At 43.4% G+C, this 144179-nt stretch overlaps 2 protein-coding genes across 6 annotated transcripts; both read left to right on the top strand.

The window, feature by feature from the left end:
* The first annotated feature begins 15228 nt into the window (after positions 1-15228).
* On the top strand, positions 15229-46805 carry CASP6 (caspase 6). Of its 4 annotated transcripts, none has more exons than XM_073640706.1 (9): positions 15229-15392; positions 21848-22006; positions 29895-29936; positions 34598-34661; positions 37188-37337; positions 40880-40956; positions 43599-43774; positions 45215-45374; positions 46244-46805. In XM_073640706.1, exons 1-9 carry the CDS (start codon positions 15374-15376, stop codon positions 46474-46476), a joined length of 1080 nt encoding a protein of 359 aa, XP_073496807.1. In that variant the 5' UTR covers positions 15229-15373; the 3' UTR covers positions 46477-46805. The 4 variants fall into 4 exon arrangements, with proteins under 4 accessions (XP_073496807.1, XP_073496816.1, XP_073496826.1 ...); XM_073640715.1 differs by having other exon boundaries at positions 15230-15392; positions 34619-34661; XM_073640725.1 differs by lacking the exon at positions 21848-22006 and having other exon boundaries at positions 15230-15392.
* A 13160-nt stretch (positions 46806-59965) lies between these two features.
* On the top strand, positions 59966-143828 carry AP1AR (adaptor related protein complex 1 associated regulatory protein). 2 transcript variants are annotated; one of them, XM_073640682.1, is made up of 10 exons: positions 59967-60247; positions 77786-77834; positions 81846-81872; positions 83359-83384; positions 94976-95072; positions 117370-117468; positions 119465-119520; positions 122000-122070; positions 141260-141388; positions 143457-143828. In XM_073640682.1, exons 1-10 carry the CDS (start codon positions 60174-60176, stop codon positions 143696-143698), a joined length of 870 nt encoding a protein of 289 aa, XP_073496783.1. In that variant the 5' UTR covers positions 59967-60173; the 3' UTR covers positions 143699-143828. The 2 variants fall into 2 exon arrangements, with proteins under 2 accessions (XP_073496793.1, XP_073496783.1); XM_073640692.1 differs by lacking the exon at positions 117370-117468 and having other exon boundaries at positions 59966-60247.
* Positions 143829-144179: the final 351 nt, after the last annotated feature.

The following is a 144179-nucleotide window of genomic DNA, read 5'->3' as shown; positions in this document are numbered from 1 at the left end:
AGAGCCTATTCCGCTGTAGTGTGTGCATGCCAAACCCCTGTACATGGTACATGTGAAGATGCCTCCCACCTTGCACCTGTCGTTGCAGACTTGCAACTATCCCCATTCAATTCCTTGTCCCAGGGCAGTGTTCAATTGTACCTCTCCCATTCCTTGCAATGCAAGCGCAAGTATGCAGCCTGCCACCCACCCACCCCCAGGCTGCAATACCATACTGCTAGCTTGCACTTTAAATGGGGCCTTTTAGGCATGTGGAGGCGGAATCTGGCCACCACGCCATGGCTGTGTCGGCGGCCTGGTATCCCTACTCAGTCCCCAGCCGCCTGGTGGCCGGGTGTCCCCGCTTGCTCCCTAGCCTCCAGGGGGTGGCCGGGTGTCCATACTCAGTCCCCAGCCACCCCTATTTGTCCCGGTAACCTTTCCCACACTTTTCTTAGTCTGGCCTGCTTTAGGGCAGCATTGGCCGAGCCCACCGGACTATCAGACTCCTCCGGTGGGCCCTGGCTTCTCCATCAGGGGAGATGAGAGTGCCAAGGTGAGGAGCATGATGAAGATGATAGAAGTTAGCATCTGCTTTGTTTTGTTGTAATGCAAGCGCATGTATGTAGTAGCGGCTAGGCCTGAGGTGGTCAGCGTTTTGGCGCATATCCTACCTCCTCCGAGGATTGCTGGATGTTTTCCTGCTACTATCCAAGTTCTATGACTCCCTTTAAAACAAAGCTTCAGGTGATAAATGATGGATGAGGTAGTGGCAAAGGAGAAAGAGCAGGAGGAACAGGGACCATTCACATCAATATCAGGCCAGTCAACCAGATATGTCTTGTAGGATATGTTTCTGTAACAAAAGGAGCGGTTCGGCTACACAGTTATAGGGCATACAGTGAGTGCAATGCCTACCAAAAATTTCGAGGCACTCCAATGCCCCTTGGAAATGACATGGAGGTCAGAGGGCGTTAACTAAACCTTTTTTTCCATTTATAGCAACTGGGTCTCCTGTGCACTGTTGGCCTAAGCAGTGAATGGAAGGCTTTCCAAAAATTATGAGGAACTGCAATGCCCCTTACAAGAGCCATGTGTGGCACCCCAGGGGTCTGGTCACCACAGTAATAGAGATATTACGTCGGAGAGCAAGTGGGAGGTTTCCTGGTCAGGATCCCTTAAACATGCAACATCCTCCTGCCCCAGTCCTGGGAGGGGAGAATTCTGCCCTTATAAACTGGATCTGGGGCGGGGTTGAGTGAGTCAGAGAACAGAAAACAGTCAGAGTCAGAGTGAGAGCAAGGGAAAGTAACAGCAAGGAGCTCTGTAGGAGCTAGGAGCTAAAGACCAGGGGCTGGAAGCTGAGCAGAGCTCGCCCTGGCAGAAGACAAAAGGAACCGGACACAGGAGTCCGAGGCTGTGAGGACTTATATATCCAGCAGCAGAAACCAGCCGGCAGGGGATTTCAGGTCCTCTGGCCATAAAAGCCCGGAGGCTCAGTCACAAGCAAGGGACCAGCACCGCCGTCATGGAGCAGAGGCTAACAGAAGGCCCCAAGTCACCAGCCATACGGATGAGCACTACACGGTACACTCAGGGACGTGGGCTACTTCTATCCGCTTACAGCAAGGTAGCCAGGAAGAGTGCAGACAGACGGGAAGGCCTACAACTCCACCTGGCCAGGGGAACTCCTGCTTGCTCACAGACTGACCAGGCCTCTTATGCTAGCCAGTACTCCCGGGAGGGTCTACCTTATAATCATCAGTAAAGACCCTGAACTGCACTGCAAAGACTCTGAGTCGTTCCTGCTGCGCTCGTGCACCATCACCCCCATCATCCACACTCACTGCCCTGAGGCTATACTCCTCCCGTGGGGAGTTATCCCATTCTCTGCTGCGCACACAACACCAGCCTCAGCGGTCTGCCTCGCAGCGGTGGTACTCCCTGACCGCAATCCACGGGTGGCGCAGTCGGACAATTAACCTCAAAACCTAAGAAAGACTGCCACTGGTTTGACCATCCTGAGCCACGAGACCGGGTCACCGCCACGGAGACTACAGACCCCAGAGACCCGGCACCGGGTATCCCACACACGTGTACACACGGCCCAGGGGGCGCGTCACATGCAGTACAGCATATTACAAACATAAGTCCCATTATTGGGGAGTGGGTCTCCCATAGTATTTGCTTATGCCTTGCAAGCAAAAGCTGCCAAAAATTAGGACAGAGCAACTTGCAATGCCCCTTACAAGAGCCATGCAGTACAGCATATTACAAACATAAGTCCCATTATTGGGGAGTGGGTCTCCCATAGTATTTGCTTATGCTTTCCAAGCAAAAGCTGCCAAAAATTAGGACGGAGCAACTTGCAATGCCCCTTACATGAGCCATGCAGTACAGCATATTACAAACATAAGTCCCATTATTGGGGAGTGGGTGCCCCATAGTATTTGCTTATGCCTTGCAAGCAAAAGCTGCCAAAAATTAGGACGGAGCAACTTGCAATGCCCCTTACAAGAGCCATGCAATACAGCATATTACAAACATAAGTCCCATTATTGGGGAGTGGGTCTCCCATAGTATTTGCTTATGCTTTCCAAGCAAAAGCTGCCAAAAATTAGGACGGAGCAACTTGCAATGCCCCTTACAAGAGCCATGCAGTACAGCATATTACAAACATAAGTCCCATTATTGGGGAGTGGGTGTCCCATAGTATTTGCTTATGCCTTGCAAGCAAAAGCTGCCAAAAATAAGGACGGAGGAACTTGCAATGCTGGCACCCTGGTGGTATAGTGGTGGTGGAGGCTGAGGATAAGGAGAAGAAGATAAAACAGCCGAAACGTAGAAGCGTATACCCATGTGTGGGTGTGAAGCGGTGCATGTGAATACACCTCCCGAAATAACACAGTGGATTTGACTTTATGTTACTCTGCTGTCATTTGGTGGTGATGAGAAGTCTGGCCCAATCCAGCCCTTGTTCATTTTGATAAGGGTCAGCTTGTCAGCATTGTCAGTTGACAGGCGAGTGCGCTTATCAGTTATAATTCCCCCAGCGGCACTAAAAACACGCTCCGATAACACGCTAGCGGCAGGGCAGGCCAGGACCTCCAAGGCATACAGAGCGAGTTCATTCCAAGTGTCCAGCTTGGATACCCAATAATTAAAAGGCACAGAGGAATCACGGAGGACACTGGTACGGTCGGCAAGGTACTCCCTCACCATCTTTTGAAACTATCCACTCCTTGTGAGAGTACCCCGCGCCTCAGGGCCTGTATGCTGGGCGGGTGTCAGAAAACTGTCCCAGAACGTTGACAGTGTTCCCCTGCCTCTGCTGGATTGGAGTTGCATCTCTCTCGCCTGTACGCCTTGGTTGGGCAACGAACTGTGACCTCTGCCGCTAGCGTGTTCAGATGGGAATTTTTTTTAAGAGTTCTGCAGCAAGGGCCTTCTGGTACTGCCCCATTTTTGTAGACCTCTCCACCTCAGGAATAAGAGAGTGAAAGTTCTCCTTGTAGCGGGGGTCTACAAGTGTCACCAACCAGTAATGACTGTCACCCAACATTTTGACAACGCGAGGGTCACGGTTAAGGCAGCGTAACATAAAGTCAGCCATGCGTGCCAGACTGGTAATGGGCAAGATTTCCGTGTCCTCACCAAGATGACGACTGACCATGCTCTCCTCCTCCTCCTCCTCCTCTTCCTCCTCCCCCCTGTCCTCAGGCCACCCACGCTGAACCGACGGTATGACACTTGTACAGGTACTACCGTCTACAACGCATGATAGCAGCTCCTGTTCTTCCTCCTCCTCCTCCTCTCCCTCATTGTCCCCCAATGCACGTTGGGATGAGATGAGGCTGGGCTGTGTGTAATCGCCCGCTACGGCTTCTTGATCCATCTCATCATACTCTGGCTGCAATGCCTCCTCTTTAATTCTCTGCAGAGAGCGTTGCTAAAGACAGACAAGTGGGATGCTGACACTTATGATGGCGTCATCGCCACTCCCCATCTTGGTGGCCTCCTCAAAGTTTGTCAGGATGGTATATATGTCAGACATCCAGGTCCACTCCTGAGGTCTTATGTGTGGAGTCTGACCTGAATATCGACGGCCTTGTTGTAGCTGGTACTCCACTACTGCTCTCTTCTGCTCACAAATGCTTTGCAACAAGTGGAGGGTAGAGTTCCAACGTGTGGGGACATCACACACCAGTCGGTGTGCCGGAAGCTGCAAACGCTGCTGCAACACAGCAAGGGCGGCGGAAGCTGTAGCCGACTTGCGAAAATGAGCTGACAGGCGGCGTACTTTCACGAGCAGATCTGGCAACTCGGGGTACGATTTAAGAAACCGCTGAACCACGAGGTTAAGCACATGAGCCAGGCATGGTACGTGTGTGATCTCACCTCGCCTCAGAGCCGCCACCAGGTTACGGCCATTGTCACACACGACCATGCCGGGATGTAGGTTCAGCGGTCTCAGCCACAGATCTGCCTGCTCTTTCACAGCTGTCCACAACTCACAAGCAGTGTGAGGTTTATCACCTAAGCTTATGAGTTTCAGCACAGCCTGTTGCCGCTTGGCGGAGGCAGTACTGCAATGCTTCCAGCTTGTAACTGATGTGGTGATATCTGAGATGGAGGCTGAACATGAGGAGGAGGAGGAGGATGTGCAGGAGCTGTACACTGTGGGGGCAACTCTGACTGACATAGGGCCCGCAATCCTCGGTGTGGGGAGGATGTGTTCCGTCCCAAGGTCCGACTGGGTCCCGGCTTCCACTATGTTTACCCAGTGTGCCGTCAGAGAGATGTACCGTCCCTGGCCACAAGCACTTGTCCACGTGTCCGTTGTCAGGTGGACTCTCCCAGTAACTGCGTTGTTGAGGGCACGGCAGATGCTTTGGGACACGTGCTTGTGTAGTGCGGGGATGGCACACCGGGCAAAATAGTGTCGGCTGGGGACCGAGTACCGAGGGACGGCCACCGCCATAAGATTGCAGAAGGATTCCGTCTCCACCAGCCTAAAAGGCAGCATTTCCAATGCAAGCAGTCGTGAAATGTGTGAATTTAGGACTGTGGCCTGTGGGGCGTTAGCTGCGAATTTCCGCTTTCGTTCAAAGGTCTGGGATATGGACAATTGAACGCTGCGGTGGGACGTGGACGTGGACGTTGATGCTGTTTCTTGAGAAACTGCCATAACAAGTGAAGACTGAGAGAAGGGGGCATCTTTACATGCAGTATGGACAGGGGATTGCCTTGCACACACAACAGGGGGTTCTATTGCACGCACAACAGTGGAAGAAGCAGTGGTGACACCCGCTGACACTGGTCGTGGACCCTGGGTTTCGCCCCACAAAGTCGAGTGCTTTGCTGCCATGTGCCTGATCATGCTGGTGGTGGTCAGGCTGGTAGTTTTGTCACCCCTGCTGATGCTGGCATGGCAGGTGGAACATATGGCCTGTTTGGGGTTATCAGCAGAGTCTTTAAAAAAATTCCAGACTCTGGAAGACCTACCGCTTGTACTGGCAACGTCCCTCGTGTTGGTGTTACGGGGAACGGTTGCCTGCCTTCTCTCTGCGGCCACCACACTGCTTCTTCCTGCCTGTTGGGGTACTCTGCCTCCCTCCCCCTGTGTGCTGCTGGCCTCACTCTGCAAGTCCTCCTTCCACATTGGGTCAGTTACTAGATCATCCACCACCTCCCCCTCTTCCACTTGTGCACCACGATCCTCCTCCTCACTTCCTGGCAATTGTGTCTCGTCATCGTCCACCTCTTGTGACAGATTGCCAACGTCGACTTCCTGTGGCCGTGGCTGTTCAAATATTTGGGCATTGCAACATGGGATCACCTCTTCCACCACTTCAAGCGTATCAGGCGAGGGGCCCAAATATGGAAATGGACCAGTGAACAGCTCTTCAGAGTGTCCAAGTGTGGGATCACTTACTGTCTGACGACACTCGGCATGGTGGGAGGAAGGAGCATCAGGGTGAGGAGGAGTATGCGGTCGAGACTCACGGCTACTAAGAGTTGACCGTGTGGAAGACAGACCGGAGGTGGTGGTGCCCAGGTAACTGGAAGTATTATCTGCTATCCAATTAATAACCTGTTCACACTGATCAGTTCTCAATACTGGTGTTGTTCTGTGCTTCCCTAGTAATTCGGTCAAGAAGTGGGAGCGAGAAGATATGGCTGTTGGTTGTGGCACATTTTCACCTTGGCCACGGCCCCGTTCTCTGCACGAACCATCACCAGAACGTCCACTTCCACTTCCCTTGCCACGCGCCTTGCCCATTGTTAATGAAGTAAAATAGCTTACACTTGCACTATCAATGGAAAAAGGGTAATAAAGAGTAGATTAGAACCGTGGAAGAGGAAAACCACAGTTATTGTTTACTGGGGTATACCACACTTTTTTAAATAGAGATATTTGCTGCTGAACAGTGAGCGACAAACTCAAACTGCTTTTTTTTTTAGATACCAAAGGCCCAAAACTGGATAGTACAGCGATTTGACCCGTGGAACTGCGAAACCACACTGGGATGTCGGGCCTACACAAGACTATTTTCAACAGATATATTTTTGTGTCGCAACAGTCAGGAGACACTACTGTTTTTCTTTGCGGAAAATATACCAAAACCTGAATAATAGAGATTTTTTACCATGGGATGGCAAAACCACAGTTATTGTTTACTGGGGTATACCACACTTTTTTAAATAGAGATATTTGCGGCTGAACAGTGAGCGACACACTCAAACTGCTTTTGTTTTAGATACCAAAGGCCCAAAACTGGATAGTACAGCGATTTGACCCATGGAACTGCGAAACCACACTGGGATGTCGGGCCTACACAAGACTATTTTCAACAGATATATTTTTGTGTCACAACAGTCAGGAGACACTACTGTTTTTCTTTACGGAGAATATACCAAAACCTGAATAGTAGAGATTTTTTACCGTGGGATGGCAAAACCACAGTTATTGTTTACTGGGGTATACCAGACTTTTTTAAATATATAGATTTGCGGCTGAACAGTGAGCGACACACTCAAACTGTTTTTTTTTTAGATACAAATGGCCCAAAATGGATAATACAGAGGTTTGAACCGTGGAAGTGCAAAACAACACTTCTGTTTCTCTAGCCTACACCAGACTATTTTCAACAGTTATATTTGTGTCTGAAAAATCAGAGACACGCTTTTTTTTGGGGGGGGGGGGGACACACCAAAAGGTTAATAAGACGGGTATTTGTACAGTGTGAAGGAGGAAAAAAAAAGGAGGATTTAGATGAAAAAAAAAGGATTTTTCCTGGCCCCCGACACCTGGTGCTAAGTCCAGCAATTTCAGCAACAGGAGCACACAGGACTGTAATGCAGCGTTTGCTGGTATAACCACTGTGTCTCCTATACAGCCTGCCTGCCTGGTATCTGGGATGGATATTAGTCCTGAAAAGGACTGTTTGTTTGCTCTGGCAGCCTTTACAGACCCTACACTAACTATTTCGCAGTTTATATTTCTCCCTAATTCAGCAGCGCTGTCCCTACACTGTCTAATCCGGAGCGACTGTGTCCAAGATGGCGGCACCCGGTTTTAAATACTCGAGGTGACGCTGTGCGGCTAGCCAATCACTGTAATGCCCACAACCAACATGGCTGCAGCATTACAGTGACTGGCTGGCAATCCCTGCATGTTCATTGGCTCTGTAAAGAGCGCCAAACATGCAGGGCGGAGACCCGAGCTCCCGCCCGAGTAACCCGGAAATGCTCGGTGCTCGCCGAACATCCCGAGTAGCGTGATGCTCGGGCGAGTACCGAGCAGTGTCGAGCATGGTCGCTCAACACTAATGTTTATCAATTACACAAGTCACATGTGTAAGGTGCTCCAGCGAGGTAGTCGTGGGCGAGCAGTAGTCCATGCTTGCTTTGGCACCCTACAGACAAAGTGTGTCCTCGCTCTGGTGTGCTGTGGTGTATGTGATGTTTTCCACTTATTTCTGACCAGCCAGTCTCTTCTGACTCCAGGAATTCCTCTTATGGAACCAGGGCAGCAATGAATTCAGAGGACACAAAGTCCATAACAACTGGAACGTATTTACAGTACTGGCAGTATTTACAGGCAGGTATAAAGGAGGAGGCCCAACAGGTTCTCATCTTTCCCACAGGTACTTGATACAACTTCAGCCCTGGTTCCCAATTTAGGTGAAGCATCTCTGTTGCTTTCTTCTCTAGCCCTAGAGAATCTTCCTCACCAAAGACAGTATATCCGGTTCCTAGTTCTCTCCACGTCCTATACTTGACTTCTAACTTCTTCTGCTGCCTGCTGACAGAATGCGCCCCTAGGTCCCCGAAGACTCTCTCGAGGTTCCCAGGTTGGCTAAGGGGACACTTGTGGAGGGATTCTTTGGTGATCCACTGTGCAGGATACTAGGCCCACGTCTACCCTTGCAGCCAAAATAGAGCCCGTCAGCTCTTCTGCAGTACTGCACACAACTCCCTGTGCTCACTTCCTGCACTAGATACTAGCACTGAGTTCCCCTTCCCTCTACTGGGCCAGCTGCCACAGTTAACCCCACCTGGACCAAACTGCAGCCCCTGAGGGTTCTAACTTTGGGTACATGCTTTTAACCCTTTTTAGTGCCCAGGGGGGAACTATCTCCTTCACGACTGGTACACATGCACACAACCTACCCATATGTTTTTTTTCTATAAATTCAACTGAAGCCACTAGCTTTCAGCCTTAGGCCACATTCACACGTTCAGTATTTCATCAGTATCTGTAAGTCTAAACCAGAAGTGGGTGAAAAATACAGAAGTCGTGACGTTTTTCTATTATACTTTTCCTCTGATTGTTCCACTCTTGATTTTGGCTTACAAATACTGATGCAAAATACTGACCAAATACTGAACATGTGAACGTGGCTTATACTGTGCATTCGATACAACCAGTGGCGTACCGCCAATGGTGGCAGGCCACGCGACTGCTATGGGGCCCATGAGCCGGGGGGGGCTGCTTGACTGCCGCTGCCGCCCACCGGCACTGTCTTCAGGCACGGTCGCACGCAGTGCGCTGTGCGGCTGTGTCTTGTAGTAATGACACGGCAGGGGCAACACTGCACCTTTAATTGTGCTTGTGTCGCCCCTGCCGTCATTACTAGCAGACACAGTCGCACAGCGAACTGCGTGCGGCCATGCCTGAAGACAGTGCCGGTGAGCGGCGGGTATCAAGCAGCAGAGCGGGGGTGCAAAAGGGGGGCCCCAATGAAGGAAGGCCCCAATGTAGGGAGGCCCCAAGGGGGGCCCTGATGTATGGAGGCCCCGATGAAGCGTCGGCGACAATTAAGAAGCGTCGGCGGAGCGGAGGGTGCAAGAGGGGGGCCCTGATGAAGTGCCGGCAATCAAACACCATTGGAGGTCCTCCCTGCGGAGATGCTGGGGGAGCAGTCTGGGCCCCTGCACATCTGGACCGGACACAGGACAAGGGACAGGTAAGCGAGGCTTGTCGCCAGATTCCCCAATCCCCATATTAAATATATTTCTAATCTGTCTTGTGTGTATGACTGTGTATATATATATATATTTGTCTGTTTTATGTGTTCTTAAGAATGTGTTCAAATATGTACATATGTCTGTATGTGTATGTATCTGTGTATCTGTTTGTGTATGTGTGTGATCGCATGTCTGCGTACTGTGTGTGATCGCATGTTTGCGTACTGTGTGTGATCGCATGTCTGCATACTGTGTGCATGCATTTCTGCATACTGTATGTGCGTGCACATCTGCATACTGTGTGTGCATGTCTGCATACTGTGTATGGGTGCGCGCATGTCTGCGTACTGTGTGTGTGTGTGCGCGCATGTCTGCGTACTGTGTGTGTGTGTGCGTGCATATGTTTGCATATGTGAAGGATGAGGGGGCAGGCTGGGTCCTGTGTTGTAAAGCTATATTTCTTTGCCGCATCTGTGCATCATGAATCGTGGTATGTGTTAAAGGGGCCTCTGAGACTCTTTCGCCCGGTGCCCATGAAAACCTGGAGCCGTCCCTGGTTGAAAGCAATGATGGAGTGTCATGTGACACTCCCTCTCCCATCATTCCTCCTCTGCGTCTGACGCAGCGGCATGATGACGCTCCTTGCTGTGTCAGACAGTGGAGCTGTCAGCTGCTGAGGTGATGAGAGAGATGCGCTGCAGAGACTGAAGCAGTGGGGAACGAGGAGCGGTGTGTATTTATTAATTTATTTTTAAATCAGTGTGTACTGATAATACTGGAGGACTGGGGCTGCATTTTACCCTATGGTGGGGGGGAGCTGCATTTTACCCTATGGGGGGCTGCATTATACTGCTTACAGGACCATGGGGAGTGCATTATACTGCGTACAGGACCATGGGGTGCATTATACTGTGTTGAGGACCATGGGGAGTGCATTACACTGTGTGGAGGACCATGGCGAGTGTCTTATACTGTGTGGAGGACCATGGCGAGCTTCTTATACTGTGTGGAGGACCATGGCGAGCATCTTATACTGTGTGGAGGACCATGGCGAGCGTCTTATATTGTGTGGAGGACCATGGCGAGCGTCTTATACTGTGTGGAGGACCATGGCGAGCGTCTTATACTGTGTGGAGGACCATGGCGAGAGTCTTATACTGTGTGGAGGACCATGGCGAGCGTCTTATACTGTGTGGAGGACCATGGCGAGTGCATATAACTGTGTGGAGGACCATGGCGAGTGCATTATACTGTATGGAGGATCATGGCGAGTGCATTATACTGTATGGAGGATCATGGCGAGTGCATTATACTGTATGGAGAATCATGGGAGTGTACTATACTGTGTGGAGGACCATGGCGAATGCATTATACTGTGTGGATGACCATAGGGAGTGCATTATACTCTGGAGTGTGAAGAGGTGTGGGGCCATTATACTGTATGTAGGCCCACTATACTGCATGGAGGGCTGGTGGGGATCACAGTTGGGGGATCATACTGTGTTGGGGTAACCATACATTGCCTTTGGAGTTGAGGTGGGTTACAGTAGGGTCATCATACTGCGCATGTGGAGGAATTCACCATGGGGGAATCATACTGTGTCTGGGGGGACACTTTTGTTCGCATCATGCTGTTACTCGCACGCCGCTAGGTTGAAATAGGGCGAGAGGGGTTTCATAAATTCGTTGGAATCCTGGGGGAACCGTCACTCAGGGCAACCATAGGCTGCAGCTTCTCTCAGGCACACAATAGATTCAATTGCTGACCAGACACATCTGACAAGAGTCTTTTTCAACAGTTTAACAGTGGAATTTAATCTGAAGCACGGCCAATGCAATTCATGGATATTACAGAAACAATCTTAATTACAGTACAGTCTCATAAAGCAGGTACAGTAACGTCAGTCTCTTCAGTAGCATAATTCAGCACAGATTAGATCTCTTGGCAGCACACTTCTATGCATAAACAGCTGGCTTTTCCTTCACAAGGACTCACTAGTACACAGCATTCTTTATCCTGCATGGAGATGGAGGGGGGGGGGATTTGATGAGAGAGATGATCCTTGTGACACAATCCCTTCCAGTCCTTATCTTTCTGCCCAATAATACTCCACAATGTTAGCTCAGGGAGTCTATCTGACCTGTGTCTAGTTTCCCTCCTGACCTGAATTCTGTTCCCTTGTCTTCTGTGAGATACAGATAACACAACACCTTTCTCTATGGCTCCAGCCAGAACACAATAACAAGTTCCCCACAATCCCCCTGGGGCCCTGCTAAACACTCCCTGTCTCCTGTGACTGTTAACCCATCTAGTTGCTGGATGCTTCCGAAGCACAACACTTCCTGTCTCTTGTGACTGTGTTAACTCTTATAGTTGCTGGATGCTTTTGAAGCAACAGCACTACTTCTAATTGTCACAATACTTTATGGGGCAATGATAAAAGAATCTAGGACTTCAGCAGGAGGAAAATTACTATGTAAAGGCTGTAAGGTTGTGAGATCTGCTCTTCTGTGAAACCGACAATTATTTACATTTTTTTTTGGGGGGGGGCAATTAGAACTTTTTAGAACTTTTGCTATGGGACCCCATGATTCCTATGTACGCCCCTGTATACAAGTACTACTAACAGGATTTAATAATATTAAATTTATCATGTGAAGGTTGGAAGCTCACAAGCAGGTTTTGATGGTTTGTTTTTTTTTACGTTAAAGCTGGAAGTAGATGCAGCAGTAAGAAGTATAATTCCTTCCTTTTTTTTTTTTACATTTCTGATGAATTTCAGTCCTGGGTTTGGCTAAAAACAAACCGCAAACTGCAGGACAATGCTGAAGTTGGTTTCTTATTCAGAAATTTTTTTTTCCTGTTTTTTACAGGTTTAATAACAAAAATTAAAAATCACAATGCAATGCAGCGAGGTGCGCTGATGTGAATACACTTAAAAGCAGCTACAAAAATTATAAAACTGGCACAAAAATTGGCATCAAAGGGCGTTATTGAAAGGATTAAATTACTTTGGGCCACTGATCTCACAATGTAGACACACAGATGGCATCTAAATGGGTTCTGGGCATCAGAACTGGCATCAAAGTGGGTGAATAGCCAATTGTCCCAGATTTGAATAAGTAACTGGTGTTTAAGGGGTTAAATGACTTTGGGCTACTGATCTCACACCACCATTACATAGATACTGATGCCCTGCATCAAATTCCAGTCACTCCAGCCTGGCACAAATGGGTTATGGGCATCAGAAATGGCAAAGCAAAGAGTCCATCAAGAGTGATGGCTACGTAAATCTTCAGAAAATTATCACTGTATAAGCAGGAAAGTATTAATATATGGTCGCATCAATTAAACCTAACTTTTAATGGTTAAGGATAAAAAAGCAACCATTCAGGTGACCTTCAATTATTATACAAACAAGTTGATCAACAGCCGATAAAAACCGTAATTGCACAGCAAAAAAGTGCTCAGTGCCAGAAATAAAAACAAGTTTGGTCTCACCCAATTCTTGTAGCGAAGCCAAATCACAGGCAAAAACGTGCTGTCGTGCCCTGCATGCTTCCTGCCCCAATAAGGGCAGTACCCAAGCGTGTCATCTAAAGTTGGGTAAAAAGTACCCCCAGAAAAGGCCCTCCTGACGCGTTTCGGCCTCAATAGAGAGCCACAAATTGTGCATTTTCACAAGAGTAACAGGAGAAAATGGACAGTGTAATTTGTCAAGCTATTTTTCCTGAGTATACCAATATGCCATATATGGTGGAAAATTACTGTTTGGGCACACGACAGGGCTCAGAAGGGAAGGTGGGGCAATTAACTTTTGGTGCGAAAAGTGGCTGGAATAGATAGGGGACGCCATGTCTCATTTGGAGAGCCCCTGATGTATCTAAACAGTAGAAACCCCCCACAAGTGACCCCATTTAGGAAACTACACCCCTCAAGGAACTTATCTAGAGGTATGGTGAGTACCTTTATCCCTCAGGTGCTTCACAGAATTTTATAACGTTGAGCTGTGAAAATTCAAAAATAATTTTTTCCCAGAAAAATGTTGGTTTTGTCTCAAATTTTTCATTTTCACAAGGGTAACAGGAGAAAATAAACTGTGCAATTTGTTGTGCAATTTCTCCTGAATACTCTGATACCCCATATGTGACGGAAAACTACTGTTTGGGCAAACGGCAAGGCTTGGAAGGGAAAGTGTGCCATTTGACTTTTGGAGCGCAAAATTGTCTGGAACAGATAGCGGACACCATGTTACATTTGCAGAGCCCCCAATGTACCTAAACATTAGAAGCCCCCTCAAGTGTCCCCATTTTGCTAACTACTCAAACTACTCCTCTTGAGTAATTCTTTTAGGGGTGTAGTGAGCATTTTTAAACCTCAGGCGATTCACAGAATTGTATAACATTGGGCTGAGTCAATTTAAAAGTTTAATTTTTTTCCACTAAATTGTTGCTTTAGCAGCAAGTTTTTAATTTTCAAAAGAGGTAATTGGAGAAAATGAACCATACAATTTGTTACGCAATTTCTCCTCAGTACGCCAATACCCCATATGTGGTCAAAAACTACTTTTGTAAGGAAAGAAAAAGGGAGGAAAAGCGCAATGAGAGATACCCGGTGGTCTAAGAAAATGGCAGGAGTATGTGGGATAAGTGGCCTCTCACCTCCTCGGGTCACCCCTGCACAACCCCAGTTGATCGCTCATCCGTGGAGGCCCAGCGTTGCTGCTGCCGTATGAGATCTTCCCAGGATCCGGTCACGTGATCCACGGTCCGGTCATGTGATTGGGCGGCCAGGAAGTGCGTCACCGCAGGTCCTTGAGGTTGGATTGTAGGTGGAAATGGCCCGGAGCAGCTCCTGCCGCTTACCCTCGTGACAGGAACGTAGTAATTGGAGATAAATAAAGCGGTATAGTGTGAGCGCTAGGGCACAGAATCCACAGGGACAATGACAATAAAATGACAGACCTTTGATTTCACCAGGTCTGTCATTTTATTGTCATTGTCCCTGTGGATTCTGTGCCCTATCGCTCACACTAGACCGCTTTATTTATCTCCAAAAACTACTATTGTGGCACAGTGGAAAGCTCAGAAGTGAAGGAGCGCCAAATTGGAGTTTAGATTTTACTCGAATGGTTCGAGGGTGCCATGTCACATTGGCAGAGACCCTGAGGTGCCAGAACAGCAGAACTGTCCAAAAGTTACCCCATTTTACAACCTACACCTCTCAATTAATTGATGATGATGAAAAATAATAGTTTTTTTGCCACGTTTTTTATTACATTTTTTTACGATGTTCACTGAAGGGGCTAACTAGTCTGGCAGTTTTATAGGTCAGGTCGTTCTGGATGTGGTGATACAAAATATGTGTACTTTTTTTACATAAGTATGTGTATTTATTGGTATATTTTTTTCTTTTTTCTTTTGTTCTTTTTTTTATTTTTTGTGTTTTTACATTTTTTTTTTTACTTTGTCTCTCTTTGGGACTTTAACTTTTTTTAGTCTGATTGCTGGTATAATGCATTGCAATGCATTATAACTGTCAGTGCTGCACTCATAGAAGACTCTTAGACCATGCTCTGAGTTTGGAAAAAAAAATTGCCAAATAAGAAACTGCTGAATAAGAAACCACCTTCAGTCCCGAATAAGAAACCAACTTCAGCATCGTAACTGCAGGTGCAATTCCAGTAATTGCAAATTACTTCAGGAGAATGAATAAGACTGTGGGCAGGAAGAGGGAAGGAGTAAGAGAATGCCAAACTTCTTGTGGGAGGAGGCTGAGTGTTGCCTATGGGTGGAGATTGCTGACTATGAGGAAGTTTACCTTCAAGGAAGGGATGAGTGTGCAGATAATAACTAGTACATGTAAGCACCAGGAGCAGGCACTGAGATCCATCTGCAGAGGACACAATCACAAATCAGCATGTCTCTAGAATCCACAGGTCAGTGGGATGGTCAGTGTACTGCTTTACTGAACACTATAGTCAACAGATATTCTCTCTCCATTATACTTTGTATAGTATGTGCTAATTCACCTTGTAGTGCACACAAACAATGAAACGTATCAATTCTGATGCTTGTAAGGACCTGAGCATTGGGTATAACTGACACATACAGTTGCCATTTTAGTTACCGCTCATTTTTTTTGCCACTTTGCCCGGTGTGGTCACTGCTTTTGTGTAGTCATTGTCACTTTTAAGAAATCTGGCATAATAACAGAAGAGTTCCAATGTGCACGTGCCACTATTGTTGCTAGATCCTCAATATTTACTTGTTCTGTATATTAACAGAGCTATGTAGAGATCTATCAGTACCACATTAAATGGCATTGTCGTCCAAAATAAGAAGGATCCAGACTGACTATGCATAAGTTGTCATTCATCGCTCTGTGCCAAAATCACTAATCTGAGCTTCTATTTTTAGTGAATCAAAGGAAATATCAAAACAGATTTATAACCTGATGAGAGAAATAACAAAAATGCTTTTATTCGCAATTAGAACCCCAGTCGGGCTGGGATTATGCCCCTACTACACACGCTAGAAAACGCACCAAATAATATGGTGTAGTGATGAGCCCAAGTGCTCGTTACTAGAGTTTGCCGATGGCGTTCGAGTGACATGTTCGAGTCACCACGGCTGCATTTTAGGCAGCCACAAAACATGCGGCAATTGCCTGACAAACACGGGCAATCCCCGCATGTTTTGTTGTTGTCTAACAGCCGGGAAACATGGGGACATGAGCATGTCACTCGCGCAAACTCGAGTAGCGAGCCCTTGTGCTCATCACTAATGTGGTGTTTTGCTGAATCAATGGTATTGTTGTTGGAGAACCAATAATTTTTGACGAATGAACATAGACCAATCTAAATCCAGTTTTTAGATATATGGATTTGATTTGCTGATGGTTCGGGCTCGTTCAGATTTAGCAAATCAGACTGACGTGTTCTGTTCATATTGAAATAAGATGGCACACTGACCAATGTTATTAAACAGGGTCGGCCAGATTGCTGTATGGGACCAAGTGAATTTTTATCAGAAATTGCTATGCTTTTGTGATGCAGGTATTAGCTGCGTGTTTTCCACAAGTGAAGGATGGGGGTGGGGGGGAGACATATTGGAAAAGCGAAAACCTTTCAACAAAAACTGCATTGCAAAATAGTGGTAAATTGTTTTAACACGTGGATTTGCAACTCGCTGGTACGTTGTCGAAGGGATGTTTAGTGGGTCAAAAGCTGCCCTTTCCTAGACAGTTTTAATACATGGGACGCAGACCCGAGACATTACGACAATTGTCCTGTGTAAGCCGCCAGATTGTCAGTGCGTATCCTATATTACTATTCGGAAGGTTGAGAAACAGGAATGGGAAGGTGAGTTACTCTGCAGCGCGGCTTTTGTGTGTCTTTTTATGTAGTTTACTAAACAGAATTTCTGGTTTGTCTTCATTTGTAGCCTCTGGGCCTCCATTATATTTCTACATGTGAGACATGCCTTTTCTGGCATGGTTCTTGCATTTGGTATTACTTTACTGGAAATCTGGCTGACTTTCTAGAAGAAAGTAATTTCCCAATTTGCATATGATACTTTGTTACACCATGTCTGATGGAGCGACCTAAGTAGTCTGGAAGACTTGCTTTGTAACATCACTTATTTTATTAGCCATTAAAAGGTATCATAACTGCAAAATGATTATTTTGTTTCTCCCACTGAAAACAATAAAAAAAAATTTTTTAAATTGGCTAACACGGTACCAAAACCTTTTTCCTTAACCATTGCATGGTTCCTCTTCTAACTAGCAGGGACTATGTCAGGCACTGCGTGGGTGTCGTATGGTTGCACTTAAATCTATTAATGAATCTTTGGTAAAAGATCATAATTGGATCTACTCTATAAAAAGGGCGCTGTGGCAGTGAACCTAGATCATATTAAATAGCACATGGTAATGTAATTCACACTGAAGTTTTGTCTTTGTATACAGTATGTCTTATTTATTTTTTTTACCTCCTATGACGGCACATTCCACCGGAAATTTAGACCTAAAGCCTATAGGGGCAGTTGCTGTAACAAATATTATATCCAACTACGCCATTGCTCTGCATGTAGGTATAAAGGGTTTGTGCAGGATTATAAAAGCATGGCTGCCTTCTCCCAGAAGCAGAGCCAAAGCCTGTCCTGCAATAACACTCACAACCCATATAGATGAGTGGACGTCTATTTCTGTTTTTCTAGTCCTGTACAAATCGTTTAATGAGTGTGACAGTGCGGCCACATTCAAGTGCTTTTTTTTTTTTCCTCTCTGTTTTGTGATCTGGCAAATACTTGTGTAATTAACATAACCTTCTGGTTCTTTAATATCTCAAGTTACATGGAAGTAAAGAAAACCCAAACACCAGTGTGAATAAGCCCTTATGACAACATTCCACTTTTCTTCTTACAATTGTTACTATCCCTATTGTTCATATGTCAGTCCCATGAGGCTGTGAATGTGAGCGCTGCTGGTAAATAATAAGTGACAGGTGCATCTCCTAATGGAACAGGTTAATGAATCTCGAGACACCACTACGACATTTGTTTTGATCATACAGAATCCGTATCTGCCGCTTCTATTAGAGGGAACATTAGCAATACTAGCCTTGTTCGGACACCTCTTTTTGTCCTGGAAAATATCTCATTTTTGTTGGTTGTGCTACAATTTGACAGCAGAAATAATCACATCAACATCCATAAAATAGCGTGAGAAAAGCGTATTCTAACATAGACAATTATGACAGGTTTAATGGGGCTGTCCATAATTGTCTTAAAAAAACGATTTGATACTGTCTTTGCTTATTTTCTTGGCGAGATGACAAACAAACAGTATTTCCACAACGCTGCTACAGCCTGTCACTGGCCTCAGATGCTTTGTGACATCGCTGATGAGGCCAGTGATTGGCTGCAGCAGTCACATAGATGGATGGCGTGCCATCGAAGCAGAAAATAAACAAAGCCAGCAGACTGAAGAATGGCATTTGTACTATACTATGAAATACTAATCATGGAAATTGTCTGTCAATGCCTTACTTTCTAAGTTAGAATGTACTATTCTGCCTGACAAAAGAACGTTACTGAAGCAACTGATAACACAACAATTCGATTGACATCAAGGGAATGCAAATATTGAGAACCTGAACTATTGTTTGTCTGACGGATGAATAATTCAAGTCTAACGCCACGGCCCCACTATCGGTATTTGGTCAGTATTCGGTCAGTATTTTTTCTCAGACGTGGGAGCCAAAACCAGGTGAGGAACAAAAAGTGAAAAGGTACAGTACATTTCCGGTGACTACCTCTTGAAGCTCATCAAGAGAATGCCAAGAGTGTGCAAAGCAGTCATCAAAGCAAAAGGTGGCTACTTTGAAGAACCTAGAATATAAGACATATTTTCAGTTGTTTCACACTTTTTTGTTAAGTATATAATTCCACATGTGTTAATTCATAGTTTTGATGCCTTCAGTGTGAATGTACAATTTTCATAGTCATGAAAATACAGAAAAATCTTTAAATGAGAAGGTGTGTCCAAACTTTTGGTCTGTACTGTATAATAGAAACAAGTCACCAATTCTGCATTTATCACCCACTCCTGGTTTTGGCTCCCACTCCTGAGAAAAAATACTGACCGAATACTGATAGTGAGGCCATGGCCTTACTGTTTGGCTTCCAATACATGGGGACTTTGCATTTGCGTCTATAAAAGCTCCGCATCTGGTCCCATGCAGTGCTATAGCAAGGCTTCAAGCAAGCAGAGTATCAGTGTAAACCAAACCTAATGGCTCATGCACATGGCTGTACTATGGCTCTGTTATTCATGGAGACTTAATAGGGCTCCCATAGACGTGTATGAGGCCTCAGCTGTACCTTTTTATAAACCTCATATTTCATATAAAGGCATAAAGATGTTTTTTTTTTCATGAAGAGTCCAACAGAAAAAGACTCCTGACTTGCTCCTTTGGGCTGCAGCTGTATCCCCTGGACATAATATACACTGCTCAAAAATATAAAGGGAACACTCAAATAACACATCCTAGATCTGAATGAAATATTGTCATTGAATACTTTGTTCTCTACAAAGTTGAATGTGCCGACAACAAAATCACACAAAAATCATCAATGGAAATCAAATTTATTAACCAATGGAGGCCTGGATTTGGAGTCACCCCCAAAATTAAAGTGGAAAAACACACTACAGGCTGATCCAACTTTGATGTAATGTCCTTAAAATAAGTCAAAATGAGGCTCAGTACTGTGTGTGGCCTCCACGTGCCTGTATGACCTCCCTACAATGCAATGTCTGGGCATGCTCCTGATGAGGTTGCGAATGGTCTCCTGTGGGATCTCCTCCCAGACCTGGACTAAAGCATCCGCCAACTCCTGGACAGTCTGTGGTGCAACGTGACGTTGGTGGATGGAGCGAGACATGATGTCCCAGATATGCTCAATAGGATTCAGGTCTGGGGAACGGACGGGCCAGTCCATAGTTTCAATGCCTTCATCTTGCAGGAACTGCTGACACACTCCAGCCACATGAGGTCTGGCATTGTCTTGCATTAGGAGGAACCCAGGGCCAACCCCACCAGCATATGGTCTCACAAGGGGTCTGAGGATCTCATCTCGGTACCTAATGGCAGTCAGGCTACCTCTGGCGAGCACATGGAGGGCTGTGCGGCCCTCCAAAGAAATGCTACCTCACACCATTACTGACCCACTGCCAAACCGGTCATGCTGAAGGATGTTGCAGGCAGTAGATCACGCTCCACGGCGTCTCCAGACTCTGTCATGTCTGTCACATGTGCTCAGTGTGAACCTACTTTCATCTGTGAAGAGCACATGGTGCCAGTGGCGACTTTGCCAATCCTGGTGTTCTGTGGCAAATGCCAAGCGTCCTGCACGGTGTTGGGCTGTGAGCACAACCCCCATCTGTGGATGTCAGGCCCTCATACCACACTCCATGAAGTCGGTTTCTATTCATTTGTGCAGACACATGCACATTTGTGGCCTGCTGGAGGTCATTTTGCAGGGCTCTGGCAGTGCTCCTCCTGTTCCTCCTTGCACAAAGGCGGAGGTAGCGGTCCTGCTGCTGGGTTGTTGCCCTCCTACGGCCTCCTCCACGTCTCCTGGTGTACTGGCCTGTCTCCTGGTAGCGCCTCAAGCCTCTGGACACTATGCTGACAGACACAGCAAACCTTCTTGCCACAGCTCGCACTGATGTGCCATCCTGGATGAGCTGCACTACCTGAGCAACTTCTGTGGGTTGTAGAGTCCGTCTCATGCTACCACGAGTGTGAAAGCACAACCAACATTCAAAAGTGACCAAAACCTCAACCAGAAAGCATTGGTACTGAGATGTGGTCTGTGGTCCCCACCTGCAGAACCACTCCTTTATTGAGGGTGTCTTGATAATTGCCAATAATTTCCATCTATTGTCTATTCCATTTGCACAACAGCATGTGAAATTGATTGTCAATCAGTGTTGCTTCCTAAGTGGACAGTTTGATTTCACAGAAGTTTGATTTACTTGGAGTTGTATTCTGTTGTTTAAGTGTTCCCTTTATTTTTTTGAGCAGTGTATTTGTAGTATGACAGAGCCGCAATGCCAGTGCATGGAGGCTGCATAGGTCTGTACTAGAGGAGTCCTATAGTCTGCGTGCACTCCTGTAAGGCTCTGTGCCTTGTTCATAAACCGGGATATGTCATTGTACACATGTTGCAGAATTTCTGGACAATTTCTACATGTAAGTAAATTAGGTTACTTGCATTTTTTTCATTGCGTTTTTATCTTGTTTTTGACGCTGCTGTTTTTTGTCTCTTGTTGGTATGTCATGTTTTAAATAAAGCTGCTTTGTTTTTGATACTTGCTGTTTTTTGTCTATTCAAAACTTAATTTGTGTATTATTTTTAGTGCGTTTCCGCTGTGCACCGCAGATTGGTTCACGATAAGTTAAATAGAAGCACAGCGGGCATGAGATCTCTACAAATCCCATCCACTTTGCTGGAACTGTAAGATGCTGCGTTTTTGACATGGCCAAAATATGTAGCGTCAAAAAACGCACCAAAAACTGGTTGTGGGCACACAGCCTAAGGGATCAGGAGGGAAAGATGAGTCATTATTTGGCGGGCCGGATCATGTGTTGGGGTTGTACATGTAACCCTTTCTTTTATCCTTTCCCATTCCTCAGTCGAACTTGATTGACATCTGTCTATTTTTTCAACCTTATAAACCATGTAACTATTTATTGTGATATTACTTATAAATATTTTAAAGGTTAGCTATGTAAACCTAGCTCAGAAAGGTTTCTGCCAGGACACACCACACACATGTATTGGCAATCTTAGCTATATGTTCCTGTCTTGTTTCCATCTTTAGAAGTGACAAAACCATCTGCAGAGCAGCAGACTGTGCTGGACTCACAGCGCAAAAGACCAATGCCAATGGTGCACGCTGTCAAGGCGAGTCGTCCCAGGGTGCCTGACACTGCACCCACAGATGTCAGCTATGAAAGGGTGTTGCCTGGAGCGGTACCAGGTGAGGTGGACAATACACTCCAACAATTGCTCTGTGCTTTATTGTTCCTTTTATAATTTCTTCCTAATTTGCAGTGTACAATAATTGTAGGCCCATATGACTAGCATCCACTGAAAGGAACCCTGTCACCATGAAAATGCACTTGAATCTGCAGACACTCACTTAGGCCACGTTCACATATTCAGTATTTGGTCAGTATTTTACATCAGTATTTGTAAGCCAAAACCAGGAGTGGGTGATAAATACAGAAGTGGTGACGTGTTTCTATTATACTTTTCCTCTGATTGTTCCACTCCTGGTTTTGGCTTATCAATACTGATGTAAAATACTCACCAAATATTTAACACGGGCACGTGGCCTTAGGCCTCCTTCACACATCTGTGTTTCCAGTACGTCTGAGATCCCTTTTTTTCCTGGATACCACATGTACCCATTATAACCTATGCTGCTATGCACATGTCTGTGTTTGTACACGGACCGCATGTCCTTGCAAAACACATGGAGATATAGCCTTTTTTTTTTTTTTTCTGATGACAAGGGCCAATACAAATCTATGGGTCCGTGTGTAGTGTACGTGTTTAACATTGTAAAGTATAGGAGAAGTTTTGTCATTTATTTCTTTATCCACACCATAAAAACACTGATGGTAAAAATGGACACACGGATGACACACTGATCCAAAACACTGAGGACACCGGTACAAGTTTAAACACGGACGTGTGAAGGAGGTCTTAAAGAGCAGGAGGAGCTGAGAAGATGGATATATAGTTCTGTGATAAAAGATTCAGTATAATCTGTGATTTATCAGTGACTGACAGCCTTCTTTGTATAAGTGCGCATACAGAGATAGCTGTCAGTCACTGATAGGACCACTCACTGGACCAAAAATCCCAGAAAGAACAAAGGTTTAAATGATGAAACACAGGTTATACTGAATCTTTCCTCACAGAACTACAGTGGTGGCCAAAAGTATTGGCACCCCTGCAATTCTGTCAGATATTACTCAGTTTCTTCCTGAAAATGATTGCAATCACAAATTCTTTGGTATTATCATCATTTAATTTGTCTTCAATGTAAAAACACAAAAGAGAATGAAGCAAAAATCAAATCATTGATCATTTCACACAAAACTCCAAAAATGGGCCATACAAAAGTATTGGCACCCTCAGCCTAATACTTGGTTGCACAACCTTTAGCCAAAATAACTGCGAACAACCGCTTCCGGTAACCATCAATGAGTTTCTTACAATGCTCTGCTGGAATTGTAGACCATTCTTCTTTGGCAAACTGCTCCAGGTCCCTGATATTTGAAGGGTGCCTTCTCCAAACTGCCATTTTGAGATCTCTCCACAGGTGTTCTATGGGATTCAGGTCTGGACTCATTGCTGGCCACCTTAGAAGTCTCCAGTGCTTTCTCTCAAACCATTTTATAGTGCTTTTGGAAGTGTGTTTTGGGTCATTGTCTTGCTGGAAGACCCATGACCTCTGAGGGAGACCCAGCTTTCTCACACTGGGCCCTACATTATGCTGCAAAATTTGTTGGTAGTCTTCAGACTTCATAATGCCATGCACACGGTCAAGCAGTCCAGTGCCAGAGGCAGCAAAGCAACCCCAAAACATCAGGGAACCTCCGCCATGTTTGACTGTAGAGACCGTGTTCTTTTCTTTGAATGCCTCTTTTTTTTTTCCTGTACACTCTATGTTGATGCTTTTTGCCAAAAAGCTCTACTTTTGTCTCATCTGACCAGAGAACATTCTTCCAAAACGTTTTAGGCATTCTCAGGTAAGTTTTGGCAAACTCCAGCCTGGCTTTTTTATGTCTCGGGGTAAGAAGTGGGGTCTTCCTGGGTATCCTACCATACAGTCCCTTTTCATTCAGACGCCGACAGATAGTACGGGTTGACACTGTTGTACCCTCGGACTGCAGGGCAGCTTGAACTTGTTTGGATGTTAGTCGAGGTTCTTTATCCACCATCCGTTGAAATCTCTCGTCAATTTTTCTTTTCCGTCCACATCTAGGGAGGTTAGCCACAGTGCCATGGGCTTTAAACTTCTTGATGACACTGCGCATGGAAGACACAGGAATATTCAGGTCTTTGGAGATGGACTTGTAGCCTTGAGATTGCTCATGCTTCCTCACAATTTGGTTTCTCAAGTCCTCAGACAGTTCTTTGGTCTTCTTTCTTTTCTCCATGCTCAATGTGGTACACACAAGGACACAGGACAGAGGTTGAGTCAACTTTAATCCATGTTAACTGGCTGCAAGTGTGATTTAGTTATTGCCAACACCTGTTAGGTGCCACAGGTAAGTTACAGGTGCTGTTAATTACACGAATTAGAGAAGCATCAGATGATTTTTCAAACAGTGCCAATACTTTTGTCCACCCCCTTTTTTAGGTTTGATGTGGAATTATATCCAATTTGGCTTTAGGACAATTCTCTTTGTGTTTTTACATTGAAGACAAATTAAATGAGATAATAATACCAAAGAATTTGTGATTGCAATCATTTTCAGGAAGAAACGGAGTATGATCTGACAGAATTGCAGGGGTGCCAATACTTTTGGCCACCACTGTATAAAGCCATCTCCTCAGCTCTATAACATGACGCCTGCAGATTGGACAGCATTTTCATGGTGACAGGTTTCCTTTATTAAAGGACTACACTCAATTCTTTATGATAGACCATGCAGTAATACTGGATGAAGAACCAGTCCGTTCTGTCAGGCAGTTGGGTAATCCTAGAAATTGGCTCTACATGTATAAGCTAATCTACACAATCTACAGATTCACAAGATAAGCTACCTAAGGATAATGTGTTCTCTTCTCTAGATATATTGCATATTAGAAAGAAAGGGTAACAGTCACCTGAATAATCAAACAGCTTGTTGCATGGTGCAATGTAGTGAACTAAATGTAGGAAAATCTGGAAAAATTGTGTAATGCACAAGACATGACAGGTCTGTTATTACCAGAGAAGAGAACTTGATTTTTATAACATGGACATGTTTAACCAGTTCAACAAAGACCATTTACCCCGTTCTTGATTAGGTACATTCAGTATTGGACTGGGGTGCCAAGGGCCCACCAGTAACCAACTCCAGGGCCCCACTTTTCAACTACATGCAAATGTGACATTATCAATCACAGATTTATATAACAATGAACTGGGTAGATTGTTAAATTAATAAGATGCTGTCTCTGCGTGTTCATAGTGAATCAAGTATATTGTGCCAAGTTCTGTTCATATAAGAGGGTGGTGGCTCAGTCTTGCACAGGGGCCCACCAAATGATTCTCCTGCTATCCTGTGGGCCAGTCCAAGCCTGGGTACATTTTAGTTTTTTTTTGTACATACAGTTTAATGAGCTATAAAAATGTTTCTTGTGTGGATATTCAAAAAATTTTTTGGTATTTTTTTCATGATACATGGGGCTTCATTTTTAAGTCACTGTCTTATTCTCTTTTTTTTTTTTTTTTTTTTTTTTTGCTGATATCGTGCGTTATCAGTGGAAAAGTAGAGCACTTAAGTGTCTGTTTTTCCCATTTATGTCAGTACTAAAATGCATTCAAAAATTAGTTTCCAGTTCTGTAACAAATATTTTTAGATATCGGACACTTTTTTTTTATGGGGCCAGCGCTAATAACAGCAATCTGAATTGACAGTGGCATTTTTATTTATTTTTAATTTATTTTACACATTGCGCCCCCCCCCCTCCATAAGGTAATAAAAGACCTTGGGGGGGGGGGTATTAAAATAAAGTAATTTTTTTTATCAACATCTTACTTTTCTTGTAACTTGGGTTCATACATTAGCCCTAGTTACAGGGGAAATGCAGCTTCATGGCTGCATAGCAGAGCTGTCGGGGTCTCCTGTGATGTGGGTCTCCTATGACCCAACAGCTCCTGCTCCCTCCCTATACACAGCTGTCACATGACTGCTGAGTATGGAGGAGGAAGCGCCATTAGCGCTTCCTATTAATGACTACACAACCCTTTTTTAGCACTGTGTATACAGCGATGGAGAAGACATAGACGGTAATAAACCATCTCTGCCTTCTCTATGGGGACTTTAGCTCCTGCAGCTACATGATTGGGTTCACAAAGATTTTTTTTAAATAAAACATATAGTTATTCAATATAAAGGTAATGTTCCTGTAAAAAAAACAGCCCAAACAGTATTATGAATGGCACATAGGTGGTGGGGGAAATACTTTGCATTGGGGCCTATTTTCTTTCTTACTTTATAATTAAGTTCTTTTCAATAAACCAGTGGTAGAAGGCATCTTGGTTTCTTGGTTGAGGGAATTTTTTTTATTAAGAATAGTTTTTTTTAATAATATAATGAATTGTTCTATTTTTTTTTGTGGGTAAATACTTTATTGTACTATGAGAATTACATTTGTCATCTCTGTTGTTTAAGTCTGTTTTCCAGAATCATTGGTTTTGATTACTCAAGACAATAAGGCTATGTGCACACAGAATTTTTTGAGCATTTGAAAGCAACGATTTTTCCAGTGAAAACCACTTCAGGAAACACTCCTTTTTTGGTGGCGTTTTTCATTTCCTGGCTATGTGCTCCTGGAGGTTCTGAGCAGAAACTGAGAGGAAATTCTTCAAATCCTGCTCAAAAACCTCAGAAACTGAGGTTTTGTTCAGTGTCCTCAAAAAAAAAAATTAGCAAAAAAGCTGTGTACTTACAGCCCTTAAAACAGTTTTTTAAAGAGTTTTTGAAGTGTTCTGGAAGATTTTTTTTTTCATGACTCTTTTATTGGACAGTGGGAAAAAATGCTCAAAAGACTGATTATTTCAAAAGTGCTTTTACAATATTTTTTTTCATACCCTTTTTGAAGCTGACCCACTCAAAAAAAAAAAAAAACAAAACCAAAAAAAACTGTGTGCACATACCCGTAGACTACTTTCTCATGATGAGTATATGAGTTTGTGACGTTGCAGATTTTCTGCACCTATTAGGTTACTTGCGTTTTTTTCATTTCATTTTTGATGCTGTGGTTTGTGTCTTTTTGGTATGTCATACTTTAAATAAAGATGCTTGTTTTATATATTTCCTGGTATTTGGCTTTGAGAAAACTATTGATAGTCATATGTGGATCACATGCGTATTTTAAAAATGCATATGCATTTTTTACCTGCAGATTTTTCGCATCTGAGATAATTCTATGGGGAAAATCTGCACATAAAATTCGGTGTACTTGCAAGAGAAATTTACATGTTATGGATGTGAAACACGCACCGCAGGTTTGTTTACGCTGAGTAAAAAAGAAGCGCAGAGGGCAGGAGATTTCTATAAATCCCATTGACTTTCCTGGAACTGTAAGACGCTGCGTTTTTGACGCAGCAAAAATACACAGGATCAAAAACTCATCGTGGGCACACAGCCTTGAGGATCAAGCAATCTTTCACCTTGGAAATTGCTCTGCAGAAAATGCTGTTTTCCATTAAATGGACATGTTGAAGGGGTTGTCTCACAATTATAGCTTATTACCTGTCGACTGTAACGTTGATAAGTGTTACTGGGGCCACCTATCGTGAGAACAGAAATCCTGTGTCCCCCGTTCAAATGGAAATGGAACGTCCTACCCACTGCTGCGATATTTATTGTCTAGGATTGCCGAAGATAGACGAGTGTGATACTTGGCTTTTGCTCTCAGCCCATGGACAATGAACGGAGTAGCAGCACAAATGTGTATGATCACTTCTCCATCTGAGGATGTTCTTGTGAACCGTTGGAGTCCTATCGGTGGGACGCCCAGTGATGATCACCTACCCCCCAGGATGAGGGATATATGACGGACAACACCTTTTAAGTTTATTGTAATTCTCAATATTGTTTCTAAGCTAGATCTATAATAATCATAATTTTTATTTATAGAGAGCCAACATAATCCATAGTGCTTTACAATTCAGATGCGACAAATGTATTTGATATATATCTGACACTGTCCAAATGTACAGCTAACCATATTCCCTTTTAGTGTGCTACAAAGTAGTTGTAGAATCCAGAAACTTTGGCCTAGTACTACGCCCATTTTCACTTTCTTCTCTACTGTGCTTCAGTATAAAATGAATATTTGTCCTTCCTTTCTTATCCCATAAAGTAATCCATTGAAGGTAGAAAGTCTATCTTTACTGAGCTGGAAACATCATGACATTGGAATGACTCATGATTATATAAATAATCAATTCTTGCACAACATGCTGAGAGCACTCTCCACTATATTCTGGCTAAAACCTGGATCACATCTAGAAATTGAAAGTACATACTATGTGAGATATGATTTAACGGAAGGCTCTAAGGTCATGAGATAATATGCATTGTGGCGCTGTGCATGATCACCATTTTTTTTATCCTTTTTACAGTGTAATCAGAACATAAGATGTGTAACTACTTTATAATGCCCCTGTCCCAAGTTCTGTATGTCTTGCTTCATGGTTATCAATATGTGTTGCTACATTTGATTCTTATGATATTGCTTACACCTGATCAGCCCGGTATAATAATGCCATGTTTGCTGACTGGGATCCTCAATCATGGTACTGTGCAGACTGTTGTAAATTAAACCTTTCCTTGTGTATTTGAGATTAATTCACTATAATTAAAATTATCCAATAAATCTTCAATCAAGCTTGGCTAAATCTGTCATGTTATGATTTGTCAATTTTTCCATAAATTGTAATGATCATGTAATGTTGTGCAATCAGAATCGGTATTGTCAGCTAAATAAAAATTCACTGATCAGACCTGGGGATGCCGCTTTGACACACACCACTTACCTAATCATTGTTTCATGACAGAATGGTAATTCCTAATGGAAGTCACCTCCTTCAACAGGATAATACCCTTGTCACACTGCAAAAAATTGTTCAGGAATATGTCAAGGAGGCCAAGATATTAGTTTAGTCAAAAAATTCCCATGATCTCCATCAAATTGAGCTTTTGTGGGATATGTTGGGAAAATAAGTCCACACCTCACAACTTGCTGCTAATGTCACAGTATCAGATCCCACAGGACACCATTAGAAGTCTTATGGAGCCTTAAAGGGGTTGTCCAGGCTTTTCACGAATGTCTGCAGTCACTCTGTGACTGCAGACTTGTCAGTCCTCAGTGAGTGCCGTGAGGGTATTCCGGTGCCAGCAGCGAGACTGAGAGGTCATGTGACCAGAAGTATGCGATATGCATACTACCGGCCATATTCAGACTAGAAGTGCAACACCTCGCTCAATTCACTTGTACTCAGTGAGGCCGTGCACTTCTAGTCGGAATCTGGCCGGGAATATGCATTTTGCATGCTTGTGGTCACATGACCGCTCAGTCTCACTGCCGCCATCGGAAAATACTCATGGTGCGTGCTCCGAGGATTAACAAGTCTGCAGTCACATAGAGTGACTGCAGACTTTCGTAAAAAGCCTGGACAACCCCTTTAAGTCTCCTAAACACATTAGACTAATGTTGGCGATCCAGATATTATCGATGGGTTCAGCCTCTAATCTAATGTGTATGGGGGGGCACAAGCCAACTAATGGTCAGGAAAGATGTTGATCAGACATATCTGATTTCGGACAGCCGAACGCATTGTTTTTCCAGATAAGCCACCGAGATAAGCCGCCGGCTAATATGTCACCTGGAGGCTTTCTCATAGACAACATACGTGAACCGGGACGAACGAGCGCTCCTGTGTATGGAAGTGGGGGCTGAGATGGCTGCCAGCCAATGTATTGTTCAGCCAACAGCCATGTAATGTGTATGGGGGCTTATGGCTCAATTGCACTAGAAAATGTATCTGTATTACTAATGATACAGTGAAAAATTCTGATGCCTTACGTATATTTTGTGTCCTAAAAATATGACCATTTTATTGTTTTTAACAGGTCAGGAGGAGATTGACAGCAGAAAAATACCGGAGAATAAAGGTAGTGATTTTATACATCCTTTCAGGTCTATGGCAATTATATACCTGCAGGCTTTTATAGTTTTAGCAACATGCTGGTTTGTAGTTTTGCAACAGTGTGTGAACCACAGATTATAAACCAATACTATGAGTGTAACCATAAATTGTTTTAAATGTTAAGTTTAATTTATAGCATTATTAATTGAATTGCTAAAGGGGATGTGTCATTAAAAATACCTATTATAGTCTTTTTGTAAAAATAAAATACTGTTTCATTTTCCATGTCACCATTTTAATAAAAAATAGTATTTCTGATATCTTGTGGTTTTCCACTTTGGCCATTGGGCCTTACAATAAGCTAAAATGTCCTGTTCTGTATAAATAACTTTTCCGCTTTCATCTTATTATCACAGACCGGATTACAATAAAAGATAAAGCTTCTATATAAATAACCCAGGATCCACTATTCACAATGATGATTGCAGCTCACCTGCTCTCCCTCCCTGCACAATGACCTCTGCACAGAACACAGAGCTTGCCTAGAACACTCTCCCATAGAAGTCAGTGAACTTCTCCAGTTTATTTCATATGGTCCATGAGGCTGGTGTAAATTTCTCATAGCTCTTAGCAGTGTCTTAGACGAGATAACCACCCTCAAAATCGTGTTCAGAAAAATGTAAAAACATATTAGAAAAAAATAACCTCTTACTGTTTTCTGGGTTTATGTAGTTTAGACATATAACCCTTTCAAGACAATGTGCAGAGCACACCCAAGTTGCAAAGGTTTTAAAACCTTTATACAAGTGTTGTAACTAGCAGGAGGGCATATAGAGAGCTAAAATCATGTAATTCATGTATAAAATTATATGCATGGAGTCAAATTTAGGCTATACTACAGATTTTACTAATATCGGGGGCAACATGTTTTTATATTATATACCCCAGTAATGCAGGATTGAAGGCCACTCGGCTGAGGGCATTGCCTACACATTTTATAATTTGATATTCTCCATGAATTTTGGACCTTATCACCAATGGTCTCAGTGAAATCTCCTTTTTTTTCCAAAGTAAGCAAGTATGAGAAGCTAAATACATAGACTGCATCTGATTTATCGACTGTCTAGCAGAAAAACTGGTTTAGTTTCCCATAGTCTCTAATAAGAGCTCAGTTCAATACATTTATCTCATCCAGGGAGCTCGTTGCCCAGACAAGCAGCTCTGACTATGAATAAACAAGCCGAGATTATAATTAATTCAGATCACACAATTACTGCTGTGTGCTGAAATCTCCGAGGGCTAAGTCACATAGGACATTAATACTTCTTCTCCAAAGCTTGTTTATTATATAATCAGATGGCAATCTGATCCTGTAGATGAATTAGGGTTTCTGAAAACTGGTTTACATGCAAAGCAACATTTTTTGCAAGCTACTTATTTTGGGTGGATTTTTTTTTTTTATGGAAAACTTGGGATAAAACCCAATGAATGGCAATTGGGGTAATCCTTGCATCTTAAACCAAAAATATGAGGCAGAAATTGGATCAACATCAGATTTCTGCTGTTTAAATACAACCCCAATAACAAAAAGTTAGGACGTTGTGTCAAATGTAAAAGAAAATAAGAATGCAGTGATTTGGAAATCTTAGGCTATGTGCCCACGATGCAGAAATGAAGCAGAAATTTAATGAGCATTTCTGCATCTCCTTGGCAGAAAAAACGCATGCAGATTTTACATGTGTTTTTTTTTCTGCCAGGGATAAGCGTTTTTCAAGATTTTTTGCATGCGTTTTTTCAAGCGCTTTTCCAAGCGATTTTGAGCATCACTTGGAAAAGTGCTTGACAAGTTGGTCACACAATATAAATCCATGCAACTGGCATGGATTTAGGCTGTGTGCCCACGATGCGGATTTAATGCGTTTCCGTGGCACCATTTCCGTCGCGAAAAAACACATTAAAAACGCATGTTAAGTTGTCTGCCATGTTTCCCAATGATAATCCGCATGTGCTGTGCACATGCTGCGGAAATTTCCACTGCGGATTATCATTGCGGAAAAAAAAAAAAAATAAAATAAAATGTAAAAAAAAAACATTATACTTAACTCTCCGGTGGCTTCTTCTGTCATCGGCGTCCTGCAGTGTTCTGAAAGGACCTGCGGTGACATCATTTAGTCATGTGATGGTCACACGATCGCTGACGTAGGCGGTCGCGTGCCCTGTCAGCTGACTAAATGATGTCAGTGCAGGTCCTTTCTCAACACCGCGGGACGCAGAGAACAGAGCACGCCACCGGAGAAGGAGACAGGGGACCGCCGGAAAGATAAGTGTAATGCTTTTTTTATTTTTTATGTTTTAATAATTTTTTTTTTTTTTACAATTGATGCTGCATTTAAAGCAGCATAAGTTGGTATGCATGCGGATGTTATGTGGTTAAATGCAAGTCAATGACAGCGATTCCGCCGCGATTACGCACAAGAAATGGTTGTGCTGTGGATTTTTCCGCAATGATAATCCGCAGCGGAAATTTCTGCAGCATGTGCACAGCACATGCGGATTATCAGTGGGAAACATGGCAGACAACTTAGCATAGAACACAGACCAGAAGGGGAAAGTTGGACATTTTTCAATTTAATTTGAAAAAAAAAAAATTTACTTATTTAGAAATTGACAGCAACATGTCAGAAAAGTAGGAAAAAAAATTCTTTCAGTTTCTGATCTGTGTTCCAACTTTTTTGGAATTGGGTTTGTACATGCCACTTTTTTTTCCCAATATGTGGACATACTACAAATATATCTATATATATATATATATATATATACAGTGGTGTGAAAAAGTGTTTGCCCCATCCTGATTTCTTATTCTTTTGCATGTTTGTCACACGTAAATGTTTCAGATCACAAAACAAATTTAAACATTAGACAAAGGTAACACAAGTAATCACAAAATGCAGTTTTTAAATGAAGGTCTTTATTATTAAGGCAAAAATAAATCCAAACCTACAGGGCCCTGTATGAAAAGGTGAATGCCCCCTTAAACCTGATATCTGGTTGGGCCACCCTTAGTAGCAACAACTGCAATCAAGCGTTTGCGATGACTGGCAATGAGTCTTTTACAACGCTCTGGAGGAATTTTGGCCCACTCATCTTTGCAAAATTGTTGTAATTCAGCCACATTGGAGGGTTTCCGAGCATGAACCGCCTTTTTAAGGTCATGCCATAGCATCTCAATTGGATTAAGGTCAGGACTTTGACTAGGCCACTTCAAAGTCTTAATTTTGTTTTTCTTAAGCCATTCAGAGGTGGACTTGCTGGTGTGTTTTGGATCATTGCTCTGCTGCATAACCCAAGTGCACTTCAGCTTGAGGTCACGAACAGATAGCTGGACATTCTCCTTTAGGATTTTTTGGTAGACAGCAGAATTCATGGTTCCATTTACCACAGCAAGTCTTCCACGTCCTAAAGCAGAAGCAGCAATTCAGCCCCAGACCATATCACTACCACCACCATATTTTACTGTTGGTATGATGTTTCTTTTCTGAAATGCTTTGTTACTTCCACGCCAGATGTAATGGGCCATACACCTTCCAAAAAGTTCAACGTTTGTCTCATCAGTCCACAGAGTATTCTCCCCAAAGTCTTGGCAATAATCAAGGTGTTTTCTGGCCCACTGAGACGAGCCTTTATGTTGTTTTTACTCAGTGGTTTTCATCTTGGAACTGTGCCATGCATGCCATTTTTGACCAGTCTCTTTCTTATGGTGGAGTCATGAACACTGACCTTAACTGAGGCAAGTGAGGACTGCAGTTCTTTGGATGTTGCTGTGGGGTCTTTTGTGACCTCTGGGATTAGTCTTCGCTGCGCTCTTGGGGTAATTTTGGTCAGCCGGCCACTCCTAGGAAGGTTCACCACTGTTCCATGTTTTCGCCATTTGTGGATAATGTCTCTTAGTGCAGAGACACACTGCCATATTTCTCTTGTGAGGATTGCATCATAAACCACGTACTGGCAGGCACCTCTCCTGACCTGAGCTTAACAGCTGTCATGCTCAGGTCAGGAGAGGTGTTGGGCCAGTCCATTCAGTGCGATGCGATCATCGCACAAGTCACACGGCAGTGTGTCCCTGCCCTTACTGTAGTTCGCTGGAATCCCAAAGCTTTAGAAATGGCTTTATAAGCTTTTCCAGACTGATAGATTGCAATTACTTTCTTTCTCATTTGTTCCTGATTTTTTTTGGATCTCAGCATGATGTCTATTTTTGAGGATCTTTTGGTCTACTTCAGTTTGTCAGGCAGGTCCTATTTAACTGATTTCTTGATTGAGAACAAGTGTGGCAGTAACCAGGCCTGTGTGGCTAGGGAAATTGAACTCAGCTTCCCAAAGATGTGATAAACCACAGTTAATTTATGTTTTAAGAGGGGGATCACTTTTTCACACAAGGCCCTGTTGGATTTCTTTTTTCCTTAATAATGAAAACCTTCATTTAAAAACTGCATTTTTTGGTTACTTGTGTTATCTTTGTCTAATATTTAAATTTGTTTTGTGATCTGAAACATTTAAGTGTGACAAACATGCAAACGAATAAGAAATCAGGAAGGGGGCAAACACTTTTTCACACCACTGTATATTCGTTCATGGAAAATGTTTTTAAAAATGGAACTGTTTTTTTTTTTTTTTTTTTTTTTTAAGATTCGTATTTATCTTTTCTAGATGGGGATTCAAGCATCACGGAGACTGACGGTTGGTTTGCTAAGTGAGTGGACAATTCTACTGTGCATATTTTTTATTGAGATATTTATAAGAAATGGATTTGTATCATTTATATTTGGAAGCTTGAAGTATGAGCATGAGGTCTTATTCACGCACCAGTGTTTGTATGCCAAAGCTAGGAATGGAACTTAAAGAGAAAAACTATAATTGAAAGACTGACACCTGTTCTGTGTTTTGGAGACATTCATGGTTTTGGCATACAAATACTTATGAAATACTGATCAAAAATACTGACGTGTGAATGAGGCCTAAGGCTAAGTTCACACAAACGTATAAAAAAATTGTCATATTCCGAAAAAAAAGACAATTTTTCATCTGTATTGTCAACCTTATGCTGGGTTTTTTCAGTCAGTTGACCAAAGATCATGAGTTTTCAGTTTTTAGGCTGGACTTTCGAATTGTGACTTTTCTGAGTTGAAACTACAGTATTGTACAATGTATGTAAATGGGACTTTATAGAATCCAGTTTGCAAGTTGTGGAAAAAATCTAGATGGATTTCTGTGTGAATTTTTTTTCAGACTAGTGTTAGGTTGTTGGAACTATCTATATTGCATGTGCCTCATTGCTCATTTTGAGCAAAGTGCAGAATTCAAGCAATTCCTAGAAGTTATTCCATTGTTCCAGGCACTTTTTGTTCATAGCAGTTAACCTGTTTGCTTTCTTAGGAGAGGCCATTCTTAAAAATAGTAATCTTGTCCACTAATCTGATAGATCATAAATATCTGTAGGTTATTGATATCAAATTAGGGTCAGTCACCATCATCCCCACTGATCAGCTGTTATCAGCTTTAGTGGTGGCTGGATGTAAACAGTGTATGGCGCAGAACAGCGCAGCTTGATGCACCGCTTAGTGGCTGTTCCCAAGAACTGCAGCTCAGGTCCTTTTCAACTAAATGGTGTACAGAGCCGTGCGGTTTCTTTGGCTGTGTGCCCACGATGCGGATTTAATGCGTCTCTGTGCAGATCTCTTGGTAAGAGGTCTGGGATGTATCCCAATGATAATCCACATGTGCTGTGCACATGCTGCTGAAATTTCCGCTCCGGATTATCATTGCGGAAAAATCCGCAGCACAACCAGTTTGGACGCGATTTCGCGCCTATTGACTTGCATTGAACCACATAATAGCCGCATGTATACATGCAGATGATATGCGGTTCAATGTGCGGATGGTACCCGGGTCTGGAGACTCTCCTCCAACCCGGGTACCATGGTACCTGCAAGTAAAAAGAATTATAAAGTAAAAAATTTAAAAAAATATTCATAATCACCTCTCCGGCTGCCCCCGGTCTCCTCCCGGCCGCGTCCTCTCTCCTCGGCCCGCGGTGCACTGGATTGACCTGCGGTGATGTCATTTAGTCAGCTGATGGTCACGCAACCGCGGACCTCAGCGGTCAGGTGATGGTCGCATGACCATCAGCTGACTAAATGACGTCACCGCAGGTCAATCCAGTGCACCGCGGGCCGAGGAGAGAGGACGCTGCCGGGAGGAGACCGGGGGCTGCCGGAGAGGTGAATATATTTTTTTAGTACTTTTTACTTTTAGATGCAGCATTTGAAGTAGAAATTTCCTCTAAGTTGGTTACACAATATAAATCCATGCCTGTTGCATGGATTTATATTGTGTGACCAACTTGTCAAGCCCTTTTCCAAGTGATGCTCAAAATCGCTTGGAAAAACGCATGCATAAACACATGTAGAAAACGCTGAAAAAAAAACTCATGTAAAATCCGCATGCGTTTTTTTCTGCCAAGGAGATGCAGAAATGCTCAGGAAATTTCTGCTTCAAATCTTCTTCGTGGGCACATAGCCTTTCTGTAAATTACCGCCAGACCTGATCTGTGTGGGTGCCGGGTGTCAGACTAACACCAATCTTATATTAATGACCTAACCTAAAACTAGTTTATCAACATAAAAGTAGTGGACAAAATAGTTCAGGAGAATCTGTCAGCAGAGTGTTGCTATATAATCTGACAGCAGCATGAGGTAATAACAGAGATTCTGATTCCAGTGATGCATCACTTAGTTTACTAGGTGCAGCAGTTATGATAGTCATAGTTTTCTCTGCTACAGATTTAGCAGAGCTCAGATATTGAGCTTTGTATAACCTCGCCCACAACATAGCTTTATGTGTACATTGTATAGTGACAAAAAGTTGCTAATCAATTCATATGTATGTGTTTAGACTAGGAGGCATGAGGCCAGGTGTCTTGTAATGATCTCCTGCTGATAAAACACTGATTGTATTGAAACAGAAAAAAAACAACCTAGTGATACATCACTGGAATCAGGGTCTTTGCTTATACTTTATGGTGCTTTCAATGGCAGAGCAAAAACTTGGTGACGTATTAGCTTTACTTTTTAAAGGTATCTGTGTGTGTTCCTTTTAATGTTCTGTAAACCACAATGTATCTATAAAAATGGCTATGATGTATCACAGTAGGGAATAAATGTCTTCATAATGTACAACACAAGTGATCTAATGTATTGCAATCTGTTTAAATTTCAAGGTCTCAATCACTGGACCCGGCTGCAGAGTATAATATGAAGAACAGACGACGAGGCTTGGCGCTGATCTTTAACCATGACTGGTTCTTTTGGCAGCTCACACTGCCAGAAAGACGGGGCACTAATGCTGACAGAGATAATCTTTACAGAAGGTATATTCAAATTAAAATGTATAGGTTTTTTTTTTACCCTTCAGCTAACTAGGGTTTCTCGACACCTTGCACCTCTGGTGACCAGGACAATGTTTGCTCTTTTGACATGTTCAAATAAATCTAAATTACTAAATAATTAATTTATATTAACTAAGTACCTATTTATTTTCTGAAAGTAGACACGTGGCACATTATCAAAATACAATTTTGTGTCAAAGTCTTGAGTGGTATGAAGGTACCTGTGTGTATAAAATGATTTTTTTTTTGTAAAAGAAAATGTATAAAATTGATATTGGTAACTAAAGGTGTGATCCAAACAGAAAAAAAAATGAATGTTATGTGCACAATCCATACATACCACTTAGACCTATATCTACATTTTATATGTCTTTTATAAAATCATCAGAACTGGAGAAAGAAAAATCTGGTTTTACACTGAAAAATAAAATTTTTGCATGTGTACTATGCGCAACAAAAACTTAACGTTAATCGAAATTTAGCCAAAACTTAACACTTTCTATTTTTTTTTATTCAGCATTCCCCAGGAGAGCTAGTTGTCCAAACTCCCCCTCCCCACAAAAAAAATAATACAGGAGTTAAAGAGGTATTCCCATCTCCAAGATCATACAGTTATATGAAAAAGTTTGGGCACCCCTATTAATCTTAATCTTAATGTTTTCTTAAAATTGGTGTTTTTGCAACAGCTATTTCAGTTTGATATATGTAATAACTGTTGGACACAGTAATGTTTCTGCCTTGAAATGAGGTTTGTGCAATCTGCATTCAAACAAAATTTGACAGGTGCATAAGTATGGGCACCCTTATTATTTTCTTGTTTTAAATACTCCTACCTACTTTTTACTGACTTACTAAAGCACTTTTTTGGGTTTTCTAACCTCATTGAGCTTTGAACTTCATAGCCAGGTGTATGCAATCATGAGAAAAGCTACTTAAAGTGGCTACTTGCAAGTTGTTCTTGTTTGAATCTCCTCTGAAGAGTGGCATCATGGGCTCCTCAAAACAACTGTCAAATGATCTGAAAACAAATTCAACATAGTTGTTCAGGGGAAGGATACAAAACGCTGTCTCAGAGATTTAACCTGTCAGTTTCCACTGTGAGGAACATAGTAAGGAAATGGAAGAACACAGGGACAGTTCTTGTTAAGGCCAGAAGTGGCAGGCCAAGAAAAACATCAGAAAGGCAGAGAAGAAGAATGGTGAGATCAGTCAAGGACAATCCTCAGACCACCTCCAGAGAGCTGCAGCATCAACTTGCTGCAGATGGTGTCATTGTGCATCGGTCAACTATACAACGCACTTTGCACAAGGAGAAGCTGTATGGGAGAGTGATGCGAAAGAAGCCGTTTCTGCAAGCACGCCACAAACAGAGTCGGCTGAGGTATGCAAAAGCACATTTGGAGAAGCCAATTTCTTTTTGGAAGAAGGTCCTGTGGACTGATGAAACCAAGATTGAGTTGTTTGGTCATACAAAAAGGCGTTATGCATGGCGGCAAAAAACACAGCATCCCAAGAAAAACACTTGCTACCCACAGTAAAATTTGGTGGAGGTTCCATCATGCTTTGGGGCTGTGTGGCCAATGCCGGCACCGGGAATCTTGTTAAAGTTGAGGGACGCATGGATTCCACTCAGAATCAGCAGATTCTTGACAATAATGTTCAAGAATCAGTGATAAAATTGAAGTTACGCAGGGGATGGATCTTTCAGCAAGACAATGATCCAAAACACCGCTCCAAATCTACTCAGGCATTCATGCAGAGGAACAGTTACAATGTTCTGGAATGGCCATCCCAGTCCCCAGACCTGAATATCATTGAACATCTGTGGGATCATTTGAAGAGGGCTGTCCATGCTCGGCGACCATCAAACTTAACTGAACTGGAATTGTTTTGTAAAGAGGAATGGTCAAAAATACCTTCATCCAGGATCCAGGAAATCATTAAAAGCTACAGGAAGCGACTAGAGACTGTTATTTTTGCAAAAGGAGGATCTACTAAATATTAATGTCACTTTTCTGGTGAGGTGCCCATACTTATGCACCTGTCAAATTTTGTTTGAATGCAGATTGCACATTTTCTGTTAGTACAATAAACCTCATTTCAAGGCAGAAACATTACTGTGTCCAACAGTTATTACATATATCAGACTGAAATAGCTGTTGCAAAAACACCAATTTTTATAAAACATTAAGCTTAAGATTAATAGGGGTGCCCAAACTTTTTCATATAACTGTATCTCAATATGTAGTAGCTGTAATAATAGTAAGATTAGCAAATATCTCCAATTAGAAATGTAGTATAGTTTTTCTGATTCGCTATGGCTCTTTCCTCATGTGCAGGGCATTGCAGGTCCTTAAGTATCCATGGTTACGTTCACTGATAGTGACAGCTAGTTTCCAGTGGTCATAACCATGGATACCTAAGATCCTGCAATGCCTGCACATGAGGAAAGAGACATAGCGAATCAGAATAACTATACTACATTTCTAATTGGAGGCTTTTGCTAATATTATTATACCTATTGCATGCTGGGATATGCTCTTCGAGATGGGAATACCCCTTTAAAAGAACAAGAGGAGATCTTACATCATCTCTCTTCTCTCATCATCTCACGGCCGAGTGCTATCGATGTTTTATCAGATACCACTCGGCCCAATGTTAAAGTATGGGGCAGTGCAGATCTGCTTTTTTTTCTCATGCCGATTTGGGTGGCTCTACAAATGTGATCACGCGCACCCATACAAGTCTATGGGTGCATATAAAACATTGGACTGCAGTAGGATGTCATCCGAGTGCAGTTCGACATCCACAGACTCAGACAATGGAGAAGATGGAGAAATTAAGTTCTCCGTCTTCTCCACACCTGTGCTGCTCGCAGGAGAGAATCGGATCACACTAAGGTAACACTTGGCTCAAACTGACAAAGTTTGATCTGAGTGACATTAGTATTATCGGCCCGATTCTCTCGCATGAGAGATTCAACGGCTGTGCTACCCCGGCCTTATCCCAAATAAGAAGAGGTGTCCAGGATGTCGACAGGTAATAAGAATTCAAAGTGCTCTGGTTTGGCTGCCACAGCATAACAAAGTGACCGACCACTGGACCAGGGTACTGTGAATCGTTTTGCTCAACTCTAGTTGTCATTCTTTTCAGTGGCTCTCACTTATAGAGGAGCTAATAAGTCATATTATGGAGAACCTTGAGTGATGACTGAGGGAGACTACTACCTCTGTCTCACAGTCTAGATTCTACAGCGTATAAGCGATTCAAATGACCAAGATGTCAGTTCTATATGACCCTGGCTGCTGCAGTAGGAGCCTGGCTGTACATTTCCACTGCTTATTCAGCAAGATCAGTTACTGAGCCTAGTCTTATACAACTCCTTTGGATTCCTGTGAAGAGGTAATAATCTTGATATTTTGACCTTCTGTTAAGTTCAGAAACATATCAATTGTATAAAATTTAGTAATTTTTCAATTTGAATACACATAGATATACATAAGTATTGTTTGTGTTTTTTTCAGGCTATCTGACCTCGGGTTTGATGTGAAGAGCTATGATAACCTCAAAGCTGTGGAAATTCTAGAGAAAATCCATGATGGTAAATTCTACATTTGAAAAACAAAAGCTCAAGTAGTAAAAAAAAAAATATATATATATATATATATATATATATATATATATATATATATATATATATATATATATATATATATATATATATATATATATATATATACAGTACAGACCACAAGTTTGGACACACCTTCTCATTTAAAGATTTTTCTGTATTTTCATGACTTTGAAAATTGTACATTCACACTGAAGGCATCAAAACTATGAATTAACACATGTGGAATTATATACTTAACAAAAAAGTGTGAAACAACTGAAAATATGTCTTATATTCTAGGTTCTTCAAAGTAGCCACCTTTTGCTTTGATGACTGCTTTGCACACTCTTAGCATTCTCTTGATGAGCTTCAAGAGGTAGTCACCAGAAATGGTTTTCACTTCACAGGTGTGCCCTGTCAGGTTTAATAAGTGGGATTTCTTGCCTTATAAATGGGGTTGGGACCATCAGTTGTGTTGTGCATAAGTCAGGTGGATACACAGCTGACAGTCCTACTGAATAGACTGTTAGAATTTGTATTATGGCAAGAAAAAAGCAGCCAAGTAAAGAAAAATGAGTGGCCATCATTACTTTAAGAAATGAAGGTCAGTCAGTCCGAAAAATTGGGCAAACTTTGAAAGTGTCCCCAAGTGCAGTTGCAAAAACCATCAAGCGCTACAAAGAAACTGGCTCACATGAGGACCGCCCCAGGAAAGGAAGACCAAGAGTCACCTCTGCTTCTGAGGATAAGTTTATCCGAGTCACCAGCCTCAGAAATCGCAGGTTAACAGCAGCTCAGATTAGAGACCAGGTCAATGCCACACAGAGTTCTAGCAGCAGACACATCTCTACAACAACTGTTAAGAGGAGACTTTGTGCAGCAGGCCTTCATGGTAAAATAGCTGCTAGGAAACCACTGCTAAGGACAGGCAACAAGCAGAAGAGACTTGTTTGGGCTAAAGAACACAAGGAATGGACATTAGACCAGTGGAAATCTGTGCTTTGGTCTGATGAGTCCAAATTTGAGATCTTTGGTTACAACCACCGTGTCTTTGTGCAACGCAGAAAAGGTGAACGGATGGACTCTACATGCCTGGTTCCCACCGTGAAGCATGGAGGAAGAGGTGTGATGGAGTGGTGGTACTTTGCTGGTGACACTGTTGGGGATTTATTCAAAATTGAAGGCATACTGAACCGGCATGGCTACCACAGCATCTTGCAGCGGCATGCTATTCCATCCGGTTTGCGTTTAGTCGGACCATCATTTATTTTTCAACAGGACAATGACTCCAAACACACCTCCAGGCTGTGTAAGGGCTATTTGACCAAGAAGGAGAGTGATGGGGTGCTACGCCAGATGACCTGGCCTCCACAGTCACCAGACCTGAACCCAATCGAGATGGTTTGGGGTGAGCTGGACCGCAGAGTGAAGGCAAAAGGGCCAACAAGTGCTAAGCATCTCTGGTAACTCCTTCAAGATTGTTGGAAGACCATTTCTGGTGACTACCTCTTGAAGCTCATCAAGAGAATGCCAAGAGTGTGCAAAGCAGTCATCAAAGAAAAAGGTGGCTACTTTGAAGAACCTAGAATATAAGACATATTTTCAGTTGTATATATATATATATATAGAATTTTTTTTTGTTTGTTTTTATAGGGAGGTATCCAATATCTCATGTATGTTTTAATTTTTCATTGCAACATTAAACCCCCCAATACTATGCACCAGGCCCCAGACCTACAAAAGCTGTGACTGTGTGGTGATGTGTTGGAGCTAGTGACTAAAGGTCTGGGTAGTGCCTAAAACTCTGGTGGGTTTCACCATTAATCTACAAATTGTCTCTTCAGAGAGGAAGAGGACTAGAACTTTAGTGCCACTAAAGAGTCAATATTGACTTTCAGGATTGCTACTTCCTATAGGTGGTGCTAGAGTTCTAGTCCTCTTCCACTCTGAAGAGACAATTTGCATATTTCCCAGAGGAGCATTGCAGAATTTAACTGATCACTCATTTTATGTACATGTTTCACATAATAGCTGCTAGGAAAGAAGAACGGCACTCCTAAGATCTTCCAGTGCACGGATAGGGTCCCAACCTGTTACATATAAAAAGTCCAAAAATCCGGCACTCAGTCTGGTGAATTTATTTACAATTTAAGGCAAAATGTGTAGACGAAGACGTTTCGGTCATTAGACCTTCATCAGTAATACACTAAATGGGTTCAAACAAATTCAGAACGGTCCAAACATATAACATGTATCCAGCATTTTGATTCAAGCATAAGCTTGTGTCTCAGGAAGAGATGATCCTATTGCAGCCCGCAGGGAGGTGACTGTCACTGTGATGACCAGACCGAAACGTCTTTTTCTATGCACTTTGCCTTAAATTGTAAATAAATTGACCAGACTGAGTGCCGAATTTTTGGACTTTTTACAAGTTTCACATAAGGCACTGGAGGCAGCATCTTGTGGTAACAGGCAGTTCTGCCACTTGCTGATACAGCCCACTTCACAATGCAGGTATAGTTGTAGTTTACCTTTTTCATGTTTATACCATCACCGAAACATACGTTCTGTTTAGTTTTTGTCTGATTCTGCTAGTCTCTTATGCTCTTGTTTTTCATATGACCTTTCAGTTGCAATGAGTGATCACAGTGATGCTGACTGCTTCCTCTGCGTGTTTCTGAGCCATGGTGAAGATAATCACGTTTATGCTTTTGATGCTAAAATTGAAATTCAAAGGCTGACTTCTTTATTCAAAGGAGACAAATGCCAGAGCTTAGTGGGCAAGCCTAAGATTTTCATAATCCAGGTAAACATTTTAATGGTTAATGTGTGTATTATTTTCTCTTTGATTTATATAGACAAGGATTAACATTACTATACATAGGTTAATGGACCCTTTATTGAAAATTTGTAAGAATTTAAGAAGTCACCAATGACCTAAATTTATATAGGTTATGAAATTCTGTGTCAATTACTATTATGATGAAATTTCAGTAAAGACATTGTACAAAAAAGGTGACAATGTTAGTAAATAGAAGCTGGCTACCCAAGAAAGAGAGAAAAATTAAATGGTATATTCACATTTAGGATACATGTGTACTTTCCATCTGGATTTGTTGCACAGTAGCAGTCACCCCAGGCAGTGTTTTGTGGCTCACTTACCTAGTCCCATCACTTTCTGTATAATTTAGTCTCCTGTATTGATGTCTCTTCCCATGTGACTGCTGCCAATGACGGGGCACCAATAATAGTGCTAGAATTTACAGTAAAGGAATATTCATGTCCACCAATGATTGAGTGAAATGAAAATCTCTCATCCTATTCAGAAAGGTCAGCAGCATCTAAAATGTGTACATTGACACTTTATATCACACACTACAGATGATTAAATGGAGCCTGTCTGACGTTTCCCAACTGTCTGGCTGCATGATTTCAGCCACGTTTATTTTTCTCTGAAATTTTCCGGCTTTGAAGATATGGTTGGGGACCATAGCCAGAGACCAGACTAGCCTGGATCTTCTCTCAGTTGTCTCTTCCCAGTGCCACTGTAGGTGATTGACAGGTCTCTCCTCATGCTCACAAGGAAGAGACCTGTAAATCACATGCACCAGCACTGGGAAGAGTGGGCCAGGGGCAGAGCTGGACTAGTCTGGTCTTCAGCTATAGTCCCCAGCTGGATCTTCAAAGTGAGAGCATTTCAGAAAATAAAAAACCTGGCTGAAATTGTGCAGCCAGGCTGAGATTCATGCTGCCAGTAGTTTGAGCCGCATGGATCGCCTGAGAACTTCCCTTTGAAAACCTGTAGTGTCTGTGTCTCACCAGTTGTTCTCCAGTGGTTGCAACAGGTGGGTAGGATCTGTGTGGAGTAACATCAGAGCAATGTTTTTACTAAACAAATAGGACATCTCAGTCATTCTAGTATTTTAGGAAATGATTAATTCTGCTGCCTTAAATACTGTTCTGATAAAAGTACGTGATGGCATAACCTGGTGATATGCCATCACTCATTGATCAATAGGGGTCAGGCTAACTGAACCAGCTATGATCATTAAAATTACTGGGCTGCAGGACTGGTTACCTGTATTGCTCCTTCACTTTTCCACCCCCAACAGGTCAGGCATTAAGACTTAATATGAAAAAAATTCTAGTTTTGTTTTTTCTCCTTATTATCTATCACATGTACTGCGCAATATAAAAAAAGAAAATGAAAATGTCACTTATTGTTTCTTCTCTCCTCTTACGACAGGCTTGCCGAGGAGCTACACATGATGAGCCAGTCGTAGCCACTGACTATACTGACAGCAGCGTGGCTGTCCCTGAGACAAATACCACTGAAGTCGATGCAGCCTCTGTGTATACTCTGCCTGCGGGGGCTGATTTCATCATGTGCTATTCTGTTGCAGAAGGTATCAGATGCTATATTACATTTAAAGAACATTTGGGAGCATTAGAAAGATCTGCATTTCTTAGGCTAGTCTTAGTATATGGTAAGCTGGAGTAAAATGTGCATATGTCTCGTAATAAATTTGTCACGTCTTTTTCCCCATTGGTGCCGGAGATGGGAATACCTTTTTAACCCCTTCATGACATATGATGTATATTTACATCTTATGTCGTGTTCCTGATTCAACACCGGAGCCCGCATCTTTCCCCACACATGACGGCGGATTTAATCAACTGTCACATGCCTTTAACAGCCGCGGATGGATCAGAGCTCCACCCACAGCTGTTAATGTTAACTAGTTAAAGCCAGCTGTTAATCTCTGACACCAGGACTTAACATGTGCCAGCCAGAACCACGTCACAAATCCCATCCATCGGTGCCCCTGTCACGTGATTGGGGGGCGCCGATGGGTTGTCATGACAGCCAGGGGTCTGCAGAAGACACGTCATGAATCTCCTGTGAACACCAACTCGTGGCCGGCGTCCATAGGAGATCGTGATTTCTGCTATACCTAGCAGTGCTGAAGCCCTGCACAAGCGATCACACGATCACAGCTTCAAGTCTCCTAAGGGGACTATTGAAAACAGTAAAAAGTGGGAAAAAAGGTCATAAAAATATGAAAAAAAAAAAACAAAACATGGCCATGACGTGAAGGGGTTAAAAACTGTGGTTTATAGCACATTTAGTTTTTTTAAATCAGATCATTTTTACTGAAAAAAACACTGCATCACATTTTCTAGCAGATTAGTTTTTAGTATACTTTATCATGTTTATATTTGAAATGGGCTTTAATTTACTGTATTTCACTTGTATTATTTTTTCCCCCTAAAGGCTACTATTCTCATCGGGAAACTCTACACGGGTCCTGGTATATCCAGGATCTGTGTGAGGCACTTAATAAGTATGGAAAAGAGCTGGAGTATACAGAACTGCTGACGCTGGTGAACAGGAAAGTGTCTCTACGCTCTGTTGAGAATTGTCTCGATAGGAATGCGATTGGGAAAAAACAAGTCCCCTGTTTTGCATCCATGCTGACCAAGAAGCTCTACTTAAGGCCAAAGTAAAGAGTGTGAACATTTTTCTTCATACAGAGCTAGAATATAGTCATTCATTAACTCAGTTCAGATTAAAATCCTTTAGAGAGACCAGCAAACATTTCACTTAAGAGGTTTCCATGTTTTCCAGTTATGCTGCAATCTATGGTATTGTAGGCGATGGATAAGGGAATTTTTTATATTTTTTTATTACAAATTCTCAGGAAAAATTAGGGAACCATCAGGTCATTAGATTTAGATTCAGATGCATGTTTTTATAAAATATAATACTTTGTTAATGCATTTTTATATCGCAACATTTGTGAATCTATAGAAATAAAATGAAAATTTTCACAATATATGTCTGTTTTGTATAAATATATATATATATTGAAACCTGTCATTACTAATGACACTGTGGGAGTGATTCATCAAGTTGAAGGTCAGATTCACAACCCTTCCTTGCTACACATCACATTAAGGCCATGTTCACATGTTCAGTATTTGTTCAATATTTTACATCAGTATTTGTAAGGCAAAACCAGGAGTGGAACAATCCAAGGAAAAGTATAATAGAAACACGTCACCAATTCTGCATTTTTCTGCCACTTTTGGTTTTGGCTTACAAATACTAATGTAAAATACTGACCATGTGAATGTGGCCTAAGAAGAACTTCTCTAAGACGTCAGTGATTTTTCTTGAACCCCAAAAATTGGTCTGATTTTTATACGTTTTTTTGGATCCAATTTTTTACCAATGTTTCAGTCTTTACCCTCAGTCTTTCAACAAACATTTTTCTCGTCTGGAAAAAAATTGCACATACGTGTCTCCATGAATTTCTAAGCACAAAAACACGGACAAGTGAACGGCTCCATAGATTATAATGGCTAGGTGAAAAACACAGATACGTATGTATGGACTAGCCATCTGGTAATTCTGAAATGCCAGAAGGGCCTGTCTGGTCATGGGTCTCCTTGTCTGCTACATTGTTATCAGAATCTGCATCCTGAAGAAGCCCATACTGTTAACAGTTATGATGGAGCACAAAGTCGCTGGCTTCATCACTTACCCCAGCAGGCCGCGGGTGTCCCTTCTGTCTGTGACCTGTTGGAGGTCAGCACCAAGCAGGGAATGTCGGCGGTGCAATGATGCCACTGCATCGCGCCGCCAGCATCCATGGCGAGAATGGATAGAAGAGGAGACGGAGGATGTGGTGTCTGGATTAGGTGAGTATAGGGATTTTTTAATTTTTGGGGTGAGGGGGACCATCACACTATATAGGGCGCTGTTAGTTGGACCATCATATTATTATTATTATTATTTATTTCATGGCACATTACATGTGAAAAGGGGTATACATAATACAAAACGGTACAATAATCTTAAAAAATACTTGTCACCGACTTGAGCAGGAGGAGAGAGGACACTGCCCGTGAGGGCTCACAGTGTACAAGGGATGGTTGAGGATACAGTAGGTGGGGGTAGAGCTGGTCATGCAGCGTATAGTGAAGCGATGGTTACTGCAGGTTGCAGGCTTGTCGGAAGAGGAAGGTCTTCAGTTTCCTTTTGAAGGTTTCCACGGTTGGCGAGAGTCTGATATGTTAGCGTAGAGAGTTCCAGAGTAGGGGGATGCATAGGAGAAATCCTATATGCAATTGTGGGGAGTAGAGAAGGAGATCTTGTGAGGATTGGAGGTTATGTGCAGGTAGTAGCGGGAGTAGTTGTGATGGACATCATACTGTGTGGGGTGGCTCTGGTGGACATCATACTGTGTGGGTGTTTGTGGTGCCTCTCATACTATATATTCGGGGCTGTGGTGGATATCACAACCAAAGAGGAAAAAAGGATGGAAGCCTTGGAGGAATGTATGTACAAATAATGAACCAAATGGGAAAACCCATATAATTATCCCTTTCTAAACAGGCTATAACATTTTTTTAATCTTTATATTAAAATGTGAATGTAGACAGTATTAAAATATTAGTCATGTCAGTGTCCCATCCCCTGATGACGCCGCTTGTGCTGTGAAACATGTTGGGGGGACCTGTGCTGACATTTATTTATCTCATTCAGCTCTAGTGATTACACCCCACGGTACCATCAGAACGTCATAGGCTGTGGTGGATACAAAACATTATGGGAGGTTGTGGTGACAATTGTACTGTGTGGAGTGCTGTGGGACATCATACTTTCTGTAAGGTTTTTGGGGCAATCATACTGTGTGGGGTCATCATACTTTGTGGGGGCATAATACTCCACAGGGGTCATGAAAGGAGTATCATAGTGAATGAGACCACTTAGGGGCTTCAGTGGGGGCAAAATAACTGTCTAAGTACTGCAATACATTTCCATCTCCATTTCTTAAAATGTTGGGAGCTATCCCCTTCTTTGACTGTGACGTAATAGGATTTTTTCTATGGTGCGTCTGTTAATTCTATGTACGCCCCTGCTCAGGAACATTATTTCAATGAAGAGGCACTGAGGGTCATTATTATAAGGAGGAACAATAGGAGGGATTGTTATCATTGTAGGGGAAGCAATGAATCATTATCTATAATATAACGGTAGCTGTGTTCATCTGTCCGAAGCCTCTCTAGACTGCACAGGCGCGATGAGCCCCTGTTCGGGCCGGGGGAGTAGCGCGGCGTCGGAATCAGCGCTTGCGCATTGCACGCTATCCGGTGCCATTTTAGTGAAGACACATTTGCAGTGTCTTCAATAAAATGGCGCCGGACAGCGCGGTATGGGCACGCTCCTCCCCCGGCCTCTGGATGGGGCAGCACAAAAGAGGATTGGGGAGCATGATGGGGGCAGCACAAAACAGAATGGGGGCGCCGGATGGGGGGCAGCACATGGCAGGATGGGGGGCAGCACATGACAGGATGGGGGAGAAATATGGGGGCTGCACATGACAGGATGGGGGAGCAATATGGGGGCAGCACATGACAGGATGGGGGAGCAACATGCGGGCAGCACATGACAGGATGGGGGAGCAATATGGGGGCAGCACATGACAGGATGGGGGAGCAATATGGGGGCAGCACATGACAGGATGGGGGAGCAACATGCGGGCAGCACATGACAGGATGGGGGAGCAATATGGGGGCAGCACAGGACAGGATGGGGGAGCAATATGGGGGCAGCACAGGACAGGATGGGGGAGCAATATGGGGGCAGCACAGGACAGGATGGGGGAGCAATATGGGGGCAGCACATGAAAGGATGGGGGAGCAATATGGGGGCAGCACAGGACAGGATGGGGGAGCAATATGGGGGCAGCACAGGACAGGATGGGGGAGCAATATGGGGGCAGCACAGGACAGGATGGGGGAGCAATATGGGGGCAGCACATGACAGGATGGGGGAGCAATATGGGGGCAGCACATGACAGGATGGGGGAGCAATATGGGGGCAGCACATGACAGGATGGGGGAGCAATATGGGGGCAGCACATGACAGGATGGGGGAGCAATATGGGGGCAGCACATGACAGGATGGGGGAGCAATATGGGGGCAGCACATGACAGGATGGTGGAGCAATATGGGGGCAGCACATGACAGGATGGTAGAGCAATATGGGGGCTGCACATGACAGGATGGGGGAGCAACATGGGGGCAGCACATGACAGGATGGTAGAGCAATATGGGGGCTGCACATGATAGGATGGGGGAGCAACATGGGGGCAGCACATGACAGGATGGTAGAGCAATATGGGGGCTGCACATGACAGGATGGGGGAGCAACATGGGGGCAGCACATGACAGGATCGGGGAGCAACATGGGGGCAGCACATGACAGGATGGGGGAGCACATGACAGGATGGGGGAGCAACATGGGGGCAGCACATGACAGGATGGGGGAGCAACATGGGGGCAGCACATGACAGGATGGGGGAGCAACATGGGGGCAGCACATGACAGGATGAGGGAGCAACATGGGGGCAGCACATGACAGGATGAGGGAGCAACATGGGGGCAGCACATGACAGGATGGGGGAGCGATATGGGGGGAGCACATGACAGGATGGGGGAGCAATATGGGGGCAGCACATGGCAGGATGGGGGGCAGCACATGACAGGATGGGGGAGCAATATGGGGGCTGCACATGACAGGATGGGGGAGCAATATGGGGGCAGCACATGACAGGATGGGGGAGCAATATGGGGGCAGCACATGACAGGATGGGGGAGCAACATGGGGGCAGCACATGACAGGATGAGGGAGCAACATGGGGGCAGCACATGACAGGATGAGGGAGCAACATGGGGGCAACACATGACAGGATGAGGGAGCAACATGGGGGCAACACATGACAGGATGAGGGAGCAACATGGGGGCAACACATGACAGGATGAGGGAGCAACATGGGGGCAGCACATGACAGGATGGGAGAGCAATATAGGGGCAGCACATGACAGGATGGGGGAGCAACATGGGGGACAGCCCATGACAGGATGGGGGAGCAACATGGAGGCAGCCCATGACAGGATGGGGGAGCAACATGGGGGACAGCCCATGACAGGATGGGGGAGCAACATGGAGGCAGCCCATGACAGGATGGGGGCGCCTGATGGGGGCAGCCCAAGACAGGATGGGGAAGCAATTTGGGGGGCAGCACATGACTGGATGGGGGAGCAATATGGGGGGCAGCACATGACAGGATGGGGGCGCCTGATGGGGGCAGCCCAAGACAGGATGGGGGCGCTTGATGGGGGCAGCCCAAGACAGGATGGGGGCGCCTGATGGGGGCAGCCCAAGACAGGATGGGGGCGCCTGATGGGGGCAGCCCAAGACAGGATGGGGGCGCCTGATGGGGCAGCCCAAGACAGGATGGGGGCAGCCCAAGACAGGATGGGGGCGCCTGATGGGGGCAGCCCAAGACAGGATGGGGCAGCACATACCAGGATGGGGGAGCAATATGGGGGCAGCACAAAACAGGATGAGGGCGCAGGATGGGGGGCAGCACAAAACAGGATGGGGGCAGCACATGGCAGGATGGGGGCAGCACATACCAGGATGGGGGCGCAGTACATGACAGGATGGGGGCAGCACATACCAGGATGGGGGCGCAGTACATGACAGGATGGGGGAGCAACATGGGGGCACAGGATGGGGGCAGCACAAAACAGGATGGGGGCAGCACATACCAGAATGGGGGCGCAGGATGGGGGCAGCACATACCAGGATGGGGGAGCAGTACATGACAGGATGGGTGAGCAGCACATGGCAGGATGGGGGCGCAGTACATGACAGGATGGGGGAGCAACATGGGGGCACAGGAAGGGGGCAGCACATACCAGGATGGGGGCGCAGGATGGGGGAGCAGTACATGACAGGATGGGGGAGCAGTACATACCAGGATGGGGGAGCAGGATGGGGGCAGCACAAAACAGGATGGGGGCGCAGGATGGGGGTAGCACAAAACAGGATGAGGGCGCAGGATGGGGTCAGCACATACCAGGATGGTGGGGGCAGGGTGAAGGCAGCACATACCAAGATGGGGGGCAGCACATGACAGGATTGGGGGGCAGCACTTACCAGGATGGGGGAGCAACATGGGGGCAGCCCATGACAGGATGGCGGGCAGCACATGACAGGGATGTGGGAGCAGTATGGGGGCAGCACATGACTTGATGGGGGCGCAGGATGGTGGCAGCACATGACAGGATGGGGGCGCAAGACATGACAACCAGAGGGGTCTGCTGCAGACCCAGGGTTGTCATGCCCACCCATCGGTGACCCGCGATCACGTTGATGGGGTCACTGATGGGCGGGGCTAATGCCGCTGTCAGAGATTGACAGCGGCATTTAACTGGTTAACAGCTGCGGGTGGATCGCAATTCCACCCACGGCTGTTGCAGGCACATGTCAGCTGTAAGAATTAGCTGACATGTGCCCGGTTCAGTGCGGGCCCAGCGCCGAAGCCTGTGCTGAACCGGGGGTGATGGCCTAGGGCGTACTAATACGCCCCAGGCCAGTAAGGGGTTAACGATCAGTATGATGGTATTATCAATATTGTATATGCTAGTAATATTTGGCTATGGTTTGTTTGGTATTTGTTTGTAATATTGCAATATCATTATTTTGATATTATAATTAGTTAATCTTGTATAGCAATATTATTGGTAATATTAGTAATTTATCTCCATCTGGTTCTCAGATGCCAGGGCTGAATTTCAGTCCCAGTCCGTCCCTGCATACATATGTGACGCCCCTGAGGGTTCGGTCGCCACAGAGGTACTGCATCTCACCCAGAGGTGTGGTATCTCACCCTCAGGTAAGGAAGGAGTACAGCTCGGGACCCTAACATCTGCATTCACTACACCACATCTCAGAGGGCAGGGCGAGATTGCTCCTACGGGAGAGCACAGTCCCTGATCCCTGGCTGGAGTAGGGGGAACCACAGTAAGGGGGAACCATGTAGTGGGTGTAGGTGTAGGATGTAGATCAGGGGAGCACTTGAAAGGGAGCTGTATAAAAGAGGGAACCATCTTAGATCAGTGTTCAGCCAGTCAGAGGAGGAGAAGTGACAGGAGCAGAGGCTCTGCATGAGCTCTGCTCCAGAGGCGGGCCTAGCCAGTGAGGCCCAAGTCTGGGAGAAGAGAGGAGAGGGAGCAGGAAGGCTCCAGGAATAGAAGGGATCCTAGGGGTACGGGCAGTGCTGGAGGCCACCCGTACGCCCGAATCTACCGGTAAGTGGAGGGGTCAGGCCAAAGAAAGGGAACCGGATCCCTCAACTAGTAGAAGATTGCAAGTCTCAGCTAGAAACCGGAGGCTGCAGAACTTTATGTCCTGTAGCCACAAGTCCACGCCAGTCTCACCGAGAAGGTAGCCATAGAGGACCCAGGGGACGGAACATACGTCGCCCGCCAAGGCCCGCGGGTACCGGATTGGAGTCACTAGGTGTGAGGTGCAGGAAAAAGGCCAGAGAAAGGACACAGAAGGGGGTCCTGCTAAGTACTCCGGAGCTATCTGGGGGTGGACTGAACCCCTCACTGAATGAACGCAGCACGACATGGGCAGTTACATGGATCCCTGTAATCTGGACTGCAACAACTGTGAGTAAAGACCCTGGGACTGCACTATCTTGTCTCTGCACCAACATCCACGCACACTGCCCTGAAGCTAACTCTTCCTGTGGGGAGTAATAATACCCTTGCTGCAATACCACCAGCTTCAGAGGACTGTTGTGCAGCGGCGGCCCCTTTAGCCACATTCCACAGGTGGCGTAGTCGGACTCTTTAATAAAACCCATACACATAAACACCCCTTGGATTGACCGCCCTGGGTCACGGACCGGGTCACCGCCACTGTGACTACAACCCCCAGCATCTACCGGCCCTGCACCGGGTACCCCATGGCCCAGGGGCCGCGTCACATACATGAAACATGGATGTCTGAATGAGGCCTAACCCTAAGTGGCCAGACGTTATCCCTTTGCTTGGGAAATGTAGTATTTTATACAAGCCATCTACAGTATATAAGTGGTGCAAGGTTGGACTGGGTCTTACAGAGTGGTGGCTGCACCATACAAATTTCAGAATAGGAAATGCTCTGACCATTGGTCCATTCTGTATGCATTTTTCTAAATATACAGTACAGACCAAAAGTTTGGACACACCTCATTTAAAGATTTTTCTGTATTTTCATGACTATGAAAATTGTACATTCACACTGAAGGTATCAAAACTATGAATTAACACATGTGGAATTATATAGTTAACAAAAAAAGTGTGAAACAACTGAAAAATATGTCTTATATTCTAGGTTCTTCAAAGTAGCCACCTTTTGTTTTGATGACTGCTTTGCACACTCTTGGCATTCTCTTGATGAGCTTCAAGAGGTAGTCACCGGAAATGGTTTTCACTTCACAGGTGTGCCCTGTCAGGTTTAATAAGTGGGATTTCTTGCCTTATAAATGGGGTTGGGACCATCAGTTGTGTTGTGCAGAAGTTTGGTGGATACACAGCTGATAGTCCTACTGAATAGACTGTTATAATTTGTATTATGGCAAGAAAAAAGCAACTAAGTAAAGAAAAACGAGTGGCCATCATTACTTTAAGAGATGAAGGTCAGTCAGTCCGAAAAATTGGGAAAACTTTGAAAGTGTCCCCAAGTGCACTTGCAAAAACCATCAAGCGCTACAAAGAAACTGTCTCACATGAGGACCGCCCCAGGAAATGAAGACCAAGAGTCACCTCTGCTTCTGAGGATAAGTTTATCCGAGTCACCAGCCTCAGAAATCGCAGGTTAACAGCAGCTCAGATTAGAGACCAGGTCAATGCCACACAGAGTTCTAGCAGCAGACACATCTCTACAACTGTTAGGAGGAGACTTTGTGCAGCAGGCCTTCATGGTAAAATAGCTGCTAGGAAACCACTGCTAAGGACAGGCAACAAGCAGAAGACACGTGTTTGGGCTAAAGAACACAAGGAATGGACATTAGACCAGTGGAAATCTGTGCTTTGGTCTGATGAGTCCAAATTTGAGATCTTTGGTTCCAACCACTGTGTCTTTGTGCGATGCAGAAAAGGTGAACGGATGGACTCTACATGCCTGGTTCCCGCCGTGAAGCATGGAGGAGGAGGTGTGATGGTGTGGGGGTGCTTTGCTGGTGACACTGTTGGGGATTTATTCAAAATTGAAGGCATACTGAACCAGCATGGCTGCCACAGCATTTTGCAGCGGCATGCTATTCCATCCGGTTTGCGTTTAGTTGGACCATCATTTATTTTTCAACAGGACAATGACCCTAAACACACCTCCAGGCTGTGTAAGGGCTATGTGACCAAGAAGGAGAGTGATGGGGTGCTACACCAGATGACCTGGCCTCCACAGTCACCAGACCTGAACCCAATCGAGATGGTTTGGGGTGAGCTGGACCGCAGAGTGAAGGCAAAAGGGCCAACAAGTGCTAAGCATCTCTGGCAACTCCTTCAAGATTGTTGGAAGACCATTTCCGGTGACTACCTCTTGAAGCTCATCAAGAGAATGCCAAGAGTGTGCAAAGCAGTCATCAAAGCAAAAGGTGGCTATTTTGAAGAACCTAGAATATAAGACATATTTTCAGTTGTTTCACACTTTTTTTGTTAATTATATAATTCCACATGTGTTAATTCATAGTTTTGATACCTTCAGTGTGAATGTACAATTTTCATAGTCATTAAAATACAGAAAAATCTTTAAATGAGAAGGTGTGTCCAAACTTTTGGTCTGTACTGTACATCCTTTGCCTCTTGTTCTGGTGGTCACCAGAACATCACAAAACCATAGCTAGAGAGAAGCTGTATCTCAGAATTAATATTTTGCAGCCTGTTACAGCCGAACCCAAAATTATAAGCTCTCAGTTGACTGTAGTCATTCAACCCTTGAAAACAATGCTAAAATTGCTACATGTAGAGTATAATGTTTTTCCAGATCAAGTAGAGAAAAAATATAAAATCTCTGCATGTGTCACGGCTGTCTAACAGCCGTGACACTTGCAGGCACGGTGACAGTGAATGAAACGCCGAGCACCCGAGCATGCTCGCCGAAAGAGTTAATGAGACATACTCGCTCAACACTAATTGAAATCCCTGGTGTTTATATACATGGGAGTCAAGTGGGCGGTCCTACTCAGTGATTGACAGTCATCCCTGTATGACTGCTCTTGCTGAGGTGGCTGTCAATCACTGAGTAGGACCGCCCACTGCACTCATAAACACAAGCATCAGGGATTTCAATGGATTAAATAAAGTTATACTGAATCTTTTCCCACAAACCTACATATCATTGTGCTCCGCTTCTCCTCTATACTGCGCTGTCCACAGATCAGATTGCAAGCACATGACAGGTTCCCTTTTAAAGCGTCAGGATGAAAAAAACATACATTGAACAAAAAAGGTTTGGGAAAAAAACTGTAAGAAATAAACATAAGCGGTCATGGATTGTATATGGAGGTCATAGGGACCGTAAATATGGCCATGAGAGTCCTTATACTTCACTCATGAGCTAACATGATAAGTTTAGGTCATCGCTGTTGATGGCAGCTTTTTGTCTGACATTCATACTTTAAGGCCGGCTTAAGATAAGTATACTACGGCTGTATGTCTAGGGATCTATGATGTGGTCAGCTCAGTTCCATAGACCTGCAGTCGGGCTTGGACTCTCATCCTCAATAGAGGAGCACAAGTGCACCTGTAGTGCGCTCATCTGAAACAGACAACCCCCTGGAAACCTATCCAGATTAGTCTCTTTGCTTACCATATGGGTTAAATATTTTTATATTTTGAAAGACTGGACTTTTCCTGAACTGGTGATACCAATATGTTTATTTTATTTTTTTATTCTTTTTCAGCATTTGGATTGTAATAAAAGCTTTTTTTTAGTTTTTTTAGGCTTCCTAGGGGACTTGAATCTATCTTTAATCGCCTGCACAGTATACTGCGTCACTTTAGTATTGTAGTAAATTGTGAAATTAATGATCTGCTATCATACAGGCCAATTTTCATAGGAGTTCCAAAATGTTGGTGACAGGCAACCATAAACATGTAGCAGACATCCTCCATACTAGTACTACAGATGTTGGTAAAGGGTTAAAGCGAAGCTGTCACCTCTCCAAAATGATCTGTTTTAGTAAATACTTGTATTCTTCATGAAATAACAATTTTGTTGCATATTTTTTCAAACTCTGGGGAAGTTTATGAAGACTTTTCCAGTAGTTTTCTATTGTCAAAATGTCATAAATTTTGTTACACATTGTTTTTGAAAAAAAATTGCAACTTTTTGCCCTTATAATGCAGCAATAGTGTATGGCAAACTAGCTAGGCAAATAGTTTTAAAGAGGACCTTTTACTGGATTTTTTTATTATTTAAAGTGAATCTGTTACCAGATTTATGCTATGTAATCTGCAAGCAGCATGATGTAGGTGCAGAGAACCTGATTCCAGTGATGTATCACTTACTGTACTCCTTGCTGCAGTTTTTTCTGCTGCAGATCTAGCAGTTCTCTCAATGCTGTGATCTGTATAACCTTACCCACACCACTCATTGACAGCTTTTTGTATACACTGTAATTGGCAGAAAGCTGCTAATCATTGTTGGGGCAGGTTATACAGAGGACTAATTGTCTCATGACTACATGACATGAGACAAGTAGTCCTTTAGTTGATAATCTCTTGCTGATAAAACACTGATGTTATTGAAATAACAACAAACATCATTGGAATCCAGGTCTCTGCCCCTAGATAATGCCATGCTGCTCTCAGATAACATAGCAGAAACCTGCTGAAAGACTCCTTTTAGGGCAGGGTCACACGACCGTAGAGAATTGGGTCAATTAATGATTAAACTCTGAGCCGAGTTTGATCAGAGTGTGAGCATGGAGGATACTGTGGATGACGTCAGATGCGTCATCCACATGAAGCAGGGAAGGACAACGGCGATTGTAAGAGAGGAGGCACCGGATCATGACCAAAGACCCTCATTACACCGGACCACCCCGCCTGTAAGATTAAGAAAAGGTGTTTTTTGTGCCTTGCAGAGCCAATTGGGGACTTATATAAAGCATACTAGTATACTGTAACAGAGGGTTTCCTTTAAAGTGGTTGTCCCGGCATGGGATAAAAGGCTGCAGTCACTTTTCATGAATGCAGACTGCCAAATCATGACAGGGTGCGGTGTGCCTGCTGTAATGAATCCCCAAAATCACTGATGCGATTAGGTGGTCATGTGACTGCATGTTTGCTATTTGCATGTGTCGACTAGATAAGTTTGGCTTTTCACAACACAAGAGAATGTGAGAGAATCTAGTTGACACATGACCACAAGTTGCAGACCCGCTTACATGTCCGCCTGTTCACATCAGCGATGCTGGGGACATGAGCCATTATTACTGTACATGTGGGGACTCGGAGGACATTATTAAATGTTAAAGCGCACCTGTCAGCAGAATTGTGCTCAGCAAACTACATACACTGTCAGGTGGGAGACATTACACTGAGTAAAATGATACATTTGATGATGAAATCTGTCCAGTGGTTCTTCTGTAATCTTTATTTTCAGTTCTGCCATAATGATATGCATGTACTCTGGTGCTCTCATTATGTATTCATGTATTCCTATCTGTGTCTTGTCAGGTCACTGTGCTTGCCTGCAGCAATATGGCCCCCGCCACCCGCGCTTGCGCAGTAGCATTTCTCAATCGCCAAGAGATGTTACTGCGCATGCGCGGCACCATATTGCTGCACCCAAATTCTTTTTCCTGAAACAAAATGGCGCATGCGCAGTAGCATCTCTCGGCAACCAAAAAATGCTACTGTGCATGCGCGGGCCGCGGAGGCCATAGTGTGGGATGTAAATTTTCAGTTTTGAACAGATTTGGACAGTTTTGAACAGAAATTACACAGGCAATATTTAAAACAGTAGGCAGGTCACTGAAAGCACAGTGACCTGTCATAAGGCACAGATAGGGATACATGAATACATAATGAGAGCACCAGAGCACATGCATCTCATTATGGCAGAACTGAAAATAAAGATTACAGAAGAACCACTGGATGGATTTCATCATCAAAGGTATCATTTTACTCAGTGTAATATCTCCCACCTGACAGTGTATGTAGTTTACTAAGCACAATCCTGCTGACAGGTGCACTTTAAGTGGGCAGTAAGAAGCATTATTGGGGTACTCAGAGTAGTGTGACCCTCAAAGGTGCGCAGGGGGCATTATCACTTTGTGGACACTGTATTCTAGGGCACTTGCCCAGAGGGCACAAAGGAGGCATTATTACTATGTAAGGGGCATAGTAGTGGGCATGAATATGTGGGGCAGTAAGAGGAGCCGTTATTGTACCAAACAGCAGGTGCAGTTATAGGGACACGGCAGCAGTGGTTCAGTATTGGGGTGACAGCAAGATGAGGAGGTTGTGCAGGTTGGGAATAGGTGGGGACGGAGCTGGAAATGTGAGAAGTCAAATGTGTCTTTGTTGTAATCTCTGCAGATGAGTCGTGGCTGGAGAAGTTGTCATATCGGTCTGGGCAAGATGGAAAAGACGGGAAAAGTGAACGACTCCATAAGAAAGAACGTCAGCTGTAAGTCACTATCTATAACTGTACAGTATTCTCCCTTATGATCTGCAGGACTGATATCTACTACTATATGGTCACCACATGGCGGTAATATCAGTGTTGGTCTGTGAGTGAGATTCGCTTTTAGTAACTGAGTGCTCATCGGCTGAGGTTCCCTGTGCCTATTATTAAGGTCTGCAACCATAGTTGTAATCAGGGTTATCGGTTAGGGGCCCACTCAGATGTTTCGCCCCTCCCAGCTGAACCCCCTATCTATGCCTCTGTGTACTGTGTAGCCTAGCAGCGCATGGTACCACCAGTGTTGTGTAGATAGTGTATGGGCCTTTCCTGAGCGTTGATATTTTACTTTTCACTACTGCACTACGGCCGGAAATACAATATGAGCAGTTGTCCCTCCTGTCACCTCATTGGTGAGCTGCACTATACGGTGACGCGCACTAGCTGATGTGACCGCTTCTGTGAGTAATTACGGTAACTGCACGCTCCAACGGCGGCCATGTTGTTCTAGACCATCATTCCCTACTCTGGCTCCGGAGTTTCTCACCAGCATTGTGGCCTCTAGGAGAAGAGGCGTGTGTCACGTGACGGAGAGCGAGCTCAGCATGCCGGTTGGCTGAGGCGGGCACACAGCTGTGTACGCGCCCGGCTCAGTATGACATGGGGATCTGCTGGACCCGGTGCTGGAGTCTCTGCAGGAGGGAGAACAATCGCATCCAGAGATCGGGAGGAGGGTGAGTGGACGGGGGGTGTGCTTGGTAGGTGAGAGTGGGCGGATAAGTCCAGGGGTGCCGTGACATGGCACTGCTATGGTTAACCAGGGCTCGTGCAGCATCGGCTTCCAAACACTTCGATGTGGCCGGCACACAGCTGGAGCGGACAGCACCCACGTGACCTGGTGCCCCCGGCAGCAGTGATAATGGGGCATCACGTAGGTCTTATGGTTGTCAGAAGTCATGTGATGTCACCATGTCAGAGTATGCTCACCTGATAAAGGGGCAGTCTTACCAGAGGGGAGTGTGACATTACCTGGAGGGGGAGCGGCGGCCATACTGTACCAGGAAGTGCAGGGGTGTTACAGTGTGTGTCGGCTTCTGTGGCTACTACTGTAGTCTTCACCCACATCTTACTTGTGCCTGGGTCACAGGAGAGATTATCACCAGTTATCGTGTATGTGACGTGACATACATCTATTACCCCATTGTGGCTGTGGTTACAGCACTGCGGACACAAAAGGGGGCGCCTGCGCAAGAAAACTAGGTAGGCAGTCCAATAGCCCATCATAATGCACAAGTCCACCGCCTTACCTCCTGGGCCCCTTACCACATCGCTCCAATGGTATGTCTACCCCTGGGTTACAGGGTCACTAGTAAGGTGGAACTGTCTGGAGGCTCTGAGAGCATCAGCTGACTGATGGGCCTCTATGGAGCGAATAATGGCTGATAACAGAGAAGAAGAGGTGATGTTTGCTTGTTGCCACCCATAGTGGGAGCCCACTGACAAATAATAGGGTCACGCTGGACTCCATGGTAGTTAATCTAGACACATGCTGCCCTCACTCGGGTTCTGCTTGTTTTTAGCACAGCCTCATGTGGGGAGAACTGCGGCCCTCTGATTCTTTGTATAACTGAAGACAGGACTGGATCAGTCACCAAAGAGCCCGGCACGACCTGGGTACTGACGGTGGAACGTGTCCAGAGCCCGGCACGACCTGGGTACTGACGGTGGAACGTGTCCAGAGCCCGGCACGACCTGGGTACTGACGGTGGAACGTGTCCAGAGCCCGGCACGACCTGGGTACTGACGGTGGAACGTGTCCAGAGCCCGGCACGACCTGTGTCCTCCCTCACACACATGCTTCAGTCAGACCTCCGTTTTTATGTAGACAAGAAAAAAATAGTCGGTTTTTCAGCAGTGTGCAGGATACAAGTCTCATCCGCGTTTGAGCCATGTGGCTGTTTTTACAATCGGTGTGACATCTGTGTTTCTTCTATGCAAAAGAAAACTAAAAAAACAAACCCCAGCTTCTGCTAACCATTAGCCAGTAATAAATGGACAGTGTCTGATGATACACAGTGTAGACCTTGTGAACGTGCCCAAAGACTAATGGGTCCATTTTACATGTCCAGTCTCTGAAAATACCAGATAAAAAAACGTGCGTGAAAAATGGACATTTGAATGAGGCCAATAGTAGGCAGTGAAGAAGCTGCTCACCTAAAGGCACTCCAGATGCTTGATAGAATTTCTTGCAGTATTTCATATCCACTGGTTACACAGCGGTGAGTACAGTATCGTATAACGCTGCGTGTAAAGACCCTTCATCAGGCGTATAGGCTATGTTTGCTTGCATGTAGGCCAAGAGGATCCAGGGTGCAGGGTGGGATTCCCCTAAACAGGGACAATCAGGTCCAGCTGTATCTGCAGTGTGTGAATGAGGCCAAAGACTAATATAGGAACCATTTCACAGACTTGTCACCCATAGGCTATAATGGCATACATTTAAAGGGAATCTGTCTCCCGATTCATGCTGTCCAAACCGCGGGCAGCATGAATCAGAAACTGGCTGCACAATTGCAATTAGGAATATTTTTCTATGAAATGTTCCAGCATTTCAGCCAAAATATACTTTAAAGATATGACCAGGGACCATAGCCAGAAACGAGACTAGGCCGTCTTTTCTGAGCGCCGCTGCAGGTGACTGACTACTCTCTCCTTATTTACACACATAGGAGAGACCTGTAAGCCATCTCTAGGAGGAACCGGCCAGAGGCTGCACCAGTCTAATCTTGCTATGGTTCCTGGCTGTCACCTCTCCACCAGGACCTGCTCTTGCGACGTCTGCTTCTGTCACCACATGCCACTGTATTCAGTCTATGGGCGGCGCTGGTGGTGGAGCAGACGTCAAAACTAGAAGTTCTAAGCGACACAGTCTCTGTACAGCCACTAAGATTAAAGTGGCTGGGATCTGCCTGACAATTTTGTACCTTCTCAGCCCTCTTGGTTTTGACCCTGCTACCAGACCATTCTCTTGCCCTAGTTTGCTCCTCTGGACAGCAGCCCTTCTGTGGAAGCAATCCCAGTGGACCCTGTTATAAGACCAGATTCCTGTACAGGTGTTAAAGGGTGAAGGCCGGGGCTCCTCTGGTATCTGCCAGACGGAGTGGCTTGCATCAACTCTGTCCAAGGTGGCCTTTTTTGGGCCTGTGGCCTCTGACAGATGCTATACCAGCTGGATCTGTAAAGTATATTTTCTCTGAAATGCTGGAGCATTTTAAGAGAGAAATATACCAGGCTGCAATTCATATTGTCCACCATTTGGGCAGCATGAATCAGGTGACAGGTTTACTCTAATATATATGTAATGGAAAATTATTGAAAAATCTTACAACTGTCCATAAAATGGATTCTTGTGATAGGTGCTATACAGTGGCATCTGCCACCCAAGGATGTCAATGTTTTTTGGGCATCATGGTATGGAATAGTATAGTCTACAACACTTTACATACCTTTTTTTTATTTTTTTTGCAGTATACTGATTCCAGCTGGTCAAAGACCAAAAGGACACCTTTTCTTTCTTAAGCTTTATGTACACTTTTTTAGTTCGTACATTGGTTGCTTTCCTAACATTGTACGGCAAGAATTAGAGTTGGTGGGAATCAATTTGTAGGACCTTGTTCAGCGGCCATGTCAGAGATCTTAAGCTGCTGGAAAGGAGTCCAGAGAACGGCCACCTACCTCCCGGCATCCGCAGCTCTTCTTTTGATTTGCCAGCCTGTCGTGACACCTTTACTGCATGATACAAGTGATATCATGCCAGGCCTGCTAATCAAAACATGAGACACCAATGCCGGGAGATAGGAGGTGGTTCTCGGGGCTCCTGTCCAGTGGCCAAAGATCACTGACATGTCCAATAGACCATTTCCTGTGAATCGATTGATACCAACTCTATCAAGAACCCATTGTGATCTGGACCTTATTTATTCTTTTTCCATGAAAATGTAGTAGAATTCCACCTTCACTTCCCCCCCTTATTTTTAGGGCAATTCCATTATTATAATAGGGAAGTACTGCATTGGCAATTCCCTACTATCAGTAATGTACTTCACTTGTATCCTGGTAATTGAAGCTGCAGTTTGGAGCCAGTTTGATTATTCTAGAAACACTTTTACCCCTGAAGTAGATGGAAACTCTCTTCCCATAGCTGAACAGAAGCCAAGGACGATTACGGGAATAATGTGGTCAGAGAGGACATTAATTGTACTATTATAATATTGAACTGGAGAGAACAGCTGTTTTCTTGAATATATCATCAATTTGTTTTCTTCTTGCAATATTTTCTTCAATCATTTAAGTGGTATCTAGCGGGGCGGTCCAAGTTCTAATGGCGTCAAAGGAATAAAAGCCAATAATCCAATACATTATGTACATGATGTGAGGAGTTCAGGGACATCGGTGCTACTAAATCACTCACTATATTGTAGTTTTACGTCGACCTCAACCAGTCATTAGAACTATTTGCTTTTCTGCTCATAGTTATTTCTCTATTTCATGTTTAGTTTTTCTCTTTTAGTTCTTCCATTTGAAGTGTATTGAGATGTAGGAGTAGGTCTCCTTGAATCAGTACTGTTCTCATTGTTGGAGCTCTTTCATTTTCACAAGACATCCTAATTCAGCAGCTCACCAGTTCTTTAGGACATTTAATAGCTTCCTAAAAGAAAAGCCAAAAACCAAGTAGCCCTTCAATTAAATACATTCAAAAGGTCTTCTCTCCCAGTTCCACTGATGATCAAGTCACTGGTGGCAGGACCTAATCTCAGGATCTTGGAAGACAATTCGCCTTAAAACACACTGCTGGGACTTGTGTGTGTAAGTTCTCATTGCTTGGCTACTAAAAAGAACAGACTGGAGTAGGCTCCTACAGTCCACACTGCTGATCTAAGCCGTCGACTACGCTTGCAAAAAAAAAAAAGTGACCTAAATCAAAAAAGATTGCCTCATCTGCTCATCCCCAGGGTCAGAATGGCTCCTCAGAGGTTTTTCTCATGGACTCAGGCTCTGGACCAGCAGAAGACAAGCCCATTTGCAACTAACTTTAGAAGAAACCACTTTCCACTATGGTTTATTATTATTCCTGATTTACACATAATATTGATATGTCTAGTATGTTCAATAATAGCAACAAAGAGGATATCCATTTGTTCTGTAGAAGATGGAATGAAAGGGCTCCAGATTTGACCCTATGGTGTAACCGGGGAACACCAGTTTGATGTTGAAAAGAGCTTTACATGAGTATTAGGATTGCTTTACAATTTGCAAAATTCCCAAATGCAGGTGCATGGCATTTTACAAATGCTGTCAAACATTGTGTTCTTATATAGCGCTATAATAATGTAAAAGGGCACCGCCATATAGATAGGGATCAGCCTTAAGCATACCAAAATAGACTATATAAAGGGAAAAATAAGCATGCCAAACAAGGGATCACCTTTGAAAATCAATATTTTATTAAGTATAACAAGACAAAAAAGAAACCACATAAATTTAAGAACAATTAAAACTACCAAAAGGCTACTTGTGCAAACCACAACATGCCCATAATAGGGTTAATGTCTAACCTCCCATGCCTGTTGAACAATGCCCTGAACCCCAAATGCAGAAGCACTAATTGCCAAGTTATATAATTATTATAATAATGCTGGTTAGAAAATGCAGTAATGAGAAGCACTGAACAAAAGGCTACCTTAGTTGAACATGGATAGATTGCATATACTAAACTACTAGCACCGATAATACAGTAATGTAATAATGATGCAAATACAAGCGTCTGCTATCAAGCAGGGCTGTGGACTCGGTATAAAATGTACCGACTCCGACTCCTAAAATATATAATAAATTGGTACAGTAGTGCAATGCAGGATGTGCTGTAAATGTTTTCAGAAGAAATTGGGAAAGTTATGAAATGTCCTATAAATGTCTGTTCTGTTCCTGATCTAAGGACCTCTGCTTTTAGTTGAGATGAATCTGTGCTGCACTTTATGTACACGCTCAGTAGTGACCAGTGTTGTGGAGTTGGAGTCCGGGAAATTGAGGAGTCGGAGGTTAGGTTTACCGACTCCACAGCCCTGATATCAAGGAAACATGACAAACATGGGCCAAAAGATCATATCCAATAAGGCTAAAGTTCAATATAAAATAAAGCAATCATCCAGTTCCTGGTGTTAGGATGCTTTCATATTGCGTTCTGTGTCCACGTCGGGGTATACGTCCTAAAATTAGCCGCAAAACAGGGTCCGGACGTATGCGCTGACGGGGTCAAAAGACTGCAATGGTGACGGCAAAGCTCACACTCGCCGTCACCAGAAACAGAAACTAGGAGGACACCATAATACACAGTGTGGCCCCTTTGCAACTACACTGCTTAAAAAAATAAAGGGAACACTCAAATAACACATCCTAGATCTGAATGAATGAAATATTCTCATTGAATACTATGTGCTGACAACAAAATTATACAAAAATAATCAATGGAAATCAAATTTATTAACCAATGGAGGCCTGGATTTGGAGTCACCCCCAAAATTAAAGTGGAAAAACATACTACAGGCTGATCCAACCATGATGTAATGTCCTTAAAACAAGTCAAAATGAGGCTCAGTATTGTGTGTGGCCTCCACGTGCCTGTATGACCTCCCTACAACGCCTGGGCATGCTCCTGAAGAGGTTGCGGATGGTCTCCTGTGGGATCTCCTCCCAGACCTGGACTAAAGCATCCGCCAACTCCTGAACAGTCTGTGGTGCAACGTGACGTTGGTGGATGGAGCGAGACATGATGTCCCAGATGTGCTCAATAGGATTCTGGTCTGGGGAACGGGCGGGCCAGTCCATAGCTTCAATGCCTTCATCTTGCAGGAACTGCTGACACACTCCAGCCACATGAGGTCTGGAATTTTCCTTCATTAGGAGGAACCCAAGGCCAACCGCACCAGCATATGGTCTCACAAGGGGTCTGATGATCTCATCTCGGTACCTAATGGCAGTCAGGCTACCTCTGGCGAGCACTTTAAGGGCTGTGCGGCCCTCCAAAGAAATGCTACCTCACACCATTACTGACCCACTGCCAAACCGGTCATGCTGAAGGATGTTGCAGGCAGCAGATCGCTCTCCACGGCGTCTCCAGACTCTGTCACATGTGCTCAGTGTGAACCTGCTTTCATCTGTGAAGAGCACAGGGCGCCAATGGCGACTTTGCCAATCCTGGTGTTCTGTGGCATTTCTTTGGAGGGCTGCACAGCCCTGCATGTGCTCACCAGAGGTAGCCTGACTGCCATTAGGTACCGAGATGAGATCCTCAGACCACTTGTGAGACCATATGCTGGTGCGGTTGGCCCTGGGTTCCTCCTAATGCAGGACAATGCCAGACCTCATGTGGCTGGAGTGTGTCAGCAGTTCCTGCAAGATGAAGGCATTGAAGCTATGGACTGGCCCGCCCGTTCCCCAGACCTGAATCCGATTGATCACATCTGGGACATCATGTCTCGCTCCATCCACCGTTTCACCACAGACTGTCCAGGAGTTGGTGGATGCTTTAGTCCAGGTCTGGGAGGAGATCCCACAGGAGACCATCCGCAACCTCATCAGGAGCATGCCCAGGCGTTGTATGGAGGTCATACAGACACGTGGAGGCCACACACAATACTGAGCCTCATTTTGACTTGTTTTAAGGACATTACATCAAAGTTGGATCAGCCTGTAGTGTGTTTTTCCACTTTAATTTTGAGGGTGACTCCGAATCAAGGCCTCCATTGGTTAATAAATTTGATTTCCATTGATGATTTTTGTGTGATTTTGCTGTCAGCACATTCAACTTTGTACAGACGAAAGTATTCAATGAGAATATTTCATTTATTCAGATCTAGGATGTGTTATTTGAGTGATTCCTTTATTTTTTTGAGCAATGTATTTATGTCAGGTATACAACAGATGTTTGTAGGAGAGAAATGGAATTCTCGACCAAGACAGATGAAATTTTTGAACGCAAGTGTGAGCAGAGACTTAGGCTTACAGTTGTGCTCACAAGTTTTTCCTTTCTTGGCCTTGTTTCAGAGAATATGCATGATAACAAAAAAAACTTTTTTCTCCGCTCATGGTTATTGGTTGGGTGAAGCCATTTATTGTCAAACTACTGTGTTTTCTCTTTTTAAATCTTAATTACAACTAAAAACATCCAAATGTCCCTGATCAAAAGTTCACATACCCTAGTTCTTAATACCGTGTATTGCTCCCTCTAACATCAATGACAGCTTGAAGTCTTTTGTGGTAGTTGTGGATGAGGTTCTTTAATTTCTCAGATGGTAAAGCTGCCCATTCTTCTTGGCAAAAAGCCTCCAGTTCCTGTAAATTCCTTGGCTGTCTAGCGTGAACTGCGCACTTGAGATCTCCCCAGAGTGGCTCAATGATAATGAGGTCAGGAGACTGAGATGGCCACTCCAGAACCTTCACTTTGTTCTGCTGTAGCCAATGACAGTTCGACTTAGCCTTATGTTTTGGATCGTTGTCATGTTGGAACGTCCAAGTACGTCCCATGCGCAGCTTACGAGCTGATGAGTCCAAATTTGCCTCTAGTATTTGCTGATAACAAGCTGCATTCATCTTTCCTTCAACTTTTACCAAGTTTCCTATGCCTTTTGTAGCTCACACATCCCCAAAACACCAGCGATCCACCTCCGTGCTTTACTGTAGGAATGGTGTTCCTTTCATCATGGGCCTTGTTGACCTCTCTCCAAATGTAACGTTTATGGTTGTGGCCAAAAAGTTACATTTTGGTCTCCTCACTCCAAATTACCTTGTTCCAGAAGTTTTGAGGCTTGTCTCTGTGCTGTTTGGCGTTTTGTAGGCGAGATACTTTGTGGCATTTGCACAGTAATGGCTTTCTTCTGGCGACTCGACCATGCATCTTGAAACAGCCACACCGCTAGTTTTCAGAGAGTCCTGAATTTCAGCTGATGTTATTTGTGGGTTTTTCTTTGCATCCCGAACAATTTTCCTGCCAGTTGTCGCCAAAATTTTTGTTGGTCTACCTGACCGTTGACCGTGGTTTGGTTTTTGCAGAGCCGCTGATTTTCCATTTGTTGTTCACAGTTTGAATGTTGCTGACTGGCATTATCAATTCCTTGGATATCTTTTTGTATCCCTTTCCTGTGTTATACATTTCAACTATATTTTCCCATAGATCCGTTGACATTTCTCTTGCTTTCCCCATGACTCTCAATCCCGAAACGTCAGTGGCTGAATGAAAGATGCAAGAGTCTGTCTGGATCCCAGAAACTCACTCAGCTTTTATGCACACTCACTGGCTACTAAAGGTAACATCCTCACCTGTGACCTGTTTGCTCGTAATCATTCAAACCCATTTGTGCCAAATCCTGAATATGTTATCAGGGCAAAATCACCAGGGTATGTGAACTTTTGATCAGGGTTATATGGATGTTTGTGTTTGTCATTAAGATTTAAAAAGAGAAAACACAGTAGTTTGACAGTAAATGGCTTCACCCAACCAATAACCATGAGTGGAGAAAAAGTTTTTTTTATCATTCATATTCTCTGAAACAAGGCCAAGAAAGCAATACTTCTGCTGGGGTGTGTAAACTTTTGAGCACAACTGTATGTATGCAAAATTAAGTGAAAATATAATGAAAATATTATTTATCTTCTTTGCTTTCAGAGTTTGTCTGGATGCAAATTACTGACCAAAGGTCTTAATATATAGTAATAACCCGGCACTCGAAGACTTGAGTTAATTTTTCTTGATTTTAGTAAAGTTGATATACACACAATGTACAAACGTTTCGGTCACTTAGGACCTTCATCAGTGTACAGTCTGTTATTTTGAGTGGGGCCGCCTTGACTTGGCTGAGACTTGTGTTGATAGATATGCTGTATACCTCTGTAAGAACGCGGTATCCACCGCTTGTTCTAAGGTGTGTAAAATAAATAATCCAAAGTTCTAAATAGTCCTGGTCACAAGTAGTGTGAGGAATAGCTATAGAAACACCAGGAATAGTGCAGGCAGAGTAATAAAATTAAATCCCAACAATAACAGGCACATTTATAAGAACTTTCACTGCTATCACCCCTGGCACTTATCTGGCTTCTAATATGGGCATACAGATGATAGAAATGTAAATCTATACTTACCTGTATGCCTCATATTAGAGGACTTGTTGCTGTGAAATGTCTTTTTATTCAGTCTAGTTTCTGAAGCTTGCAGGCCCGGGGCCCTGAAGAAATCCCCACCTCCTGTGGTAATAATAATATTTCCCCCCTTTCTGCATATCACAGTGCCCTGTGATGTGCATTTGCCACAGCCAAATCTGGGCAATGTGATATGCAGGGGAGGGGGGAAACATTATAATTACCACAGTAGGCAGGGATTTCTTCCAGTCCCCGGCCTGCAAGCATCAGAAGCTTGATTGAATAAAAAGACATTTCACAGCAACAAGACCTCTAATATGAGGCACACAGGTAGGTATAGATTTACATTTCTATCATCTGTATGCCCATATTAGAGGTCAGATAAGTGCCAGGGGGTGACAGATTCCCTTTTAATTATGGAGTTAAAACTGGTATAAGCATGTGCCAAACTTATACTGTTAGCTGGCAGACATTCTCTGAGTGCACTTCTCTCGTTGTCATGATCTTATTTTAACAAGTGTGCACTAGAGTGTACAGAAATTTCTTTGCCAAAACCCTTTGTTAGACCTTGCTTTTTATGCCTGCTGTCATTTTCCTGCTGTGAGAGCTTTTATCTTACATAATGTACAGCTGATTTCCATGGAGCTTGGCTACCAGTGCCAACTTTGGACAAGAATGCCCAGTAGCTACATTCCAGGAGTCCATTGATTTTTGTACAGCAGTTAGCTACTCACCTCCCTCTAGCTCCTGACAAGCTAAGTTTGTAAAGCTTAAAAAATCACCAGCTTCCACCATCGGCAGGTTTCCTAATCATGACTCCCATGTGCTTGTTAAAATGACCTGTTATATCTGTGTAAATACAGTAATGGCACTGTACACTCCAGAACAAACCACTGATAGATGAATGTGTTACAGCAGAGCTTGTGCTAACCTTTATAGTTCTACTAGTACTACAGCTCTAGTACTCTCAAGATCTGTTACTCAAGGAGGAATGCCTGCCCTGTCATGAACCAAGAAGTGAGGAGACTGGAGGGCTGTATGCTGCTCAAGAGACAACTTGAGAATAATCCTTTTAAAAGGAAAGTTTACTTTCCGTACTGTATCATGCACTGTACACTTGGGCTTCTTGGTGAGAAGGGAGTTCCACAGATCTGTCTTTTGTAACAAAAAGCTCCAACTGCTTTGATGCTGCCACCTTAGCCGGCCAAAGGCTAGCAATCTAAAGGTATTCTTTTTATTGAAGGCCATATGTCCATCATTGTTAATGAAACTGTCTTTTACTAATTTGGGCCCTAAGGACCATGATGTTGAGGGGACTTTTAAGGCGTCCTCAATGCGGGGTACTTGAGTACCCTGTTAAATAGATTAGTTTTGATGCCTTTTGAACTGAGCATGTGACAGTGGATGGTGCAGCAGTGACCTTAATGGTGACCGCTCCAGTCAGTGATTGTGTCAATCACAAATCATCATTGTAAGCCAAGATCTAGAGACTCTGTTGATGGACGTGGAAACTAGCGGCACAGAAGTGGTAGGGATCCGAAGAGTTATCATTAATCAGATTGCTACAGTATGCTAGAGGCAACCCCTTTAAATGGTTGTGTACATGCAGTCCAATCTGTGGACAGCATGATATATAGAAGGAGACGCTGAGCAGAATGATATACAGTGGGGAAAATAAGTATTTGATACACTGCCGATTTTTGCAAGTTTTCCAACCTACAAAGAATGGAGAGGTCTGTAATTTTTATCCTAGGTACACTTCACCTGTGAGAGACAGAATCTAAAAATAAAAACAAGAAAATCACATTGTATGATTTTTAACTAATTAAATTGCATTTTATTGCATGAAATAAGTATTTGATCACCTACCAACCAGCAAGAATTCTGGCTCTCACAGACCTGTGAGTTTTTCTTTAAGAAGCCCTCCTACTCTGCACTCATTACCTGGATTAATTGCACCTGTTTGAACGTGTTACCTGTATAAAAGACACCTGTCCACACAATCTATCACACTCCAACCTCTCCACCATGGCCAAGACCAAAGAGCTGTCTCAGGACACCAGGAACAAAATTGTAGACCTGCACCATGCTGGGATGGGCTACAGGACAATAGGCAAGCAGCTTGGTGAGAAGACAACAACTTTTGGTACAATTAGTAGAAAATGGAAGCAACCCAAGACTACTTTTAAATCTTCCTTGGTCTGGAGCTCCATGCAAGACCTCGCCTCATGAGGTAAGGATTATTCTGAGAAACGTCAGGAATCAGCCCAGAACTACACGGAGGACCTGCTCAATGACCTGAAGAGAACTGGGACCACAGTCTCAAACATTACCGTTAGTAACACACTACGCTGTCATGAATTAAAATCCTGCAGGGCATGCAAGGTCCCCCTGCTCACGCCAGCACATGTCCAGGCTGGTTTGTCGTTCGCCAATGACCATCTGGATGATCCAGAGGAGGCATGGGAGAAGGCCATGTGGTGAAATGAGACCAAAATAGAACTTTTTAGTATCAACTCCACTCACGGTGTTTGGAGGAAGATGGATGAGGACAACCCCAAGAACGCCGTCCTACCCGTGAAGTATGGTGGGGGAAACATCATACTTTTGGGGGTGCTTTTCTGCAAAGGGGACAGGACGACTATACCATATTAAAGGGAGGATGGATGGGGTCATGTATTGCAAGATTTGGGCCAACAACCTCCTTCCCTCAGTAAGAGCATTGATGATGGGTCGTGGCTGGATCTTCCAGTATGACAATGACCCGAAACACACTACCAGGGCAACTAAGGAGTGGCTCCGTAATAAGCATTTCAAGGTGCTGGAGTGGCCTAGCCAGTCGCCAGACCTGAACCAAATAGAAAATCTTTTGAAGGAGCTGAAACTCAATGTTGTCCAGCGACAGCCCTGAAACCTGAAAGATCTGGAGATCTGTATGGAGGAGTGGGCCAAAATCCCTGCTGCAATGTGTGCAAACCTGGTCAAGAACTACAGGGAACATCTGACCTCTGTAACTGCAAACAAAGGTTTCTTCTGTACCAAATATTAAGTTCTGTTTTTCTATTGTATCAAATGCTTATTTCATGCAATAAAATGCAACTTAATTATATAAGAATCATACAATGTGATTCTGTCTCTCACAGTTGAAGTGTACCTATGATAAAAATGACAGAACTCCCCATTCTTTGCAGGTGGGAAAACTTTCAAAATCGGCAGTGTATGAAATATTTATTTTCTCCACTGTATAGGTTTGTTGGAAAATATTCGGTGGAGTCCCTGGTGTCTGTATACATATGAGTCCAGTGGGTGGTCCTACTTAGTGATTGACAGTATTCCCTGTACAACCATACATACAGATAGCAGTCAGTCACTGAGAAGGACCGCCCACTGGACCCATATGTATACAGACACCAGGGATTTCAATGGATAAATTACAAGTTGTACTGAATGTATCAATCTAATCTTCTCCTCCTGCTCTATAATATCCTGCCTGAAGCTCAGATACCATTTTCAAACATGACTGGTTCCCTTTGAAGTTAACTGAAATAAGTGTTTTGGTATTACGTTTTTTACTCTGTTTGTGGGAAATGCTTTTATTTTTCTCTCCTATTGTATTATTCCAGTAGATCTCCAGTGCCGCAGACTTGCCCACCGCCTTATAGCATCCCTGCGTCCTGAGCAGAGGAAGCCCCCGGCAGTGTGTTCTGTGGTATCCTGTACTGGACTTTATGGAGGCAGGAGCGTGTGCTTCAGTGTCAGTGGCTACCGCGCAGCCTGAAAATCATCAAATATTCATGGCATGACTTTATTAATTAATGTGCTTCCTTTTTTCCACATTCTGTGATGATTTATTCATTTTGGTTTACAACAGGATTGTAACAGAATGGAAGGTTTATGGAAGACTACATCTTTGTTGTGTTATGCAGTTTGTTGTAAAATGTGGTGTCATTGGGGTCCAATGAGTGGGATTTTTCCTTTTCCATCACTGATGTGCTCGAATAACATTATATAAGGGGTCCTGGCACAGGCACATGTCTGTCTGCTGGTGTCTGATAGACGGCCACACATCTGCCTTGTCTTTAGCAATGACTTGGAATAGGCTGCAGATCACAAGTGAGAACCGTTCTCAATCATTACCTGTTTTGCAACAGATCCAGTTTCTAATATATATTTTTAATGATCATTATTTTTTTTTCTGCTGAATGCTTGTCATTTGCTATTTATATTGGTAATGGTTTATTATTTAGACTTTTGCAGTGATGCTTCCCCTGTTCCTATGAGACTTATGGTACTTTTATCATCCCCCTTTTTTATTTTTGCATTTTGGTGATTGGCTTGTGTAAGCATATTGAATGCCATCCTTTTCACAGATCCCTACCGTCATTAGGAAATGCAGTGTGTCAATATTCAAATCGGGGATTGCAGCGAACTGCAAGGAAAGAATAAATTATCTATAAAAGGAAAAAAAGGGAAAGTATATTAAAGGGGAACTATCAGACCGCCCACATAATGATTTAGAGCCATGATCCAACAATAAAATGATGCCTTTGATGTACTGTACAATTCTGTGTGTCCACAAAAATACCGTAACTTCTAGTAATCACTCACATATGCAGATTCTCCTGTACTAGTCCAACGGGTCCTTGATTTTACAATCTAGTCTGGCTCTGCAGTCTCTAGTTGCACCCCCAGGACGTGATTGACCTTCTATAACCTGCAGTCGCCTATGAAGATGATGTTGGGAATTTTGAGGATTCACGCCACTTCATTTCTCCCTGGACCAATGCAGTGAAGCTGGGTGATCTGTCCCCGGCTTTATGTGCATACACAGGGAGGAGTGAAGTGGTGTGAATGCTCAAACTTCCCAACATCATCTTCATAGGTGAATATCAGTCACATCCTGGGGGCTCAATTAGAGACTGCAGAGCCAGACTAGACTGCGAAATCGAAGACTGGTCTGACTAGTTCTGGGGAATTTGCATATGTAAGTGATTACAATAAAAGTTATTTTTGTGGACACATACCCTTGATGTATTATATAATCAGTTAAGATTTTATTGCTGGATTATAGCTGTAATTATAATGGGGCAGGTAGATAGGCCTGGAGGACCTGTCAGTTTCCCATTAAATTCTTTATATGCTTCCCAGTATCCTGCTTCATCCCCAAAGGGCACAGACAGACGGCCGTATTCTTCTCGTGCGAGGATCGCAATGCTCTGAATGGACTGGCCGGCACCTCTCCTCGCCATGTGATCATCGCACGAGAAATATGTGCGGACGTCTGTCTGCCCCCAAGACCAAATGTTGAATTTGTAATGGCAACAGGTATTCTTTATAGTCACATGGATAACACATTTCGGGGTACAGACCCCTTCTTTACAGCCAAATAGACATATTAACAATTATACAATCACTACATATTTACCCTCTTCCCACAGCTTCAGGTCTGTCGGAGGGGGTTATCCGGTGCACGTTACCACTCTGAGGACAAACGTAATCGCCACATTCACTTTGGGGGGAACGAGAAATTGCATGCAACGTGTTGATTGTGGCTCATATCCTTTTTACCTATGACTAAAGCTGTCGCCATAAAGTGCAGTGCACGATACTACAGGCAGTGATGGAAGCAAGTGCCTAATTTATTTCTTCTCATTCAGCTCGGACAACCCCTTAACAGTGAATCCCAATGGCTGCAGCCCCTTTGGATAAAGTGTAGTATTTTTCGAGTCAGTGGTTAATCCACCTTTTTCCTTTGATACTCCTTGCTTCTCCCCTCTACAAATCCCTTCATTGGCTCTCATCTTCCCAATGTATCCAGTTCAGACTACTAACATTGAACTACAAAGTCATCCATAATCTCTTGATATCTTCCCACACGTAATCTCCGGTCCTCCCAAGACCTCCTTTTCTCCTCCACATTCGTACGTTCCTTACCCAATCGCCTGTAAGTCTTCTCCTGAGTATCCCCATCCTTTGGAATTCTGTGCCTCAACACGTCCGATTATCCACTACATTCAGGCTGAACTTAAAGGGGTTGTTCAGTCTAAATCAATAAGTCTACAGTCACTTTGAGTGACTGCAGATTACGAATCCCCCCACGGCACGCACTGAACTCTGCTGAGATTCGCCAGGATCTGACCCAGGTCAGATTCGCCGGGTTATACATACTCCCGGCCAGTGGGTGCAGCCTCGCTTCTTAACACTTGTATGGAGTGAGGCTGCGCCCTCTATTCGACCCCACCCACTGGCTGGTCGCATCACTAGACAGGGCGCTCAGATTGCACACAGATGACAAGTGAGAAAAAAAATTGTCCCACTTTTCTGGATGATATACAAAAAACTACCGCACGCCTGGGATGAGTAGGTGCTCAAGCAGGGTCCAAACCCAGAAGTATAGATATAAAAAAACTTGGCACTCATATGACTCAAGAAATATTTTCTTAATTTTTAATAGGAAAAGTGGTGTACAAAAAAACAGACGTTTCGGTCACTGCTAACCTTCATCGGTATACAGTACTAGTAGGCATGGAGTGGACAGATGTCTCGTGGGTGCGGTAGCTTAAGTGCAGAGTAAGAGGAACAAGAATCCTGTCGGAACGCGGTATCCGCCGCTTGTTCCTATGGGCGCCCATAATTTTTAATTAAAAAAAAGTGGAGTACAAAAAACAGACCTTCCGACCGCCAGGATTCTTGTTCCTCTTACTCTGCAGTTAAGCTACCGCACCCACGGGACATCTGTCCACTCCATGCCTACTGGTTGCATTGTACTGTACACCGATGAAGGTCAGCAGTGGCCGAAACGTCCGTTTTTTTGTACTCCACTTTTCCTATTAAAAATAAATTAAGAAAATATTTCTTGAGTCATATGAGTGCCCAGCTTTTTGTATCTCTACTTTTCTGGATGAAACTGACTATTTTTTTTATATGGTCGTGTGAACAAGCACGTAAACTGAAAAATCCGTCACTTAATTTTAATAGTTTTTTTATTCACCATGTGTCCATCATATTCACAAGGCCTTCAGGATGCTTTTCCTTTATGGGTTTCCTGCTGTTTGATCTTGAGAGTAGGGGGTGAGGAGTCTAGGGACATTGGGTTCCACGTCCCCTTCCAAACTTTGGCTCTTTTACGTTTTGGTGGAGGGCTGGCCTAGACTCAGTTCCTAGTTCCACTTGGGTGGCAGCCCAGCTGGATGTTGGGAGCATGACCGTCTCTCCCTGAGCTTCGATTAAAGAAAGCTACTAATCCCTGTCTTCTGCCATGGCCTTCTGGACTGGAAAGACAAGGAATGATTTGTTGGGAGCCTTTCTTTTTTGGAGTGGGCTGCCATTTACCACATTCTTGGCACTGTGTTTTTTCTTTCTTTGTGGGGCACAGTTCACATTCTTGAGAGCACTCGTGGAGAGCACAATCTTGGGCTTTCAAAAATCCAGTAACTACAGTTCCACAAATAGACCTACGTGTATACGGTATGTGGCACAGCTGTTGTGTCTTTACACAACTGAAAAACGTGACCACCATTTATCAGGGGACTGTATCATTCTTAGCGACCCTACACCAGGAGTTGCTCTGTGCCTTTTTCAGTTTTGCTGTTAGATTGACGGTATTTTATAAGTGGCGGATTATCAAAGCATCTAGGGTCTACTTCTTAAACAACCCCTTTTCCTGTGCCCCTTTACGAGCCAGCATGAGAGCTGCTATGTATTGGTGGCTCTCATTTTTGCAGACCTGATCTGACCATATATTACATGGGCTGCTATTTAGATGTGGCTCTGCCGGACCAGCAAAGTTTCTGCACTTTAAGCAGTTTCTTATCCAAACTGTAATAATATAAGTCTCAATTGTGTTTAAAACATATGGAAGGAGAGATCTATAGGTAATGAAGATTGGAGGAAGGGACTGATTAAACCACAGACTGTAAAATCTCAGGAATGCCGTTCTGAAGATGATTCTATGAAGTCGAGGCGGAATGCAGAAATGTGAACGTCAGCTCATTATTTAAACCATGGGCAATACATAGAATTCATTTATTAGGAGGTTTATACAATAAATAGTTTGTAAAATGTTTGTTTTTCCCCTGCAGATCCAAATATTTTAGAACCTGCTCGCGAGGTGAACACTATACTATTGAGGTAAGCAGATTCCACTCTCTGCATAATTGATATAAAAAACTCATTTGTCACTATCCATTCTATCTGGATCATACTGTTTGTTTGTCTGACCATTACTTTGCTTTGTTTCTCCATACTATATTAGCCTCAATCATATAAATTCAACAAAAGTGATGTCTTTGTGTTTAGTCTCTCTGGATCCCGAGTGATCCTGGCATTTGTTATCATCTCAAACTAGAATGTTACCAGTAAATACAGTGGAGAAAAGAAGTATTTGATACACTGACCATTTTGCAAGTTTTCCCACCTGCAAAGAATGCAGAGGTCTGTAATTTTTTTCGTAGGTACACTTCAACTGTAAGAGACTGAATCAAAAAATAAAAAACAGAAAATCTCATTGTATGATTTTGAAATAATGAAATTGCATTTTATTGCATGAAATAAGTATGTAATCATCTACCAACCAGCAAGAATTTCTTTAAGAAGCCCTCCTACTCTGCACTCATTACCTGTATTAACTGCACCTGCTTGAACTCGTTACCTGTATAAAAGACACCTGTCCACACACTCAATCACACTCCAATCTCTTCACCATGGCGAAGACCAAAGAGCTGTCTCAGGACACCAGGGACAAAATTGTAGACCTGCTAAAGGCTGGGATGGGCTACAGGAGAATAGGCAAGCAGCTTGGTGAGAAGGCCACTTCTGTTGGCACAATTATTAGAAAATTGCAAGAAGCACAAGATGACTGTAAATCTTCCTCGGTCTGGGGCTCTTTGCAAGATCTTGCCTCATGGGGTAAGGGTGATTCTGAGAAACGTGAGTAATCAGCCCAGAACTACACAGGAGGACCTGGTCAATGACCTGAAGAGAGCTGGGACCACAGTCTCAAACTTTACAGCTAGTAACACACTACGCCGTCAAGGATTAAAAACTTGCAGGGCATGCAAGGTCCCCCTGCTCATGCCAGCACATGCTCAGGCTGGTTTGAAGTTCACCAGTGACCATCTGGATGACCCAGAGGAGGCATCGGAGAAGGTCATGAGATCAGATGAGTCCAAAATAGAACTTTTTGGTATCAACTTCACTCACCGTGTTTGGAGGAAGAAGGATGAGTACAACCCCAAGAATGCCGTCCTAACTGTGAAGCATGATGGGGGAAACATCATACTTTGGGGGTGCTTTTCACTGCCTGCAGCAGTCACATGCTGTCCAAGCTAGAAGATAGAATTAGGAAACTGATTGCCTCCTCTTCCATGTGACTGGTGCAAAGAGTCCATGAGGCAGCAGAACGTAGGAATGGTAGAGGATCTTGTAGGTGAGTCATATATATATATATATATATATATATATATATATATATATATATATATATATATATATATATATATATATATATATATATATATATATATATATATATATATATAATTTTATTTTTTTTAATTTCAGACAACCATGGCTCCATTTTTAATATAAAAAGTGATGGACAAACCCAGTCTCCCAGGAAGGTTTCTAACATTGAAAGGGTATTCCCACAATTGAAAGTTATCACTTCATGGTATCGCCCAGTGATGGTGAGAAGGAGGGATCTGTTCCTGAGACTGAGGTCTGGAGAGTCCCCTCTGATTGGAGAGAAGATGAGCACACTCAACCTCTGCTCCATTCAATGTCTGTGGGACTGGTAAAAATGTCTGTGCTGTATTCATTTTTCTCCAGCAGTCCCATAGACAATGAATGGGGAGTGAAGGTCGATTATGCCCACCTCCATTCAATTCAGACGAGGCTTTGCAGAGACCACATTCTCGGGAGTGTTGGTGATCCCAGCAATATGTAAGTAATCTGCTATCCAGTGGACAGGACCATCTTTCTATTGTGGGAATGCCCCTTTAAAATCAGTCTGCCTTAGATTGGCAAGCATAAATATTGAGAGCTGCTTGAAATAAGGACAAATACTATGATTTTAGTGATGCATCACTTACTGGACTTCTTGTTGAGGCTTTGATATAGACTGCTCAAAAAAATTAAGGGAACACTTAAGCAACAGAATATAACTCCAAGTAAATCAAACTTCTGTGAAATCAAACTGTCCACTCAGGAAGCAACACTGATTGACAATCAATTTCACATGCTGTTGTGCAAATGGAATAGACAATAGATGGAAATTATTGGCAACTATCAAGACACACTCAATAAAGGAGTGGTTCTGCAGGTGGGGACCACAGACCACATCTCAGTACCAATGCTTTCTGGCTGATGTTTTGGTCACTTTTGAATGTTGGTTGTGCTTTCACACTTGTGGTAGCATGAGAAGGACTCTACAACCCACAGAAGTTGCTCAGGTTGTGCAGCTCATCCAGGATGGCACATCAATGCGAGCTGTGGCAAGAAGGTTTGCTGTGTCTGTCAGCGTTGTGTCCAGAGGCTGGAGGTGCTACCAGGAGGCGTGGAGAGGGCCGTGGGAGGGCAACAACCCAGCAGCAGGACCGCTACCTCCGCCTTTGTGCAAGGAGGAACAGGAGGAGCAGCGCCAGAGCCCTGCCAAATGACCTCCAGCAGGCCACAAATATGCATGTGTCTGCACAAATGGTTAGAAACCGACTCTGAGGGTGGTATGAGGGCCCGACGTCACAGATGGGGGTTGTGCTCTCAACCCAACACCGTGCAGGACACTTTGCATTTGCCACAGAACACCAGGATTGGCAAAGTCGCCACTGGCGCCCTGTGTTCTACACAGATGAAAGCAGGTTCACACTGAGCGCATGTGACAGAATCTGGAGACGCCGTGGAGAGCGATCTGCCTGTAACATCCTTCAGCATGACCGGTTTGGCAGTGGGTCAGTAATGGTGTGGGGTGGCATTTCTTTGGAGGGCTGCACAGCCCTCCATGTGCTCGCCAGAGGTAGCCTGACTGCCATTAGGTACTGAGATGAGATCCTCAGACCCCTTGTGAGACCATATGCTGGTGCGGTTGGCCCTGGGTTCCTCCTAATGCCAGACAATGCCAGACCTCTTGTGGCTGGAGTGTGTCAGCAGTTCCTGCAAGATGAAGGCATTGAAGCTATGGACTGGCCCGCCCGTTCCCCAGACCTGAATCCTATTGAGCACATCTGGGACATCATGTCTCGCTCCATCCACCAACGTCACGTTGCACCACAGACTGTCCAGGAGTTGGCGGATGCTTTAGTCCAGGTCTGGGAGGAGATCTCACAGGAGACCATCCGCAACCTCATCAGGAGCATGCCCAGGCGTTGTAGAGAGGTCATACAGGCACGTGGAGGCCACACACAATACTGAGCCTCATTTTGACTTGTTTAAAGGACATTACATCAAAGTTGGATCTACCTGTAGTGTGTTTTTTCACTTTAATTTTGGGGGTGACTCCAAATCCAGGCCTCCATTGGTTAATAAACTTGATCTCCATTGATGATTTTTGTGTGATTTTGTTGTCAGCACATTCAACTTTGTACAGAACAAAGTATTCAATGAGAATATTTCATTCATTCAGATCTAGGAGGTGTTATTTGAGTGTTCCCTTTTTTTTTTTTTGAGCAGTGTAAATCACGGTTTTATCTGCTGCTGCTCTGCTAGTCTTCTCCCTGATAAGTTCTCTCTAACCCAGCCTGTATCTGCATCCACAGCTTTTCTGCCTGCACAGCTTTCTGCCTATAATGTGCATAGTCAGCTGTCAATCAGTGGTGAGAGACAGGGATACATAAAGCTCATGAAGATCAAGACTACATAGCTGGAGCTTATTACTGAGAGAATTAACAGAGCTGCAGCAGATAAGACAGTTTTTTATCAAAGCTACAGCATGAAGTACAGTAAGTGACACATCACTGGAGTCAGGGTCTCTGCCCCTACTTTAATCTGCTCTCAGATGGGGCAGAAAAAAACCTGGTGACACGGTTTTTAACATTCATTTTCATTCACACAAAAACAAACAAACGGTTTTTAGTATTTTGTAGTATAGGACCTTTCTGTATTATTGAATTTTCAATTTTAACATTTATATTTTTTTTTTCCCAACAGTTTGAAAACCTTGTAGAAAGTGATGAGGTATGTATATATACTTTACTTTGGTAGTCACAAAATGGCACCATTTGTAAAAACTGAGCACAAATAAACATTTTAATGTGACCTATATAATGTGCATCCAGGAGAGGGTGAAAGGGATGGGGGCACATTCATACTTCTGAAACAGTATTCTGTCCTGTTACATGGAGGTAGAAAAAAGTTACTGTACAGGTAACTATTCAGAGGCTTGAAATATATACTTAATTAGTAAGCGGAAAATAGGGAGCAGAGTTCCCATATAGGTCATTGACTCAGGAGTGAACATTTGCTGCATTATGACCATAAATTACCCTTACTACTATTAGCTTTTCATCAGGCATGATGACATTAATGCAAAGTAGTTTTCAAAATCATTTTAGCCATTAAAAGGTATTGACTTTTTAAGGGTTACTCCCATTTGGGACTTTATAGCATATCTGCATCTAATAGATGCTGGTCCCACCACTGGGATCTATATCTGTCTTGAGAGCAGGGTCACATTGTAAAAAAACACTGTTGACTCCTTCAAGGGAAACTTGAGGAAAAGTCAATCTAACCAAGGGAATGTGGACACTTAGGCCACGGCCCCACTGTCAGTATTTGGTCAGTATTTTCTCAGGAGTGGGAGCCAAAACCAGGAGTGGGTGATAAATGCAGAATTGGTGACTTGTTTCTATTATACCTTTTCTCTGATTGTTCCTCACCTGGTTTTGGCTCTCACTCCTGAGATAAAATACTGACCGAATACTGACCAAATACTGATAGTGGGGCCGTGGCCTAAGGAAAAGTGTATATTTTGAAGTGCTATTCACCATAGAAGCAAGTTATTTCCTTTCTGTCAGATATGGGATAGCGTGCTGATCGCTGGGGGTCTGACTGCAGTCCCATTCTGCATTGAGTGCTCATGCTCAGCCTCTGCTCCATTCATTGTCTTCAGGACAGCGGGAGAATGCTGAGTTCAGCGCTCTGCTTTCTCTAGGAGTCCTTACATAATAAATAGAGCCAAGGTTGAGCATGCACACCCCTGCTTGATTCACAATGGGTTTCCAGAGCCCTGATCTCTGGTTCACTGTGAGACCCAGTAGTTGGACCCCTGTGTTCAGTATGTTATCCCCTATATTTTTTTTTTTTTTTGTGGAGAATAATGCTTTAAGCCTAATTGTATACTATATATCTGGTACACGTATACATTTTTCTTTCATGCCTACATTCCTCCTGGGTACAATGATTTGAAGGAGGTCTGGTTTGCATTACCAATCCACTACCTGCAGCCTTTCTTAATTAAAATAGTAATCAGCATGGCGTCTAGCGATAAAACAAGTTTGTTTTTTTTTAATTACTTTTTTCTGTAAAAGTTGGTCGATTTTTAGCATTTTGGGGAGTGTACTTATCGAGGAGTGCCAAAATAGTAATTTTACAATGGCAGTATTGTTATAATATTGAACTTTTTAACAATGTGAGTAATGTATTGTTCTTTTTTTTCCTCTAGGGTGAAAGCCCAGGAAGCAGCCAAAGGTATATTGTCAATGTAAAAAACTCAAGATTTCTCATTCATTTAAGTACGAATGGTCTTAAAAAAAAAAAAAAAAAAAAAAAAAGAAAGATCTGTCAGAACTTCTTTTTTGTGTGTCCTCCTGCTCTGATCGCTGAGAATATAATACGTTTTCAGTTCACTTACTTATAGAAATGTGCTCCTCTTAGCTTTTCCAGGATGAGTCCTGTGTAGGTGCCGCTGGTGTGTTTCCAGAAGTAATGATATTGAGCACTTTGTATGATATTGCGATGACAGTGGCCCCAATATACAGACTTTTATCTTTGGGGTCATCTGAAGGCAACTGTCTATGCTATGAAGATACGAGATGTGCAGCATCTGAAACAATGGATACTGGAAGCCTGTGCTAGCATTTCTTCTGCGGTGTTGCTATCAGTGTGTCAAGAGTGGGAGAAGAGGGTTGCATTGACAATCCAACACAATGGGCAGCACTTTCAACACATTTTATAAGTGGTCATAAACTTGTAAAAAACTCATGAAAGAATAAAGTTACGTTAAAACCAAGCACACCATTGTTTTTCTTATGAAATTCTCAATAAGTTTGATGTGTCACATGACCCTCTACCCATTGAAAAAAATAAAGTTGGATCCAAAATGTCTGACTTCAAAATGGCCGCCATGGTCACCACCCATCTGGAAAAGTTTTCCCCCTCCCATATACTAATGTGCCACAAATCGGAAGTTGATATCACCAACCATTCCTATTTAATTTAGGTGTATCCATATAAATGGCCCACCCTGTAGAGACTTTATATCTGCAGTATTTTGGACTTTTATTGAGACTTTAATCGTTTTGCTGTTTGAAGGTTTCTCAAACATTTCTCTACTGTGGCCTCATCAGCAAGTAATAGTAATGCTTTGGTGTCACCCCAAGTGGTTGAAAATTAGGCCAAAATTTTAAAAAATAATCAATTACTTTTCATGTGTCTCCTGAACCCACTGTGAAACAAGTACAAAGTGAATTTATCCGGAACAAAGCCTGCACTTAAAATAATTCCTGTCAAAACTGCCTCCCTTGCTTCACCTCGTAGTTTGAGGAGCATTGCGGTAGAGAATTGAATTATCAGAAATTCCTCCATGGATCACGTTATGACTTTCCTGCAGCTGCCCTCATCTACCAGCAGAATTGTAATGAGATGGTGGAGGGAAGGGGGGTGCTCCTGTGATGCTGATAGAGGATATCTGGCTTCATCACAGCTGCCCACCTATTAATATCCAGATTGCCCCACTCCAAAAAGTGAACATTTGATATAACAGATATAAATGCCTATATACAGCCTCATATTAAAGCAGATGTGTTAGCAGGTGTCGCAATATAAACTACTTCAATTATTAGCGAGATCTTAGTCCTGCTGATATTTCACATCAGAATGGCTTTATAATCCTTGGGGAAGTTTATCCAGCCTAAGGGTAATGTGCACACATTGCATATTTTTCCTGTTTTTATCTTGATTTTTTTCTGCAAAAAAGTGTTTCCTGTCCCATCTAAGTGTTTGAGATTTGAAATCGCATGCATATGTTGCTTATTTTTCCTTGCAGATTTGAAGCGGTTTCATATCTGCAGCATGTCCATTCCTTTAGCATTTTTTGCAGCTTTTTTTATCCACTCGAATGAATGGGAGGAATACGTGTCAAAACCGTGTCAAAAGACTTAAAAAAAAATTCAGCATTTTTCCTACCAAAAGTTGCATTTTTGGTGCAGAAATATTGTGCTGCAAATACTCAACTTGTGCACATACGCTATGGCTATATTCCCACTATGAGTATTTGGTGACTTTGGATGTTGCAGGTTTTCTGCACTTATTATGTATATTAGGTTACTTGGCTTTTTTTAAGTGCATTTTAACACATTTTTGACACTGCGGCTTTGTCTTTTTGGTGTGTCCAATTTTAAATAAAGCTGTTTTGTATTTTATACTGCCTGGTATTTGGCTTTGACAAAACTTTATTGATATAGTCATGTGCAGATTACAGGCCTTATTAGTACATATATGCGTTTTTTGCCTGATTTTTAATTTCGAATGCACTTCTATGGGGACAGTCCACACAGATAACTCGGCGTATCCACAAGAGGAATTAACTTGTGGATTTCAGGTTTCTTTACGCGGATTTAAAAAAAAAAAAAAACCAAAGTGGGCATGAGATCTCTATAAATCCCATCGACTTTGCTGGAACTAGAAGATGTGTTTTTGGCGCAGCAAAAATATGTAGCATCAAAAACTCATCTTGGGAACGTAGCCTAAGGCTATGTGCCCACGATGCAGAAATGATCTGGATTTTTCCTGAGCGTTTCTGCATCTCCCTGGCAGAAAAAACGCATGCGGATTGTACATGCGGATTGTACATGCGTTTTTCCTGCCAGGGACAAGCGGATGTGAAGCGTTCTTCACTTGCATTTCCGCATGCGGGTTGTCAAGCGCTTTCCAAGCGATTTTAGCATCACTTGGAAAGTGCTTGTCAACTTGGTCACACTATATAAATCCATGCAAACGGCATGGATTTATATAGTGTGACCTTAAAGAATGGTAAAAAATAAAAAAATAAATCTATACTTACCTTCCGATGGCCCCCCGGAGTCTTGCTTCGCTCCGTTCTCCCTTATCGGCAGCGCGCGGTACACTACACTGAAGGACCTGCCGTCACATGACTATGACGTCAGCGCAGGTCCTTCAGTCCAGCGCGATCTGCCGGCATGCGAGGACGAGCGCAGTGGGGGCCATCAAAAGGTAAATATAACATTTATTTTTTATTTTATTATTTTTTTTACAGGTTCTATGGTACCTGGGTCTGGAGGAGAGTCTCCTGTCCTCCAGACCCGGGTACCATCCGCACATTAGAACGCATGGAATCCGCATGTACAGATTCAGTGATACTTAATCCATGCAAGTCAATGGCGGCAAAAACGCAGCACTAACGCAAAATAATTGTTAGTGCTGCTTTTTTTTTTTCGCAATGATAATCCGCAGCAGAAATTTCCGCAGCATGTGCACAGCACATGCGGATTATCATTGGGGACCATGGCAGGCCTTCTACCATGCGTTTTTTAAGCATTTCTGCAGCTTTTTTGCCGCTGCTGCAACGCTTAAAAACCGCATCGTAGGCACACAGCCTAATGGTTTTAGCAGGATTCAGAGTTTTTCAATCTTTCCTCGCTGTCTTTGTTCTTGTAGGCTATCTGAGGACCCTGAGAAAATCTGTTACTTGGACGTGTTTAAGCCATCTAGCCATGCGAAGCTTGGTGCAGGGTTGAGGTCTTGCACGCCTCCCGTTGGGAGATGCTAATGTGTTCTTCTGTCCTGTCGAAGCACTTTTCACTTACAAAGGGAAGTTGCTGATCCCTTCATTTTAGAAACTTGTATAACCCAGTGTCTGTCAGAGATGGATTTTGAAGGTTCATGGTCAAGCAGGTTCATTAGCAGTGATGGTCTCCATTGTATTTGTGGATAACCTTTCATGGTTTTTTTTATAAAGAGCAACCATATGGGAGACTTCTTAGTCACCATCAGGTGGATCGGCATAGGTATAACCAGGACTTTGATCGGAAGACAAACAAAAAAACAACACACCAGGTTGTCTTTAAAGAGAATTATGACAAGGACTCATCTTTTATAAGGTCTATGGTCACATAAGAGTTTGCGTAATGGTCACATAACTATTGGTAAAGACCATGATTTGCCAGAAGTACATGTTGGATTGCCTTTATGGTGCCTGAACTACGTCTCCAAAACCCACCATAAACAATTTGTCCTTGGCAGAAATAGAAATCCGGACACCCCCTTCGTCCCGTTCCAAAAGGGGAATTTTATCTCCATCTGAGAATTCAAACTCCCTCCCGGGAAGGCCAAATATTCCACAAACAAGGAAATCATGGAGACAGATGATAACCACCCAAAAAAAATTCAAAAGAAGTTTAACTATTTTTCCCATCAATCATTTTAATTAAATTTATTTGCCATAAATCAATAGTACACTTAAAAATAAGAAACTCTGAGGAATCTGCTTCTTTCTCTCTCAGGACTGATCCATCATTCTCTATTCACAGGTAAAATCTGTATTCAGTGAAGGCAGATTTCCATTACCTAGATAGGAGGTGACAGTTGGAGAACTTGCAGCTGAATCTCTGTCTGCCTCAAGCTCCTCCCCCTCCATACAATTTTAAAAGCACCAACTGTCATTTCCTATCTAAGTAATGGAAACCTCTGTCTTCATTAAATACAGATTTTACAGTCCAGGAGGAGGAGAAAGCTGATTTCTGTGATAAGATATATTACAAATTTGCCTATTTTCATGTGTGCTATTGATTTATGAAATAAACATTAAAACGATGGTTACTCTTTGAGCATTCAGTATTTTAGTGTAAGTACAGTATGTGCTGTTATTAAATCTTACTATTTAAGGCTGCATTCATATTTCTGTTCTTAGACTCCTTAGGGTTTTCGATCAGGTTTGAGGGTAAACTAGCTTCCAAGGTGTCAAAAGGGCCTGTATGACAAAGTTGGCATCCATCGTATGAAGGATCCGGCAAAATATTATGGCATCATGAACAGAAGCCATGGCTCTGTAAGGGCTGTTGAGTCGGTAATCCCAAGGTTCAGACTCCGACTCTATTTTTCCACACCAGCTCTGACTCCTTCATAAATGGCCAATAGTAAGATCAAATGGACTTTTGTGACATCACTGTCTCATGTTTTTTTATGTAAATAGGGGCCTTAGATTAAAGGAATGTAAGTAGATCTATTAACATCTGTACACTTCTATAAATTCCTGTGAAATTTAATGCGTACATTAACCCCCTCATGCTATGGGCATTTTCCATTGTTTTGCTCCTCTTCTTCCAAGAGCCATAACTTTTTTTTTTTTCCCCGTCAATAATATAGCCATATGAGGGCTTATTTTTTGCAGGATGAGTTGTACTTTTGAATGGCACCTTTGGTTTTACCATAAAGTGTATTGGAAAACGGGGGGAAAAAATCCAAGTGCGGTGAAATTGCAAACAAAGTGCAATTCCATAATAGTTTTTTGAGTTTTTTATTTACCATGTTCACTATATGGTAAAACTGACCTGGCATTATGATTCCCCAGGTCAGTATGAGTACGCAGATACCAAACATGTATAGTTTATTTTTTATTTAAGTGGCGAAAAACAATTCCTAAATTTGTTTGAAAAAAAAAAAAAGTTTTTGCATTTGTTGCAATTTTCTGAGACCCATAGCATTTCCATTTTTCAGGATCTGGTGCTGGGTGAGGGCTTATTTTTGCTCCCTGAACTGACATTTTTGTTGATACCATTTAAGGGTAGATACCATGTTTTGATTGCCTCTTATTCCATTTTAGACTTGAAGCTGATCATCTGATCACCTGTGCTATACATAGCAGAGCTTCAACATTCTATGTTTAGTAGAAATCACAATATCCTATGAACGCTGGCCATGAGCCGGCATTCACAGGAGGATTGTAATGACAGGTACGGGGGTCATCAACAGATCCCCAGCTGTCATGACAACTAGTGTTGAGCGATACCTTCCGATATCAGGAAATATCGTATCGGATTGGATCGGACCGATACTCAAAAAGTATCGGATATCGCCGATTCCGATACCGGAAACCAATGCAAGTCAATGGGACAGAAATATCGGAATGAAAATAAACCCTTTCTTTCCTTGTAGGTTAATTCTACATGAAGTAAAACAACTAAGAATAATGTAGAATGTATTATGCGAAAAGCCGGCAATTCATCAGCGCATACACCGGTACCCGACAATTTACAACAGAAAGAATAGAGCTTCACACATAGATTAGATAGATAGAAACATGTCAGTCACATATATATGAAGTACAGTGACAGTGTTGCTTAATGTACTTGTCATTTAGTGTAAAGGATTTATTAAAAAAAATATTAGTGTTTTCATGCACTGTCTCTTTAAGAAAGCCGGCCGGCAATTCAGCATCTGTACCCGACAATTTAGAATAGAAGGAATAGAGAATCATACATAGATTAGATAGATAGAAACATGTCAGTCACATATATATGAAGTACAGTGACAGTGTTGCTTACTGTACTTGTCATTTAGTGTTAAAATAAAGGATTTATTTTAAAAAAAATTGGCGTGGGGTTCCCCTTAATTTTAGTCTCTAGCGGAGGTTAAGCAGACAGCTGGGGCAGATGTTTGAAGCCTGGGAAGGGGATAATACCCATGGAGCTTCCCAGGCTGCTAATATCAGCCCCCAGCGGAATACTTAGCCTTTACTAGCTATTAAAATGGGGGACCCCCCCAAAAAAATGACGTGGGGTTCCCCCTAATTTAATAGCTAGCAAAGGCTAGGCAGACAGCTGGGGGCTGATATTAATAGCCCAGGAAGGGTGCCATGAATATTGGCCCCCTCCCAGGCTAGAAACACCAGCCGTCAGCCACCCCAGAAATGGCGCATCCATAGGATGCGCCAACTCTGGCACTTAGCCTCGCTCTTCCCACTGCCCTGTAGCGGTGGCAGTGGGGTAATAGGGTTGGGGTTGATGTCAGCTTATAATACCAGCTGACATCAAGCCCAGGTTAGTAATGGAGAGGCGTCTATAAGACACCCCCATTACTAACCCCATAGTCAAAGTTAAAAGAAAACACAAACACCCAGAATAAAGTCCTTTAATTGAAATAAACACACAATTCTTTATTGTTCTAAATTAAACCATACTTACCGTCACGCCCATTCCAGCTGAAGCCAATGATCTCCTGCAATAAAAGGAAAATAATAAAGCAACCTCATCCTTACCTTTCCATGGTTCCCACGATGGCTCCAGCTCTGCTACATCGAGATGACAGGCTGGACCGCAGCAGAACGCTGCCATCCAGCCTGTCATCCCGCAGACACTGAGAAGCGCAGGCATGCTTGCGCTCCTGTGTCTCTCTGTGACGGCATCCAGATGAGCCGACAATGAACTCAGCTCACCTCATGCACGTCACTGACAGCGTGGGAAAATTCTCCTGCACTCAGCGCTTCAGCGTGAGAATTTTCCCACGCTGTCAGTGACGTGCATGAGGTGAGCTGAGTTCATTGGACATGAACTCGGCTCATCCGGATGACGTCACAGAGAGACACTGAGGAGCGCAAGCATGCCTGCGCTTCTCAGTGTCTGCGGGATGACAGGCTGGATGGCAGCGTTCTGCTGCGGTCCAGCCTGTCATCTCGATGTAGCAGAGCTGAAGCTGTCGTGGGATCCATGGGAAGGTAAGGATGAGGTTGGTTTATTATTTTTCTTTTATTGCAGGAGATCGTTGGCTTCAGCTGGAATGGGCGTGATGGTAAGTATGGTTTAATTTAGAACAATAAAGAATTGTGTGTTTATTTCAATTAAAGGACTTTATTCTGGGTGTTGTGTTTTTTTTAAATACTTTACTAGAAATTCATGGTGGTCATGTCTAATATTGGCGTGACCCCATGAATTTCGGGCTTAGGGCCAGCTGATAATGCCAAGCTGGCCTTAACCCCTTTATTACCCAGTGAGCCACCGCACCAGGGCCTTGGATGAGTTGGGTACAGCGCCAGAAGATGGCGCTTCTATGAACGCGCCATTTTCCGGGGTGGCTGCGGACTGCAATTTGCAGCGGGTGGGGCCCAGAAAGCTTGGGCCTCCCTGCGCTGCAGATTCCAGCCCCCAGCTGCCTAGTTGTACCTGGCTGGACACAAAAATAGAGCGAAGCTCCACGTATTTTTTTTTTTAATTATTTCATGAAATTCATGAAATAATTAAGAAAAAAAGGGCTTCCCTTTATTGTTGTGTCTGGCCAGGTACAAATAGGCAGCTGGTGGTTGGGGGCAGTCCGTTCCTGCCTGCTGTACCTGGCTGGACACATATATAGTGCGAAGCCCCACGTCAATTTTTTTTTAATTATTTCATGAATTTCCTGAAATAATTAAAAAAAAAATTGACGTGGGGCTTCGCACTATATTTGTGTCCAGCCAGGTACAGCAGGCAGGAACGGGCTGCCCCCAACCACCAGCTGCCTATTTGTACCTGGCCGGACACAACAATATCGGGAAGCCCTTTTTTAAAAAAAAATATTTCATTAAATAATTTAAAAAAAAAAATACGTGGGGCTTCTCCCTATTTTTGTGTCCAGCCAGGTACAACTAGGCAGCTGGGGGATGGAATCTGCAGTGCAGGGAGACCCAAGCTTTCTGGGCCTCCCCCCCACTGCAAATTGCAGTCCGCAGCCACCCCAGAAAATGGCGCGTTCATAGAAGCTGGATGCTGTACCTGGCTGGCATACAAAAATATGGCAAAGCCCATGTCAAAATTTTTGGGAAAAATTAATTAAAAAATAAATAATAATTTAGGGACTGCATCTTTATTAACCCCTCAAGTGTCATTTAGTGTTAAAATAAAGGATTTATTAAAAATATAATTGGCGTGGGATCCCCCATAATTTTAGTCTCTAGCGGAGGTTAAGCAGACGGCTGGGGCAGATGTTTGAAGCCTGGGAAGGGGGTAATACCCACGGAGCTTCCCAGACTACTAATATCAGCCCCCAGCTGAATACCTAGCCTTTACTAGCTATTAAAATGGGGGACCCCCCAAAAAAAATGACGTGGGGTCCCCCCTATTTTAATAGCTAGCAAAGGCTAGGCAGACAGCTGGGGGCTGATATTAATAGCCCAGGAAGGGTGCCATGAATATTGGCCCCCTCCCAGGCTAGAAACACCAGCCGTCAGCCGCGCCAGAAATGGCGCATCCATAGGATGCGCCAATTCTGGCACTTAGCCTCGCTCTTCCACGCTGCCCTGGTGCGGTGGCAGGGGGTAATGGGGCTGGGGTTCATGTCAGCGCCAGCTGCCATGAAGCCCAGGTTAGTAATGATGGGCGTCTATAAGACACCCCCATTACTAACCTACAAAGTGTTAAAAAGAAAAAACACACTACACCCAGAAAAAAATAATTTATTTGAAATAAAACACACCATTTTATTTAATTCTTAGTTTACTAAAAAAAAATACTTACCTGTCCACGTTCCTGCGCTGATCTCCCATGCACAGCTGTCACATCTGGAGATGGTGACAGCTGTGCATGGCTGCTGTAAGCTCACACTGCCGGGAACACGTCTGCTCCCGGCAGCAGGAGCCACTGACTGAGGTCACCGGAGTGCATTCAGGCAGCGCAGCTCCGGAGACCTCCTTTACGGCACTGCTGTACCGTGGGAATTTCTCACGATACAGCAGGGCCGTAAAGGAGCTGACCGGAGCAGCGCTGCCTGAACTCTGGCGAACCCGCTTATGCAATGACGGGGCTGCTTTACGGCCCCATCATTCTAGCGGCGGCAGCGGTTCAGAGCGGTCACATTCTATGTGGCTGCTCTAAACTGGAGATCTTCGTGGGACACTCGTGGACTACTACGGAGGGGTAAGGATAAGGTTGTGGTTTATTATTTTATATTTTATTACAGGAGATCGATGGCTTCGGGGAATTAGGTGTCTAGGTGAGTATAGGTGTAGTTTTTTATTTTTTACTTTATTTTAGGTGGCGATCGGCGGGGACAGGTAATGTATGAACTAATTTATTGTAGGCAACCACTGGCCACCAATGACATGTATTTAATATTTATTGGGGACACAGTAGGGCAATTTAAATAGCAGGATCAGGCTGATGGGAACTACTGCTCCCATCGAGCTGGCACGAGTGGACGGGGGACAGACATAGGCCGATGGGAGTAGTAGTGTCACATCGGCCTATGTCTGCCTGCACGCACACACCCGCAGACATCGCACAGACACCGCAGACATCGCACAGACACCGCACACACCCGCAGACATCGCACAGACACCGCACACACCCGCAGACATCGCACAGACACCGCACACACCCGCAGACATCGCACAGACACCGCACACACCCGCAGACATCGCACAGACACCGCACAGACACCCCACACACCGCGCACACCCGCACAGACACCCACACACACCAATCATGACCGGTCTGGGAGGTGAGGCTGACCTGTGCGGCCGTGGGAAAGTTCATGTGAGTTCATGCAATGCAGTCAAGCATGAACTCACATGAACCCTCTGAGGGCACCGCGGCGACTTCAAATGAACAGCTGATCGGCATCACCTGATACCTCAGCTGTTCATTTGAAATAACCGGCGGGAAAGCGCAGCACAGAACGGGAAAGCCGGCGGTGAAGTCTTTTCACTGCCGGCTTCCCCGCCCGGGTTCTTCGCTCCCCGCTCCTTGGTGCTGCGCTCCCCGCCCGGTCCTAACTTACGATCGGGATGGGAGGTGGCGAGGGGAGCGGAGGATCGGGGTGGGAGGCTGCGGGGAAGCAGTATGGGGCTGTGTGATTGTTTAAAAGCCGGCGGCTTTTTACCGCGCGCCGGCTTTTAAACAATCAGGAGAATTCTCCCACGCTGGGATGGCATTCTGATGACAGGCTGGATCTCAGCTGAGCGCTGCCATCCAGCTTGTCATCCTTCAGAGACACTGCAGAGCGCAGGCATTATGGGAACTTCCGATTCCGGTATTCGATATTGTAAAAGTATCGGAATTCCGATACCGCGAATATAGGCCAATACCCGATATTTCAGTATCGGAATGCTCAACACTAATGACAACCCATCGTGTTTGTAGCAGGTTTACTTGTCCTCTGATAATATTGTGCTGTTAAAACTGTGAGATTACCAAAACTACATGAAGCAGCCCAATAAGTAACACATCACTGGAATCAGGTTCTCTGTCTTTACATTATGCGGCTTTCAGATTTGGTGGCAAAAACATGGCAACAGATTCCCTTTAAAAAGCTGACACAAACTTTTGGTCCTATATTACTGGTGCTCGGAAGTTCTCATTCTGGGGATATTTCATGTAGCTGACTGAACATTGGGCACAAAGCTATTTATTTTTAGAGTGCTGCACCTTTTTTTTTTCAGATTTTATGTGTCGTGGACGTGCTGGTCATGAGACAAACCTCACGTGAGGTCATATACAGAATAGACGTGACAATGACAATCATTTTTTCACTTGAATTAACTAAGCACTACAAGGATAAAAAGGAAAACTTGTATAGTAGTATTAAAAAATTTTTGTAGTCCCTTTATTCCAGTATATTACTGTTTACACAGATTCCAATGTATTTGTTGGAACCCAAACATGTCAGCCAGTGGGGAGAACTGCACTAAATCTTCTCCAGAATTGTAAGGCCATGTTCACACGTTCAGTATTTGGTGAGTTTTTTTTACCTCTGGATTCGTAAGCCAAACCTGGAGTGGGTGATAAATACAGAAGTGGTGACGTGTTTCTATTATACTTCTCCTCTGATTGTTCCACTCTTGGTTTTGGCTTACAAATACTGAGGTAAAAATCTTACTAAATACTGAACGTGTGAACATGACCTTAAAATTAATTTTCCTTTACTCACGTCACACATGGTCTCACCAACATACAAAATACAGCTGCTGCAAAATTGCAGTGAAGCATCTTCTGAACATTATTTATTCTACTAAATTTAATTTGGTAACGTGACCAGATGGAACCACTGGCTAAAGATTTAATTTACTTTTTTATTAGACCCTTAAGCGAGGAAGAAATATCAGACCTAAAGGAAAGACACTACAATTCCATTACTGAGCGTCAGAAAGTGGACGATGTGAAGATACAGAATGAGGTAATGACTATTTCTGCATCGCTTCCATATAAACTGTGAGAATGGACAATTGCTCCCTTTGTACTGAATACTTGATAATACGGATCACATATGGATGGCCTTATAGTACTGAAAAAAAAATTAATGAAAAAAATGTCTATATATATTATAATATATAAAGCTCTGGCAAAAATGGCCTTATAGTACTGAAAAAAAAATTAATGAAAAAAATGTCTATATATATTATAATATATAAAGCTCTGGCAAAAATTGAGACCACTGAACAGTTTTCTATTGGAAATCATGGAAAGACTGGTGGAAAGCATGCCAAGACGCATGAAAGCTGTGATTAAAAATCATGGTTAAAAACATGAGGAATTTGAGGTCTGAAAGCACGGTTTCTTTTTTATTATTTTGACGCTTTATCATTTGCTGCAAATAAATAAATACATTTTTCGCTTTGAATTTCGGAGACATGTTGTCAGTAGTTTATAGACTAAAACAACAATGTACATTTTACTCAAAAATATACCTATAAAGAGAAAAATCAGAGAAACTGAAAATTTTGCAGTGGTCTCTTAATTTTTGCCAGATATACACCCACTATATTACATTGTGTATTATTTCATGTGAGCTTTAGTGGTTCATGTAGTTTCCTCTTTGCTGCTTTCCATTTTTGGGGAAGGCTTTCGATTAGTTTTTTAAAGATGACTGAGGTTTGACATTTCTCCATCCACAAGAGCAGTGCTGCGGTCAGGCAGCCATGTTTGCAGGCCAGAGCTATTCTTTTGTCACAGGTATCTTGAAACTGGAAACAGCCTTTCCTATAGCTGGAAATACATCATTAATCCACAGAATGTATTTTTTCTTCTGCCTCAAAATTGAACAATTGCAAGAAAAAAGTAAGTGAACCCTTTGGAATTCCCCTTAATTCTGCATAGATTGCTAACAAAATGTGGTCTGATTGTTTTCTAAGTCACAATTATAAAAACATGCAATCTAACTGAACTAATACAGCACAAACAGTTGTATGTGTCTTATATTGAGCATGGAAAAATAAACTTCCACATTGTAGGGAGAATATGTAAGTGACACATTGAATTTAATTACTGGTAGATCCCAGTAAGCAGCAATCACCTCCACCAAATATTTCCTGCTGCTGCAAACATGATTTGCTCTACACTTCAGGGGAATATTGGACCATTCATCCCTGCATATGTTTAAGTTCAATATGTCGGCATGCCTGGTGTGCACAGCCCTATTCAGGTTATATCTCAGTATCTGAAAAGGGTTATGGTCAGAACTATGACTTGGACATTTCTAAATAATAAACCTTTTTTTTTATTATTCCTTCAAGAGTGCACAAGTTGATTTACTTGTGTGTTGTTGTCTTGTTACATCAACTAATGTCTCTTCAGCTTGAAGTCATCATGGACAGCTGCACTTAAATTCTTCCTGGAAATATTTTACACCTTTTAAATTCAATGTTCGTATGGCGTCCAGACAGGAAAACTGCCCCAAACAATGATGTTTCCTCCAGCATGCTTCACGGTTGGAATTAACTTTTGGCTTTGGTATATACAGTCATGGCCAAAAGTTTTGAGAATGACACCAAAATTATATTTTCACATGATCTGCTGGCCTCTGGTTTTTATTAGTGTTTGTCTGATGTTTATATCACATACAGAAATATAATTGCAATCATATTATGAGTACCAATAGGTTATATTGACAGTTAGAATGAGTTAATGCAGCAAGTCAATATTTGCAGTGTTGCCCCTTCTTCTTCAAGACCTCTGTAATTCACCCTGGCATGCTCTCAATCAACTTTTGGACCAAATCCTGACTGATAGCAGTCCATTCTTGCATAATCAATGCTTGCATTTTGCCAGAATTTGTTGGTTTTTGTTTGTCCACCCGTCTCTTGATGATTGACCACAAGTTCTCAATGGGATTAAGATCTGGGGAGTTTCCAGGCCATGGACCCAAAATCTCTATGTTTTGTTCCATGAGCCATTTAGTTATCACCTTTGCTTTATGGCAAGGTGCTCCATCATGCTGGAAAAGGCATTGTTGGGCGCCAAACTGCTCTTGGACGGTTGGGAGAAGTTGCTCTTGGAGGACATTCTGGTACCATTCTTTATTCATGGCTGTGTTTTTAGGCAAGACTGTGAGTGAGCCGATTCCCTTGGCTGAGAAGCAACCCCACACATGAATGGTTTCAGGATGCTTTACAGTTGGCATGAGACAAGACTGGTGGTAGCGCTCACCTCTTCTTCTCCGAATAAGCTGTTTTCCAGATGTCCCAAACAATCGAAAAGGGGATTCATCAGAGAAAATGACTTTGCCCCAGTCCTCAGCAGTCCACTCCCTGTACCTTTTGCAGAATATCAGTCGGTCCCTGATGTTTTTTCTGGAGAGAAGTGGCTTCTTTGCTGCCCTCCTTGAAACCAGCCCTTGCTCAAAGAGTCTCCGTCTCACAATTCGTGCAGAAGCACTCACACCAGCCTGCTGCCATTCCTGAGCAAGCTCGGCACTGCTGGCAGTCCGATCCCGCAGCTGAAACAGTTTTAAGATATGGTCCTGGCGCTTGCTGGTCTTTCTTGGGCGCCCTGGAGCCTTTTTGACAACAATGGAAGCTCTCTCTTTGAAGTTCTTGATGATGCGATAGATTGTTGACTGAGGTGCAATCTTTGTAGCTGCGATACTCTTCCCTGTTAGGCCATTTTTGTGCAGTGCAATGATGGCTGCACGTGTTTCTTTAGAGATAACCATGGTTAACTGAAGAGAAACAATGATAGCAAGAACCAGCCTCCTTTTAAAGTGTCCAGTGATGTCATTCTTACTTAATCATGACTGATTGATCGCCAGCCCTGTCCTCATCAACACCCACACCTGTGTTAATGGATCAATCACTAAAACGATGTTAGCTGCTCCTTTTAAGGCAGGACTGCAATGATGTTGAAATGTGTTTTAGGGGTTAAAGTTCATTTTCTGGGCAAATATTGACTTTGCAAGTACAGTAATTGCTGTTCAGCTGATCACTCTTTGACATTCAGGAGTATATGCAAATTGCCATTACAAAAAATGAAGCAGTAAACTTTGGAAAAATTACTATTTGTCTCATTCTCAATACTTTTGGCCATGACTGTAGTGTTCTTTTTCCTCCAAACATAGCAATGTGCATTTGTGCTGAAAGTTCAACTTTTCTCTCTACTTCCCATAGAACATTTTCCCAGAATCATTTCAGAACATCCAGGTGGTCTTGGTTGAACTTAAAATGATTGTTCGCTATAATGATATTGATAACCTATTCTGGGGATAGGTCATCATCAATATCAGATCAATGGGTGTTTGACATGTGTGAGCATAAAACTACAACTCCATACATAAATTAATAGGAGCCGATCTTCAGTAATAGAGAGCAGCCAGTCACTGAACAGAGCTCGGTTGCCAATCTCAATCTATGGACAACCCCTATAACACAGGCTGTAGTTTGATATTTTTTACAGCAGCAGCTTCCTTCATGGTGTCATTCCACGAATAGTATTTTGAATACATGAACAGAGGTTTTTGCAGTAGGTCTTTTTCCAGCTCTTTCAGGATTGCGTGGAATTCTCTTGAAGCTGGGGTGCACATTATTTTTCAGTCCAAAGGCAATGTCATAGTGGATCAGTTCCACAGGACACAAAAATTTAAAGATCACCAGAACCACGGTCGGTACATTAATACATCACCAGAACCAACTTTGGAATATTTTAGGTGGATTTGGACAGTTTCTGTTCAGTTTCAGCTACAAAAACTCAGTGTGAACACACCCTAAGTTACATTGAGTTTTCGGAGCGGAAACAGTCTTGAACTTTTTTTTTTCACAACTTTTGTCAGTCTCCCGGTTTTCTGCAGGCCTCAAGAAATCCATTGGTGTGTCGCATGCTGGGCAGGACTGTCTTGGAGTGATCAGAACAGGGCACCCTCACCTAGGGAGAGTGGACATAGTCTTCATTTGTAAACCGTTTGTCTAACCTCAGATTTGAAGGTCTTCGGCAATGATTTTGTAGTCTTTACCAACTGAAACTTGTCTTTCTTTTGACATGGTTCACGAACTGGTCTTTTTTGAGAAAAACAATTTTGTCAGGAAGCTGGCTTTGTGTATCTTTATTTAAAGGGGTATTCTCAATTTGTCTGTTGAGCGTTTCAGAGCAATGCAATCTCCTTAAATTTCTTTAGCTCCTGGTTTCTAGCAGGGCGGCTCTCCTCTTTGAGTGACAGCTCCACTGAATAGACCTATAGTATTAGTAGAACTATAAAACACAGCACAAATTCTGCTGTAACACATTCAGCTATCAGTGGCTTGTTCTGAGTCCACATGATTATCCCTTTACTTCTACATAGAGATAACAGGGCACTTGAACAAGCACACAGGTCCAGAGAGAGCAGAGAGCTGTGATTAGGAGACATGTGAAAGCTGCTGGTGATTTATAACTGCAAGAAAAAACACAGCAAAAAAAGGGCAGCAGTGTTTACCTGCCCAGATCTTCAAACCAAATGCACTACCAGGGTGCAGCAAACCCACATAAAGATGGCGGCTACACAGGTGCAAAATACTGATGAGACAACCACTCACAACCTACCATTTCATGGAGGGGGCAACTGCTTAGTATTTGAATTGCACACAAAAAGGCTTGTATAGGGTGCTGTTCACATAAGCCAGATACTGTGCACTACCCTAGTGTGAACAGCACCCTATACAAGCCTTTTTGTGTGCAATTCAAATACTAAGCAGTTGCCCCCTCCATGAAATGGTAGGTTGTGAGTGGTTGTCTCATCAGTATTTTGCACCTGTGTAGCCGCCATCTTTATGTGGGTTTGCTGCACCCTGGTAGTGCATTTGGTTTGAAGATCTGGGCAGGTAAACACTGCTGCCCTTTTTTGCTGTGTTTTTTCTTGAATTTTTGGGGGAATTTTAATTCTTCTTAGTGTGGCTTTGCTGTTTGTGATTTATAACTGTATCTCTTCAGAAGATGGGAGGGAGGTGAGCAGTTAACTGCTGTATGAATGGACTGGAGAGAGCTGGCTGCCATGTTAAGTCAATCCCTTTTTTTGCAATGTAACTACTGCCACTCTCAGCCAAGCATTAGAGGCTTGACTCCATGTAAACCAGCTGTACACTATAAAGATAAAATCTTTCATTGTAGTAGAATGATAGCGGGTAGTAAAAGCAAGCCAATTGCAAACTTGCTTATTTTCATGCTGTCTAACTAATTAAAGCAATCTAAGAACTTGAAAACACCCCATTTAATGGGCAAAGCACTTATCATATGCACTTTTCCAATACCATCACCTTAATAGAAACACCTGTTACCAGTTGGCTCTATCATTAAAGGGAATTTGTCAGCAGGATTTCACCCCCAAAAAACTATTTCTCAGTACTGGAGGAAGGAACTGGCCATGTAAAGGTATTGCTGGACTAGTCTTTGATAGAGCTCCATGCACATATAAGTAGTTTGGGGTGTGACATCCTGCTGACAGATTCCCTTTAACACTGAAGCTTACTTTTTCTCCCTGCACTGTTTACTCAATGTGCCAAATAAAAGACTTGAACGGCACAATGGTTTGTGTGTGAATAGTTGTTATATTTTTGTCTGATTGTTACTTAGCTAATAATCAGACCACATGCTATTAGTAATCTAATGCAATACTGAGTCGCTCGTTACAACTCAGTCTATTGACTGTATGCTACAAGGTGTTGCTGCGTGTTCAGACTTCAGGAGCGCACCTTTCCCCTGCCTTCCTGCTAGCTTTCTGCCCTCCTGATGATTGGCAGTTTGGATCAGTGGTATCAGAACGCTGCTTCTCCAAACTTCATTTTCTGACGTTGCAAGCAGAGTCCTCTTCCTGCAGCATCAGAGTAGTGCAGGGGACGGCAGCAGGCTGGATACAGAGGTCAGGCCAGCTTCTGAGCAGCGCTTGCAATTTTTATAAGCTTATAAGTACTGTGCTCCTTGCCTAGGAGACTGGCCACTATGGATTGACTTCAGAGGTGGCCTGTGACCTAGGCTGCAAGCAATAAACCATAAAATTAAAGATCTCTGTGTTGTTGCTGTTCTTGAGAAAAATTTGAATGACAGATACACTTACAAAGTTTCTTGTTTTTACAAGCATTTTGTAATATTAATTTACAATGTTGAGAAAACCCCTAATATCTACACCAAAACTACATTTGTTATTGTCAGTGAGACTTTGCGTTGAGCACTCAGTCTTTAAACAAAGGCTTTCTAGAGGGGTGGTCATTCCAAAGAAGTGACACGGTAAGCATTACTTAACAAAGGAGTTAAAACGCTCTGGATATTTTGGAGAGAATGTTCTGTAAATGAATCTTTTCAATACACAAAAGCCTGTCTGTTTACTTATAATGGGTAATGAATAGGACTAAACTAATTGTTATTGCTATAGAATATGAGCAGTGTGAGTGAGGCTAAGTGCCCACGATGCAGAAATGCTGCAGATTTTTTCCACTTCTCCCTGGCAGGAAAAAACACATGCGGATTTTACATGCGTTTTTCCCGCCAGGTAGATGCGTTTGTGAAGCATTTCTGCATGCGGGTTATCAAGCGCTTTTCGAAGCGATTTTAGCATCACCTGGAAAAGTGCCTGACAACTTGTTCACACTATATAAATCCATGCAACCTTCATGGATTTATATAGTGTGACCAAGTTAATAGTGAAAAAAAAAAAGAATAAAAATGGTAAAAAATAAAGATTATACTTGCCTTCTGCTGGCCCCCGGTCTTTTCTCCGCTGCGTCCGGTCTCTTGTACGGCTCGCGGTGGTGTGAAAGGACCTTTCATGACGTCATTTAGTCATGTGACAGGTCAGGTGACCGCTAACGTTGGCGGTCGCGTGACCTGTCGCATGACTAAATGACGTCATGGAAGGTCCTTTCACACCACCGCGAGCCGTACAAGATACCGGACGCAGCGGAGAAAAGACCGGGGGCCATCAGAAGGTGGGTATAATATTTATTTTTTATTTTAAATTCTTTTTTTTACAGGTTCTATGGTACCTGGGTCTGGAGGAGAGTCTCCTCTTCTCCAGACCCGGATACCATCAGCACATTGAATCGCTTAATTTCCGCATGTGCACATGTAGTTATGCGGATTTTAAGCGATTCAATGCAAGTCAATGGCGGCAATTGCGCTGTGTGTCCACAAAATTAATGGAAATGCTGCGGATTTTTCCGCAATGATAATCCGCAGCGGAAATTCTGCGGCATAAACGCTTGAAAAACGCATAGTGGGCACGCAGCCTTAGTTTCCTAGTTTTGTTCCTCCTGGTTTGGCTACAATTTGATGAGGGGATGGGGAAAAGTGCCACCTAGAGGACAAAGAATAAGAGGTTTCCGAAGCAGTTTGATCAATGGCAGACACCCTTTATTCAGACAGAATTAAAAGTAGACCTCATGTTATCATGGTTTTTAGGTTTTGATTGTTGTTTTTTTAACATTCAAATCTAGTGGTTTTTTTCAACTTTATTCAAATTGTCCTCTTTCATATTCAATCTGATTTTATTAAAGTGTTTTACAAACAGAATAACATAATTTCTTATTTAGCATTTGGTATTGAAATACTTGAACAGTTGTGCATACATACATACACATATACATACATACACACATAAGCGATAATTTGTATTAATTATCAACTTTAGTAGAAAATATGAAACATATATGATATGAAGATAAACATTAAGCCTTCACACAGCTGGAATAAGCTTTTTTAAGAAGTGAGGTCATCAGTCGAAGGCATGTAATCTTAAGATAAATGCAAAGAAGAGCGAAAAGATGAGAGAGGTAAAAATAAAAAATAGAGGGAGAAAATTAAAAAGAAGGGAAAGGAAGTGGGGGTTATGGGAAAGGGGGTCCCTAAAATCTCCTACATGTTACATATTGTCCTATGTTCTTCTATGAGTTAACGGAACAAACTTTGAAAGTCAGCTGAATCTTGAAATAAAATCCACACACTCCATATTCTCTGAAACTTATCATTGGTATCGTTATGATCTGCTGATAATTCCTCCATTCTACATATGTTAACCATTTCTTTATACCAATCCATTATAGTAGGGGGGTCAGTTCATTTCCAAAAGCGCAAGATCACCGTCCTTGCAGCAATTAGGCAAAATCTAAGGATATCTTTCTTTTGAGATCCTATTGAAGAAGGCAGTATCGATAGCAAGGCTATTTGTAGTGATTTCTCTATTCTATTTCCTGTAATCCGTTGATAGTTATCAAACACCTTTTCCCAAAATGGTTTGATCTTGAGACATTCCCACCAAATATGGATCAGAGAGCCTATTTCCCTTTCGCAACTCCAACATATTTCTGAGGTAGTGGGATATATTACCTATAGTTATAGTTTAGAGCAGGGGTCTCAAACACGCGGCCCGCGGGCCGCGTGCGGCCCCTGAGGCTGCTTTATGCGGCCCGCAGGCACAGACCCCTTGATGATCCTGACCAGGTCCAGGAGGAGCCGCCGACAGCAGCGCTGCATTGCCGCACAGAGACTGTTTCCCAGCACTGCATTTCCAATGCCAGCCGCTGGCCAATCAGAGGCCAGCAGCTGATATCTGCGTGTCGGCGCAGCGAGTATGACGTCATTGCCATATGCAGATGTCAGCTGCTGGCCTCTGATTGGCCAGCGGCTGACATTGAAAATGCTGTGCTGGGAGACGGTCTCTGTGCGGCAATGCAGCGCTGCTGTCGGCGGCTCCTCCTGGACCAGGTCGGGATCGTCAAGGGGTCGGGCTCTGTGGTGCCTGCGGGCCACATCTGCAGGAAGGATGCCGAGGGAACAGAGGACAGGTGAGAATCATCTTTTTTTTTTTTCTATTTTATGTGTGTGAAGAACAGCACAGGGGGCACAGAGCCACAACATGGGGACCTGGATGGGGCACATAGCCACAGGACGGGGACCTGGATGGGGCACATAGCCACAGGACGGGGACCTGGATGGGGCACATAGCCACAGGACGGGGACCTGGATGGGGCACATAGCCACAGGACGGGGACCTGGATGGGGCACATAGCCACAGGACGGGGACCTGGATGGGGCACATAGCCACAGGATGGGGACCTGGATGGGGCACATAGCCACAGGACGGGGACCTGGATGGGGCACATAGCCACAGGACGGGGACCTGGATGGGGCACATAGCCACAGGACGGGGACCTGGATGGGGCACATAGCCACAGGACGGGGACCTGGATGGGGCACAGAGCCACAGGACGGGGACCTGGATGGGGCACAGAGCCACAAGATGGGGACCAGAGCCACAAGATGGGGACCTGGATGGGGCACATAGCCACAAGATGGGGACCTGGATGGGGCACATAGCCACAGGACGGGGACCTGGATGGGGCACATAGCCACAGGACGGGGACCTGGATGGGGCACATAGCCTCAAGATGTGGACCTGGATGGGGCACATAGCCACAAGACGGGGACCTGGATGGGGCACAGAGCCACAAGATGGGGACCAGAGCCACAAGATGGGGACCTGGATGGAGCACATAACCACAGGACGGGGACCTGGATGGGGCACAGAGCCACAAGATGGGGACCAGAGCCACAAGATGAGGACCTGGATGGGGCACCTAGCCTCAAGATGTGGACCTGGATGGGGCACATAGCCACAAGACGGGGACCTGGATGGGGCACAGAGCCACAAGATGGGGACCAGAGCCACAAGATGTGGACCTGGATGGGGCACATAACCACAGGACGGGGACCTGGATGGGGCACAGAGCCACAAGATGGGGACCAGAGCCACAAGATGGGGACCTGGATGGGGCACATAGCCACAAGATGGGGACCTGGATGGGGCACATAGCCACAGGACGGGGACCTGGATGGGGCACATAGCCTCAAGATGTGTACCTGGATGGGGCACATAGCCACAAGACGGGGACCTGGATGGGGCACATAGCCACAAGACGGGGACCTGGATGGGGCACATAGCCACAAGACGGGGACCTGGATGGGGCACAGAACCACAAGATGGGGACCTGGATGGGGCACATAGCCACAAGATGGGGACCTGGATGGGGCACATAGCCACAAGATGGGGACCTGGATGGGGCACATAGCCACAAGATGGGGACCTGGATGGGGCACATAGCCACAAGATGGGGACCTGGATGGGGCACATAGCCACAAGATGGGGACCTGGATGGGGCACATAGCCACAAGATGGGGACCTGGATGGGGCACATAGCCACAAGATGGGGACCTGGATGGGGCACATAGCCACAAGATGGGGACCTGGATGGGGCACATAGCCACAAGATGGGGACCTGGATGGGGCACATAGCCACAAGATGGGGACCTGGATGGGGCACATTGCCACAGGATGGGGACCTGGATGAGGCACATTAGTACAAGATGGGCGCCAGGATGGGGAACGTTGCCACAGGATGGGGACCTGGATGGGGCACATAGCCACAAGATAGGGACCTGGATGGGGCACAGAGCCACAAGATGGGGACCTGGATGGGGCACAGAGCCACAAGATGGGGACCAGAGCCACAAGATGGGGACCTGGATGGGGAACATTGCCACAGGATGGGGACCTGGATGGGGCACATAGCCCCAAGATGGGGACCTGGATGAGGCACATTAGTACAAGATGGGCGCCAGGATGGGGAACGTTGCCACAGGATGGGGACCTGGATGGGGCACATTAGTACAAGATGGGGACTTGGATGGGGAACATTACTACAAGATGTTTTCCATTATTACTATATGATGCTAATTGTAAGACAATATTACTGTATGTGGCCAATTGGGGGAAATAAAATTGTAAAAAAAATAAAAAATAAAATAAAGCATGAAAAAATATTGGGCACTAAAAATGCTGTTTTATATGTAAACTAAAGTAAACACAAAAAAGTGCACGTTTATTATCGCCACATCCATAACGACCCAAGCCATAAAAAAATAAACACGGCAAAAATGTTCAAAAGGTGTATACAAAAAAAATGGTATCACTAAAAATGTCACATTGAACAAAGAATGCGGCCCCCCAAATTCAAATTTTTTCCATGTGCGGCCCATATACCCAGCCAAGTTTGAGACCCCTGGTTTAGAGGGATAGTGATACCACCTTGTGAGTATCTTGTAATTTTTTCTCCTGAGCAATGCAAGCACTAGAGTTTGAGTCAAGAGAAAACTTCTTTCCCAGTCTACAGGAGATATTTCGGCCCCTAAATCTCTTTCCCATGCCTGTTGAAATTTCAGTTTTCCCACACCTCCCTCCCTGCTTAAACCTCCATAAATCACTGATAAGATGTGTTCTGGCCCAGTTTCTTGTAGAAAGTTTTTCATAGAAGGGTAAATTTGAAATTGATAACTTATCAAATTTGTGCACTGCTAAAAAGGATTGCAGTTGTAGATATTCAAACCACTTGAGTTTCTTGTTTGGAGACCGTTCCTGTAGATAAACAAAAGAGGGCAACTTCTCATTTTCTAGTATCTGATATAATCGAGTGTTCTCCACTGCCCCCCGACCGAGGAAAGAACTGCACATGTATCCAGGTATAAAAGATGGATTAAGAAAAAGTGATGTGAGTGGACTAATTGATCTTCCAGGGAACACCTCTCTCCTCAAAGGAAGCCATGTTCTAAGAGTACTTTTAGTGATACTACATCTGACCAGGTCTATCAAATCTCCTGAAAACCATGGCAGGTATCTCAATGGTATATCTGAGCCCTCTTGTTCTATGCCCACCCATTGTTTATTGTTCGAATGAAAATGCCAATCTAGGATCCTTGCCAAGAGGCAGCTTGGAAATATATTTTAAAGTCTGGCAGACCATCACCACCTAACAATTTAGGTCAGGAGAGGGTTTGAGTACTGATACGGGGTTTTAATTTACCCCAGATAAATCTATTTAAGGCCATTCTCAACTTGCGAAAGAAATTATGGGGAGGAGAGATCGGGACTGTTTGGAAGATATATAAGAAACGTGGTAGAATGTCCGTTTTGATAGCGTTGATTTTCCCAAACCAAGATAGTTTTAACTTACTATATGTCATTAGGTCTTTACACGTTTTGTGTAGTAAGGATTGGTAGTTGAGCTTGAATAATTTATTAGGGTCTGATGGGATAAAGACCGCTAGGTATTTTAGTGATTCTCCTTTCCATTTAAATGGGAACTTATTCATAATTTGAAGAATCTCTTTTTGAGGGAGCGAAATATTTAAGGCTTCAGATTTAGAGTAGTTTACTTTGAAATTACTGAGTGATCCAAATTTATCAAATTCTTTCAGAACTACAGGGAAGGAAATCTGTGGTTGTGATATATAAAGAAGTAAGTCGTCTGCGTAAAGAGACGTTTTGTATGACTCAGAGCCTAATGTGTATCCATGGATATCCCCATTGTTCCTAATGGCGTTGGCTAAATGCTCCATTACTATTGCATACTGCAATGGAGAAAGGGGGCAGCCCTGCCTAGTTCCATTACTGATTGTAAACGGCGTAGACAGCAACCTATTCACCCTGACTCATGCTGTTGGGCCATTATATAGGGCCAAATTTTTTTGTAAAAAACAGGGACCTAAGCCAATCTGTTTCAGTGCTTCCTCCATAAACCTCCAGTGGACTCTGTCAAGGTCCTTTTCTGCATCTTCAGAGAGGAGACCTAATGGGGTAGAGTTAAGTTTTGCCTTTGAGATAATTAGTAAGGTTTTTATGGTATTATCTCTAACCTCTTGGCCCTTGACAAAGCCCACTTGATCGTTGTTGATCACAGAAGGAAGCAATGGAGTCAACCTATTGGCCAGAATTCTTGAGACTAGTTTAATATCGACATTTAGTAGAAAAATTGGTCTAAAATTAGCTATAATTGAAGGGTTCTTACCTGTTTTAGGAAGCACAGTAATATGTGCCTCCAAAGATTGAGGGACAAAGCCAACATTATCTATTGGGTTGAGGGTCTTTGCCAATATTGGAGAGAGCTGTTCCCTGAAAATTTTATAGAATGCCGGTGTGACACCGTCTGGTCATGGGCATTTACCTGATGGGGTAGACCGAATTACGGAGTCGATCTCTTCCAAAGATCTCCTCTTCTAGTGCCTCCAGGACCGAGTTATTAAGCATGGGTAGAGAGGTTTCCTGTATATACTCTTTTTAATCTTTTCAGAGACATCCAGAGGGGGCATATCTGCGAATTTGTTCTTAATATTATATAATTTCTCATAATAGGAGCGAAAAAGATCAACTATTTCCTTTGGATTATGTGCATCTCCACCATCTTGCCTCTTAACATGAGAGATAAATCTGGCAGATGAGTGTGGGTGGAGCAATCTTGACAATGGTCTCCCACATTTGTCTGAAAAATCATTAAAAAAAGTTTGAACTTTTCTTTTGATTGAATGAATTTTTTGTCCAAGATTCCTTTCAGTTCGCTTCTTTTTTTAATCAATTCTGCAAAGGTAGAGGCTTTTAAAGTTTGTTTATGTGAAGTCTCAAGAGAATTTATTTGGTATAACAAATCATCCACTTTCTTAGACCTCTCCCTCTTTAAGCGGGAATCGTGCTTAATTAGGATCCCTCTCAACACATTTCAGAGCCTTCCACTGTAGAGAGCCTGAAGTTTGGTCAGAGGCATGAACTGGGACAAAAGATTCAATAGCTTCCCTCAATTCAGAGGAGCATAACATATCTCTGATAAGGCTATCATTTAGTCTCCATGTCCAAGGGCGTTGGACCAGGAATGGAAGTGTCAAAGACAAAATAATCGTAGCGTGGTCTGACCACAAAATATCTCCAATTGTAGTCTTTGGCTGCCAAGATAAAGCATGGTGGCTCAAGCAAAAGAAGTCTATGCAGCTATATGAATTGTGTATATGTGAGAAGTAAGTGTAGTCCTTACCCTGAGGATTCATTATCTGCCATATATCAGTCAGTCAGAGGGCATGGAGGAGCTTCTTGAAAGAGCTCAGTTGCCTTAGAGGGACTGTTCCTCTCTCCGAGGATGAATCCACCTTTTGGATTCAATGTGAAGTTGAAATCTCCACCTTCAATCAATGTACCTTCTGTAAAGTTAGAGAGTGAGTTTAGAAAAGAACGGCACACAGGAATCTGGTCTCTATTAGGGAGATACCAGTTAGCAATCGTGTCAATGGATTCTGCAATCTTTAATTTGAGAAAGATGTATCTGCCCTGAGTATCCATGAGTGTATCAATAAGGGAGAATGCCAGAGACTTATGAATTGCAATAGAGACACCCTTGGATTTTGAATCAGGATTTCTGCTATGAAACCAATGTTTGTAATTGCTATCTTTAATTTTGGGAACATGTTCCGACTTAGGCTAAGTGCACACGATGCGTATTTGAAGCGGAAATTTCCGCTTCATTTCCGCATGTCCTTTTTCCTGGAAAACGCATGCGGAATTTGGCATGCGTTTTTCGCGCGTAATTCGCGCGTTTTGCACATGCGGAATTGCCTTGCGTTTTCTACTGCATTGTAGATGGCAATTCCGCATGCGTAAACGCACAAAGAATTGACATGCTGCGGAATTTTCCGCACAACAAAACGCTGCGGAAAATTCCGCATCGTGGGCATTACAATTGCGGAATGCCATAGGGGACCATGGCAGAAGGCTAACATGCGTAATTCATGCGTTTACGCTGCGGAATTTTCCGCACAAAATACGCATGAAATACTCATCGTGTGCACATAGCCTTAGTGTGTTTCTTGTAACATGAGGATATGTACTCTTTTTTTTTTTTTTTTTTTTTTTTATGCATAGAGTAGAGAATTTGAGAGTGCTTCTGAGGGATATTAAGACCTTTAGCGTTTAATGAACAGAGCTTAACGGAGGGCATTCTAAAGACTAGGGGTAGGGTTGAGGAAGGGGTTATAAAAGGAGAGAAAGACAGAAAAAAAATAAAATATCTTAAAGAATCGGTGCCCCTGATTAGGTGGTATAGGCTTCCCTCTTGAGAGAGCGAGAGAGAAGAGAGGAAAAAAAAGGAGAAGGGGGTGGAAAGGAAGAAAAAGTTAGTAAGGCCCTTTCTACCACCACGTGAGTCCACTAAAAGGTGGACTGGTAGGGGGAAGTATGTAATATACAATTCCACACCCGACCAGCGGGGTTCAGATCCCCTTAGTGGGAACCCACTTTCTATAGAGGGTAGCTTCCCCCTGGGATCAGACCACAGACCCTTTGTAGTATAATGTATTAATTTGAACTGTATATTTACAACTCCTACACTGAACATGGATATTCCAACCCGATATATCTTATGTTTCAACAACTGAACCCTCTTTATATGAAATTTTAAAGCATTAGGTATCACCCACCCTCCTTCTTTAAGTCTATCAGACTCTTTTGAGCCCTTTTATCATGGATATTTCCAATTTCTATGAAGGTTTACAAGCCCCAATAAAAGAGCAAGACCGCATATAATATAGTTAAGAGTCTCAAAGGGAACCCATTAGTCTGGGGGTGGGGGATCCACTTCCTCCATGCTGCGACCTCCATGTTTTGTGCCAGGATTCCGGTTCTTTCTCCTTTGTGGCTGAGGGACTTTTCCCTTTCCCCAGCCCTCTGACACATCCGGCCAGTCTGATGAGGACACTGAGGCAGCCGGGATCCTTAGACCCTCAGGGAACCTCGGCAGATCTCCCAGATTACGTAGAATATGTAGTGAACCTGATTGTCTCACTTGAAGCCGAAAGATGAATCCCCAGGAGTAGAGAATTTTGTGTTGTCTCAGGATGTCTAGCAGTGGTCTCAGAGCCTGCCTCTTCTGTAGCGTGCACCAGGACAGATCATGCATAACTTGGATAGTGCATTCTTTATATGTAATAGAGTCCATTAAACAAGCTTTAACAAGAATGGCCTCTTTCACCTTGTATTTATGGATCCTGCATATATCCTCTCTCGGTCTGTTAATATCCGTGGATTTGGGACCTAAGGACCTATGAGCTCTGTCAAATTCTATGTCAGAATCCCGAGGCAGCTTTAAGATAGAGTTAAAGATGTGTCGTAGGGAGACCTCTAGCTTATTTTGTTATATATATATAGATAGATAGATATTAGTTTCTGTGAGATAGATTCTGTGCTGCCCTCATCTTCAGCCACCCTTTCAGAGAGTTGCTGTAATTCCCCTCTAATGGCTGTGGTTTCAGCTCTGTATGAGGCCTCCGGCCTAGATATATAGTTTTCCATGTCCTCCTTTGTGGGAATGGCACCTATGCGGGCTTTGAGGTCTGCCCAAATAGTCTGTTTGTGCTGACTCTACATGTTGGGCTTTCTGGCTGCCTGGAAACTTCAGATGATGTAACTCTTGATATAGGCAGGGGATTTCCCACTATGGATGAATAGGAAGGAGATGTCTCCCCAAGTACCTGGGTGTTTACTATAGAGATCTGCGACATGTGAGTCCCCATGTTGTTGTTTTTGCCGCTCACTCTCCCTGATGAAGACAGCGCATGTACCCTGCCCGCCATCTTTTCCTCAGAGCTGCCGCCTCTGCAGCTCCGCCGCTACCCGCAGCCCTCTGCTCCATCGCATCCTCTCCGTCGGGCTCCACTGTGTGTGCGGCCTCCGGAGACGCCGCTGGCGAGGTTAGTATATCCCCAGGGAGTTCCTCCTCACCTCCGTCTTCCAACGCACGCTGTTCTGTTTGAGCTGCCGCCATCTTAGGTGTTCCAGGGCCCGGAGAAGGGCCTGCAGAGCTTCTTAAATAATGGGTTATACCCATCGCCTGGGTCACAGGAGGGTGCCTGTATGTTGGGCCAGTATTTGTGCGTTTCTTGGCAGGCATTTGAGGGCAGGAATCGTCCTTAATATGGGTCTGTAGACATCTTCCAAGCAGGAGCTGAGAGGCTGCACGTGCTCACTCCTCCATAGCCAGGCCATGCCCCCCAAATTTTCCTCTTTGGAACAAGTTGAAGAAAAATGTGCATTGGAGGAGCACTTTAGAGATGCGAGCCACAACCGTGATCAAATAAACCAGCAGCTTTATTGAGATGTATTTTTAAAAGCAATCATGTGACTACTATCACGTAGGTGACTACTATCACGTAGGTGCTTGTAAAGCTCTTGCTTTTATGGGTGTGACTGGTTTTGGAAATGTGACATGTAACACTTAGATGAGAGGTAATAGACGTGTGGGATACACATGAAGGCCATCTGTTCTGTTAACACTATAGTTTATACCTTGTTTTCTTAAACTGAATTTGATAGTGAGCTTGTTTGTGTGTAGGATATTGGTTAGTGGGTGGTAGATATGATTTCCTATCTCTCCTGGAGTGGGAAATGCCTTGTACAACTTTTTAGGGATATTTTTCTTTATTCACTAATTGCCAAATTAAGTAACTTTGTTTTTATTAATAATTGTCCACTATTTTGTTGGTTTACAGTCTGGGACACTTCTTTACATAGCTGGCTATACTGTTGTTTCTGACCACACTGCTCCTGGCTACTGTTGGCTCAAATTGGCTCCTCTCCTCTGCCTGTTGCACAGTAATAGCAGGTGGAGATTTCTGCATATTGTTAACTACAGCTTCCATTTATGTAAAACACAAAGCGTGCAAAAATAGGGAGCAGTCCCATGTAAATATGATGAGAAAGGTGACAATTTATTCCATGCCAAAGGTGTACATCGTTTCTGCTCTGTGACTGAGCCCTTTACAAGTAAATACAGGGATTTGCATTACTAGAGCACATGCATTACTGAAAGTGGGTAATACATCCTCAGTGTGCCAATAACAGCATGGCACCGAGAAATATAAAAAGGCAGTGCAATTAGTGATATTACTGCCAATCACCCAACCAGAGCACTGAGGACACGCAAAGGTAACCAAACATTAAGGGTACATCACACCTCCAAATGACATGTACAACATCTAATTGCAAAGTTATAAAGTAAATCACACCCTTAGATGGGTGAAAGGGTTATTCCTGAAATCACAATATGGTGTTATAATTATGTACACGTATGTTAAAGGGAATCTGTCACCACTTTGGAGTTATCAGACCTCTACTATGGCCGTACAGGGTATATAAAAGTAAATCTGTACATACCTGTATGGCCCATGGAAGAGGTTTGATTGCAGAGAAATGTAGTTTTATCTCCTCGGTTTTTCACAGGCTTGGCATCCCCCGGACGCCAAGCTATCCCCGCCTATTTGATTATTATTCCACCAATTCCCCGCCTGTGTCCACGTTTACCACATTTCCCCCCCCCTCTCCACGTGTGCTTTTTTCCCTCCCCTCCCCTCCCCGTGCACGTGCAAAGCATGGCTCTTATAGACCGCGCTTTGTTTCCTCCCGGCCGGATTTGTGTGATCACAGTGCCGCAGTGCTCTATTGCGTAGGCACCGGGGAGTCCACAGTGATTGTATGTGAATTATTCTGACTATATATTATGCTAATTGTGTACATGATTTCTGGTGATAGGTTTAAATAAGTGTATTAATTTGAAAGATACTATAATGGCATGGAATAATTTGTCACCTTTTCTCATGCGAGTGCTGCCAGTTTTTGCACATTGCTTGGTGGTCTTAGCTTCTGTGGATGAGTGCGCCCAACATTTTTTTTTCAGGCTGGTCCACCTGAAAAAGGTTCTTAATAAATGTAAAAAAAAGAATGAACACTTGCACTGCAATTCAGGGCTGTGGAGTCGGTAAGCCAAACCTCCGACTCCTCAATTTCCATGACCACGACTCCCTCATACATGGCTCATGTTTAAGTGATACATTTACTGTAGCACAGATTCATCTCAGCTAAAAGTCTAGACCCTTAGATCAGGAATAGGACAGACATTTATAGGACATTTCATAACTTTCCCAAATTCTTATGAAAAAATATTCCCCACAAACTGCATTGAACTACTGTACCCAATTTATGATTTATTTTAGGAGTCGGAGTCGGTCCATTTTATACTGACTCCGACTCTACAGCCCTGCTGCAATGTTAAAATGACTTGCTGTGCATATATTCAGTCTTTTCAACTTCTTTTAACCCCTTCAGGCTTTGAAAGCTGTGAAGTGGCTTAAAGAAGTGACCTGACCATTCTTCTAGTTTATATACAAGTAAAAAAAAATACACCAGTGGCAAAGTCGCTGCAAAAACTACCAAAGAAGACGCTTCAAGAAAAATACTGCCGGTGGTTTCCTGAAGCACCTTCTGTAGCAAAACTCAAGGGTAAGTAGTCATCTAAGACGCGGTGTGCACATACCCTGAGACTTGCATCCATACAGTGGGTGCTGCTTCATTTTGTATTTTTTAGATAGATAGATAGAGATAAAAACAAATGACATTACTTTGGTAATCTTATTTTTCTTTTCTTTGTATCCAAAGGTCAAAAATGTGTCTATTGGACATTGGTTGCTAGAGTTGATATGAAAGCTACAACAATGCATTATAATGATCTAATCTTCCCGCTCAGGACTTGCTTATGTCCTTGTCCAGTCTTGGAATGTCCTGCATATATTGTGCGGAGATAATCATTTACTTAATAACATGATAGCAATATTTAACTTGTCCCTCTTTGTATAATTATGGCGTGATTTGTACTCAGATTTTCACTACAAATGAATACAGTATCAATGATGAGTGGCTGCCAAACACAGGCAGTGCTGCTTATCTGAAAGGGGATTTCCACTCTTAGAAAAGTGGACCCCAACCAATCAGATAGTATTTAAAAAAAAAAAAAAGTTACTTGCCCTCCCCTGGTCCAACACCAACTCTCCGCCACTGCTCTGGTCTCTGTTTACTGGCTGCAGCTCCGACATGATGACTACAGCTTGCTTTACAACTGCAGCCAATCACTAATCTTGACGGCTCATGCTGTCAACAACAGTTCAGCTCCATGATTGGCTGCAGCGTTGATGGTATTACAGCTGCAGCCAAAACACACACTGGAACATTGTCAGGAAGATGACGCTAGACCTGGGGAGTGTATCATATTATTATTATTATTATTATTATTATTATTATTATTATTATTATTATTATTATTATTATTATTATTATATTTTTTTTATTTTTTTTTTTTTACTATTATCTGGTTGGGGGTCTACTTTTCTAAAAGTGGAAAACTCTTTTAAGAAAACAATATCCAGACTAAAAAAACGTAACTTTTTTTTAATTCAGTGTCCACCGTCCACCATCCACCTTAGTCATTTAAGATTATTAAAGGGTCTTTGGCTAACTCACACAGACCTAAAAATAAGAAAAAATATTATATATTGCTATTTTTACCTGCTGCATTTTTATACTTTTATGTTGTTGCATTATTGGTGATTTATCATCAAAGACTAGCTCCTAAAAATATTGGGCTTTTTTATTTATTTTTATTTTTTATACAGAATTTCACCATTGTTTGCATGGTGATACTTCATTAATAGAACATAGAGGACAATATCAGAGGACTATGTGAACACTGTGAACCACAAAGCCAGAAATGCAAACTCCATGTGGATTTTTTTTTATAATTGTTTTTCTATTCTGATAACGGAGATTGGACATCCAAACTTTTAAAAAAGGCTTCCTTTCACAGAATACAATGAGATCTTTCTATGACTGAAGATTAAAGGGGTTCTCCGAGAAGTAATCCAAGATGTTCCTACTTCAGGCTGCAACCTGTCCTAGTCAGGTATGTGAACTAAAATAGGTGAACTAAAAAAACAGCAGAACATAATGGATTACTTCTTGGAGAACCCTTTTAAATAGGGCTGAACTGCAGTTCCCTTCTCAGCATCTGGTCAGGAGCCCACACAGTGCAGGGAAGATCTGTGATGGTGTCACGGAGCCATCATTCATAGCCTGAGGGCTTAGGGCTCATTCACATGCCAGTTTTCCACATACGAGTGCTAGTGTGTTTTTTTTTTCGCGGATAGCACACGTAACTATTACGGTCTGTGAGGCTGTTCACATGTTCCTTATCTTTTGTGTACTGAGTGGTTCGTGAAAAATCGCAGACACGTGTCCAATATTTATGGTAGTGTTGGACCAAACTCTGCAGTGAAAGTTTGAGTCCATGAAAAAAAGAAAATCAGATAGCATTTTTATGCCATCCTGTGTAAAGTCCGTTTTTCACTGATCAGTAGGAGAAGGTGGAGAAACTTCTTTTTTTTTTTTTTTCTTTTCCCATCAGTGAAAAAAAAATTACACTGACTAATGAAAATCAGTCCGTTTTTCTGGTGCGTCAAAAAAACGGACGTCTGAATGAGGCTTAAATCCTGGCATTGAAACACACACTGATCAGAAGGTAATGGCAGATCCTAACTATCCTTTTTAAATCTCACAAATACAAAAAGTCTGATACTACTTGAAGGGGTTTTCCCACAAACAAAAGTTAATTTTAATAAATATATCTTGGAATAATAATAATTTCCACAATTGGGTGTGTGTAAATAAAATGTTCCTGTGCTGAGATAATCTTATAAATGTGCCCCTGCTGTGTACTGTGTAATGGCTGTGTCTGACCGTACAGGAACATGGTCTGATCATAACACACATCTCATGGACAGGAGAGGAAGCAAAAGAGTATACAGACATCACAGCAGGGGATCACAGCTGATTCTTTTTGTGAGGTAAAACATTTCACTGCCTGTTTTTAAACAATGTTTTACTTCAAAGAAAGAATCAGCTATGATCCCCTGCTGTGATGTCTGTATACTCTTTTGCTTCCTCTCCTGTCCATGAGATGTGTGTTATGATCAGACCATGTTCCTGTACGGTCAGACACAGCCATTACACAGTACACAGCAGGGGCACATTTATAAGATTATATCAGCACAGGAACATTTTATTTAAACACATCCAATTGTGGAACTTATTATTCTTCCAAGATCTATTGATTAAAATATACTTTGTTCATGTGAAAACCCCTTTAACTAAATATTACTGTCCACAGCGGACAGGACTGCAGCAGAATAGGGCTATGCTCATAGGCCACAGATTAAAAAAAATCATTAGCTGAAAATCTCCTTCCGTCTACATTGGATTGTTTCTGCAACGTGTGCATGGCTCTTTACAAACCCCATGCAGATGTGTAGAGAAGTCCTATTATACCCTCAAGGCTTAGTGAAGCTGGATTCTATTGCAGACTTTTTAGGCTGAATCTTAAGATGTTTCTATTTGATATTAATGCCTGTTTTCTCGATGGACATGGTGTGGGTGGTATACATTTGCTTTTTTTGTTTGCATGGATTTCTTTTACTCTACATTCTCTTTTAATAGTGAGGGCAGGTAGACAGGTTCTGATTTTGTTAACCATTATTATTTTGTTCATATGCAGTTAGCCTTACAGGAGGAGAAGTTAAGGCTAGAAGACGAGGCTTTATATGCTGCAAAGCGTGAAGCTGGCAGGGCAGCCAAGCAGAAAAAGATTTTGGAGGTGAGGGGATGGGAACCCCAATATTACAGCTAATATTTTATCACTACCATAAAGTATATGAAACATTGTTTTACAGCCTGGTACTCAAAGCAGAAGCATCTTCTAACAGAACTGAAACAGATTGATCGCTTCCGATGTTGGGTAATTTGACAGTGTATATGGTAAACTTCACAGCCAAGACCACCATGACATGGCGGGTTCACATTACCGCTATTTTACAGTTTACGTCTGGATACTAGCTGGATATCAGCTGAGTTAATCGTGAAATGGCCTAATAAAAATAAAATAAGCTTCACTTGTAGCTAATCACTGGGCTCAGTGGTCTTGCACCATTCATGCAGTCAGTGGTTGGCTGTCAGTCACGTGGTATTGTCGTATTGTCACCACTCCAGGCATGTGAACAGACAAGTGAGGCTACCGCGGAGCGGCACGGGGTAAGTAAGGCTCATTTTGTTATTTTTAGCAGAGCAAACCTATGTTATAATAAAATATATATATGAAACCCCCATTAAGTCATGCCCTTAAAGGCGTTTTCTGAAACTTAAGTGAATTTCATAATATATGTAATTTAATTCTATAATCTTAATATTTTTCTAATTTACTTCAATTCAAGATTCCTTACCGTTCCTTCTCTACGCTGACTTTGTGGTATTTTGTTTTTACTTTGGACAACAATTAGTTTTGAGCGTCCCAGCATGCACTGGGTATTTTCCAACTGCACGTCATCAGGGGACCAGGGCTGCTGTCACTCCCATTGTTTTGTTTTTTTATTGCCCTAAAATGAGGCGTCCTTATGGATGGCGCTACGAATCACAGCTTCCATCACTTCTGTTCCCTGATGACTTCCTGTTTCAGTAGTGATGAAGGAAACGTGACCTCAGCTTCAGTCCCCACCACACTTCTTCTGTCCCTGCCACCTGCGACTTCTGTGCACACTGCCTCTGTCCTGGCCACCTCGTTCACTGAAACGAATAGTCATCAGTTTGATGTCTTGTTTCAGTCAACAATGTGGTAAGGACAGTACTAATGTGGACCGAAGATGCGAGACTGCATCAGAAAATGTGTGGTCGCTTCTTCACCAAACAGGACATTATCACGGACAGCAGTGACTGAAGCTGTGGTAAGTGACAGCAGCGCCGTCCCCCTGACGACAATCTGTTTCAGAGCAGAAAAGGAAGCAGTGGAAGTGATAGCAGCTTCAGCCCCCTGATGACGGATCAGTTTCAGGACAGAAAAGCGGTGGAATTCACAGCAGCCCCGGCCCCCTGTTGACTATTAGTTTCAGGGCAGAAAAGGAAGCAGTGGAAGTGACAGCAGCCCCGGCACCCTGATGATGATCCTTTTTAGAATCCACAGTGCATGCTGGGAGACTCAAATGAATAGTCATCGGAAGTAAGAAATAAAACAGCCAGAAAATTAGAGTGGAGAGGGAAGGGTAGGGAATCTTGAATTGCAGTACATTAGAAAAGTGCTTAGAGGATTATATTAAAGAGTTACACATGTAGTGTGGAAATCACTTGGCTTATAGGGGTGGTCCGAAACTACCTTGTTTTATTTGGTATTAAATACTAAGCACATTTTGCTCAAAGGACACATTATTTTTCTATATTTACCATGTACACTTTCAAATGGGTAAACTGAGACCTGGAACAATTGGCTCCTCTTCCACCCACGCAGTCGCAGAATATGCTGGCAATGGAGTAGATTGCTTGCCCCTGACCTGACTGCTGGTTAATTAGTGTCTCTTAATAAGTTAACCGGCCAACTGGTATTTTCACACCTCGCGTTCTCCCACAGGATGGAGACAAGCGCAACGTCCAAATCAATAAAATGTGAGTGGATGATGATGGTTGTGTTAGCATCCAATAAAATGGCTATTACGAGATACCATGGAGAATTATAAACTGCAGTATATTACAAATCATTATGGAGAGCAGGCTTTAAATTACTTTCTGACTGAGATCTCAACATTTCTTACACAATCATTCTCTTTCAGCAACACCGGTTGCAGTGGATAAAGCAGAGGGCTCAAGCTGCTAAGAATGGAGAAAGGTAATGATAGTGTCGGTTTTGCATGTAAATCCCATACAATCTACATTAGCCGTTTCTTGCTACTGGTAGTTGTATTACAGTAGTGGTCAACTGGCAGGCAGGGTGCTGTATCTATCCAACCCAGAGCAGGGATATCAGAGGAGCGTACCCTCTGGTTGGCAGGAGATTTACTATATAGCCTTCCAAATAGTAACACATTTCATGATAAAGGCTGTCATAAATATTTGACTGATGGCAGTCTGATCCCTGAAACCTCTACAGATGTCTTGAACGTAGGCCATGTGTCCCCCCTGATTGCAAAGAGAAGGTATTGACCCTTCATTATAATGAAAGCTAGAAACAGATGGGTTTTCTCCTGGCTATTTCTACATCTCCACACACAACGAATGGCCACTCCTTCACTACAGGCGAAAAACATGGGATATTGAATCTAGTCCGTGTGCCTTGTGAGTCATGGATCACAGGAGTCCCCATAGTGAGATACGTTGCCCATTACTGATATACAGTCGTGGCCGAAAGTGTTGGCACCCTTGAAATTGTTTCAGGAAATGAAGTACTTCTCCCAGAAAATTATTGCAATTACAGATGTTTTGTTATACACCTGTTTATTTCCTTTTGTGTGTACTGGAATAACACAAAAAAAAACTGAGAAAAAAGGCAAATTAGACACAATTTTCCGCAAAACCCCCAAAAATGGGCCTAACAAAATTGTTGGCACCTTCAGCTTAATATTTGGTTGCACACCCTTTGGAATATATAAATGCAATCAATAACCATCAACAAGCTTCTTACACCTCTCAACTGGAATTTTGGACCACTCTTTTGCAAACTGCTCCAGGTCTCTCAGATATTAGAAAAAACTTTTTGACAGTGAGGGTGATCTATGAGTGGAACAGGCGAGAGGTGGTGAGTTCTCCTTCAATGGAAGTCTTCAAACAGAGGCTGGACAGACATCTGTCTGAGAAGGTTTAGTGAGTCCTGCATTGAGCAGGGGGTTGGACACGATGACCCTGGATGTTCCTTCCAGTGCCAACATTCTATGATTCTGTATTTGAAGGGTTCCTTCCCCCAACAGCAGTTTTAAAATCTCTCCACAGGTGTTCAATGAGATTTAGATCCGGACTCATTACTGGCCACTTCAGTACTCTCCAGCGCTTTGTTTCCATCCATTTCTAGATGCTTCTTGAAGTATGTTTGGGATCACTGTCGTGCTGGAAGACCCATGACCTAGGACGCAAACCCAGCTTTCTGACACTGGGCATTACATTGGCAACCCAAAATCCTTTGATAATCTTCAGATTTCATGATGCTTTGCACACAATCAAGGCACCCAGTGCCAGAGGCAGCGAAGCAACCCCAAAACTTCTTTGAACCTCCACCACTGTAGGTACAATGTTATTATCTTTGTAGGCCTCATTCTGTATTCGGTAAACAGTAGAATGATGTGCTTTACCAAAAAGCTCTATCTAGGACTCATCTGTCCACAAGACACTTTCCATGAAGGATTTTGACTTAATCGCGTATATTTTTTTAAAACTGCAGTCTAGCTTTTTTTATGTCTCTGTGACCGCAGTGGGGTCCTCCTGAGTCTCCTACCATAACGTTTCATTTCATTAAAATGTTGATGGATAGTTCGCGCTGACACTGATGCATCCGGAGTCTTCAGGACTGTTTTAAATTTCTTTGGAACTTGATTGGGGCTGCTTATCCACCATCGGGACTATCCTGCGTTACAACCTTTCATCAGTTTTTCTCTGCTGTCCACGTCCAGGGAGATTAGTTACAGTGCATGGGTTGTAATCTTCTTGATTGTGTTGTGCACCGTGGACAAAGGAACATCCAGATCTCTGGAGATGGACTTGTAACCTTAACATTGTTGATATTTTTAAACAATTTTGGTTCTCAAATCCTCTGACAATTGTCCTCTTTCTGCTCTCCATGCTTAGTGTGGCACACACAGACACACAATGAAAAGATTCAGTCAACTTCTCTCCTTTTTATCAGGTTTCAGGTGTGATTTTCATATTGCTCACACTTGTTACTTGCCACAGGTGAGTTTGAACGAGCATCACATGCTTGAAACAAAGTTGTTTACCGGCACCTTTCCAAAATTGAGATCAGTTTTGTCCAGCCCATTTTTGGGGTTTTGTGTGAAATTATGTCCAATTCGCCTTTTTTTTCTGTATTTTTTTGTATTGTTTTCATACACACAAAGGAAATAAATGTATATAACAAAATGTGTAATTGCAATAATTTTCTGGGAGAAATATTTCATTTTCTGGAACAATTTCAAGGGTGCCAACACTTTCGGGCATGACTGTATCTTATTGTGAACCTAAAGTAATTCCGCAATATATATCCCGATTCTGAAATTGCTTGGCCATGGTAACAGTATACATTTTTTCTCTGTAGGCAATGCTTGAGTCAATGAAAGCCTTCACAATGCTCATATACTAATAACCGTACTCTGTCGTTACAGCTCGGTAGCGGAAGATTTTGAATCCTATTTGCGAAATGTGAGATCTCAATATGAAGCTGTCCGGAGCAGCAGTAAGTAAATAGTCCAGTGTTTTGAGGGTTTTTTGGGGGGTTAAGTCAGATTTGTCTCCGGAATATGCTGTTGCACTATTAACCCCTTTACCCCCGAGGGTGTTTTGCACGTTAATGACCAGGCCAATTTTTACAATTCTGACCACTGTCACTTTATGAGGTAATTACTCTGGAACTCTTCAACGGATCCCCCTGATTCTGAGATTGTTTTTTCGTGACATATTGTACTTCATGATTGTGGTAAAATTTCTTCGATATCATTTTGCGTTTATTTGTGAAAAAAAACGGAAATTTGGTGAAAATTTTGCAATTTTCAAAATTTGAATTTTTATGCCCTTAAATCAGAGAGATATGTCACACAAAATACTTAATAAATAACATTTCCCACATGTTTACTTTACATCAGCACAATTTTGGAACCAAAATTTTTTTTTGTTAGGGAGCTATAAGGGTTAAAAGTTGACCAGGGATTTCTCATTTTTCCAACAAAATTTACAAAACCATTTTTTTTAGGGACCACATCACATTTGAAGTCACTTTGAGAGGTCTTTATGACAGAAAATACCCAAAAGTGACACCATTCTAAAAACTGCACCCCTCAAGGTGCTCAAAACCACATTCAAGAACTTTATTAACCCTTCAGGTGCTTCACAGGAATTTTTGGAATGTGGAAGAAAAAAATGAACATTAACTTTTTTCACAAAAATGTTACTTTAGACCCAATTTTTTTATTTTCGCAGGGGTAACAAGAAAAAATCGACCCCAAAATTTGTTGTGCAATTTCCCCTGGGCACGCATATACCCCATATGTGGGGAAAAAACACTGTTTGGGCGCACGGCAGGGCTCGGAAGGGAAGGAGCTCCATTTGACTTTTTGATTGTAAAATTTGCTTGAATAATTAGCGGACGCCATGTTGCGTTTGGAGAGCCCCTGATGTGCCTAAACAGTGGAAACCCCCCACAAGTGACCCCATTTTGGAAACTAGACCCCCCAAGGCACCTATATAGATGCATAGTGAGAACTTGGAACCCCTAGGTGCTTCACAAATTGATTCGTAAAAATGAAAAATAGTTTTTTTTTTCCACTTTTTCATTTTTACGAATCAATTTGTGAAGCACCTGGGGGTTCCAAGTGCTCACTATGCATCTAGATAGGTGCCTTGGGTGGTCTAGTTTCCAAAATGGGGTCACTTGTGGGGCAGCTCCAATGTTTAGGCACACAGGGGCTCTCCAAACGCAACATGGTGTCCGCTAACAATCTGAGCCGATTTTCCATTCAATTTGTTAGCGGACATCATGTCGCGTTTGGAGAGCCCCTTATGTGCCTAAACAGTGGAGCTCCCCCACAAGTGACCCCATTTTGGAAACTATACCCCTCAAGGATTTTATTAAGGGATATAGTGAACATTTTGAACCCAGAGGTACGACACAGAATTTGATAACATTAGATCCTCATATTGAATAAGTTGTCATTACTCTTGAGCGCAAGTGCTCGCTATTTGAGTTTGCATCGGGTACTCAGGTATGCACCGTGTATCACGGGTGCTCAAGTGAAATGCTCGAGTCCCCGCCCTCATGTTTCACGGTTATAAGACACCCAAAAAAAACATGCGGGGGTCGCTCGTGCATGGCAGGCAATCCCCCACGAGTTTTTTTTGGCCGTGAAGCATACGGGGCGGAGACTCGAGCACCCGCGATACTCAGTGCATACTCGAGCACCCGATGCAAACTCAAGTAGCGAGCACTTGCGTTCAACACTAGTTGCCATATCGTCATCTTTTTTTCTTTTTTTTTTTACTTTTGAAAAAAAAACAACCCCAACCCTAACATTAGCACAACCCCAGGCCTAGCCTTTATTTTTTACGCCTTCCTAGTGCGGTATAAGTGATTAGACGACTTTATACTTCGGGTCGGTGCGACTACAGCGATACCAGAATCATCGGGTTTTTATGATTGACAGCAGTCACACACTAAAAGACACATTTTGTAAAACCTAGTTTTTGCATCGCCATATTTTGAGAGCTATAATTTTTCCATATTTTGGCCTACAGAGTCATGTGACGGCTTGTTTTTTGCGGGATGAGTTGACATTTTTATTGGTGCCATTTTCAGGCACGTGACATTTTTTGATCGCTTTCTATTCCAGCTTTTGGAAGGCAGAATAAACAAAAAACAACAATTCAGGAATTGTGTTTTTTTTACATTTTTTTATTCTACTCCGCGTGTGGTAAAATTGATAAGGTAGCTTTATTCTTCGGGTCAGTACGTTTACAGCGGTACCACATTTATATCGTATTTCTATGTTTTGGCGCTTTTACACAATAAAAGCTATTTTATAGAAAAAAATATTTTTTTGCATCGCTTTATTCTGAGAGCTATAACTTTTTGATTTTTCTGATGATGGAGCTGTATGGTGGCTTGTTTTTTGAGGGACAAGATGACGTTTTCAGTGGTACCATTTTTATTTATATTCGTCTTTTTGATCACGTGTTATTCCATTTTTTGTTTGGCGGTATGATGATAAAGCAGTGTTTTTTGCTTCATTTTTTTTTTTTTACCGTGTTCACTGAAGGGGTTAACTAGTGGAACAGTTTTATAGGCCAGGTCGTTGCGGATGCGGCGATACCAAATGTGTGTACTTTTATTGTTTTTTTTTTTTTTTTAATAATAATATTTATTGATGGGTACATTATATTTTTATTTTTTAGTGGATTATTTATTTTTTTTTTTTTTATTTATTTTTTTCAGTTTCAGAGAGTTTTTTTACTTTTTAACTTTGTCCCACTATGGGACTTTCACTTTTTTTATTCTGATCGCCTGCGTAGCGTAGGGATGGAGCACTATCCCTGTGCTATGCAGGCAGTCAGCGCTGCACAGTGATAAGATTGTTTGGTCATGCACTGCGCATGACCAAACAATCTTCCTGCTGTCTGGTGACCTGGATGTGGTCATGACGACATCGGGTCGTCATGGCAACACCCGGGAAGCCACGGCAGACAGAGCTGGAGGAGGTGAGTATACCGATCACCTCCCCTTAGCCACCGCAATGCTGCGATCGACTTCCATCGCAGCATTGCGGGGGTTAATGTGCCGGGAGCTGTGCAGCTGACACCCGGCGGCGATCGCGCCCGCACAGCCTGTGTGCGCGCGCGATGCCGTACTAATACGGGTCAGGCTCTTAAAGCCCAGGGCACAGACGCGTATTAATACGTCATGGGCTGTAAAGGGGTTAGAGACCAGGATCTTGTGGAGACTGGTCCGCCGTACTATTAGCTCAAATAGTTCCGCACTCACTGACCCTAGCTCAGAATGCAGGGCACTCCTAGTTATATGTCACCAGTGTTCTTGAGGACAGCGTTGTTACCTTCTCATGACTGCCTCTGTCACTGGCGAGAAAGATGAGGAGAGCAACCACCCTGTAAATAGTGGTGACCATTATGAATTTGCTATGATATTTCTTACGCTCTCCTACCAAAATGGTACTATGTATCTTGATGTATATATTGCATACGTTGCCCCCTTTTATTTTTTTCTATTCAGCTAAAAAGAAACATGCATATAGAAACAAACCTATAGAATTAATCTGCCTTAAAAGTTAATGGAGGCTCACTTTTAGCCCCTTAACGACTGCTGTAACGCATTTTTATGGCGGTCATTAAGGCTACTTATTCCACAGCGCCACTTTTTAAGTGTATACCCCTGCCTGGCGGCGGCGATTACTGTAGGTGACAGCTGACACCCTGCAGTATCTGCCCCAGTCGGTCTTGATGCCGATCGGGGCCGATTAACCCCTTAAATACTGCTGTCAATTGTGACAGCGGTGTTTAAGTGTTGACAAGGGGGTCTTGCGACCCCCTTAATAACTATCGGACCCCCGCGATGAGAATCGCGGGTCCTGATGGTTACCATGGTACACTGAGATCATGTGATGATCCCAGGGTATGGTGGCCTGTGAGATCCAGCAATAAGCTGGATCTCACAGGCAGAGTCAGTGAGTTCAGAGACTCACTGACAGGTCTCATGCACTGCAGTACAGGAGTACTGCTGTGTATGAGACCAGCGATCAGAATAAAAAATATACATGTCCCACAGTGAAAAAGTAAAAAAAAAAAAAAAAAAGAAAAGTAGAATAAAGCACACACAAAAAGTGCACACAAATCACTAAAATCTGTTTCGCTGCTCAAAACGCAGTTTGTGATAAAACAAAAATAAACGAAAAACGTACACATAATTGGTCTTCCGGAACGCCAAAAATTGCTTTTTCATCATACTGACTCACAAAAAAAGTGAATAAAAATCGATCAAAAAGTCGTAAGTGAAAAAAATTTACATAAATAAAAACACCAAACCGTCCCGCAAAAAAACAAGCCATAATATGGCTCATTCGGCAAAAAAATAAAAAAAGTTACAGCTATCAGAATGCAACGATGCAAAATCAAGTTCTTTATTGTAAAATACGGTTTTTGGTGTGTAAAAATAGCAAAGCATAAAAAAAAATGTATAAATCTGATATCGCTGTAATCATACTGACCCGACAAGCAAATCAGTCTTATCACTTTTACAGCACGGCGAACGACGCAAAAAATAAAAACAATAACTGAATTGCTGGTTTTTGTTCATTCTGTGTCTGAAAAATCTGAATAAACAGTGATCAAAAATTACTATGTGCTCCAAAATGGTACCAAAAAAATCTGCAACTCGTCCCACAAAAAATAAGCCATCATAAAGCGCTGTTCACCAAAAAATAAAAAAGTTACAGCTCTCAGAATATGGCGACAAAAATAACTACTTTTTATAAAAAAAAGCATTTTTACTGTGTGATAGCAACAAAACCTAAAAAAAACATATAAATCTGGTACCGCTGTAATCGCAGCGACCTGAAGAATAAATCCGCCTTATTACTTATTCCGCACGGTGAACTGCGCAAAAATAAAAATAAGAACTATTCTGGTACTGCTGTCTATTTCTTCATTCTGCCTCCAAAAAAATCGCAATAAGGCTCGTCTCGCGTTTATCCTGCACTCTCCGCTGAGCGCTTATGTCGGGGTTTCCGCGTAAATTCACCAAAACCGCAAATCAGACAAAAAATCCAGATGGAGCCATTCACTTAGGAGGCCGATTGAGTCGCTTTGGACTGGTCTCTGTTCCGGCGGCGTATCATCATTTTAGGCTTTTTTTAAGCGCACAAGTGTGGACAACCGCAAATCTGTGTGCGCCTAAAAAGATGGAGACTAGTGTTGAGCCACCCCCGTAGTGTTCGAGTTCGGTTCGGTTCGGTTCGTCGAACACCTTCGAACACCGTTAAAACCAATGGCAGGCAAACAAAAACACATAGAAACACATAGAAAACCCCTTCAAAGGTGTCCAAAAGCTGACAAACTGCTCAGAAGACACAACTAACACATGGAAAAGTGACAAGTACATATAGTCATGCGAAAAGAAAAGAGGTGGAGGAGTAAAAGGAGGGGGAGACACAGATATAGGCATGTCATGCCCTTCTAAAATCCAAAAAGTGAGAAGCCGAGACGGCCAGTCCGCTCCTGCCCGTGCCACCTCCGTGTCGCCGGGTTTGTGCCAGAGCCGCGGTGAACCCTGACGGCCAGCCCCCCTCTCCCAATACTGGTGCCTGTCCGCTGGTGGGTCGAGAGAGCCCCCCTGTGGTGGAGGCAGCTCTAAGCTTTTTAATTTAAATTGTCCCTCTAATTTGAATGAATACACTTTAAATCCATTTACAAGGATCTATTGGAGGGCAAGTCTCATGCCAGCAGCCGCGTAATTCCAGCTCCAGTAGCGTCCACTAAAGCTGCTGCAGTTAAAAAGCTTTTATAAGGATCGAGCTCGGCTGTCCACCGCAAGGCATCCTAGCCCCTATGCCTTGGGGTGCCTCCTGATGCTCTTCACTGAGTATCCCGTGGTCCCGAAGCATTTCCTTTGAAAAAATTAAGTGTCCAAACTACAGGTGGTGTAGCTTGCTTAACAGCCGGGATAATCCGCTGACTAGCAGACACTGCTACTAGGCACAAAGTATTTCCTGGGCTAGATGCAGTTAAAAATTTGTAAGTAGATACTCTCGTTGGATGCTGAGAAAGCATTCCATAGAGTCTCCTGGCACGCCATATATGATTCTCTTAAAAAGCTTGGGGTAGGGGTCTAGGGGACCCTTTTATAGCCAAAATCACGGCCCTGTATCACAATACGTCACCTAGGCTGAAGATAAATGGAACTGTAGCACCGAGGGCTCGGTTGCTACAGACGTATTGCACCTCACCCAGAGGTGTGATATCTCACTCTCAGATAAGGATGGAGTGTGGATCAGGACCCGACACCTGCATGCATTACACCACATTGCCGTGGGGCAGGGCGACCAATATGCCTCTGAGATGGGCACGACAGTCCCTGTCCCTGGCTGGAGTGGGGGGAGGGAACACTGAGGAAGGGGAACCCTGCAGTGCAGGAGCAGGGAGGAAGCAGTTCCTGGGTGCATTGAGAAGGGAGTATAAAAGGTGGGCACCATCTTAGTTCAGTGCAGAGAAGTCTGAGCAGAAGTGGCAGGGAGCAGGGGCTCTGCATGAGCTCTGCTCCGGAGGCGGGCCTAGTAACAGAGGCCCAGGCCTGCAAGAGGGAGAAGGAAGGAAGAGGAGCGGAGAAGGCTCCAGGAACCAGGAATGAAGGGATCCCAGGGGTGCGGACGGGCGAGTCGCCACCGCACGCCCGAATCCACCTGCGTGGAGGGGTCAGGCCAAAGGGGGAGACCGGTTCCCGAACTAGTGGAGGCAGGAAACGACCCTCAGCTAGAAACCGGAGGCTCTGACATTTTATGTGGCGCAGCCCCTTGCTCCACCCGCTAGGAAGGCACCACATAGGGTCAGGGAAACTGGCGCCAAGTTTACCAAGAGGAGGCCCGAGGCAGCCGGACAGAAGTGTTGGTAAGAAAGGCCAGACAAAGGACACACAAAGGGGGTCCTGTGAAGCGCTCCAAAGTTATCTGGGAGTTGTCTGAGCCCCTCACCTGGTGAGCACAGTACGACGTGGGCAGCCGTTACCTGCAGACGTGGTCTGGATAATAAGAACTGTGAGTAAAGGCCCTGAACTGCATCACTGACTCCGTGTCGTTACTGCTGCTGCCCTGCACCATCACCCCCATCCTCCGCATACACTGCCCTGAGGCTATACTCCTCCCGTGGGGAGTTATGCTACGCTCTGCTGCACCCACAACACCAGCCTTAGCGGTCTGCCCTGTAGCGGCGGTTCACTCTGACCGCAATCCACGGGTGGCGTAGTCGGACATTTAAACATCAAAACCACATAAATAGTTCCGCCACTGGTTTGACCGCCCTGAGCCACGGAACCGGATCGCCGCCACGAAGACTACAACCACCAGCATCCACCAAAAAGGGTCCGGCTCCGGGTGTCCCAAGGCCCAGGGGGTGCGTCAGAACATTTTCATCACCTTTCACAATCACCAATGGGACAAGGCAGGGATGTCCTCTGTCCCCTCTCTTATACATCCTAGTGACGGAGCACCTGCTCTCATCAATTCGCCATAACCCCAATATTAGGTGGATTGAGGTGGGAGGCACCGAGTACAAGTGCTCTCTATTTGCTGATGATGTCCTAGTATATATCACTCAATCACATATATCCATCCCTGCTGTTATGGCTGAAATAGATCACTTTGTTACATGGTAAAATTTTAAAATCAATGCAGCGAAGTCTGAGGCCCTCGATGTCTCCCTCCCTAAATCCATATAGGATTCCATCCAGTCCAACTTTCCCTTTGCCTGGCCCTCACAGGGTATCAAATACTTAGGAATTCCTATTCATAGAGACCTCTCCCATCTATGTTATCTTAATTTTGGGCCCTTTATTGAACAATTCCATACAGACCACGGTTGGCAAGTTAGAACTGTAAGATTCACTACGTGAACCACTGGTGTTTTGTGGAAAAGCACATGTACACCGCGTTCCAAATTATTATGCAAAAAGTGTTTAGGAGTGATAAGGGAAGAATTTGTTTGTTTGTCAGTTAAACTCATTGATGGTGATGTGTGTCAGGGCTCTTTATATCACTGTAAGCAATTGCAGACACCTGTGCTAATTAGTTTGGCAGGTGTGTCCAATGAAAGGCAAGACTACTTAAAAGGCTCTCTCACATTATTAAGCAGCCTACATTTTCTGCCAAAATGGGAAAGAAAAAGGATGTGTCGGCTGCTGAGAAGCAACAAATTGTGGAGTGTTTAGGTCAAGGCATGACTACAATCAACATTGTGCGATGATCAGGATGAAGTGTCTTGGCAATCAAGAAGTATGTAGCTGATTCACAGTACACACGTGTGCGTGCTGATAAGGGCAAATTGAGGACTCTTTCCTACAGGCAATTACGTCAGGTTGAAAGAGCAGCGGCAAAAAAGCCTTGTCATAGCAGCAGACAAGTTTTTGAAGCTGCTTGTGCCTCCAACGTCCCCCGAACAACAAGATGCAGGGTCCTTCAGAGGTTTGCAGCTGTGCATACGCCATCCTGTCGACCTCCTCTATCCACTTCACACAAGCAGAAACGGCTCCAGTGGGCCAAACATTACATGAAGACTGATTTCAAAACTGTTTTGTTCACGGATGAGTGCCGTGCAGCGCTCGATGGTCCAGATGAATGGAGTGGAGGATGGCTGGTTGATGGACACCCCACGCAAACACGGCTACAGCGCCAACAAGGAGGAGGTGGAGTAATGTTTTGGGCTGGAATCATGGGGAGAGAGATTGTCGGCCCCTTTAGGATCCCTGAAGGCGCTAAAGATGAACTCCATAATGTATGTGGATTTTCTCAAACAGCACTTCCTGCCATGGTTCAAGAAGAAGAACCGTGTATTTCACAGCAAGATCATTTTTCTGCATGATAATGCACCATCTCATGCTGCACATAAAACATCTGCATCTCTGGCTGATATGGGCATAAAAGGGGACAAACTTATGGTGTGACCCCCATGCTCCCCTGACCTCTACCCCATTCAGAACCTTTGGAGCATCATTAAAAGGAGTGTCTATGATGGCGGGAGGCAGTTCACATCTAAGCAACAGCTCTGGGAGGGTATTCTGTCCTCATGCAAAACAATTGAAGCAGAAACCATCCAAAACCTGACAAATTCAATGGACGAGAGAGTTCAGAAGCTCCTTTCGAACAAGGGGTCCTATGTGAAAATGTAACATCACCTAGAATAAAGTTTTGAGTTGAAAACTGTTTGATTTCAGTTTCTAACAACCTGCTAATGCTTATAATTTCAAAAATGACCATTTTTTTGGTCTTTATTAAAATGAAAAGGTTGATCGAAAAGTTTGGGGGATCTAAGAGTGTGGCAACCCAGTAGTCATGATTACTTCGAATTCTGACAATATGAGGGTCATGCTGCAGGTAGTGCAGCAAGAAGGCACTTATGTGTCTTGCGCATCTCGGAGCCCCAAAATTATTTTCCGGGCTAGATGCAGCTAAAAATTATTTTTAATTTTAAATCTGGTGAAGCTTATTATAGATGGCCTAATAGGATCAGTGCTGCACACTGCTACAAAGCCCAAATTATTTTCCAGTCAAGATACAGATAAACATGATTAGTAATTTGAAAGCTTAAAACGGTTGGTAGGGTGATTTTAACCAATCATCAAGCTTTTACTCTCCCCAGGATGACACAGGGGTAGAAAAGTCGTTTCGGATCCATGATTTGTTCATCTTTATGAACGTGAGTCTGTCTACATTATCAGTGGAGAGCTGCGTACGCTTATCTGTCAGCACACCACCAGCAGCGCTGAACACACGTTCAGACAGAACGCTGGCTGCGGGGCATGACAAGATCTCCAAGGCGTAAGTGGCTAGCTCCGGCCATTTATCCAGATTGGAAGCCCAAAAAGAGCAAGGGTCCAGTGACACAGTCGTGGCTTCAATGTTTACTTGGAGATACTCCTGTACCATCGTCTCTAGGCGTTGACTATGTGTCAGACTTCTTGTCTCCTGTGGCCTTGCAAAGGATGGGCTAAAAAAGTGGTGAAATGATTCCGCAAAATTGATGTTACCAGCAGATACTGTGGTTCTGTTACGGTTTGAGTGCTGAACACTTGACGGTCCCACGGTTGGCAAGTTGGAACTGTGAGATTCACTACGTGCACCACTGGTATTTTGTGGAAAAGCACATGTAAGATTCTGCAACAGTCTCTGCTGATACTCCTGCATGCGTGCATCCCTTTCTATGGCAGGAATAATTTCTGCAAATTTACTTTTGTACCGGGAATCTAACAGTGTGGCAACCCAGTAGTCAGGATTATTTCTAATTCTCACAATTCGAGGGTCATGTTGCAGGTAGTGCAGCAAGAAGGCACTCATGTGTGTTGCGCATCCAGGAGCACCAAGTCCCTGTTGTGTTGGTGGCGAGGTAACAATCATGCTTCCTTCCTCTGTCCTCTCCCCCCAACCTCGCACAACAGAAATGTGATCAAGGTCTCCCTCATCTGATGAGTCTTCCATCAGTTCGTCCTCCACTTCTTCCTGGGCTCCTGCACCTTCCTCACTAGTTTGGCTGCTACCATGCGCCCTGGTAAAATCATCTCCCCCACCCTCACATGCCTGCCGCCTTGGTGCTGCCGACCGTCTGGACCTTGCAGATGTTAGCCCTTCCGCATACAACTCCTCCTCCTCTACTTCCTCCACCTCCTCTTGTGCCACCACCTGACTCCGAATTCTGTTTAACATGTGCTCCAGCATGTAAATCACCGGAATAGTCATGCTGATAATGGCATCGTCAGCACTAAACATCTTCGTCGCCATTTCAAAACTGTGCAGAAGGGTGCATAGGTCCCTGATCTGAGACCACTCCTCCAGCGTGATTTGCCCCACCTCTGAATCTCGTTGGCCCAGGCTGTACGTCAGAACGTATTGCACCAGGGCTTGTCGGTGCTGCCACAGTCGCTGCAACATGTGCAGAGTTGAATTCCACCGGGTAGGCACATCGCATTTTAGCCGGTGAAGTGGCAGGCCCAACGACTTCTGTAGAGATGTAAGTCGCTGAGCTGCGGGATGCGAACGGCGGAAGTGAGCACACAGCGACCGTGCCCTCTGCAGAAGGCCATCTAGTCTGGGATAGTGGGCTAAAAATTGCTGGACAACCAGGTTCAACACGTGAGCCATACAAGGCACGTGTGTGACATTGCCCCGGCGAAGGGCCGCACCCAGGTTTGCAGCATTGTCGCACACGGCCTTCCCTGGTTTCAGGTCCAGTGGAGACAACCATTCATGAAATTGGTTCTCCAGAGCTGACCACAACTCCTCAGCTGTGTGACTCACATTTCCCAGACATTTCAATGTAAAAACCACCTGATGACGTTGAGCCCTACTGCCAGCATAGTAAGGAGGTGTGCAGGATCCCTTCTGCGCAGTTAGAAAGCTTGTGGCATGACCAGACAGGCTTTGGGTGCAGGTGGAAGACCGAGAGGAGGTTGAGGAGGCAGAAGCAGTGGAGGAACTTTGACATAAAGAGGATTGACGCACAACTCGTGGGGACGGCAAGACTTGGACAGCAGCCCCTTGTCCTGCTGTCACCATAGTTACCCAGTGCCCAGTCAGCGACATGTAACGCCCCTGTCCATGCCTACTTGTCCAAGTGTCTGTGGTGAAATGCACCCTGTCACACACAGAGTTTCTCAAAGAAGCGGTGATGTTGTGTGCGACATGCTGGTGGAGCGCAGGCACACCTTTCTTTGAGAAGTAGTGCCGACTGGGCATCTGGTACTGGGGCACTGCGACGGACATAAGGTCTCGAAAATCCTCTGTGTCCACCAGGCGGAAAGGCAGCATTTCTGTAGCCAAGAGCTTGCAGATGGTGAAATTCAACCTCTTAGCTTTCTCATGGCTAGGAGGAAATGGTCTTTTACTTGTCCACATCTGAGGAACCGAGGGCTGGCTATTGTGCTTAGACGGGGTTGATAAGGGTGTCCCCGGCAAACTGCCGGTCTGTGAGGAAGATGCAGGCGGACATGTTAGGTTGCCTTGATCCAAAGGTGGTGCTATCGATGTCGGACAGCGCTCAAGACCAGCTGGTGTTACCACCTCCAAAGAAAATGATGACCTGCCAATCACGCTGGCTGTTGCGGGTAAAGAGGTGGCAGGTCTGCGCCCCAAAACAGGTGTGACTGCTGTCCCCCCAGTCACAGAGGATGAAGAGGCCGCGGATGCACAAGATATGGCAGACGGTGGTTGGCCCGGCCGGCTAGACCGCATTGTAGCACACTGAGCTTCCCACTGCAACTTATGCTTCATGTCCATGTGCCGGTTCATGCATGAAGTACTCAAACTATGTATTTTTTGGCCTCTACTTGGCTTTTGCTGACAAATGTTACAGATAACACGAGTTGGGTCATCTTTATCGATCTGAAAAAATGCCCAGGCTATGCAAGGCTTAGCACCCATGCGACCTGAAGAGCCACCACGACTTGTGGTGAGAGGCAGAGTTGTGTTTGAGGATGCAGTTGTTGACGTGCTTCCAGTACTACGTCTCTGTCCAGGAAGGCGCAACCTGACCTCGTCGTCACTAGCATCTTCCTCCACCTCCTCTGCTGACCTCATCTCTTGGCTGACTGTGGGTTGACAGTAAGTGGGATCTCCGACCTCATCATCATCACCCTGTGCGTTATCACACCCGTCGTCCTCAGAGCCAACCTGTTCCTGCCCTGACAAAAAACTAAAGTTGTCGCTCCAATCAGGTATTTGAGTCTTATCATCGTCTTTCTCATTGTCTCCACCAACAGGAGTTACAGTTTGGGAATGAGGGTCTACATTATGGTCAGAACCTTCTGCGTCTGGTCCTGGATCCGACTCATAAAGATTCTGGGCATCAGTGCAGATCATTTCCTCGTCTGGATTCACAGAAGCGCTGGAGTCGACCTCTGATTCCCAGGCTATAGTATGAGTAAACAGCTCTGCAGACTCAACCATCTGTTCTACCTCATACTCAGACGGGCAGCTGGAGATTTGGGAGCTGTGAGGAAGCAAGTGCGATTTGGGTGACACCTTTGAGGACTGGAGTATTTGTGATGTTGAAGTTGATGTGGAGGAGAGCCCACTTAAAGGAGCACTTGATATCCGTTGAAGCACCTGCTGTTTTTGTGCCTCATCTGGAATTTGTAGCGATTGGCGTGGCCGTAAGAAAGGGATCTTATCACATTGTCCGCTAAAAGAAGTAGACATTTTAGTTTGGCTGGAAGATGGTCTTTCTTCTGCACCTACCCCACGGACACAACCTTTTTTCCCCTTCCCAACACGCCTATTCCCCTTTCCACCAGCAGCAGGCCTTTTTCCACTCATTTTGGTGGTTAACTAATTCACAACTCTGGAGTTGTTTGCACAAAAAAACAATGGATGGTAACCGAGCAGAGCTGAGTGGCCAAACTGTGGTATTAGGCCAAAACTATTGGCTGGGTTAGATGGAGAAAAAAATTATTTTTAATTTGCAACCTGATGGAGGTCAGTATAGATGGACTAATAGACCAAGTCCCACACACCGCTAGAAGCCCAAATATTTTTTCAGAGCTAGATGCAGAAAAAAATTATTTTTAATTTGCAACCTGATGGAGGTCAGTATAGATGGACTAATAGACCAAGTCCCACACACCGCTAGAAGCCCAAATATTTTTTCAGAGCTAGATGCAGAAAAAAATTATATTCAATTTGCAACCTGCTGGAGGTCAGTATAGAAGGACTAATAGAACAAGTCCCACACACTGCTAGAAGCCCAAATATTTTTTCAGAGCTAAATGAAGAAAAAAATTATTTTTAATTTGCAACCTGATGGAGGTCAGTATAGATGGATTAATAGACCAAGTCCCACACACTGCTAGAAGCCCAAATATTTTTTCAGAGCTAGATGCAGAAAAAAATTATTTTTAATTTGCAACCTGATGGAGGTCAGTATAGATGGACTAATAGACCAAGTCCCACACACTGCTAGAAGCCCAAATATTTTTTCAGAGCTAGATGCAGAAAAAAATTATTTTTAATTTGCAACCTGATGGAGGTCAGTATAGATGGACTAATAGAATGATGCTATGCCCAAAAGATTTTACTTCACTAGGTGCAGTAAAAAAATTGGTATTCTATACACAGGTGGTATATCTTGCAACACAGATAGGCTACTCCACTGACTAACACACTCTGCAATAGGCCAAAAAGGATTAGCTTTGCTAGATTCAGCCAAATGCTGTGAAAAAAACTTGCACAGCACTGGCACAGACCTGCCTGGCAAAAACTGATAGGAACTGATGTAACCTAGTCCTGAAAAGGACTCCAATTACAATTAGTCTTTACTCCCACAATCTATCTATTTAAGAGCACAGACCTGCTTGATAAAAGTCGTAGGAAATGCTGTAACCTAGTCCTTAAAAGGACTGCAATCACAACTATTCCCTACTCCCAAGCTATCTGTATATTTGTGCGAAAATTGGCTTGAAATTAACAAGGTATAGCGCACACAGCAACAGCGGTGCCGTCTAACACGCAGCTGCAGCAGTGAGAAAATGGTGGCGACGGGGAAAATGGCTTGGTCTTATAGGGCAAGGACATGTGACATACACTGCCAATCACACATGCCCTTGCTTGTGTGAAAAAAAGCACTTCGCTCCGTGTGTGCGCTGCTGATAGGCTGACAGATTGCACCTCCACACTGCAAATGCGGGAAAGAGAAAAAAAAATGGAGATCTTCATTGTTCCTGCAGAGATCCATCCCCTGCCCCTCCCCCCGCCCCGCTGTACACTCAAACTGCGTATTAACATTAATTTTCATCATTACTGAGAAAAAATCCAGTTATGATTTTGGTGCACGAACAGTTATCGAACATAACCTCGAACAGCCGAATTTTTCTCAAATTGTTCGTGTTCGCCGACCGGCTCGAACACCGCCCAAAACAGCTCGAATTTGAGATTGGCGAACAGTTCGAGTAGAACAACGCTCATCTCTAATGGAGACCACCGGAGCAGACGTCAAACGGACTCCAAAGTGTCTCCATCTGCCTCTTTGTGGTGGGTGATTCCGTTGGGGGTTTCATCTGAATTGCATTTTTGTGGGATTTACACGGAAACCCCGTCGTAAGTGCTCAGCGTAGACTGGCGATCCAGTCTTATTCTGGAAGCAATCGAAAATTATGTACCCTAAAATGTTACCAATAAAAGCCCTAATTTATTCCACACAAAACTAGCCCCCTCTCAGGTCCGTAATCTGTCACTGGAACTATAGGGGGTCCCATGTTACTGGTAGAACAAAGACTCTGGAAAAGCGAAGTGGCTCCCGCCCCCCTCAAATAAAAACCAGTGAATTCTGCGCTCCCAAATCCAAATGCCCCCTCCTTCTGAGCCCCACTGTGCCTAAGCCGCAGTAAGTGGCCAAGTGTTTGACATTATTGTAGTGGGGAGAGCACTTAATTTACGGGGTGTGTGTCACCAGGAGAAAGGTATGGGGGCGCTACACTTTATGGGGCACAATGTATGGGCACTAAACTGGCATATTTGGAATTCTCCAGAATAAAGCCTGGCCTGGATGTTACATAATAGTCACTGCAGTAGTAGATGAATTCATGGAGATGTGTAATTTATACAATGGGGTCACTTTTGGGGTTTTTCTGCTGTTCTGGCACCTTAAGGGCTCCGCAAATGTCGCCCACAAACTTTTCTACCAAAATCTATACTCCAAAAGCCAAATAGCGCTCCTTCCTTCTCAGCCCTTACGTGTGGCCTAACAGTAATTTCTGATAACATATGGGGCATCATCGTGTTCGGGAGAAATAGCATAACAAATTATGGGGTCCGTTTTCTTCTGTTATCCATTGCAAAATTACAAATCTGGGGCTAAAACTACATTTTTGTGAAAAAAATGAAAATTTTCACTGACCACTTAATGTTATCAAATTCTGTGTAGTACCTGTGGGTTCAAAATGCTCACTATACCTCTAGATAAATTCCTTGAGGGGTGTAGTTTCCAAAACGGGGTAACTTGTGAGGGTTTTCCACTATTTAGGCACATCAGGGGCTCTTCAAACTCGACATGACACCCGCAGACCATTCCATCAAAGTCTGCATTCTGAGCGTCAGTCCTTCCTTTCCAATCCCTGCCGTGCGCCCAAACAATAGTTTTCCCCTACATATGGGGTATGTCTGTACTCGGAAGCATTTGCACAACAAATTTTGGTATATTCACATCTAGCAGGTTTTTTTTTTTTGTAATAAATCTGCCTTGTGTGAATGCACCCTAATTCAGGATATATATTTGTATATACATTGGATTACTTATACTGCGTTAAAGGGGTTGGCAGCTTAAAAGATAAATATGGGTGAAATTGGCAAATAGCCGACTTAGCAATATATCTCATAAAAGTTCTGAGTGTCATAAAAAGATGTGCCCCCTTGTTAAGCCGTGCTTTCTTCCTTGACAGCTCTCCGCTCCTGTGCTGAAAATGGACACTGAAGAACAGTCTGTTAGTAATCTTGCGCTACCTCATTACACATACTCAATAGGAAAATGTCACATACCTTTATTTGCCTTTATTCAGTTCATACATGTCTAGGAAACTAGTGCATGCGCAATGTGCTTCCCTGGAAGTAGCGCAAAATGTTCATTAGCTCCCAATTTCAGAATGCAGTGGTTTGCTGTCTGGGCAGAAAGCTTTTCTTAAAAAGCCTTCTGAAAATCGGAGATTGCCTGTATCACCACATCTGTATACACTCAACTCCAAATCATCTCTGCAAACCAAGGGCACTTAAACAGAAGCGGCACAACAGGCAGAACTAGATTGTATACACAAGTGATCATAGGAGAATTGTAATGCTAATAGGCCTACATTATGCATGCCCTAAATACAGTCAAACATTCCTCTCCTGAAAACAAACTTGTTGGTTGGTATTGAAGTCCTACTACAACCTACTACATATTGATCTTGGACTTGGGAATACCCCTTAAAAGTAAAACACAAGGAGCATAGTCAGAATAGAGCATCAAAAATACATGATTCTTGACGCCAATTATTTGGCTTGCCATAGATTCAGATCATAATAGTCTGCATGGAATAGACTTCTATCTAGGCATCTGAAGAACTGGAAGGTTCACGTCACAATTCTTCAGACACTCAATGGAGTTTTTATATTTTTGGGGGAGTGGCACTGGGGAAATCCGCATCAATCTTGGGTACATTTGTACACGGTTTTTGAAGAAACTCGGTAGGGAGGTTGTTCCAAACATCTCGGAAAATTAACAATACCAATCATCTCCTTTATGTAACCTCAGATAGACTTGATGTTGAGGTCAATGCTCTGTGGAGGTCAAATCATCAAGTCCAGGTCTCCCTGTTCTTCTTTACACTAAATAAAGTTCTTAATGACATTGGCCGGATGTTTGGGTGGTTGTTCTGCAGCAGAATAAATTTGAAGACAATCTGAGACGCCCTGGATGGTATTGCATGAAGGATAAGCATTTGCCTGTATTTCTCAGCCTTGAGGACACCAATATTTCTGAATAAATTCCCAACTCCATTTTGCTGAAATGGAGCCTCACATTGCAAGGAATCTCCATCATGCCTCACTGTTGACTGCATTATTGTATTCCTCTCCATCCTTTGGTGAACAAGCTGCCTCCTGTTACAGTCAAATATTTCACATTTTGACTCCTCAATCCAGAGCACTTGCTGCCATTTTTCTACACCCCAGTTGCTTAGCCTTGCTTGCATGTTGAAGGTTTAGTATTTGGCCACAATTCTTTTATGGAGACTACTTCAGACACAACATCTCTGAAAATGTGTTTTTAGCTGGGTCCCACTGGTTTCTGCTAGTTCTGAGCTGATGGCTTTGCTGGACATATTTCGAAGGGAAGTCAGCATGATGTGTCTTTCATTTGCTGCACTAAGTTTCTTAGGCCAACACTGCGTCTATAGTCCTGAACGTTGCCCATTTCTTGGTGCTTCTTCAAAAAAGCTTGAACATCACAATTTGAAATAATTTTGCCTGGGATAGACCTTGCTGATGCAGTATAACTACCTTGTGTCTTGTTGCTGTGGTCAGGTCAGTCTTGCCACAGTGTATATAACCTCTGGCATGAAACGGTCTTCCACAACCTTACCTTTTCCTCTTACACAGCTATTTCTGTTTCGGTTAATGACTGTGTTTCAACCTATATATGAAAATTAGGATCATTATCACCTTTTGTGGTATATTTAGTTACTCATACACCTGACTATAATCTTACAAAATCTCTGACTTTGTGCAAGTGTACCTATAGAATTGATGCTGTTTAGAAGGCAAAGGGTGGTCACACAAGAAAAATATTGATTTTGATTTAGATTTCTATTTTGTTAATTAACAAAAATAAACTAACACTACTTCTATTTTTGAAAGAATTCTTACTTTGCAGTATTTTTCCACTCCTGCCTAAATCTTTTGCTCAGTAATGTACATGCTTATTCTACACATTTGTGAATACGATCCATAAATTAACTGGTAATTATAAATTAGTTCAAAATGGAACATAGACATCTTAAAGGGAACCGGTCATGTCTTCAAATTTGGGGTTAATCTGTAGGTTAAGTGTTCTGAAGCTGCACTGAAAGCCCGTTGACCCAGAGGAAATTAACTTTATTCCTCCCTACAGCCTCTGACTTTCAGTCATAGAGGCGCGGCTGCAGTCACTGCTCAGTCCATAGTGAGCAGCGGATATAAGAACGCTCCAGCGCAGCCGTCTCTGCAGTGTGTCAGTGCGGAGAGGGCTGTCAGTGAGCCAGTGCGTGTTTACTGAGCGGTGCCTGAAACCACACCAGCCAACCAGCCGAACCTCTATGACTGAAAGCCGGAGGCTGCCAGGAGGAATACAATTAATTTCCTCCCAGCACCCGGGCTTTCAGTGCAGCAGTCACACAGCTTTATAACGCTATTAACTTGCAGATTGACCCCATATCTGCAGGATAATGGCGTTTGGGGACATGCCAGGACCACGAACCTTACTGTTACTGAATGGTTTTTATTTATTTTTTGGCAGCAGATGACCTATACTTTTATCTAGTAATTATAATGTGGATATCATTCTTAATATTTTCCAGGAAAACAACAAACCTTTGCAAATAAGACAATTTAAGTATGTTTTAATGTAAAACCTGTTTCTTGTATGTTTTGTTTCTATTTTATTAGGATTATCATCAGACGCAAACCTATTAACCCCTAACACTGAGAGTAGCTGTGATCTTACAACCAGGACAAAGTCGACAAGTGGAAATGATGATAATACATCCCTTGACCTTGAGTGGGAAGATGAGGAAGGTAAGAGATGGTCCGAAAGCCAAGAACAATTTGAGGAGATTATTTCCTTATTACATACTACATATGAGCAGATGTCTTGGAGGACAATTCAACAATCCTTTAATTCACAGCACTGTAATGCCATAATAGCTTGTCAGGGACTGTCCATTTCTCAAATTCTCTGCTAATGTTTGCTATCTAATAACTAAATTCAAGATTTCGTTGGAATTTAGCTTGACAATGACAAACACACAGTTTAAGGTTTGAGACATTGCTTCTTCACTCATAATTGATCTATGTTGGATGCTTTTTTCCTATACTGGTTTAATTGGTGGATGATGCCTGTTTTGATGATTTATTACTTCTGGTATTTTCCTCACTCAGTAGTGCCTGGATGCCTTCATTTATAAAGTAGATATTACACGTTATTGGTATTCGATTCTGTGATAGGACATTGATCCAGGGAACTAGTCTGAGTGCCACATGTAGAGTCAGGAACGAATTTTTCCTCTTATTGGGTAATAAGCATCTGCTTTACGGTGTTTTGCCTTTCTCTGGATCAACATGTTAAGTCCATAGAGTTCAATTTATAACCTATGTCTACCATCAACTTTAAAAACTATGAAACTTTCAGTATATTAGAGCATTACATATCCAGCAGGCTAATGATCCTTGCCTGTTAGGGCTCATTCAGATGTAGGATGAATTCTGTCTATATTTCTCAAGGTTAGAACTCGCACGTATTATAGTCTATGCACCTGTCCACATGTTCTTGTATTTCTGCACCAAATAACAGACTTGTCTGATTTTTTTTTTTTTTTTATCCAAGTCACCGATTAAATTCGCCAATGCAAGTCTATGGATCCATGAAAAAATTTTTTTAACTGTAAAGAAATGCAAGAGCACAATAGGGTCTTATCCAGGTTAAAAGTTTGACTAAATAAAAGTAGAACCGCTCACCTTGTAAGGTTGTGTGAGACACAACGCTTAAAGAGCCTCAAGCAGCAGCTTCCATAGAATATCATACAAAGGTAACCGGATTGCAAGAGTTTCTGCGCTCTCTGGAATTATAGCAAATTGCAGTAGTAGATAAAATTGTAGGTTTATTGTCAACGTGTTTCAGTGTCCGACTCCTTCCTCAGGACAAGCATACAAAAATAGCGAGGTAGTACAAACATACATGGTTTAAATACTGAAAAAAAAAAGCGCCAAGTGCAGGAGGAGCATATACAATCACATGTCAAAATACCGCAAATGAAGGTATATAGTTACATATATTTTTAGTGTAACCAACAGAGGGATATACATATATTTGACAATAACAAAAGATATAAATAAATCGTATGCCTTTGAGCACACCACATTAAACTGACAATTTTTGAATAGTCCACTTTATTATATTTATTTATATCTTTTGCTATTTACAAATATATGTATGTCCCTCTGTTGGCTCCACTAAAAATATATGTTACTATATAACTTCATTTGTGGTGTTTTGACATGTGATTGTATATGCTCCTCCTGCACTTGACGCTTTTTTTTTCTTCTGCATTTACACCATGTATGTTTGTACTACCTCACTATTTTTGTAAGGTTGTCCTGAGGAAGGAGTCGGTGGACTTTGAAACGCGTCGACAATAAACCTACAATTTTATCTACTACTATTTGTCATAATCCCAGAGAGCGCAGAAACACTTCCAATCCGGTTCCATTTACATTTTTCACTGACCAGAAACCTCCATCAGTTTTTTTTCTCATGTACAAATTTGGCCTTTTCTACATACAAAATAGATTTCTCCAGCTAAAGCCTCATTCAAAAGTCAGCAATTTATTTCCAATTATATTATCAAAAACTGTCCCCCTGCTGGGACCCCTTAATGGTCTTCTATAATACATGGGAAACCTGGCTTAAAATACAGTGGGCTGTCTGTATAATGTAGGACAGAATAGGTCCTCCAGACGGAAAGAGGAACGCTGTGTAGCCAATTTATGGCTAAGAGATGAAAAGGGACACATTGCCTAATAGGTTACATTAACATAAGTTTTGTTTTTCACCCTATAAATAATTGTAACCTTTCCATTTACCTAGGAATGAACAGGATGGTTCCAATGCGAGAACGCTCAAAAACAGAAGAGGACATCCTCCGAGCAGCTTTAAAATCCAGCGGCAAGAAACCCGGAAGCCACACCGCCTCTGCCTCCGATGACTCGAATGGACTTGAGTGGGAGAATGATTTTGTGAGCGCGGAGATGGATGACAATGGTAACTCGGAATACGCAGGGTTTGTTAACCCCGTGACTGAACTTTCTGCCGGCCAGCAAGACAGGTAGAAAAGGCTGAGCACCAAGGAATGTTGTAATTTTCACATAAAAGAAAGCTTTCTCCCCTTCCTCATGAGTTACATGAATGTACAGATTTTTGAGAGCCTTTTTTTATTCAATAAAGTGCAATCTTCCTTTGTTTTCTGCAGACGTTTCTTAGTGATATACAATAGGAAGGTGGGTAGTTGGGCGTTTCTACACTTCAGTTGTAAGTGATATGCACTATTTAAGAACTTGATACTTTGGCAGTAGTTTTGCACTTTGTCTCTTAGAGCCAGTGACTTCTTGGATTATTGATTTTTTTTGTTTAACTTGGGCTCTGTTCACATCTGGGTTCGAGCTGCCAAAGATTCTGCTAAATATGGTGGATAAAATAGTGAAGGAAATTGCGTTATTTCATCCGGTAACATGACCGTAAACAGATGGACCCTAAACTGTTGTCTGTAGTGATGAGCACTAGTGCTCGTTACTCGAGTTTGCCTAGGGTGCT

The sequence above is a fragment of the Phyllobates terribilis genome, unplaced genomic scaffold, assembly GCF_046119375.1.
Source record: "Phyllobates terribilis strain yellow unplaced genomic scaffold, ASM4611937v1 Scaffold_1__5_contigs__length_1240528914, whole genome shotgun sequence".
Lineage (NCBI taxonomy): Eukaryota > Metazoa > Chordata > Amphibia > Anura > Dendrobatidae > Phyllobates > Phyllobates terribilis.
This window is presented reverse-complemented; position numbering and strand designations above follow the sequence as displayed.

Coding starts and splice junctions, on each gene's coding strand:
- AP1AR (XM_073640682.1), top strand. CDS start 60,174: ATGGGGATCTGCTGGACCCGGTGCTGGAGTCTCTGCAGGAGGGAGAAC. Junction 60,248..77,785: donor ATCCAGAGATCGGGAGGAGG/GTGAGTGGACGG, acceptor TTTCCCCTGCAG/ATCCAAATATTTTAGAACCT. Junction 141,389..143,456: donor TGAGTGGGAAGATGAGGAAG/GTAAGAGATGGT, acceptor CCATTTACCTAG/GAATGAACAGGATGGTTCCA.
- CASP6 (XM_073640706.1), top strand. Junction 43,775..45,214: donor CTAAGATTTTCATAATCCAG/GTAAACATTTTA, acceptor CTCTTACGACAG/GCTTGCCGAGGAGCTACACA. Junction 45,375..46,243: donor GTGCTATTCTGTTGCAGAAG/GTATCAGATGCT, acceptor TTCCCCCTAAAG/GCTACTATTCTCATCGGGAA.